At 37.9% G+C, this 128598-nt stretch overlaps 2 protein-coding genes and 1 non-coding gene across 3 annotated transcripts; 2 read left to right on the top strand and 1 right to left on the bottom strand.

Moving 5' to 3' along the window:
* Positions 1 to 5938: 5938 nt before the first annotated feature.
* Stap1 (signal transducing adaptor family member 1) lies at positions 5939 to 47018 on the top strand. Its single transcript, XM_028893132.2, has 9 exons — positions 5939 to 6155; positions 17034 to 17105; positions 20796 to 20909; positions 24337 to 24393; positions 27926 to 28098; positions 30202 to 30330; positions 35594 to 35663; positions 39820 to 39916; positions 46336 to 47018. Exons 1-9 carry the CDS (start codon positions 6036 to 6038, stop codon positions 46395 to 46397), a joined length of 894 nt encoding a protein of 297 aa, XP_028748965.1. The 5' UTR covers positions 5939 to 6035; the 3' UTR covers positions 46398 to 47018.
* On the top strand, positions 18799 to 18966 carry LOC114689865. Its single transcript, XR_003733985.1, has one exon. It is a non-coding gene; the product is annotated as a U1 spliceosomal RNA (small nuclear RNA).
* A 2852-nt stretch (positions 47019 to 49870) lies between the features above and the next one.
* On the bottom strand, positions 49871 to 113338 carry Uba6 (ubiquitin like modifier activating enzyme 6). Its single transcript, XM_028892251.2, has 33 exons — positions 113211 to 113338; positions 111421 to 111483; positions 103710 to 103804; positions 103061 to 103089; positions 99667 to 99761; positions 98852 to 98963; positions 94731 to 94811; positions 93149 to 93271; positions 92882 to 93005; positions 91417 to 91520; positions 90188 to 90250; positions 89167 to 89243; positions 88545 to 88611; positions 86609 to 86752; positions 85359 to 85426; positions 82883 to 82961; positions 81880 to 81960; positions 78376 to 78453; positions 76923 to 77104; positions 75606 to 75711; positions 73630 to 73719; positions 73455 to 73535; positions 72585 to 72713; positions 70733 to 70784; positions 70581 to 70644; positions 69589 to 69658; positions 68043 to 68114; positions 67144 to 67261; positions 65449 to 65642; positions 63112 to 63239; positions 61813 to 61900; positions 60386 to 60480; positions 49871 to 55372 (listed from the first exon to the last, which is right to left on the bottom strand). The coding sequence occupies exons 1-33, from the start codon at positions 113279 to 113281 to the stop codon at positions 55234 to 55236; spliced, it is 3162 nt and encodes a 1053-aa protein (XP_028748084.1). The 5' UTR covers positions 113282 to 113338; the 3' UTR covers positions 49871 to 55233.
* Positions 113339 to 128598: the final 15260 nt, after the last annotated feature.

Below are 128598 nucleotides of genomic sequence, written 5' to 3' on the forward strand. Positions count from 1 at the left end.
AAAGAAAAAGGATTAGAGGTAGAAATTGCAGAAATCTTGAACAGATTACACTACACAGATTCATCAGCTGTAGCCAAACCAGCTCATCTATACATTATCTCTGAAAATAATAACGATAATAATGTCGTCTTTTTTTCAAGTATGTAGAAATTATGAAGTATCATTGCAGACAAAGTAATTTGCATGAATATGTGTGTATGTATGTATGTATGTATGCATTAGCAGAACGACTTATTAAGGGAAAGTGGCTGCTTCAGTCTTATACAAAACTGATGGCCCAAATTGGAAAACAAAATAAACTGATGTTCTGAAAACTATCCTGTACCACTTTTGGGTCACTTAAAGTCACACAGCTGCAGCCTGTAGCTGAACTATATCCTGAGAGGAAAAAATGTCCTTTAAAAACAAACAAATAATGAGTAAATGAATGAAGGCTAAAGAGATGTCACTGTGGTCAAAAGCGTTTGCCACATGCTTAGAGGGTCAAAATTCGGCTCCCAGCACCCAAACACCAGCTCACAACCATCTGTAGCTCCAGTTCCAGGGGATCCGACGCCCTCCTCCGACCTCAGCTGGCACCAAGCATGCAGGTGATGCACTTGCATACATGCAGACAAAACACTCATACTTATAAAGAAATTTTTTTTCTTTATTGGAGATTATTTTAGAATGATGGTGTTCTCTAAGAGCTGGGCTGGTGGCTGCGCCGACGTCTGCCAGGCTTGCCGGCCAGATCCGCCAGAGGGCAGCAGAGCTGCTGCAAACCTAAGGAGCAGGAGCTGCATTTATTAATCCTCTTCTCCAATGGAAAGCTGCGGAATCCAGGCAACTTGTATCGACTGGATGAACCTCAGAGAGGAGTCAGCTGATCCTGGCTACTGAAATAGAGTCTTTCTCCCATGTTGGAAACAATTTTGGGACTGTTGTTCTCAAACACAACACTGTGCTTTGTGGGTATTTTGAACAAGAAAGACCTGTGACCAAATGGAAGTATATGTTTCTGAATTGTTCAAATGTACAGGCACCGTTTGCTGAAGAATCAGTTGAGAGTGGATCTACTCTAGAGAATCAGATGAAATGTTTAGGATAAAAACGGATTTTTTTTTCTTGGAAACTTTGGTAACCAAAAAGCATAAGCAATCTCTGAACTCCAGGAGAATAAACAGAGTTGACAGTGAATCTTTGAGTCTCCCAGCTACTAAAGACAAAGAGAACATCACTAATACAGAAGGTTCGGTCGCTTTGGTCAGTGATGCCATTCACTATGACTTGCAAGATGACTCCCGCCACCTCTCTCCATGCTGTGCTGATGCAGCCAAACCTGAAGACCTGTACGCAGATGAAAATATTCCGTCCCCTGCAGAGTATGAAGCTCTTGGATATCCTATGTGAAACTTTCAGAAAGGCCACATACTGAAGATGACTGAACAGGACAGCCATTGGTCTTTTGTCATCAAAATGCTGAAGTCGGCCAAGGGATGAGGAGAGTGGAGACCATCTCCAGGATGAATGCATCTGTTTTCTAGAGACCTCATCAAGTTTACAGCTCAGAAAGCCATAAAGGAGGGAAATGCGCTGGGACTTGGAATCCTCCATGTCATCAAAACCAACCAGCTAGAGCGCTTTACCTGCCTGCCTTACAGGAATGGCAGTTCACAGAGTTTAATTTCGAACCCTGTGAAGGCAACAATCACTGTGTGTGATCATACTGGCCTTGCACATAAATAACAAGATTTTCCTGGTGGTGTCACAGGGGAAATGCCACGCAATGTCCTATGTTTGGATCATCTTTAAGTATCTGTTAATTCAAAGTGGCTACAGAAAACCATAAATGAAGAAAATGCCAAACTTTATCTTATCGGTAGTACATAAAATTTAGAGATTGTGTAAAAGAGGAAATACGAAGAAAACTGCCTGCAAAGATATGCGGTAAAAACGAAACACTGCTGAAATATGGGACACTTTTCTTATGTTGAAAAATATATTAACGTTAGCAAAAGGGAATCTGATTATGGAACACATCTGATGTTAGAATAAAACTTGTATAATTCTATGGTCAATGAAGGACTGTATTAATCTAGGATTGGGTATAAAGCACAACAATTTGTAATCACTAGTTCAGAACAAAACTCACCCACCATCAGGCATTTAACAGCTTACAGAACCTTGGGAGGAATGATAAAACCGTGTTATTGGGGGGAAGGGGAGTGGGAAACCACGCTCACAGACACAGTGTGGGATTAAGCCACTGTTTCTACAATCATGAAGCAAATTGAAAAATTAGGAACCTGATAATAATGCCAGTCTCTAAGAACATATAGGCAATGCAATCAGGAAGTCACCACAATTACAAAACTGCCACCTCACGGAAGCCTCCACAAGTAGCACACCAGTGAACAGCAAGACTGCTTATTGCTTGAGTTCATGCCACATCACACCTGACATGATACACAGCAGCACAACTGATGTTGCCTGGCTAAATTGTCAACATCCACGAAACTAGTGATCACACGCTGGACCATCCCATCACATTACCATGGAAAAGTCGGATGCTTATGTGCCATTCTTGCCTTTTCTTTGGTGAGAAAAACCAAAGGCAGCATAAGAATTAATTCTGCTTCTCTTCTTCCTTGCCAGTCATATTGATTCTTCCCAATCCTACTTGGAAAACTTTGTGAAAAATGCAGAGGGTTGTTTTTTTTTTTGTTTGTTTTGTTTTGTTTTTTAACCTTTTCAACTTCTCCAGTAAAGAATGGCCCTTTAGGAAGGGTTGAAATGGATGTGAAACATCAATCTGCTTTGCTTTCTCCAGCAACGCCAACTAAATGATCTTAAAAGAAAAATATAGACTCGAATTTTATATATATTGAGTTTGCAATGGTAGAATGAATTTTAAACAAATTGGACTAACAATATGATCATTACTCTATCCCCAAAGTATCTATTATTCTGAATTCCTAGTTTCTGTTAAAGCTAGCAGTAGCTTGTGATTGGTTTAATTTGGGAACTGGTGGTCTCTATATATTGGCCTCTGTTAGTGTGAGAAAACAACTTAATGGGGGAAGGGTTGACTTTGCTCCTGGTTTCAGAAGTCTCAGTCCACTATGACATGGGAGAGGGGATATGGCGCAGGAGAACACACATACCACAGAAGCCAGAGAGCATAGAGAAAGCATGCCTAGCTCACTAGCCCTCCCTCTTCCCCCCACTTTATTCCATCTGGGCCCCCGGTGTGTGGGATGGTACCACCTACTTTCAAAGGGAATCTTTCCCTCTTGTTAATCTTTTCTGTAAATGTTCTCAGACCCATCCAGAATTACCCTTTGCTAATTTAGGTGCTCAACAATCAGTGCCAATCAAGATTCACAACTTCAGATGAATGTGGTGGTGTATACCTTTGGTCCCAGCAGAGGCGGGCAGATCTCTGTGAGTTCCAGGCCAATTAAGCTACATAGTGAGACACTGTCTTAAAAGGGGAGAGGGGAGATTGATAAGCTCCCAAACTCTTTCCCTATATATGTATGTATATGTGTGTGTGTGTGTGTGTGTGTGTGTGTGTATAGTTACATTATAAAAATACTGTGAACATATAACCAGGAAAAGCTCTTACCAGCTAAAAGTAATTCTTTATACAATACTGAAAACGCTAAGTCTAGCAAATTAAATTATTAAACAGTGCTTCTTGTATAACTTCAGTAGCAGTGGTTTTATACCATTCTTTTCTGACCCAAATACTTCTGGAAATCATGTTCTGAAAGGCTCATTATGTCAATAATTCTTGGGTAAAAGGAGAAGGAAGAAATCCCATATGAGTGCCTATGGATATCGGAGATTATATTACTAGAATTTTCATTTTCTCTACTGAAAACACTTTTATTCTACTAGCATCAATAAAAACTGACTAGAAATAAGACTGTGACTAATAACTCATTCATGTATTCCACCTTGTTATTAAATTTAAAGCTGTTTATTCCAGTTATGTGTTGTAAACATAGTATGTGTGTACATACGTGTGTGTTTCTATGTGTGTGTACATACGCGCATGTGCGCGTGCATGCTTTTCAAGACAAGGTTTCTCTGTGTAACTCTGGCTGTCCTGGAATTCATTTGCTGATCAAGCTGATCTGAACACAGCAATTCGCCTGCTTCTACCTCCTGAGTGCTGGGTTTCAAGGCATGTGTCACCACGCCTGGCAACAGAATTATATTCAATGTCAATATCTTTTAAATCTATCAGAATGAATTGTGATGCACATGGTAATAAATGAATAAATAATAAGTGCCAGAAACTAAGAAGTGCTGGATGAGGACTGGACATTTCTATTCAGATTTGCTGACTTAAGCAGTACTAATAAGTAGATAATAAAGTAATTATTCACAGTAACAGAAAGATTTCACCAGGCTGTTGACAGATGAGTAAGACATTACCAAATAGATAACAGAAAGGACATGTGAGCATACACAGTACAGGGAGCTGTGAGAAGAAAGACCAAAGGGCTTTGAGACATCTAGGAGCAAGAGTAATGACTACCTCAGAAGGGACTTGTTTGTAAAAGACTTTAGTTGGATATGTTGCTAGTGCCACAAATATTTAGGGTTCTATAAAAGTTGAAAGAAGAAATCTCAAAAGCAGTGAGGATCTATTAGACAAATGTTAAATGTGGAAGTGACTTCACCCATTTGTATTTCATGTGAATGAGTAGAGAAAAATAATGGGGACTGGTCCGTACATTTGATCTATCTATAATACAGACTTCTACTTCAATAGTGCCAGGGCACAGTGGTGTTGGGAATACTGACAGGCCTAACTGGCTGATTAATGTTTAAGACAGATTAAACATTCAGATAATGTTGAACTTTTGAGTTTTGTAACACTTGGGGGCAATGGTTGTAGGAGACATCATTGGTTCTTGGTACATTAAGGATTAATTTTAGTCACAGACCAATAGACCAAAAGAACCTCATTGTTTGATGAACTAGGTTTTATTTTGTGTTTGCCTTTTTAAAAGGTAAAAAAGGCATAGGTAAGCAAATGTTTACTTAACAGAAATATTCCTGTCTAGGCCAGCTGAGATGACTCAGGGGGTTAAAAAAACATGCTGCCAAGTCTAAGGCCTTGAGTTCATTCACTCCTCCACCCCTCGTAAAAGGAGAGAACCAATTGCCCTCTGCTCTCCACACAAGCATCGTGGCATGTGCACACTTGAACCTGAGTGTGAGCTCACACACATGCATACACACTAAGTAAATGTCAAAAAATAGTTCTTTCTGTGTTTTTCTGGCAGCCTTCTTTCTCTCTCCTATAAAATTCTACAGCCACGACGAAGCCTGGTAGCACAAATCTTCATCCCAGCACTTTAGGAGCAGAAGCAGGTGGATCTCTGTGAATCTGAGACCAGCCTGGTCTACAGAGTAAAAGTTCAGGCCAGCCATGGCTACAAAATGAGACCTTGTTTTAAAACAAAAAACAAAAAGACTCTATAGATCCTATAGATTTTATATGTGTGTGTGTGCATGTGTGTGTGTGTTTGTGTGTTATATGTCCAGTAGAATCAATACAAGATTATTCAATAAAGTATTTTTCAATGAATACAGTTTAAGTCACGTATTTTAGAAATAAAGACAGCAATAAACCATAATAAAAGCTGAGAAAGTCGAATGTGTCCTTGGTGTCTCTAAAGCCCACAATGCCTGCACCTGTTCCTTTCATCCTTAGGAGATGATAATCTGCTGTTTATTTTGCTACCACAAATCTAAGCACATGAAGCTTGAAACGAGGTTGCCTTTTAAAAGTTGGTCTGTGCCTGATCTTTCTTACTTCACTGAAAGTAAAAGGGGGAAAGTGTGTGTGAGTGTGTGTGTGTGTGTGTGTGTGTGTGTGTGTGTGTGTGTGTCCTGTTGGTGGAAGGGTTGGTGGTTAAAAGCAAGTTGGGACTTCCTCTTTGAACAGTTGCCTTTCCTCTCACAAAACGGAGATTTCATTTTGTCTGAGGCTGGATAGAATTGAAAGCGAACCAAACACCAAAGCCACGGGAATGATGGCTAAGAAGCCCCCAAAACCAGCACCCCGCAGGATCTTCCAGGAGAGGTTAAAGATCACTGCTCTACCCCTGTACTTTGAAGGGTTTTTATTAGTCAAACGGTCTGATTACCAGGTAAGTCTGTAGATGAGAACTTTAAACCTGAAAGTTTTCACTTAACATAAAACTTACTTCTTAACAATGCGACGCGAAGAGACCTCCTTGCCTCTGTTTGGGTTATACCCTCTTCCTTGAGTGAGAAGAATGACTCTAATTTTGAATAGCTTAAATACAATGCACAGCATATATATGTATGTATATGTATGTATATACATATATATGCATGTATAGTAAGTTCTCTAATATTTATCCATAAGAGAAAAACTCAATGAAATTTCCAAAGGATTCTTCCAAACATCACATAAGATTTTGGTTTTTAAGATAATTTTTTTTATGATTTCTCAGCAATTAAGTACTATGCTTCAGTGGTGATGAATTACATAAAGATAAGATGATTTTAGGATGAATAATAACATACTCCTACTCTCAGTCATACTGAAATGTATAGCGATCAAATTGTAATAAATGGTGAACTTTGATAAAATTGTGAAAATTTGATATTTATTTAATATTGTTTCATTTCACATTCTGAAAATACTGTTCATGATACTGGCTTTAAAAGAGAGCATTTAGGGAGGTGTTACGAATAGTAAATACACTAATTTTGTTTTTTAAAATGTACCTTTACTCTAAGAAAATACAAAGTATTCTACATATTTTTAAATGTAAAATTTTAAATTATAGTCATCAAAAAGTATTGCTTTTAGAATTGCAAGTGTGGACAATGTAAGATTAATTAGAGAAGTAAACATGAAATTACATCACTGAAAAAGTAAAGAAGCCGTTGTTATAGGTAAAATATTATGAAATGTTAATATTGGCTAAAGCTAGCAAAGCTTTAAATGGTTACAGAAATAACAATAAGTTAACATATTGTATAAGATAACAATAAGTGTTCAATTGATGATAAGTCAATGCCTTAGAGAATTCATTAACATTCATGGAAAAAATTATGAATGTGAAAATACTGTAAGAGTATATTCATATTGTCTATACACATAGTAAAGACATTTGCCATTTGAAAGTCAGATTACAACTCTTGTTGTAAGTAGTAAACATTTGTCAGTAAATTTGCTAGCTATTTTGGAATTTTGTTATTGTTGTTGTTATTGATCGTACACAGTTCAGCTACATGGTTTTACTTCACCAAAGATGGGAACAGCTGAAAGTAAATTTCTAGTTGGTAATTTAAATTTGGTCATTCACTGACTGTCTTTCCAGAGTGTCTCTAATAATTGCGTCTGATACCAAGATCTTTCAGATGTTTAAACAAGGCATGTGTGGGTATGGTTAGCCGGGGGGGGGGGGGGGGGGGGGGGGGGGGGGGGGGGGGGGGGGGGGGGGGGGATGATGGGATCCACAATTTTAGACTATCAGTAAACTTGATGGTTTTTCCACATACACCTTGTGACCTTGTGAAAACTACTCCATCATCTCCCCTAGACTCAGTTTATTCAACTGCAAAGAAAAAAAAGGGGGGGTACTACTTGCCTAGCGTCATATATTATTATTTGCATTGTATTCTTTCTTATTTCTGGTATAAGTAAGTATGGTACTGAATCCATTTGTTTTTCAAGCAGCATTGTACAACTTTTATGCAACAAACATGAGAAGAGGCTAATCTTGGTAGCAGTTATGATTCCTTATCTCACTCCTACTCGGGTTTTTCTTAGAAGGCATGCTTTAAAACAGAATGAATTATAATCGACTATTTCTCCTAAGAGCTGGGGATATAGCTAAGTGGTAGGGCACTTATCTAAGATGTATCAGGCCCTGCGTTTGATTGGAGTACGGAAATGTAAATAATTGTGAAGTGTATACATGGAAAACTAATTTGTTTACCCATTTGAATTTATAGCCAAGCTCCTTTCTCTTGTGTGTTAAGTAGAAGAGGAACTGGAGAATGGCAACAATGTCAAAGTACATGGTGGTTTCAAAGATGAAAATGATAACTACATAGAACAACAACTTCACACTTAAGAGTAGATTCATTTTCTTCTGATTTACTTATTTGTTGGCTAACATACTGAAGTCAGTTTGAAGTCTATAAATGAAATTGCTCAAAGGGACACCGTAGTACTCACAAACGTAAATATAGAAGCCATGAGAGAAACACTAAAGGAAATAAGTGGGATTTCCCCACAACTGGCAGCAAATGCCAGGGAGCATTGAGAAGCAAGCTGAGCAGAGAACGTTACTGACCAGTCAGCTGTGGAGATAGCTCATGGCGTAAATGACATGGAGAAACTATGCAGAATGCTGAGTCCCTGCTGAAAACAAATCCAGAAAACTAAACTAGAGAAAACTGGGTTTAAGAATAAGATGTTCAATAAGGAAATTATTGGAAAAGAGGTCCTTATTACAAGGCTTATATTTTATTTTATTTTATTTTTATTCTTCTCTCATACATTACATTCAGCCCACAGTTTCCCCTCCCTCCCCTCCTCTTGTCTCTCCACCCCACCTCCCTGTTCCACCAGATCCACACCCCCTCTGTTTCCCCTCAGTAAAGAGCAGGCCTCCCAGTGACCTCAAACAAATGCAGCATAACAAGCCTCAAAAAGACCAGGCACATACCATCATATCAAGGAGAAAAACAGTACCACAAGCAGTTGTTGCAAGCTTTTGAACAGATCACTTTAAAAAGAAAGTATAGTGCCTCACCCCCAGGAATAATGCACCTATGCTTATTTTAATACAATTCAAAAAGGACCTGGAATTTCAGGTCAATAATCTATGAAAAGTATCTTTCAAGGGGAAAGGTATGGGAAGATTTACTTGAACTGTAGCATTAGGATTTTGGATTGACTAAGAAGAAGTATTCAATAATTAAAACACCAATACGGAGTGTATTGCAGCTTTTATAAATCAGAACTGGAACTTTAAATACAAGGAAGTTCAGGTAATAGTCCATTGTTATTTCCATGTGTGATGGGCACAGCTTTAAAGAATGTAACATGTCCTCTTAGCCTGAACATGATGGTGGGATCATCATACTGTATCAAAATGTCACTTCTCTGATGGCCCTCACATTTATGAAGCTTTTAGTATTACCTCAGTTGTATCCTGAAACACAATTCTTTATACCAAAATTTTATGATAGCATGCCTCTTCCAGGAAAACATTTAGGACACAGATATTCTCTATGACAATATGGACATATGCACTCCCTTTACAAATATTCTTTGTAAATTATTGAATATATGAGAAAATAATTAAGGAGAAATAGATTAATATAAGTAGATATTCTCTAAGTTTCCCAATAGATCCTCTTGCATGTTTTGGGTATGTGCACCTCATTTTGGAGAAGCATTATACAACATCCTTGGCTAGCCAAATGCCCTTGTTGTTAGAAAAAAGAGGAGCATTTTGCTGGGGGAGAAGGATAGAGAGAAAGTTAAATGGAAATTACAATGTTCTGAGTTACAATGGATTGTCTTATAACCTATTTTATCTAGCTACATTACCAAGAAAAAGTACTATGGAGGCAAGGGATTGGTCAAAGTCTATAAAGTGTACAATTCCTTTAAGTGTAATCTGTTTTCTCCTTTGTAAAATGGATGATTACTCTTTTGTATAAGTAAATGAATTTGTGGAACAAATGGAGGATATGACCGTGGATATATTTTATTGAGGTTTGACCGTGGGGGATATTATGCAAGGGTCTTAATGTCTTGTCACTCCGACTGTTAAAACAATTCTTTTGGATAGAAAGTTTGTGCATCTAGCAGATAGATATCTGTGGCTCATGGAAGTTTTGTTGAAAATTCCTCATCAATTGGAAAGTACGGATTTTATTGTGAGGCATATGACAAAATGTTGCCTCTCAAACTCAAATTCTAATTCCAATTGACAGTAGCTTCCAGATGTTAAAGGTGCCCTTTTAGGTAGACATTTCACCTTGAACTCAACAGTAAGTTTAGCGGACTTTCACAATCTTTTGAGTATAATAAGACAATGACCTTAAATTCTAACTACAAAGTCATCAATGGTTACAAAGCAAGGGATAAATTAGAAATCTCACTTCAGCACCTTTAGTCCAGAGATTTAATACAGATTAAAATGCAAGAAACTATGTGCAAAATGCACTCCATCCAGAGATATGGCCATCAAAATTAATTTTTAAAATATTTAAACATCTATACAAATAAAAATACATATCTAGAAAGATACTAATTATTTAGTATTAGTCAAGTTATACTGGGATCCATGTGGTCTTATTAGAAACTAATTCAGGTTTCTGATTTTCTACATACTAAACAGAAGCTACCTCTATCTTTGGGTTTGTGACTGTGGCTGAAGCTCATGGGTCGTACTGCTATTTCTAACCTTATTTTTCCTCCAACAACATTTGTACTCAAGTCAGTGCCTTTATATTTGGTTCGTATTCTATCCAATAACTTCTCCTTAATTGTGTCTGTCAATCTATAGGATTGCTCACCCTTTAACTCCTGTTTATGCCCTGGTGAATTCTACCCAATTAATATCATTCTTTTGTGTTGGGCCATCTCTGTAATTTTTCTCAGGAGCTCAAATAGATACCCACAAGTGCATACTGAGGAATCTTGATAATATTTGCCTTTTAAAAATGATGCTAGCTTTTTTTACTTCTGAAGACCAGTTAGGAAAATAAACAGAGTAGTAGAACAACTTCTAGTGTTTTCTCCAAGACTATCTTGGGTTAGACTTGATTTCAGAAGCTTCTTATCAGTTAAGCATCACTAATGGTTATGTTCCCTAAATGATGCACCTACATTTCAACTGCTTCTACAGCACTCTCCCTCATCGCTGTGCTAGATCCAAAAATACAGAATAGTTTTGACCTATTCCCTTCATTACAGAGGTTTACTGAAAGCTCTTCCCACCCCCAACCCAAAAAAGAGTATGGTAAACCAAATAAGCCAGCTCCTCAAACATAACTGTTTTTGATAATTCATTGCAGGTCAAGTCTGTGATAATTCAGTCTTTTTCAACAGTGTCGAAGACTACTCAGTACCAACAGTTTTACATAACTCCCAACTGATTGAGGGGCCAGTCCATATTAACAACTCCTGAAGTGAAATTTCTCCCTGAAGTTTCTAAAACATCTCCCAGTGTAAGAAAATAACTTACGGACCCAAGAGATGGCTCGGTGGCAAAGGGCACTTGCCATCAAGACTGCTTGACCTAGTTTGAGTGCAGAAACCCACATGGTAGGAGAGAATGACCTCCATCCACCAGGTTGTCCTCTGACCCCAACACGAGCGCTAAGGTATATACGTGCACACACACACACACACACACAGACACACACACACACACACACGCTAAAAGAAAGAAAGAAAGAAAGAAAGAAAGAAAGAAAGAAAGAAAGAAAGAAAGAAAGAAAGAAAGAGAGAGAGAGAAAGAAATGTTTTAAAATAATTAAACAGGGAACATTCAGGAGTGATTTTGTACAGGAATGACAATTTATTTGATTATTCTGTTCTTTAAGATAACCTGTCCTTCTCCTCCACAGTCTCATTGGAATATACCTACTTAGGCATATCTTTTGTTTGTTTGTTTGTTTTTGTTTTTTTTTTTGTTTTTGTTTTTCGAGACAGGGTTTCTCGAGACAGTGTAGCTTTGCACCTTTCCTGGAACTCGCTTTGGAGACCAGGCTGGCCTCGAACTCACAGAGATCCGCCTGGCTCTGCCTCCCGAGTGCTTGGATTAAAGGCGTGCGCCACCACCGCCCGGCTACTTAGGCATATCTTTAAACCATATCATCATTCTCTCAGATGACAATATAAATCACTAAATTAAAAAAAAAAAAAGCATTACTGGCTGGAGAGATGGCTCGGTGGTTAAGAGCGCCCCTGACTCCACCCACATGGTGGCTCATAACTGTTACTCCAGTTCTGGGGATCTGATGTCCTCTTCTGGCATTGAAGCACCAAACACACAGGGGGTACACAGACACACATGTGGGCAAAACACCCATACATATACTATTTGTTTATTTTGGGTTTTGTTTGATTGTTAGTTTGTTTTTGAGACGAGATCTCTCTGTGTAGCCCTGGTTGTCCTGGAACTCACTCAGTAGACCATGCAGTCCTGAAATTCAGAGATCCATCTGCCTCTGCCTCAAGAATGCTTCCACTAAATACATGCAACACCACCACCTGGCAACAAATATACAATTTTTAAAAAGCTTTACATGGGTAATGAAAAATGCAAAGTATCTGTCCACACCATAAATATCAAAGCAATGTGTTGTTTTGTTGTTGTTCAAGTGGTGAAGAATTGGTAACATTTGTTACATTCCAGCTCCTATGTTCTTCTCTGCATTATTATCACACCAAATCTTCAACAGCTTTATGAAGTAAGAGTAAATCTCTACTTCTGTGCTCTATCTCCCAACAGTGAACTGTCACACAGCATACATACACAATGATAACTGTTAGTTGGTGGTTCTAAAAACATTCACAACCACTGGATGGTCATGGAGCACACCTTTAATCCCAGCACTCATGAGGCAGAAGCAGGTAGCTCTCTTTGAGTTCAAATCCAGCCTGATCTATACAGAGTGAGTTCCAGGCCAGCCAGGACCACACAGAGAAATCCTGTCTTGAAAAGCAAAAAAAAAAAAAAAAAAAAAAAAAAAAAAAAAAATTCACAAACCAATAAGTCACCACTGCTATTTCCAAAATAAACAAATCACTATGTGTGGAGCCAGACCAACCCAAGATTTTCTTCAAGGCCCTGATTCAAGAAAAAAAAAAGGGAACTTTAATTCTGTGTCCTTGTCTAGGAATGGACTTGGCAAGACTGGTCTAGGGCTGGAGTCCATGCCTCAGAGGAGTCAATGTTGTAGTTTTTGGGGATACAACTCTTCCCTGTTGGCTGTGGTTATCAGGGTTTAGGCATCTGTGTCTAAGATACCCCATATTCTCTTTGCCAACCTTGTCTGTCTGATTTAGCTCTCTGCAGGCCTTGGCTGTTTTCCCTGTACAAATAGTATATAAGATGCCATACTTTTTAATAAACTTGCTTGGCATATGTCATCAGCTCATTCACAACCTCCTGGTTCCAGCTACTGCCTTTGTCTTCTTTACTTTTTATCTGCTCCATTTCTCATGCTCAGTCTTCCCTCTTGACACCTTGCCATGTAGGACCCTTATTTCTGCTGGTTTTCTTCATCCCTATATGAAGTTCCATGAGTGGCCAGTCCACTCTCTTCCCCCAACTTTAAATGTTTATGGTCTTCCTCTGTGATTTTTCTTCTCCTAAGTTTAAAACCAGACAGGCCCAGGAATTACATAACTAAGGATCTTACTTACTTTTATTACTGATAAAGTCTACCAATGTGTGGGTTTGGTAGTAGTGTGGGGCGTTTACCCACCACCCCCACAGCTTCCCAGAGTTTTCTTGAGTGCGATCAGCAGGAAATATTAGAAAGATTTATAGCGGAGAATCTTGTGGAGATAAACAGATAGAAAATAAAGGATAGCCTCGAGAGGGCCTGGAACCTATTCCAATGGGCCCCAACTGTCTCTGGCCCAGGGTTTTTATAGAGACACCAAGGGGGTGGAGCAAAAGACCTCCTCCCCCAGTACAGCCAAGTGCAGGCCATCTCAGACACCTGCACTCAGGCCCGTGGTCCTGATCATCCTCTATTCAGACCTGCTGGGTAAAGCCACAAGGAACCCCAGAACGGGCTCCCACATAGTAGGCCTAAAGAGCTACCGATCCATTCTAGAGTGAGCTACCTTGAGTCACTGACTCAGCTTGAAAAGCCCAAGCCTACACTTCTTAAAGGGCCTTTGCTACCTGGCAGGAAATGGAGCAGAACACCCACTCTCTCCAAGGAGCCAAGGCTGAGAGAAGGCCGGAAGGGGTGAGCTAAGCATCCTGCCTCCCAACCTCACCCGCTTGATATTCAGTCCTACTCAATCCAGAGATCAGTCATTCTAGAAGCATTCATTAGTGAAGACTAAATGGAGGAGCGTAAAAAAGTGGCAGAAGCCAAAAGAGGGCTATTGTCATGACAAGAAACATGGTGTCCTCTATGAACAGGAGGAAAGACATTGCTGGTGGGGTCAGAATAAAGGTTTGTTTGCTTACTAATCTACTTGACTCTAAGATGTGTCAGCCATTGGCACACATGGGGCATTTAGACTTCAGGAATCTCTTCCTCTGTTTTGTAATCGCCTTTTTGGAAAGATCTTTGGACTGACCCCTTAGTTGCATCCATAGGCCGATTACAGGTTGTAGTCAGCTCTCAGTTGTGGGTTCACTGGAGTGGAAAGACCACCTACCGTGGGCAAAGTACCTCATCCCACGTTCCAACTCTATGATTGGGGTAGATTGCTGTAGTAATACTATCATTTTATTTAAACTTGAACATATATACCCCTGAGATATAATTTTATCTTTTTTCCCCACAAATAAGGTGAATCTATTTATCTTTTGAATTTTGACCATGTCATGTAATGTGCCTAGGTAAATATGACAAATGCAGAAATTTATATTAATAATATGCTTGTTAAGGATAGAGAGATGGCTCAGTGGTTAAGAGGATTTACTACTCTTGCAGAGGAACTGGGATCATTTCCTAGCACCCATATGGTGGCTCACAACCACCTTTCACTCCAGATCCAGGAGATCAGCCCATCTTCCAGCCTCTGTGGGCTCCTGAACACATGACATAAATTCACACACACACATACACACACACACACACACACAGAGAGAGAGAGAGAGAGAGAGAGAGAGAGAGAGAGAGAGAGAGAGAGAGAGAGAAAGAGAGAGAGAGAGAGAGAGAGAGAGAGAGAGAGAGAGAGAGAGAGAGAGAGAGAGAATATTTAAAAATGAACAAGTATGCTTGCACATTGGGCCTTACTCTCTCTTATAGAAAATGCTTTGAATGTTTTGTTTTTAGCGATTTAATTTTAATTATGTGTATGTATGGTTATGCCCAACATGAATCCTGGAAACTGAGACATGTCTTCTTGAAGGACAGTAAGCATTTGTTGTTGTTGTTGTTGTTTTCTAGATAGGATTACTCATGTAGCCATGGCTGTCCTGGAACTCACTCCATAGATCAGGCTGGTCTCAAACTCAGAGATCTGCCTACCTCTGTCTCTGGAGTGCTGGGATTAAAGGCATGTGCCACCATCCAGCCAGTAAGCATTCTTACCCACTGTACTTCTCTCAAGTCCATTTCCTTAATGTTTATGAAAATATATGAATGAAGTTCAGGCATGGCGTAGTTGGGAGACAGAGGAAGGTAGATCTCTGTGAGTGCAAGGCCAGCCTGCAGTATGGTCTGTGTAGTGAGTCCCAGGACAGCCGTAGCTACATAGCAGGCCTTGTCTCAAAAAAAAAAAAAAAAAAGTGAATGAAGCCTCAGCTAACTGAAATGGGACTCTGACTAGGTTATTTAATTTTTTTACATTTAGAATGTTATGTGTATAGAACTCATGGTAATGTGAATGTGTTAATAATTAGATATTCACTTCACGGATGAAATTCTGTCTTCAAACTTCAACTGTGATGCATTAAGTCTTTTTTATTGTCAATTTTTTATATTACTTGATCTATGTCAAAAATAAATACTGCTCCACAAGCCCACACTGAAAGTCACACTCTCTGCTAAGTGCTTTAGCTGTTTTTACTCACTCATGCAGTCCTTTCATCTGCTCTAGAAGGCAGGTGTGTCCATGGCCTAAGGTGACCTCTTAAGCGACCCTGTCACTCATTTGAACTTCTGCTAGAGTTGACTAAAAAAACCTTAAATTAATGATAAGAATTTCAGAAATCATCTAGTTAAGCACAAGTCAAACATTATACTAAAATAAACTTGAACAGGATTTAATCAAGATAAACTACAGGGCTGAAGAAATGGCTCAGTGGTTAAGAGTACTAGCTGCTTTTCCAGAGGATTTGGTTCAATTCTCAGCGCCTAAATGGTATGGTTCACAACTGTCTGTAAGACAACTTCCAGGGGGTCCTGTGCCTTCTTCTGGCCTTCAAGGATGCCAGACACACATATGATGCTAATAAAATACATGCATGGGGTGAAAATGTTCATACATATAAAATAAAATAAATATATCTATTTTTTTTGTTTTTTTGAGACAGGGTTTCTCTGTGTAGCTTTGCACCTTTCCTGGAACTTACTCTGTAGCCCAGGCTGGCCTCGAACTCACAGAGATCCACCTGCCTCTGCCTCCCAAGCACTGGGATTAAAGGCATATATCTAATTTAAAAAAAAAAAACAATCAACTGCAAAATAAAGCATTAAAATGTGGATGAACTTTGTTTAAGAATGCCATATCATGATAACATGTACGGTAATGTAAAAGAATTTAGGGTCAGAAGATTCAGTGAATAGCCAGGTGTGATGGTACACACCTTTAATCCCAGAATTTGGGAGGCAGAGGCGGGCAGATCTCTGTAAGTTCAATGCCAACATGGTCTACTTAGCAAGTTCCAGTCCAGCCAGAGCTTTTTAGTAAGATCTTGCCTCAAAAAAAAAAAAAGAAAAAAAAAAGAAAAGAAAAGAAAAAAGAAAGAAAGGAAGAAAGGGTGTGTGTCTGTGTGTGTGTGTAAATGGCTCAGTGGTTGGTTAAGAGCACTTCCTGCTCTTCCAAAGGACCTGGGTTCAGTATCAAGCGCCCACATCAGGCAGTTTACAACCTTCTGTAACTCTAGTTCCAATGGATTCATCATCAGCTTCTGGCCTTCTTTGTCACTGCACACACATGCTCTCAAGAGCACACACACACACAAAATAAATAACTTTTAATATTAGGCAAAATGTGAAGGATAAAGAATAACTATATAGTATACAATTACAAAAGATAAAGCAGAAAATTAAAAAGTTGAATATGCACTTACAAAATGGTGTTTGTGATTTCTTTCCCACAGGAGTACAAACACTATTGGACAGAGTTAAGAGGAACCACACTCTTCTTTTATACCGACAAAAAAAGTACAATAGTAAGTAGCTTGACATGTTTACCTGGTCCAGCTTTTCAATAGACCATTGGTATGTAATCTATTATCCATTTTTTCCTATCACCCCAAAATAAAGGTGTTAAAAAATGTAACTCTGAGGGCCTACCAATTACAATGGGATCAGGGTGATAATTCCCTAAACAACTCAGAAGGTATTAATTCATATTTTTAACTTTTTGTTCTGATTTTCCTGACCAAGATAATAAAAACTTACCTTAAAAGTAGAAATTTTAGATTCTTGGGCATAAACTGCTTAATGCAAACGATAGCTCCCATTTCTTGCAAATCTCAGCACACTAGGGAATGCAATCATTATCTGAAAGGAACAAGATGATTCCCATAGCATCAGAACATACGATGTAGCAATTTAATTTTCCTAGACAAAAACATACCCTCTAATAGCAGACTCCTAAGAGCTATAGTATGAGAATAATGATGAAGTGATTCTTCAATTAATTCTTTGCAGACTAAGCTTTTTAGTGTATATTCCAACTTTCTAGTGGCACCAGGAAACCAAAAGCCCTGGCCTAAACTTGTGTGATTTACAGTAACCAAGTTCACTTATTACTTCAAGAGGCAGTGCAACTTGGTGTTTGGGATCCTGGCGTGCCCAGAAAGATTGCCTAGTTTTTTAATGCTGGCCCTATCGTTGTTAACTGGGATCTTGAGATAATTACCTAGCCTCTCTGTGACTCCTTGCATAAAAAGGAACATGGTAGAAAAACATATGACATCTCAAATTGGGCAGTTTAAAGAATGTTTAAGTTCTTATAAATATTCAAAGCAGTGGGCAGAATAGAAAGAAGTCACAAACAGTGCTCTGAAGCTAAAAATAGAGCTGTATCACCACATGAAGTGTGAAAGGAAAGAGTGGGAGAGCTTGTACTTAAGGGAAGCATGACATTTGATTGAGGGAGCAGCTAGACAGGGTGATAAACATCATCCTCACTCTGACCTCCCGCTGAAGGTCCCCAATGGTCCAACTCAACATGAAGTCAAATGGTATGGCAAACTCTGATGTCATTTACATCCTCCTGGTGCAGTGTTGGGAGGTCAAAGGATACAACTGAATCTGTGGGAGCAAATAACAAAGAAGCACACAAGAACTCTCCAATACTCCCATTTTTCAAATCTCTGTATTTAGGATGAAATTCATAGTCATCTATCTCATAAAGCTATAAAAATAATCAAATGAGCCGGGCGTTGGTGGCGCACGCCTTTAATCCCAGCACTCGGGAGGCAGAGCCAGGCGGATCTCTGTGAGTTCGAGGCCAGCCTGGGCTACCAAGTGAGCTCCAGGAAAGGCGCAAAGCTACACAGAGAAACCCTGTCTCAAAAAACCAAAAAAAAAAAAAAAAAAAAAAAAAAAAAATCAAATGAGATGGGGCAATAAAAGGACTTCAGTCAGTAGACTGAGCACAGTAAACACTCAGATTGTTTATATATATACTATTTAATTCCTACACAAACTCTGTAAATTTGCTTTATGGTTTTCTTCATTATGTCTGGTTTTTGATCAAGGCCTTCTGTGAAGGGCTGTCCTCTTAACTCATGATCCTCCTGCCTCAGTCTCCAGAGTGCTGAGATTGCAAGCATGCATACCACTGGCCACCACTTCATCCCTATTTATAAATGAAAACTGTCACGTTTAAGGATTAAGAAATTGTGCACAATCATGCTTACCTGGCAGGGTTGATACCATCATCAAGAAGGTGGTTTTCCAAGGGCAAGCCTTCTCCATTTTATTCGAGATTTGCTAATCCCTGAAATTTCCTCAAATGTGCCAAATGCGGGGAATTGACTGAATAATGTATTAGTGGAATACTGAGTTCACATTTTCCCCTAAAATAATTCCACACACACACACACACACACACACACACACACACACACACACACACACACACGCTTCTGAAATGGTACAAGATTATATAGCCATTAAAGGAGGGAGGGTAACCCAGGTGTGGCTTGTGAGCTGGTGGTCTTTTTTAGGGCACTGTGTCACAAAGAGGTCACAACAAAAGAGTTTTAAGGCTCTTTACAGCCTACAATCAAAACTAGAAGATATGACTTCCCTTTCTGTAATTGGTGTATCGGCACTGTCCGTTAAAACAAAACTCACTGAGTCTAATGTAGACAGTCCACCATACAAAGTTGTGTTTAAGTTCTGGTTTTGTACCCTTGTGTTTATCCTTCTATTTTAAATTTTTCTTTGTTCCTTGAAAATAAATAGGACAAACGAAGCTTAGCCTCAACCTCATCAATATGGAAATCGCTCTGGAAAACTATTTGACTGTTTTTATGCCCTACATTATCCAGGAAAGTTAAAAGGGATGCATAAGATATTATACTAGGCACAGCTGAGAAAAACTCAAGGGAGAGAAAAAGAAATGAAGAATGGGCTAATTTTTCAAAAAAAAAAAAAAAAAACCATAAAACCCCTATTACATGAGGTCTTTCTAATAGTAGAGGACAATGTTGGCCTTTTGTATACAGAACAATTGCTCAAGATGTTTTTGTTGTCCCTGAAAATCAGAAATTTCTTAATAGGTACTTATAGCCAGTGGCGTTTGATGAATGTGATGAAGGGTGACTTTCTAAAATAAAGTTTACATATGAAAACAGGTATATAAACTCACAAACATAACTTGTATAAAGATGTACAGCATTCATTTGAGACAATATCTAATATTGTTTACTATAACTTTTTTATTATAACAATAATCCTTTTTTGTATAGACATTTGATTCTATATGTATGAGCACAATACTTTACTTGATTTTTGTTACACAGTTCCTTTGATGAATTAGACATTATTTTTGAAAAAGTATTTTGCAACAGCCATCACCCATGGACAAGGAAGCAACTTTAGATATAATGAACTAGTGAAGTTTCTTCTGGGTTATTAACATTTTTTCTATTATTTTCTATAGTTTAGACAGAAGGCCAGAAAGTCAGTATACCTTGAGGCAAATTTGACCTATGAGTTGATTTTATATGGTCCCCGAACAAATCACTTTATCTTTATTTTTTTTTTTACATTTTCAAAAATCTATAAAGAGAAAGCAAAAACAGAAAAATGTGTAATGGAGAATTATACATACCCAGGGTATTTATTATTAGAACGGCTGCCTTTGGGAAAAGCAACAAGCCAATAACGTACACATTCATTTTTAAATTGTCTGCTAATTTCCATAGTGTGAACACTCCTGTCATGACTGATCCATCCTACCAAGGTTGAATGATAGCCTGGAGTATGAAGAAATGCAGAGCAGCACTGTTGCATGGTATTGATGCCACACAGAATAAAGACGCCAATAATGTTGAGAGCGTAGACAGTAAAATATTGCAATGTAATTAGAAAATAATGAAACTTGAATTTTTGATACTTCAATATAAAAGTTTATTTACTGGTATGTTAATAAAATTAAGTTTTAGTAATGACTATGTTAACCAAATGCAAAATTCTCAAAAATTTAATATGGTCTTTGCAAATTTTGATGGGTCAAGTCCAGCACACCACCACAAAATGCATTTTTCACATACTTTTTGGGGAAACTAGGTTATCATGCAAAACCCAAATGTGTTTAGAGACTATTATTTCCCTTCATGCTAGAACAAATTTATCTTACCCAGGAAGTAACTTAACTATGCTCTCCTTTATCTTTGCAGTATGTTGGCAAGTTAGACATAATCGACCTTGTATGCCTTACTGACCAAAATTCACCTGAAAAGAGTTGTGCAAAATTCACTCTTGTTTTGCCTAAAGAGGAAGTGCAACTGAAGGTGAGTGAGAAGCGGCAGTTTGTAGGGAGTAAAGCTTATAATAGCCTTTATCTTTTAACATCCAGTGGTTGGAATGAAGAGGAGTTACAAGAGGGGCCGAGTCTTAATATTTCACTAATATTGCCTGCCCTTTGCCAAGGACTACCGTGTTCTGAGTTACATTTTAGAAGAGCACATTCACTTGTTTAGTATCTAAGCACAATGAAATCTTAGACGTCTGTCCTCTGACGAAGTCAAACATCCCACCTGGTGTTTGTCAAGGTTGTCCCTGAATCAGCCTAGGGAGCTAAGAAAAATTGCCCAACGATGACACTCATAACACAGAGAACAACTTGGAATTGGTAAAGATAATATTGGAGAGGTTCCTAGAAAGTTGCTGGTTGACTTTGAGCATCGAGGTAGTTAGAATGAATCTGCATTTAAGCAAGCTCTCTGGAGAGCTCTTGGGCACTGAGGTGAAGAGTAAGGCAGAGTGAGGAGTCAGGCAGAGTGAGGAGTCAGACATCTGCTGAGGCAGACATTCGCTACTTTATGCACTAGCTGTGTGTCATAGGCCAGTCACTTAACTTCTTTTGTTTCTTGAATTATAATAAGTAAGTCTTTGCTCAAATGTAAAACTACCACTGTGGCCCACCTGGAACACGTCATCAAAATTGTAACCTTGTCTAACTAGCCTGTTGTGGTCCACTTGAGGATGACTCCATGGGCTCCTGTTTGAATGCTTGGTCCCTAGTTGGTGAACTTCCTGAAAAGGATAGAATGATTAGATGTGGCCTTGTTGGAGGAGGTGTGTCACTAAAGGTGGGCCTTGAAGTTTCAAAAGCCCACACCAGGGCCAGGTCCAACTCCCCCCACCCCCCACCCCTGTCTGTCTGCTTCCCGCCATGATGGTCATAATCCCTCTGAACCTATAAGTGAGTCCCCAGTTAAATGCTTTCTCTTTTATAAGAGTTGCCCTGGTCATGATGTCTCTACAGTAACAGAACAGGAACTAAGACAGCTGCCCTTTCAACCCATTATCAGTTTGTCTTACCTCTACACTTTATTTTTCCCGTTTGTTTCCTTCCAACAATATCAAATGCACTATTACATTATTTATTATCCTGTGCTATATTTCTTTCTTTCTTTCTTTCTTTCTTTCTTTCTTTCTTTCTTTCTTTCTTTCTTTCTTTCTTTCTTTCTTTCTTTCTTTCTTTCTTTCTTTCTTTCTTTCTCTCTCTCTCTCTCTCTCTCTCTCTCTCTCTCTCTCTCTCTCTCTCTTTCTTTCTTTCTTTCTTTCTTTTTTGTTTCAAGATAGCATTTCTCTGTGTAACAGCCCTGGCTATCTTAGAACTCATATATAGACCAGGCTGACCTCAAACTCAGAGCTCTTCCTGCCTCTGTCTCCCTAGTGCGGGGATTAAAAGCACGCACCACCATTGCCCAGCCCTTGCTATATTTCAAACTCCATGAGAACAAGGATTTTCGTTTTGTTCCCAATACCTACACTTAACAATACACAACATATATCTTTTAATTGAATGGATAAATAAAATGACATTAAAAATACATTTTGCTGAATTACCTTGAAGATTGCCAAAGGACAAAAACCACTTCATATAAAGGTCTTAAATTAGCTTTATAGTCTACTCAAGAACCAAGTGTGTTTTATTCTATAGAATAAAATATTCCAGTCAGCTGAAAAGAAGAAATTGATTTCATAGACAGGGAAAGCTAAAACAAATTTAAAATCAGTAATAAAGGTAATTGCTCATTTCAAATATTTCCATGGTAGGCAGATATAGGAAGACAAATGATAGAAAAATAACTAATTATCATTAGATTACTTCAGGTTACTTTTTTTGGAAACAGAGGGAACACATTGAAATTGGTCTCTATGGGAAATGTGGCTGTTGTGTTTCTTTCCTGATTTCTCAAGAAGGCCAGATAACACTTTAGTTTTGCTTTAGTGGTGTGGAACATTAGCACAAGTGGCTCCATTTTTATTTCTAGTGTGGACCGTGCAGGACCTCAGTACAGAAACCTAGAAACAGTGGCCACCTATGATATTTCTTAGACACAACTGAGCAGGTAATATCTGTGAAGCGCTTAGCACAGTAGCTAGCATTGTAAGTGTGCAAAAGAAATTGTCTGGTATTATTATTATTAGCAATCAAAGTAGTAGCCTTTGAAGCTAAGAATTGGATTTTTTTACATTGGTTTCCCCAAATTTCAAGCAAGCCAATGGAGAGAATAAGCATTAAGTCACATATTGTAGAAGTAAATTCACTAACATTTCATTTTTTTAAGTTAAGCATAAATTTGTACAATTGTACTTGTTTAATAAGCAAATAATTTAAAGGTATATATTTCAGTTTTGTTTTTGAAAGCTGTTTGTGTGTTCATATGGTCTTTGCGTGTAAATGTGTGTACATGTGTGCCATAGTGCATGTGATGCACAGTGAGTGTGTGGAGGTTCAAGGACAATCTTGGGTCTTCATCTTCTGCCTTATTTGTGACCGGGTATCTTTGTTGTCCAATGCTGGGCAATGCCAGGTTAGCTGGAGAGAGCTTCTGCTTCTAGAGATTTTCCTCTTCCTACCTCCTATCTTGCTGTAGGCACACTTTTATTATGTGTCTCACTGTGCCCAACTTTATGTGACTTCCGGGGATTTGAACTCAGGTCTAAACACTTGGTAACAAGTGCTTTATTCATTGAGCCACCCCACCCCCAATCATTTCTACTATTTAATTAAAAAAAGGGACTGAAATATTTCATGATAAACATATGTTAATAGTCCTAAGCAAAAGGAAAATGAATTATTATTTCTCCTTGCTGCTGATTTTATGTAGTTTAAACTTTTCAAATGTTCTTATTTAACAAAGTGCCTGAACAGAAGAATATGCATTTTTTTTGCCAGTCTTACTAGTTTTTTTCTCTTTTTTGCATCTATATGTGTGTGGTATATGTGCATGTGTGCACATTTATTTAGATGTGCGTGGATATACATGTGTGTGTAGGTGCACATGCATGTGTGTGTTTATATGTACAGGGTGGCCAGAAGTTAACAGCATGTATTTTTCTCATTCACTTCCATCTTACACATTGAGGCAACACCTCTCACATGGACCGGTAGCTTCTCAATTTGGCTGACCCAGCTAGTCAGCTTGCTCTAGAGATCCTCTGACTTTACCTCTCCGGCACAGAGATTACAGTTAGGCTGCCATGCCCACTTGTCATTTTACTTGGGTTCCAGAGGTCCAAACTCTGGTCTTCACACCTGGGTGACATACGCTTCCCCCAAAGAGCCATCTCCTCAGCCTGCAACCTTGTGAGCTTTTCATGGTGCACCTCTCTTGTCATCATGTGAAGTTCTTGTTACTTAATGTTAGTAGAGATCATTCACTAATTATGTATTTTCTGCTTTGCTTTTGTTTCCATCTTTAGACAGAAAACACAGAAAGTGGAGAAGAATGGAGGGGCTTCATTCTTACAGTAACAGAGGTAAGAAGGCCATCCCTTTCTTTTGTTGAACAAGGTCCCAATAGCCCAAACTGGCCTCAAACTTACGATCTGCCTGTCTCCACCTCCCGAGTGATGAGATTACCACGGTGAGTCACCATTCCCAGCAGAAGATCACTTCAACCTGTTGATTCATTTATTTACTAAATAGTCACTGTCATCACAATTGTGGACATTAAAGTGGCTGGGGATATAGAAACTAGAAAAGGCAGATAGAAATCCACGCTTTTGGGTCTGAACATTACATTTTTATCAGGTGGGTTGAGAAGCTAAAGACACCGAGTAAACACACAAGCCCATTTTATCTTGAGATAGCGGTTCTGAAGTGATGCAGGTGAGCAGGGATGAGGAAGATCTACTGTTTTCATTTTATCTTCACAGCTAAGCACTACCATCCTATCTTTTAACATGGAGGTGCTTTGTATATGCTGACATTTGTCATTTTCATAGTTTATTATAAAATAATCTCCAACATTTTTCTTTTAAATTTATAAAATGCTCTTCTTCACTGGTTTTGTGAATGAAATAGACAACACAAAAGAGAGAACCCATCCAAATGAAAATTCACCTTTAAACGTTTATTGTGTTCGTCTTAAAACAAAAGGATGCTTACCTGCTCAATGGCACCATCTTATCAGAGGCAAATAGTCAGACCCATTGCTTAGAGTCAACTACTGCGGCAAGATAAAGTACCATTAATTTGAATAAAGCCACAGCAGCAACTGTCTTTAAAAACATGAGATACTTCAATAACCAGCACCATGTTCTTTAAAACTTTTTGAGAAAATGAAAAGTTTCCAGGTTGGGCTCAAATGCCTGTTCCACACAAGTGAGTTTCTGAATAAAGTCTTTGCAGTCATAAAATAAGCTGGACTCTTTACCAAGACACTGGGTGCTGATTCTTCATATCACCCTTTTACAGGTAAAATGGGTGGAGGGTCAACTGCCAGATAGGGTGTCCCTCTGAGGCCTGAAAGGAGACTTTTAAACAGGTGAAGGACATACTCCTGGGGTTGGAGAAGAGACTGTTAGAATTGTGCTTCTTTCTACCCCTTTACAGAAAGGTCCCACAGGCTGCCATTGAGTGTCTATAAATACTCCAAGGGCACGTGGCTAGGTATAAACACTGAATGCACTGGAAAAGTCTTGGCACCCCTTCATGATACACTAATACTACTTGAAGTTTTGGCCATTTCATTTATATTTTTCCTTGATTAAAGACAGAAAGCAATGATTTTTAATTCAAACATTGACATAGGATATAAAATGCATTTCATACGAATTTTCACATTAAGACACTTGTTCTATTATTTTATACTCTATAAATATTTGGGACACAGTATCCAATCACTGCATGTGAATAAATCATTTGTAAAAATATTCCACTGTACTGACTCTTCCTCCAAGAACATAATGAGGCACTAGACTGGGGTATGCAAACAATTCAGTAGGACATATTTTGGGGAGTCAATCAAAAACGCACTTCTAGAAAAGGTAGTCCCAACAAAACTAACTAGAATGTAATATTTTTAGACCTTTAGTAGACGTGCACAAGTATCAGAGACTTCAGGAGACAGCGAGGTGACCTCATTCCTGAATCACAATCGCCTGACTAGTAATAGTGCTGTGGACTTTCATCTTTCTGAGCATATTTTCAGTTTTGTTATTGTTGTTTTTGTTGTTATTAAGTGCAAATAACGATATCTGTCTTGTAGGACTGTACTTTTGGTAACATTTGTATAGTGGTTGAGATACATACAACTGAAAATTCATGAGAAGTAACTAAAAGAGAAATATTAAAATAAAATAAGGGGTAATTGTTTTACTAGTTCCTCCTCATTGTTTTATTTATTTTGCTTTGGTTATTTGTGAGAATAATGGGATATGAACCTTTTTGGTTGTGCATCCCTATCAGTGAATCATCTAAATTTCATGCTTACAGATACACACAAATACAAACAACAATATGAATTAATGAAATATTAGCTAAGCATGAGACTAGGGTGAAGCCTTACTGGGTAAACTCCTTGCTTACAACCATAAGATTCTAAGTCGGGATCCCCAGCACTCACATAAAAGCCAGCATTTGTATCTCCAGTGCTGAGCAGGAAAACATAGGTGGATCCCTGGGGTTGCTGGACAGTTAATCTAGTCAAACTATACAAATGCTACTACTACTAATGTGGAGTACAATAGAGAAAGACATCTGATGCTGACCCAGGCCTTCTCATATGCATTTATGAGCAAACCTACTCCCGTACACATGCATACAAAACACACACACACACACACACAGAGAGAGAGAGAGAGAGAGAGAGAGAGAGAGAGAGAGAGAGAGAGAGAGCGAGCGCTAGGTTTCCTTGTTTTCTTTCCACACTCTCATGGATTCTCTGGTTTATCTCCTGATGAGTACTCCTCTGGTGGTCAAATTATAACCCAACATGGCTGCCCCAAATACAGTCTAGCTAATGTCACATTTAGAAAAATACTGCATCATACTTCCCCAGAAAGCACAGGTTGTTCCCAACTAAATTTGAGATGTGAATATGACTATATATGGATAATTAAATTCAAAACACATTTCTAGAAAAGGTAAACAACAAAACTAATATGTAGAGAAGTATCAAAATGCTAAAATAGGGGGCCCCCAGGCAAGGGGATTTGGATCCATCACTGGTGCATGGGTGGGCTTGTTGGAGCCCAGTGCCTAGGCTGTGACACCTTGCACAGCCTTGGTGCAGGGGGGAAGGGCTTGGACCTGCCTCAGCTGACTCTGAGGCAGGCTCTGCTGACTCCCTATGGGAAACCTTGACTTGTGAAATGTGGGAATGGGGGGTGGGTTGGGGGAGGAGAGGGTGGGGGGTAGGAAGAGGGTAGAGGAAGCAGATCTGTGGTTGGTATGTAAAATAAATAGAAAATTTCTTAATAGAAAAAAAAGACAGCAATGTAAACCTGCTGATCCTATGTTCATTTCAAACCCATGTTTGATAATAATGTATCTTCCTGGAGCTCCTAAGCATCTTGGGTATTGCTAAGCTAGTGAGTTAGAATAAAAAATGAAAGATTGCTTGCTACTTTGCTAGCAGTAAAAAGCATGTGTACTTTGCCCCGGGACCAAATCAAAACAGAAGACTTCAGTCAGTCATGGTGGTGGTGCACACCTTTAATCCCAGCACCTGGGAAGCAGAGGCATCTAGATCTCTGTAAGTTTGAGACCAAACTGGTGTACAGAGTGGGTTCTAGGACAGTCAGGGTTACACAGAGAGACCCCACAACAACAAACAACAAACAAAACAGAAGACTTCTTAGAAGAAGGCTCTACACTGCCTGCCGGTTCTAGTCGATAGAGGGGCAGCTCTAGGATGTCGACGTTAAATTGAAATCTTCTATTTACTCTTCTCTCCATTCATTTCTGACAAGTCCCTAAAACTCCTTAGGGCCAACAAGCTCGTCTTTACTGAAGCCAGAAGGCTACTTAGCTGTGGTTGTAGGTTGTCTGCTGTTCTGATTTCAGCTGTCGGTTCCTCAACACGTGTCGCTTCTACCTGGGCAAGTGATTAGACTACACGAAGTCTTAGAGAGAGAGAAGAAAAGAAGGCTTGAGACAGAACCGCCGCCAATTATGCCCGCAGAGAAAGAGAAGGAGCCAGTACAAGATGATGTGGTTGCACCGGACCCTATGCCCGCGTAAGTGCACGATCGCCTCATTTATTCATTTAGTTAAGACGAATTTCTAATCAGCAGGGAGCATGACCTGCTTGAACTTGCTACACAAGGGATACCAAATATCTTGGGGATAGATCGTGTGTCTCTAAGCACCTAGCACATTTCCTCTTCTATGTCAAGATCAGCATCACGAACTTTTGAACTAACCCTTACCACAGAGGAAATCCCCTTCTACCCACACATCTAGACTAAATATATATATCTTTCCTAAGCTCAAACCTGAATTAAAACTGCTATGAAGAAGGAAGGAAAAGGTGTGTGTGTGTGTGTGTGTGTGTGTGTGTGTGTGTGTGTGTGTGTGTCCCCATAATTGGATTATTTATCATCATTAATACCAAATCTTTTAAAAATCTTAGAATATTGTACTCAGTTGTTTGATCAGTGAGCATTGAACTTGACCTCTGAGGAAAGAAAGCCTTGTGTAAAGTGTTCAAAATAGTAATGGTACAGCATCTGGATTCTGAAGCATCCCACATGTGTCTTCTTCATTGTTGAAAATATGATGGGCCTTTTCCTCTGGAAATCTTGGTGCTCTTGTCATTAAAGCATGACCTGGCTCCATCTCTGACATTAGGTTCTGATGTACAATCTATCTGTACTAAAGCAACCGGGACCTGCTAATCAGTGCTGTTAGCTCAAACTAGACAAGTGATCAATTCATAGAATAAAAAAAAAATCACATAGACTGCTTCTTTTTCTTTTTCCCCAATACAAAAAGCAATGTGTTTATTACAGACAAATAAAGAGAAGATTAAAACTAAGTCTTGTCACAACACTTGATGATATTTACCACTAACATTTTGGATGTATTATATACTCCATGAAATTTGTACATGGCTATTATATTTCACTAAATATAACATGTATTATAAAAACAAGAAGTGCTTAATTTCTTAATTTTGTGTCTAAAAATACTACTGGTGCCATTGTAACACAAATTATAACCCAAGAGTGGTGGGAAGCCTTTAATTCCAGTGCTCAAGAGGCAAGTGAAGGCGGGTCTCTGAGTTTGAGGCTAGCCTGGTCTACAGAGCCAGTTCCAGAATAGCTGGATCTATAAGGCTATACAGAGAACCCTTGTCTCAAAATACCAAATGAACAAACAAACGAATAAAACCCCACAAACTACAAAATATACCAGATGTAGTCAGTTCAGATATAGTCTTAATGCCAGTGGTTTAAAGCAGAGCCCCACTAACTAGACTGTGGTGCCTCACACCTTTAATCCCAGCACTGGGAGAAAAAGGCAGGTGGATCTCTGAGGTTAAGGCTAACATAGTTTGTTTACATGGTGAGTTTCAGGCCATCCAGGGCTACAAATCGAGGCCCTATCTACAAATGTCCCTATCTTGGGACATTTTGGAGTCCTGAAAGGAAAGCATTGTAACAATAATTGCTAAATGGTCCTATTAATAAAAATTAAAAAGAAAGAAAGAAAAAAGAGAAAAGAAAAAAAGAAAACAACTCAGAGCCAGATATTGGGGTGAAAGCTGAAAGATCAGTGAAGCAGAACAAGCCAGCCACGTTCTTGCCTCTACAAAATCCTCAGCCAGAGAAAGACTTCCTTTTACCCATGCCTTATATACCTTTCTGTGCCCTGCCACCTTCCTTCCTTCCTAGTGCTGGGATTAAAGGTGTATGCCACCCACGCCTGGCTCTGTTCCCAGGGTGGCCTTGCACTCACAGAGATCTCTGCTTCCCGAATGCTAGGATTAAAATCGTGTGCTACCACTGCCTGACCTCTATGTTTAATATAGTGGTTGGCTTTGTCCTCTGATACCCAGGCAAGCTTTATTGTTATACACAACATACCACCACAAAACACCAACAAATTAATCTTACCCCCTGTTGTGAATTAAGACTGAGGATATGCTATCAGTTGTCATAGGTTTTCAATGGTGATCATGGTTATGCATGGATTAGTAGATTGCTTTTCATGTTCTCTTTGTTTAAAAGATAACTCTGTATCTCTCAAGGTGTTTAGGTAGCATTCCTTTCAAGTAATGATATTCATCAGTTTAAAAAAGACCTTTTTTTTTTTTTTTTTTAATCTCACATTTGTAGATGTTTTTATGCAGTTTCCCGGAAAGAAGCAACTGAGATGTTGGAGAAGAATCCTTCTTTGGGAAATATGATCCTGAGACCTGGTAGTGACAGTAAAAACTTCTCCATCACTATCCGGCAGGAGATAGAGTATGTTCAATTAATCTGGTTATCATACTGTTAAGAGCATGGTATTCCAGTCAGTACCTGTTATGCTCTCTGTTAGGGCTTCAGATACAAACACAAGCATGAGAAGCAGTGTGACACAAGCAAGTCTCTCTCCTTAGTGGTGATAAAGAGAAGAGGTCTGGGATTGCTATTGTTTAATATACAGTGTTCACAAAGGCAACTCAGTTAACTGACGTTTAAGTAGAGACTCAAAGGAAGTGAGAAACCAAACCATGTTAGTATGTAGGGAAGAGCATTCCAGGCAGCAAGTATCCATGCCCAGAAGCATAACACCTCTCTTGTTCAGGAAACAGAAAGTGCCTGCATATTTTACCTATAAAAAGGCCTACTGAGGAGCCTCCTGCTAAAGTTTATACATATTTATAAAAAGGTTTATGTTTGATAAAGCCAGTAATACTTAGATATAAGTGTCAGGGTGGAAGAGCTAGCTCCTCAGGGGAGTGCTTACTTTGCAAGTGTGAGAACCAGAGTTCAATCTCCAGAACATATAAGATAGGGAGGGAGGGAAGGAAGGAAGGGAGGGAGCGAGGAAGGAAGGAAGGAAGAAAGGAAGGGAGGGAGGGAGGAAAGAAGGAAGGAAGGAAGGAAGGAAGGAAGGAAGGAAGGAAGGAAGGAAGGAAGGAAGGAAGAAAGGAAGGGAGGAAGGGAGGAAGATAGTGATATATGCTTATAATTCCAGCAGTGGGGAGGTGGAGACAGGCAGATCCTTGGGGCTTGCTAACCTACCAGGCAGTTAGAAACCTTGTCTGAAAAAGAAGGTTGAGGGTACAAGTGAGGTTGATCTCAGGAGTCCACAAGTAAGTGCACACATGTACATGGGTAGTCAAGCACAAATATACACACAAAATAATGTCATACATAATTAGAGTTGCTGGACCTTCTAAGGCCATTCCAACTTTCAGAGTCTATAAAAATCTCTGCATTTTTTAACAGAGATTCTGTTTTAGGTAACACTGTCACAACTGACAACATAATTTAAAATAAAGAAGCTTCTGCCCCACATTTAAATACTCAATAAGTGACTATGCCTTATTGAAAACATAAATGGAACATTGATTTTCCTGAATCTACTATTCTTTGTTAGGATAATATTCTATTTATTTACTATAATGTATCTACCAATAAATCTACCAATTTATTTCATAAATAGCTGTCATTCTAAATAGATTTAATATGAAGACATTAAGAGTGGATAAACAGAGTAAAAAGTAAATGTATTTTAGAGAAAAAATTAAAATCATGGCAATATGGCTCATTTACTATTATAAGCCATGGCCCCAAAGCTTTATTTGTTTGCCAGTTAATATAAATAAACCCTTGTCTTCCTAGAGTGGCCATAAACTGGTGACAAGAATGTTAGGTGAGAAATTAGATCCTGGTGCTCCCAAATATGCATTGGTATCTCTGTGTATTTTTATATATTTCCACTGTGAATAATTGTCAATCTTCTTGTGGATTCCTTATGTTTCCTACTTATTACATACTAGCATTTTTTAAGCTTATAGCATATGCTATAATGACATATGCTTTTACAAGCTAAACAGTAGCAACACATTTTCAAGTCCGTTGGAATAAATAAAATATTATATATTTTTAAATTTACAATTTATTTGATTAATAATTTAATCAGGGATCTCAGAAGAAGTACAGGTTATAGCTGCCAGTGAATATATTTTTTGGCCAACACAGGTCTTTTTTTTTTTTTGAGATTATAAATAATCACAACATTCTCCCTTCCCTTTTATCCCTCCAAATCCTCCCATATAATCTTCTCCATTCTCCTTCAAATTCAAAGCCTCTTTTTTCACTAATTGTTATTGCATGTATATGAATATATATGTTCCTAAATATAACATATAAATATAACATAAATGTTTCTAATTGTTATTGCATGCATATACACATATATTCCTAAATATAATCTGCTCAATCTGTATAATGTTACTTGCATGTATGTTTTCAAGGCTGATCATTTGGCACAGGACAACCAAATGGAGTGCTCTTCCCTTGGGAAGACCACTTCTCCCAAAGATTTCCTCAGTTGCCTATAACTCTCTGCGGTTGAGGCCTACTGGGTTTATCCCCTGATACACTTTTGAATGTTCATTGGTGTTGTCCTTTTTCAGCTCAAGTTTGGGCAGTCCTAAACCCTGGAAAAGCACTCGCTCCAGATACAAAGCAGAAAATTCAATCCTTCTCTCAGGGTTTAACATCTTCTAGTTAATATGTCACTTGATTTTTAAAGATAACTATCTGAAAGAGGATTAGAATTGTGCCTTGCTGATAGAGTAGAGTACAGTTTTTGGCAGGAATCTGGACTATTAAGAAACACCTGTGTTTCCCACAAAACAAGCTCATATTCTTTCAGGGAGGTTTCAGGAGAAATGCTCAGCCATGCAAGCTGATGAGTGAGTCTGGTAAACACAAGCTGGGAAGGACAAACTGGTTTACAAAGCAGAACTTGAAAGTGATTTTCCCCCATGTGCTTACAGATCAGCTGTAGGAAGGAAGGCTGCCCTTGGGAGTAAACAAAGCTTGCCTGTGCCAAATCATCAGGTGATTCCTCTCAGAGCAGAGCATCATCTATCTTTAATCAGCTCAGTGGCACATGAACTCATAAGACAGAAAGCTATTTTTACAACAAACCTCACACTTAAAAAAAAATTCCTTGAAGTTGTTCTGACTAGGTGGCATGTTGGCATTATAGTCAAGTAAGTCATTATTAGCTAAGGAGGAAGTAGAAAACTTTTATCCCAAATTCATCCTTTTTTAAAACTTGAGATCAGGAACTAAGAAAACATATTTAGAACCTCATTTCAAGCCACGTTTTTCTTTTCCTTTAAAGACTAGCTTCTCTTTTTCTGTCTTAGCTTAGGTTGACTTGTAATTCTCCTGGCTCAGCTCCTTAACTGCTGGTATCACAGGTGTGAGCCACCACATCTCATTTTACTTACTCTATTTTTGATATCACAACCAGAATGCTTTAAACAGCTAATTTTATCCATTTTGTCTTTTACTTTGCAAAGCAAAACAAAACAAAAACTGGAAGAAAAGCACAGTGTACAAAGAGAGACAAAGCCTATGAGACTTCAGGGCCATTGTTTTTATGCATTACCTTTGACTTCAAAACTTAGTCTCATTACTCAAAAGTCCCAAGGGCTTCTACTGACCTCTGTCTGCCTTCATCTCACACTTTCCCCATGAACTGATTATATGATGTGACAGCTACTACCAACAAATGTTGTCCCATTATATGATACTCTTTGTATACCTTGTGTTGAGTGCTACAGACATTTCCTACAGGCACCAAGAATAATTGAGACAAGTAGTATTTCCATGCTTTATAAACTAGATTGGCAGAAAAAATATTATCTACATAGTAAATGTAGATAAAATAAGTATAATTCAGTGAGTGCTTAAATATGTCAAAGACTGTACTAAGGGCTTTGAGAGTATTAGCCCACAATAGCCCTAAGAGATAAACCTTTACCATCTCCATTATGTAGGCTGAAAACACTCTCTCTCTCTCTCTCTCTCTCTCTCTCTCTCTCTCTCTCTCTCTCTCTCACACACACACACACACACACACACACACACACAAACACACACACACACACACAATCTATCACAAACATATACACACACTCACACACATGGTGGGGGGATATTTAGAGATCAAGTATGACAGAAACAGAATTTAAGCCAACGGTCCTATTAATCTCCCAAAGTCATTTAATATCAGGATACAGGAATTCTAATTGAAAGTGAAGAGCATGTTCAATAGTAACTTTCTGGTTACAAAGGTCTTTTCCTGGTAGGGTAACAATGAGGTCAGTGCCAGTCATTTTGAATAGGCACATACATGTAAAACATACTCTGTCTAGAGACTCTTTCCCTGCTAGTCTGTAACTAATTCATGACCTTTTATTGTACAAGAATATTTATTATGAAGGGAGAAGCTTGGCTAAGGTTTATCCTCTATTTTGAAAGTAGGCCATTGTGATTAAAGATTTACTTTCCAGTGTGGTATCCAGTAGAGTGGAGATTCGGATGTAATGATAGATGAGGAGAGTCACCAAATAGGACACTGTCATACAGTTTAGCCCTCATGGAATATGAACTGGAAGTGGGAAAGTTGTGGTTCTAAAAAGGAAGGTGAAAAGGCCCTGTATGAATACTTTTCCTTAGCTTCTAAATATGAGTCGAATATTGAATTAGTTTGCCATTCTGATAAATGACACCATAATACATGTTGTTAACTTGTCATGATAAGAAAAAGCTTGAGTTAAACACCATTGCCATGTGAAACAAATGAGTTCAAGACAATCATGCTACTATCCAAAAGTAACTGCCGTGGGCATTGACTTCTGTCTTCATCATGGGTTCTTAGCTCACAGCAGATAGCATTAGGAGATGAATCTGGCTTTATAAATAAGTGCTGTGTTTATAATGTTGGAATACAGTGATGGGACACAAATGTGATTTCTTGTTCTGAAGCAGTTCATAACAAAATCTTACCATTTGGGGTGGTAATAATTTAGTGTGTTACATATCTAAAGAGGAAGACCTGAAGATGCCCCTGCCCTATTTGCGTTCCCACTCACCTGTTACAGAGCACCCAACATCTTTCCTGTCTTTAAGACATCTACAATGTTAGCAGCATTGTTGGATAGCATATGAACTAGTACAGTGACAGCTGTAAGGGCTATTTGGTGGTATTAGTGATGAGGTGGAGTATAAAGCTATTTGCTTTCAATAATTCTTTTTATTTTTCTTTTAGTAGAGAGGATACATTATTTAACTTATAAATCCCCACAAAGGATTTCTTTTACTCCTTTTGGTTTGGGTTTATTTTATTTTATTTCAGTTTTATACATGTTAGACAAGTGCTGAACCACTGGCTACATCCCTACCCTTTCATAATATTTTGTAGGTCTACTTTATAGGTTACTGACTGAGAGAGTTTCAGTTTTTATTTTTATCTATTCTTTTCTCATTTACCAATGTGGTGACTCAGATTTCATATGCCTCCCATTTTTTTTTCCATTTGCCTCAAAGAGATATAGTAATCCCAATGGGGGAAAAAAAAAACCACAGGATGCTCCACCCTGAACTATAGTTGTAGATGTACAGGTTTACTACACAGGGCACATTCTATACACGTTAAGTTTGCAATGACTCAACTGTATAATTAAAGTGAGGTTAACCATGTATTTCATTTTAGAATGCCAAGAATCAAGCACTACAAAGTGATGAGCACTGGAAAGAACTACACCATCGAACTGGAAAAGCCCGTATGTAACCATCTCTTTGTTGTCGTTAAACTTTTTTCCTGTTGCCTTCCAAACCTACCTTTATAGAATCCAGAGAAAAGTGGGAAAACAGAAGTCTTCTTCAGGAACAGACACAGTGATTTTAAAAGGGAGATAAGCAATTCTAGGTAAGACAGGAAGGGTGAGAGCCTTGAAAGAACAGGCAGGTGAGATTGACTCGAAGATAACCTCCATCTAAAAGTGGTTTTTTCTTTACTTTCTCTGCAAATGATTACTCAATATGATTGTTTCAGAGAAAGAAAAATGTTTTTTATGAAGTGTCTGTATAATATCCTGTATTTATAAATATTCAAATGAGCCTTTATCTGAAGGGAAGCAATCTAGTGTCTTGTCCTCTAATACCTACCATACCGAAGTCCAACAATGCCCTCATAATAGCAGTGTACTAGAAGGCCCCTCCTCAAGCTTAGTTATTATATCATGGAGCCAATGGTAAGCAATCTCATCCTCCAGCACAATGTCTGGCACGCAGCTAGGTAATTTACATATGCAATTTAATCTTTTCTATTTCCATGAGGTAGATATTGTTATGCCTATTATACAGGGGAGTAAAGTGGCATTTATACTAGTCTCAGCCATTGAAAATGTGGTGATGTGGCCTATATTTCTTTAAAATTAGCTTCTTGTTCCTTTGCCTCTCCAGGTACATTGTATAGCAATGTATAGGTAGAATTTCTTATGTTTTGACTATAAGTCTCAGAGAGACAATGATTCACACAGCTCACTTCAGTCAAGAATGTCTCCAGAACTTCTCAGATCCATGTCTATGGATCCAGCTATGCATCTCAGCCCATTGGAAACTCCAGATCTTCTTGCCTCTGTCCCCCAAGTGCTGGGGCAATAGGTATGCACTAACCAGGCCTGGCTCCAACTGAGCTTTGCAAGCAAAGTTCTACTGAAGAAAGCAGAGGACTAGGTTTCTGAAGGAGTATCCATAAAACTAAGTGGCCAGAAGTGGTTCCAGTGAGGAACAATGTAACTAGTGCACCTTTGTAAGTGAAGACCTGGAATCCTTGTGGTTAGCCTCTACCAGTCCACAGTAGAAGCAAAATGGACAACCTGGATAGTTCTGTCAACTTTCAAACTCCTCTGTTACCCAGCCCTTCAACCAGGTTACCTAATTTATAACCAGACATGTCCAACTGCTTCTGCGGGATTTTCCTATTCTCATTTACTTCCTCCGCACCCAAATCCCTAGTTCTGGCACCATCTGTGGGAGAACCCACCTTTTAAGGGGTTCCTATGAGGAGGAGAGAGGAATAAGAAATGTTTTAGATAGAAAGACAATGGAGAGAAGACAGATGGAAACACAGGATAGCTTCAGGAGGACCTGGATCAAGATCCACTGGCCCCTGCTGTCTCTTCAAAAGGGCTTTTCATAACAATGCCAAAGGATGGGGCAAAAGACCTCCTCCTTGCTAGATCAAAGCTGAACAGCCAAGTGTAGACCCTTCCAAACACCTGGTAACCATGCCCATGATCAAATCATCCCTTTATGCAGTCCTGCTGGGTAAAGCAAGCTCAGACTCTCGGACCCTGTGTAAGTTCTCACTAGGAAACCTCTATGGGTCTCTATAGCTCCCCCTTCTTAATATAATAAAGGGCCTCTCAAACCCCTCAGACAGACTGTACCTGCCTTAGGTCATTCTTCTTCCATAGTCAACCTTACCCGTCCTTGTGATACACTTTCCATCAAGTATACTCTATCTTAGGTTGGAAGCTTGCAAGAAGAACATTGCCCATTCCTGACTACCAGCCTCTGGCAGGGGGAAATACAGAGCTTAACTCAGCTCTGACTCAGGTCCCTACTAAGAGCTTGCAAATAATTGAAACAACCACAGCAGTCCCTAGGACTGCAACACTCCCCAGTAAAGGAGTAAAGGATGATAAAGATGGAATGTCTTTTTTAAAAATATTTTTTATTTAAAATTTTTTCTTTCCTTTTACACACCAATCCCTGTTTCTCCTCCCTCCCCTTCTCCTGATCTCCCCACCTACCCACATCCCACCCCCATCCCCTCCTCATAAAAGGTAAGGCCTCCCTTGGATAGTCAACACAGGCTGTCATACCAAATTGGGGTGGACCTAGCCTCTCCCCCATTCATCAAGGCTGAGTTAGGCATTGCATTATTTTGAATGGGTCTAAGTTATCTATAACAGCCTTAGCTATGCCAAGCCCTTTTTTAAATCAATACGTTCTTGATGCAAACACATCAAATAAATCAATTAATTCCTGATGCAACTGCATCAAACTCAAAGACTCTCTTAACTTCACCAAACCATGATTCATTAATATCAACAGATTAACATAATCCTAGTGTTAATACATATTTACAACTAGCATGAATATTACTATACACATTTACATTTCTTACAAACTTAAATTCAAAAGCAAACTCTCTATAGGACTACTTTGCGACCTTAAGCAAACATCTAAATGAGATCTCTTAACAGAACTATTTACATTTTCTTCCAACAAGAAAGAGGGTACATGAATCGTGAGTCACCAAAGTTAAAATTGTAGGTGAACTCAAAACTGTTTTATTTCTGAAGTCTGCAAAAGCTCAGAAAAGTCAGTTCTAATTACCGTCTTAAAGTTCTCCTGCAAGTTTGAAATCAGAGCCTAATTCATCAGTGGTCAGTGGCTCTAGAGTCTTTGTGTCCAGCTGCCTCTAGCCCAGGATTTGGTAAGTGCTGCTGCTAGGGGGCTGGGACACTCAGGACGGAAATGCTCCCCCACCCCCGAGCCACCTTCCCCACCAGGCCCTCCCAGCCATTCTGGAACCAGTGGGAGTGCACTCAGCAGCAGACAGTCGCCAGCCAGGGGGCAGTCCCTTTACCCACATTCATTGCAGTTCCCCTGAATGCAACAATTCAACTGAGTTCAAACAAATGGCTCTGAAGTTTCACTCTCAGCCACAGAGGCACTTTCAGTTAGCTTTTCCTAGGCAAAGCCTGAGGCAGGGCAAAAGCTGCTAGCTGGCTGGGGAAGAGTCCTTTCAAAAGAGACTTTCTTACAGCCAGCAATCAGAAACTTCATGGCTTTCGCTGATAGCTCTGTTCAAGCTTTTATAATCCCAGTCCTTAGGCCCCAGTGCTCTTAACTGCCTCTCACCCCAGGGGCTCAAGGTTCCTCCCACTGCTATGAGTCCAGGCTCTCAAGCAGCCCTAGCTCTGGGATGAGACCCAGCCACTATGAGCTGTGGTTTCACTCATATTACATTACCGTGGGCATCTGGCTGTTCAATTATGGGAAGCATTTGAAAGTCTTGTACCTCTTTCCCTCTGCTAGCTGCCTCCTGAATGCTGGCTTGGAGAGGAGACACAGCACTAGCAGCAAGGGTTTGCCATGTTCAGATAGAAAGAGAGCAGAGAGGAGACAGACAGAAGCACAGGATAGCTTCAGGAGGACCTGGATCAAAATCCACCAGGCTCTTCTGTCTTTTCAAAAGGGCTTTTTCTAACAATGCCAAAGGGAGGGGCAAAAGACTTCCTCCTTGCAAGATCAAAGTACAACACACAGTCAAGTGTAGACTCTTCCAAACACCAGGTAACTACACCCATGGTCAAATCATCCCCTTATGCAGCCCTGCTGGGTAAAGCAAGCTCAGATCTTGGACCCTGAGTATGTTCTTACTAGGAAATCTCCGTGGGTTTCTACATTAGAGAAGGTTCTTATTATAAACATTTTGAAGGCTAGCAAATCTTAGGAAGGAGGAAACATTTAGTTTTGGAGCTGCCACTTTTTCTTGTTTGCCTATTGCAGTTCCAATTTCAGGAAGGGAGAAATTAGCCTAAATTGAGTCATTTTTCTGCTTTAATTGTGGGAAGGCAAAGTACCTAAATATTGTTCATCAGACTGTACCCAATACTAAGGGAGCATTTCCTTACCAAGGAAAGGTCACACAGTCCTTAAAAGGGAGAAAAACAAAAAACAAAACAACAGGCATGGCTAAGAAAATCATGGCTGTTCAGCAAGTTATTGAAGTATGATGCCTACCTGACCTGAGTGTCTGGAGGTCAGGAAATACACAACAATCCTCACTAAACTTCAGGGGAGCATCTCTTGTTTATTTTTAGCCAGGCACTGAACCATCTCTCACTTTCCTTTACACAGGTAACACTGCCAAACCTCTTCAGCGTCATTGATTATTTTGTGAAGGAGACTCGAGGGAATTTGAGACCATTTATATGTTCAACAGATGACAATCTTGGTATGTCCTTCACTATACTGCTACATCAAACAAAACAAAACACAATCCCACACATGCCAAGGTACAGACTAAACTTTTAAAATTTAAAGCTCTCCACTTGGCAATCATCTTTGTCAGAGTCTGGGGGCAGGGCGGGGGAGAGAAGCATCTCCTTCCAGATAGTCTATGAGGTATGCATTGTGATTATTAACATCATTCTATTCGACTTTATCAAACAAGTTCAGGGACAGTAGAAAAGCAAAACAATATAGACTCAGTGGGTAGCAAATAGGAAATGTATCGGAATGAGCCCACAACAGTATCAGATGATTGAGGCTGGGTAGAATGCATGAGAGTAAGCAAAGGCTGTGGGGATTAGCCTCTTGGTATGTAGCTAGAGTTTTCCTGGTCCTGCCTGGCTCATGGTCAGGACAAATCTCTCTCACCCGCCAGTCCCGCAGCTGCTCAGACCCAACAGAGACTTATAGTATTTACAAAGTGTATGGCCATGGCAGGCTTCTTGCTAACTGTTCTTATATCTTTAATCAACCCATTTCTATTAATCTATAAGTTGCCATATGGCTTGTGGCTTACCAATATCTTTACATGTTGCTTGTCATGGCGGCGGCTGGCAGCGTCTCCTGACTCAGCCTTCCTGTTCCCAGAATTCTCTTCTCTGCTTGTCCCGCCTATACTTCCTGCCTGGTCAATGGCCAATCAGTGTTTTATTTACGCAGAGCAATAGCCACAGCAGTAAATGACATTGATATAGTGCTCTGAAGGTAAAGAAGTCAGATGGCAAGGTCATAGGAGTGAGGAAGTGAGGAGGGGCTACTGACAAAAACTGTAGCTGGGGTCAGCTTCAAAGTTGGTGGGCTCCTTGTCCATAAACAAAGAACTTCAAAATAGTGGTAGGTAGTTGTCCATTAAACTGAGCAATGGGACCTGTGTCAACAGTATAGTTCACACGTTCATTAAATTGACTCTATTTGCATTCCAGTTTCTGCAGGCTAGCCTCGATCATCTTAGCCTGTTCTATCCAACAGTCTACATGAGGTCACTGGGAAAGCTTGAAGAAGAGGTTAAGGGTCTCCAGCTAGTTTGGGTTTCATTCAGAACAGTTTCTTTTCCTATATGTTATAAAGGGAAACTACTTTGTCTACCTGCATCAGGGGCTTATCTGCAAAGTCTCACTAACTGAAACAACAGCAGGTTTAAAAGTCTAAGTTCTGAAAATATCACTGTTTGTCTTTGGATGCTACATCACAATACAAAAAAAAAAATACAAGAGCTCAGAGTCTGCAGGAGCTTTAGGAAGTGATTAAGTGCAATCTTAGTCTCTGTAGGGTCCTCTGCGCACTCAGCAGAAAAAGTGTCTCTAAGACGTGGTCACACAGATTGCTTGGCAAGTTCTGTTACGGCGTTCACTGACTCTTGAAGCAGCACAGTTCACTGGGTTCTTGTTCTAAAAAATTCTTCCCTGAGTCTGAAACATTACTTCACATGAATCTAATTTCAGGCTTTGAAATACCGTTAAAATTACCACATCATTTCCTCTCAGTGTTTCTACTTGCTCTTTGACTTACTGGCTCCTGAAGCCCTCTTTCCTCTTATCTCTAACCTTCTCTGTGTGTTGTCTAGCTTCTGAAAACTTCTCATAACCCATGACCCCAAGCATAGGCATGTAACTACACACATCGTCAACACATTACTTTGCCTGGTGTGTATGCAGGAAAACATACCTACTAGTGTTCCGTGAGAGAAAGAGTTCTTAAAATAACATCTCTCCAAACTCTTAGGATTTCTTAAAATAAAATCTGCAGTGTGTAGAAATCCGTTGTAACTCTCCTCATCCCTGGATATAATTCTATCAGTTAGTTATTCAACCCTGTATAATAAACCACCTCCAAAGTGGTTAAGTCAACAACTATTTAATTGGTTCATTGTTCTATGAGTCAGAATATTGGATTGGATTCAGTTGGGCAGTTTTTCTAGTATCACTTTGTCACTCACATAGGCTCCAGCATGATGGAAAACTGAGGCTGATCTTGTTGTCCCCTCCTAGTGCTTGTGTTATAGGCATGTACCACCACACCTGGTTTCTTGGGATTTTTCTATAGGATTCATGGTATGACAGACAGTGTTAACTTTAATTCGTGTTTCCCAATGTGCATACACTGTATTTTTTCCTTACTGTATTGGCTGGAGTATCCAAACCGCCTTTCTTTGCTCCCAGCTTTTTGGGAAAAAGTCCCCTCTTTCATCACTAAGTATGAGAGGACATTTCTTCATTTTTTGTCTAATCTCAGAATGAAGGAAGTTTCCTTAACAATTACTACTTGTTTATTCAGATATTGTAGATAGATGCTGAAATTTGTGACTTGTTTTTCTTTTATATATGTTCATATATACCTTAGTTGGTTCATATGATGAATTACACAGAGTTTTAAATTTTACATTAAACCTACTTGATTATAATATATTGTTTTAAGTGTTAGATTTGCCTAATATGTCAAAATATGCTTGCTTATGAGAAATACTATGTTTTTGTTAAGTGACTTTATTTCTAATATTTTACTTTCTAAGTTTCAGTATGGTTTTTGTTGTATCTTAGATTCAGGAGCTTTATGCTTAGGCTGGAGAACATAGCTCAGAGGAAGACCCTGCATGTGATCTCTAGTGCTCTCTCCCATGTTAAAAACAAATATAACTGCTTTAAAGTCCATGTGATAATTCCGTTTGGTTGCTTTCTTATTGGCATGGTCCCGTCCCCCCCCCCCCCCGGAGAATTAGAGGACTGACTACATTTCTCTAGCTTTTTGTGTATCAAAAAATTTCCAACTGTTTTTCTTTTCTTTCTTTCTCCCTCTCTTTCTTTCTCTTGGGCTTTCCAGACGGGAAGGCTGGGGCAAGATGGGAGCTCTTGTCCAGAAGGGAAGTCTGGGGCAAGGTGAGAGCTGGGGGCCGATCCCTAAGTCCCAGTAAGTGGCTGGGGTCTCAAGCGGATGGGTATGGGGGCAGGGCTTGGAGATTGCAGGGTCTGCCGCGGGTCTTGGAGAAGGGGAGCCTTCCTGGTAGGACTAGAAGGGAACCTGCCTGGTGGCCAGAACCTGGGGCCAAGTTGGGCAGGTCTTCCCCGGAGTGGCTGGTGCCCAGGGATGGGATCTAGGCTGAGCCCAGGCACTCACCTCTTGTCCAGAAGGGAAGTCCCTCTCTTGGGTTTTCAAGACAGGGTTTCTCTGTGTAACAGCCCTGGCTGTCCTTGAACTCACTTTGTAGACCCAGCTGGCCTTGAACTTAATATCTACCTGCCCCTGCCTCCTGAGTGTTGGAATTCAAGGCATGCACCACCATACCCAGATCAATTTTCAGACTTTTTACCAAGTAATTTGGGGTTCCATTTTGGCATTTTGAGTGTTATTGCATGGGTCTTTGGGTCTTTCTCCAGCCTCTGCAGCACTTGTTTCAAGCAGGCAATCATTCTGGCTAGGGTGAAGCAGCTCTCCCAACTGCTGTGGGAATTAACTCCAAGTCAGTTACCTTTGTTTGGCTGGTTTGGGTTTATACACCTCAAGACCTTGTCCTAGGGCACCGGTCCATATTGCCGCTTAGTTCTTAGAGTCTTTGATGCATCACATTGTCAGCTACCATTCATCAGCTGAAGGACATTTTGTTTGTTGCCTAGCTAAAGTAATCAGAGCAACAACGACATGGCTAGGCAACTATCTGTGGAATGGGATAGCTGGGCCATGTGGTAGATTTAGTTTTAGCTTTTTGAGTAATCCAAATACACTGATTTCCAGAGTGGTGCAACTAATTTGTAATCTCACCAATAGTGAATGAGGGACCCCCTCACCTTGCAATTCTCCCCAGCAATTACTATCAATTGTTGATCTTAGCCATCTGACCGGGAGAAGATAAAATTTCAAAGTAGTTTTAATTTGCAACTCTAATTCCTAAGGGTATTGAAAACCCTTTGAGATAATTCTTAACCATTTTTTTCCCCCTTGGAGGACTTTCTGTTCAGACCCATGGGGCATTTTTCATTCGGGTCATTTGTCTTCTTGACTTTTAAGTTCTTTATATATTCTGCATATTAATCCTCTCTCTGATGTATGTATATCTGGCAAAGGTTCTCTTCCACTCTGTGGGCTTCCTTTTCATGGCTGTCCTTTTGCCATACAGAAACCGTTCAGTTTTATGAGGTTCCATTTGTCAATTGTTGGCCTTATTTCCTGAGTGAATGGAGTACTATTCACAAAGTCCTTTCCTGCACCTGTATCGTGTAGGGCACTATGTCTGTATCCTTGTAGCAGTTTCAGTGTTTCGGATTTTACTTTGAGGTCTTCGGTCCATTTGAGTGGACTTTTGTTCAGGTGATAGATAAGATGTCTACGTTCATTCTTGTACATGTAGAGACACAGTTTTCCCAGTACCTTGTCAAATATCAATCAGGTGGCTCTAGCTGTGCACACTCATACTTGCGTCTTCTGTTTTGTCCCATTAGTCTACACATTTTTGTACCATTACCATGTTTCCACCAGTATAGCTCTGTAATAGCCTGACATGAAGAGCTACAGGAGGTCAAGGACTACCGGGAGAGGGAGAATTGGTGTCCTCCAGGGAGAAGCTTTCACTTGTGTTGTCCAATCCCAAGTGTTCAACACTGGACATATGCACATACATACTAGCAAAGGTAAATAAACTCAGTAAGTTATATATCAGCAAATACACACATGTACATGTAACAATATTAAAGAAAAAAATCATGAATTAGGGAGAGGCACACAAGAGTTGGAAAGACTTTCTAAAAAAAAAAAAAAAAAAAAAAAAAACCTAAAATATAAATAATTTTTCTCCCATGTAGAAAAATATATCCAGAGCCTGGCCTTCTACTTTAACTGATACAATGCAGACTCAAAAGTATGCTTCTCCCTTTGCTACTTACATTTAGCTGCATCTTTTATTTCAATGTTACCTGAATCTTTATAAAACTTTGGTGTCAAATAAAGATTTCTATCTGGAACAACAGAAGCCGCCTCTGGGATCTTTGGAAAGAGGTGCTCTTAGGTTAGCCTGGAATCTGTGCCATCCATTGCCAATACAACACTAGGTGGTGCTCTTTCCCTGTCCTTATCTCTAGGATGGCTCGGGCTAGCCTAAGGACCACTGTTCCTTCCTTCTAGGTAAAATAAGTGACTTGAGAGCTTAAGCAGCGCTGTCCTGGGAGCTAGGGGCTGTGTCTCTTCAAACAAGTTAAAGAAAAAAAGCATGCAAAAGCAATTCCCACTCTCTCAGTTCTCTGAGACAATTTGCTTGGTTTCTATGGACAGAAAGAAAGAAGAAATACAGACAATAGAAAAAAATAAATAACTGAAAATGGGCTGCTGACTTAAACAACCAGATTATTATCGCTATGTGACTGAACTGGTTTGTTTTGCTTTGGAACCAAGAGTATTACTCAACAACCTTGCATCTGACTCCTTTATTATCGGGGTTCTTGACTGGCAGGGAGAACGAGTGAATTACAAAGGCCCAGGGAGCCTTTTCAAACCAGAAAAGCTTTTGCAGAACAGGATATTTTTACTTATAAAAGCAGAAAGAGAAAACAGGACTTCCTGAGAAAAGCCATGGCCAAATCCCTAAATGTTGCTTTTTAAGAAAACTTTGTGAGCCGGGCGGTGGTGGCACACGCCTTTAATCCCAGCACTTTGGAGGCAGAGCCAGGTGGATCTCTGTGAGTTCAAGGCCAGCCTGGGCTACCAAGTGAGTTCCAGGAGAGGCACAAAGATACACAGAGAAACCCTGTCTCGAAAAAAACCAAAAAAAAAAAAAAAAAAAAAAAAGAAAAAGAAAAGAAAACTTTGTGGAGCCTGGTGATTGTTTCTGGGACATCAACTTGCTTGTGGGGGCACAATGTGAATGCTAGGACACTTAGTTTAATTTGCCTTGAGCTAGAAATTGGAGTTGTAGAGTACTTAATGGTTCAGAGATCTGGAAATGTGGAACTGGTCAATGTGTTTACTAATGAAAAGAGCCCAGAATTTTCTTTGACTCTTGTTAACCTGTGCTAGTGTCCAGATTTCTCTTTGATACCGAGAGGCAAGAGCAGCAATAGAAATGTAATAGTCAAGTGATAGTCTCTCAATTTATTTTTCCAATGTCAGAAATTAACAGCTTAAAAGTCATTTCAAAATATAGCAAGAAGGTATACAGAACATTAAGCTAAAGCATAAGAAAATACATGACATTTTAGGTTCAGGATACAAAAATATTAAAAGAAATCTGGATATTCCACATCTAATTATGTAAAAATCATTAACATACCACCAGCGTTTTTGGAACAGGCAAGAAATCAACTCCTGCTGAGAGTGGAGAAGAACGTGGTCTTATAGTATCACTTCACTAACTAATCAAGACTTTCCACCCATAATTTCCAGGTCAAGAGCCCAACACAGAAGAAAGAAGTGAGAAGCTTAAGAAAAATCCACACAAGGCATGAAATAACGTGGAAACTGCCTCCTTGATATTTATTATTTTCAAAAGGATGATTTTCCCTTCTACAGACCATTATCTCTATTTCCTTGACCCTAGTCACTTGTTTGGGTACAAGAATATAACGATGTACTATATAATTTCATTGTTTTATCAGTAGGAGACCAATTTACTAGCTACCACCAGCTAGCTGTCTGTAGAGTAACTTGATTCATGCATTTCTCTATATTAAGTGGAAAAAAAATGCTTTCTAAAGCCAGGTTTTTGTTCCTCCTTGGCTTCAATGAAATACATTTCATATATACAATTTGCATTGCAGATTATCTAGTTCCTACTACTATCTAGTTCCCTAAATCCTACTTATTTTCTAAGCCTTAACTAGGTTTTGGTAAAATCTGATTGGACCAACTAATCAAATGTAAGTTATTTAATTGATCTAGTTGGTGGTCACAGACATGAAATGAGCTAGGAAATGCCCATCTGGTAGAAATACCCTATGTCGCATATTATGTTCATGGAATTAATGCAACTCGTTTTTATGTTCTTCCTTGCCGATATCTACTAGTTCAAAACTCACCCATAGCTCATTACAGGCTGACAAAATAAACACCACTGTTGTAAATTTAAATGCTATGATTATGGTGATTCATTTCTTTAAAAATACAGAACCCTCATCCAGACTAGGTATCATACTATTTTTTTTTTTTTTTTGAGACAGTTTCTCTGTGTAGCCTTGGTTGTCCTGGAACTTGCTCCGTAGACCAGGCTAGCCTTAAACTCACAGAGACTTTATGGTCACAAAATTCGAGAATAATGTAATTCAGAATGAAATGGTATGGTTTACATCTTATTCGTGGTTCAAATTATTTGGGTATTTAGTTTGTTTTTCTCACCTTAAAAAACAAAAATGCAAGCAGGCTAGAATGGATTAAGATTCTCTTAGTTCCAACATATTATAAAGATGTTAAGGAGAAATTAGGACACAGAGCAAAGACTGTATGAGACCCAGGGTGAAAATGGACATTTATGTTGGCAAAAAGGATTCCTTGGAGAAAAACAGAACAACCAGACATTTAAAGACTTCCAGCCTTAACACTATGAGAAAATATTTTTTTGTGCCTTAAGCCGTGTATTTGTTATGAAGCTCCGGTAAACTAATTTAATGAGCTATCTTCTAAGTCTCCCTTTCAGAATTTCTGAGGTTTGCCTTTTTAGTATATGCTACATGTAATTACTACACACAATAAAGTTTAAAATTATCTTAAATTTCTGTGTAGGAATATATGCAAAATCAAGTAAAGCTATCTTTGAAATGGAGAGTTAGTGTTAATGGGAATTCTTAGATCTGGGACATAAAGTGAGTAATATTTATAGAAATCTGATAATAAACTCATAGCATTGTTAGCTCATGTACCAAATGAGGCTGAGGCTGATGAGCTTTAACTTAACATCTGAAACTGTTAAGTCAATTATTCCTCTAAGAAAATACAGTGCTTAAATTGAAAAACTATACTTTAAAAAAAGATTTTTTATTTATTTTAATGTGCATTGGTGTTTTGTCTGCATGTATGTCTGTGTGAGGGTGCCAGGTCCTCTAGAACTGGAGTCATAGACAGTTGTGAGCTGCCATATAGTTGCTGGGAACTGAACTTGGGTTCTCTGGAAGAGGAGCCCATGCTCTTAACTACTGAGTCATCTCTCCAGCCCAGAACAAATACTTTTAATATGCTGATATGAAAAAGATCAAAGAATGTTATATAGATACATAAAAACAGAAGCATTGACTATTATAGAATTGATACACTAAACAGAACTAAATACAACAGAACTAAAATATGTAAAAAAAATGTGTGATAAAATATAAGTTGGAGAAACAAAGTTGATCCCTGTATGATAAAGAACTCTAAAACTCACCACTGTATGTTCATGCATTTGGCAGATCAACAAAGGAAAGAATGACTAGTCCCAGGTCCATGAACTCTAGGCCTAGAATCATTTTAAAAGCTTGTTTACTCACATGTCAGATACCTGAGGTTGTTGATAGCCTCATTGTTCACGTGGGCTACTCTGGATTTCTTTACAAACTGGATTCTGAGAGTGTGTTTCACAAGGGAAACAATATGCAACAGAATGAGAGCAACCCAGGAAGGATGCTTTGCCCCAACCATGGTAGTCTTAAACAGGGCTGGGAAAGGCGACCTTCTACATGAATACTTGCTTCTGGAAATATTGCTGTCTGGGGAATATATAGTCTGCCAAAAGGTAATGATTAAGGCTAGTTTTATTTTGTGCAAATATACAGAATTTAATATAGTAAAAAACACTAGTCGAGACAAAACAAGGCATACCTTTAAGAAGACAGAAACCACGATTTATTTTAATAAAGAATTAAACATAAAAATCAGTAAACACATTTTGGGAGAAACGGAAATGTCCACATAAAACACTACTATAAGAAGGAAGGTGTGAGCATTATAAAAGCTGGGGAGAGATGCTCTGTGGGAGGGCAGAGAAAAACTACAGCTTGCCAAACAATCACAGCTGCTGGAAGAGCAACTGTCAGGGCAAGATCACTCAATGCCTCCTGACCACCAAATCCAAGCAACTGTAGTATATACTAGGCAAACATCTAAAATTTAGAACACATAAAGGTTCAAAGTAGGTGGACAGAAGAAATTATTTCATGAGATTACTGACCAAAAAGAAACTGGAGATGGCTAAAGATAAAAGACTTTAAGGCACAAAGAGATAATTCACATTGATAAAATACAATTCAGCAGGAAAATATAACAAGCTAGATTTACAGCCTCAGTCACTGTCCTATTGCCGTGAAGAGACACCATGATCAAAGCAACTTTTATGAAAGGAAGTATTTTATTGGGGGCTTGCTTACAGTTTCAGAAGTTTCGTTTGTTATCATCAGGTGGAGAGAATGGGGGCAGGCACGGCACTGGATAAGTAGTTAAGAGCTACATCCTGATCTGAAGGTACACACACAAAACACACACACACACACACACACACAAACTTCAGCGCCCATCCCTAGTGCCACACTTCCTCCAACAAGGCCAGTCCTTCTCATCTTTTCAAATAGCTCCACTCCCTGGTGAGTAAGCTTTCAAATATATGAGCCTGTGGGTGTCATTCTTACTTAAACCACCACACACGAATTTACTAATATTGCCTCAAGATATATAAAACAGAAACACACCCTGGGAGAAAAAAAAAGCAAGTAAATAGGTGACTTTCAATATAACTCTTTTGGTAATTCACATTATAGTTTATTAAAAACACATGATATAGAAAATTTAATAATATTAAAAGATTTGATATAATTGACATGTACAGCACATAGCCCCTAATGACCACAGAGGGTATCAGTTCCAAATTGATAAAAACTATCATATCCTGGGCTACAAAGTGAGTCTCTAATGAATTTAAGGATTAAAAAGAAATCTTTTAAATTTTCATTAGTTTTTCTTAATGTTAAAGGAGTGAAAATTTATTTTGCTCATGGGTATGGATATTGGAAGCTCAAATGTACAGCACTGAAAATTGTGTAGGACCCCCCTTCTTGGGTCTCAACCTGGCCGGAAAAATCATTTTAAGTCAGGCTCACTTCCACCTTTGAAACCACTGGTGCTATGGCTGATCTCCTGTAACCTAATCACCTTTCAAAGTCTCACCTAAAAATAAAAACAGCAAGACTATATTCCAAACATGTCCACTCTTTAGGGACCCACTGAAATAACACCAAAAAGTTGTGAGACAAATATGGGTTAGATTACAATGAACCTGGCTCATTAGGATTTTTATATGAGTTTTTAAATCATCAGTATTTTCCAAACATATGGCTCTTATAATAATCTTTATATTCTGAGTTTTAGTTTAGGGGGGCCTTGGTTAAGAAAAAAACGACCTAATTTTTAGGGCCAGTCAAGAGGTGAGGACCCTGGTAACTTCAAATCACATTTGGAAATTTGAAGAGATGAACTTTAAGGGTAAGGACAGACAATAAGAGAATAGGAGAATAGTATTCTGAAGTTCTACTTTGAATCACATTAGAAGGGCTAGAAAATCTGAGTGACTGAAATTCCATCAAAGTGATTTTAGGTTACTAGTCCCCAGGCAGAAGCAAACAAGTCTTTGAAGAATGAAAATAATTATTCTATTAAATAATTTCTGCACAATTTCAAGTAAAATACTGGCAAGTATTAAAAGGATACTGGATACAGAAAAGAACAGAATGCATCAGATAACAGACTCAGAGGAAGGCATTAGATTCTGAAATTAGGCACACTATGCTGTTTTTGATTAGAGATGGTTCAGTGGGTAAGGGTACTTGATGCTCTTGAGAAGATCAGGGTCTGGTCCACAGCATCCATTCTTGGGCAACTCACAAATGCCTGTAACTCCAGATCTAGGGGATCTGATGCCTTCTGGGCTCTACAGGCACCTGCATACACACGGTATGCATATCATATACCCATGGTACGCACAAACACAGAAAAGTGTGTACCATGTGTAGAAACACACACCACACCTAAATGAGAAATTAAGATTCTTTTGGCAAGAAAAGTGAAAACTGCCGGAGTGACCAGTTTGCAAGTTTACAAAGAAATCTGAGAATGGAAAATAGAAGGGCTAAGAATAGCCAAGACATATTAACAGAAAAAAAACTAAGTTTGAAGGACGAATTTTGTCAAACATAAAAATATTATCAGCTACAGTGATGAAGAGAGTAATTCTCATTAGGGCAGAAAAGGAAAGGAACAAAAGTTTCATTAGGAAACACACATATTTTCTAATGCTACCTTGGCAGAACCAGGGAAAAAAGGAAAACACTTTACCTAATTACTTACTACTAGTATAGTATTAGCCATCATGTTCAAAATTAACTCCTTATGAATTACAACTTAAGCCTGAAAGGCAAAACTAAAGTGCTTAGAAGACAACAGGAGGATCTCAGAAGATCCCCCAGGCTGGCAATGAGGTTTAATTATGAAACAAGAGATGGGTCCTACTAGGTATCTCACCTTTAGCTACAGAACAGAAGATATTTAAAACTACATAGAACAAAACTATTTTATTTTATTTTATTATTATTTAAAACTATAAAGAACATGATTTATAAAGATCTTTCTCGTACCAAGTGAGGAAAAGCATTGCCAACACAAAAGGAAGATATGTAACAGATCTGACAACACACTTTTCAAAAAAGAAAGTGGAAATGGCTATGTGAAAAAGGTGCCTATTCCCTCCACCCCTGGCAATAAGAGAACAGAGGAAACGGTCAATGAAATACAAACTGCACATCCACCACGCTGTCAAAATACAAAACAAAAACCATCCAAACTGATTTCCATGTGGAGAAAATGGACGTCAGAGCAAAGGGATGGTGCATGGGAAGGGTTGGAAGGAGGAAATGGAAGGGGGAAATGATGTAATTATATTTTCATATTTTAATTTCAAAACTGAAATATTAAAAAATATCTACAACCAGGCAATTTTGATCCTAGATATCTTCCACCATTTGCAACCGAGGAGAAACAAAATAACATTTATTACAGAACTGTAATTACCCCGAACTAAATACATCTTTATCATTCACAGTCAGTACAATGTAAAGTGGTATATTAATGCAAAGGTAAACTATTACAGCAACGGTAAATAAAATATGGCTACAACATGGATGGATCACAGTGAACGAAAGACATAAATGCAGAATGATTCTTTACATACAGTTCCAAAGCAGGCAGATCTAAACTGTTGTTTAGATTTACACACAGAGGGGGTAACACCACAAGAACAAGGTAACAGAACCAAAAAAGGGTTTAAGATATCTGTGACTGGGAGGGATTAGGAAGGTTCCTGATATCAATGATGTATTAACTTCAATACTGGTCAGATAAGCGAACATTTTAAAACTATTCCTTAAACTGTATATTCACATTTTATATACTTTCAGCATGCATGTCTCAATTAAAACAGGAAGCTTCTGGGGCTGGAGAGATGGCTCAGTGGTTAAAATAACTGGCTGCCCTTCCAGAGAACCTGGCTGATCACAACTGTCTGTAACTTGTCTTGGGGGATCCGATGCCCTCTTCTGGCTTCAAGAGCACTGTACACATGTGGTGCATAGACATACATAATCCACACCCACAAAACAGACAAGCTTTCCAGATACAGCAAGAGAAAAGCAAACACAAATTGCCTGCTGATTCTTCATCTGACTCCCTAGATGCAAACTTTCTGATTTCTGTTTTTGAGCTGGTACTCAAACCCAGAGTCTCGTGTTTGCTAGCAAGTACTCAACTGTAGAGTTACATACAGCCTGGCTATGGCTCTATTTTTGCACTGACACTGTCCTAACAATGTTGTGTGCCATGAAAGATAAACTATAGAAATAATATATTTTTTAATCAAGTTCTACTTTTGGAACAATGTGTAAGGAACTTAAGACACATAATATAACTGCTTCAGATTCTATAAGGAATTGACTTTTGAAACCCCAAACTAGGTTTCTCATAGAGTGACTATTTCTGCCTGTTTTTCTCATTTCTTTTTGCTCTTGGGGATTAAAGTTAGGGCTCAGAGCTTATTAAGCACACTCTGTCCCTTTGACTATATGCCAAAACTAGTCTGCTTGCAAAGCATAGAAATGAGGAAACACAGACATGGTACTACTTACCACACAGTAAGAGGTATAATTAAATTCTCTTCAATGAACCACAGAACACAGTTTATGACAATATTCTAAAATTTCTTGGACTGATTTTTAGGATATATGTATATATGTATCAATGAATGGAGTAACACCAAATTGGTTTTCTTTCTCTCTTTCTCTCTCTTTTTTTTTTTTTGCACCCAGTATTCAATAGCTATATTTCAGTAACAATAATCTTAAGGTACAAAATAAAACAATGGAAAAAGTTGTCATTAACTTCACTGTGGCTTTCTAGCTTAGTAATATTTAGGAGGATAGTAATAACCATCACCTACAGAAAAAACAAATGGCAAAATGGTTGTAGGTTTAATTGTAAAACAAGCCTAATCCCAGCTGATTTTATTTACTGATGCATTCTACAAAGCACGGTTCTCATTTACTTCCAAAGAGATGCAGAGACTTAGGTAAACATACCCAAGCTATTGGTTCATGTTTGAGGATTGCTGAATGGTTACCTAGAAAACACATTACTACCAAAGAACAGAAGACAAAATAAAAACTGGGAAAAGGGGCTTTTTTTTTTTTTTTAACAAAACTCCTTTTATTATTTCTACCCTCATTAAGCTCTAAGCCACAGAGCCTTTGATGTTCCTGTATTCAATTTATGTAACATTAATTTTGAACATTATACTAGGAATAGGCAAAATGGAAGAGAGTAGGATATGACAAAAACAATAGTTTCTTTAAAATGGATCCTGCCACTTTTCTCCATCTCTCAATGAACAGAATATTTTATTACAGAAACTCACCCATTTCCCAACTGGGTATTTCATAAGAGGAGGAACCCCAAAGCTGGTCAACATAGATTTAAATTAGTTGTTAATGGAAAGTAAGTACAGAGAATAAAGAGATACCATTGGAGTAATACTGATGTAATCTAAATTTTAATTCATCAAAGTAGCTACTAATGGTCTGGACACGCATATGAGCCCCAGGCAGGCGACTTCAGAGGCTGTAAGCACTTGCTGTTTAGAGTGCATGAGAATCCTGTAAAAAAGAGTCACATGCTGTTTTCACTGATTTTACAGCCAATACTATTTGTATCTTTTAATGGACCCAATTATATCATTAATTACAACTGTTCATATCAGGAAACAGAGTATTTCTCTCAATAAAGAAAAACTTAAAAAAATATAATTTTTCTATCTCTGTCAATTCCCATTTTGGGAATGAAGAGTAAAATGACAAGCTTCCTTTAAAAAAAAAATACTGTTTTTTTTTCTCTATTACATTGTTGGAAAGGAAAAAAAAGACAATTCTACAAGTATTAATTTTAAATTTTTATCTATTTCTAAGGATATTCCTTTTATAAAACATTTCAGTCTTATATACTATGACTAGTTGTAGAATTCCAGATAAATAAAATAAAGGCATATTATCAATCAAATGATTAGCCACATTTACTTGCTCACATTCATGGATTTTCTGAGAGTCGTCAGAGTGCATATAATACTGTTAACATTTAGTCCAAGTTAACATGTCATCATCACCTCATGGTTTACAACACTGATCATATTGCAAAACTCTTGATTTAGGGGAGGAAGTAATATAACAAACTCTGTTAGCAGAGCTAACAGGACACTCACTGTAGCTACCCAATTTTAAATCTCTACTCTTCATCTACCACTGCCATCCCTCCGTCTCTCAGTGCGATGAAATTTTCAAAGCTTAATTATGTCAGAGGTACAGTATCACACTATTTATACTGAAATACAGGTCTCAAATACCAAATAAAAAGGAAAACCTTAAAACAGGATTTAGCTTTCTGAATAGCCAGGATTCACTATTTTCTATTTCTTCATCTTTATTTCTTCTGGTCATAAATAAATTCTTTCTTTGTTCCTTCTTTTCATCCACAGGGCTTAATATACAAACTTGTAAGCATTAGAAAATGGTATTCCAGTTCAAAGTTGCTGTGATCATAGCTGTATGAAGCAACAGATGTGTACTATGCTCCAAAATGTTCTCTAATTGTTCAGTGTAGTTGAGTTTCCTACTGATGTTTCCCTTAAATTAAGGCAAAAAGAAATCCACAGTATTATGAGCTGATTAATTTTAGCTTCTGAATTAAGTACACTTTCCAAAATAAAGTAGTCCTGGAGTAACTCTATGGTAACTAATCATCAGTGTCTTGACTGAAGTAGTATCGTACTGGAGGTCCTGGCAAATCCTCATCTCCATCAGTGTCTGGGGCAAATGACACAGTAAGATCCACATATTTCTTCTCAGTCGAAGGTTTCACAAGTTTGTGCATTCTAAGAAAAATAAGCAAGGGTAAATACTTTGGTAATTGGGTAAAATGAAAGACTCTGCTAATTAGTACTATTCAGAGACTGTGAACTTGTATTTTATACTTTAAAATGTAATAATAATCTGCCCATTCTCTAATAATTTGTCCTTACTAAAGGCTCCAAATTGAAAACACTTATCTAATACGATCCTTGCTGTAATGATAAAAAATAAAAATCCCAAAGAGTAATGCAGTGATTCTGAAAAACCAAGTTTTCCCCTACATCTCTTAAAGTTTAGAGACATCAGGGATCCCCTAGCATTCTTTTAAAGAAAAAAAAGTAAACCTCATTAAAATCTTAAAATACAAGCTGCCCCAAATCTATCCTTTCTTTTATTATTTGGTTGTCAGAATTCTACTAAAATGTAAGTTGAAGACTTACTTCACATCAGACTCTGACCGATGGTACTAATGTTACTATTTAATCCCCCACATAGCTCTTTCCATGCGAAAAGGATACTTTGTCCCATACATAACTCTTCATCCTTTATACCACTAATATCCATATCATCTGACTTTCCAAAAAGAGATAATCAAGTGTACTTTTTATTTTTCAAGCTAAATGTGTATGCACAAGCTGTTTGCTTTTGCATATAATAATCCTCCCTCAAATCTTGAAATGAAATCCAACCCCAAATTGAGGTTTGAGTTAGAAAAGTCCATGGTGCAATGTCAACATCTCCATTATAATGATTTTAGTTACATTTCAATTAATAATCAATGTACCAGTTTCTCTAAGTAGACTGCATTCGACATCAGGGCTATTTGCATAACAAAACAGTAACAGAACTAGCAATTATGGAATACTACTCCTGTACTATTACATTTTTAGGGTTTACTATTAACAGTCAATAGCTATGGGAACAAACATGGAAGAGAATCTATGTTTCAAAGTTATTCAAGGACACAAAACAGGTATTAATAAACAACCACTCAAGCATGTGAATATGTCTTTATAATGCCACGCTCATGCTCTTAGGCATGCTCTTATTGATTGATCTAGAGTGTCCAGCCACTTAAGTAATAAATAAATACCTGCTAAATTAAAAATGTAGAACATAAGACATATCAGTCATAAAGCATCTCATGCTGCAGGGATCACACACTGACCAACTTTCAAAACATGTTCTTTTTTGAAGCAAATCTTAAATTATACTAATTCATGATCATGCATTTCACTGACATCTAGGTGGCACACATTACAAGAACTCTAAATACAGCCCTCAAGTTTTCTCAATACTACTCACGAGTCCTAACAAAAGCAACTGCAAAACAAAATTAATGCTGACTTAATATAACCATTTTTATAGTAAAGCTAATTAAGGTAATTATAATGTACAAGTGATCAACTTCAACTGATAATCAAAAGTTGACAGTCATATTAAAGAAAACCATCACATATAGAGATCCACCTATTCAAACAAGTTCTTATAAATAGCTATTTTGTGCCAGGTACTGGTCTTGAGATACAGCAATCAAGAGATCAAATCAACTTATACCCTGGGAAACTTAACATTCTAGCGTGAGGGGAGGGGATAATGACAGAAATAACAATACAGGCAAATGTTGTAGCTATGACATAACAGTAAGTGTTATGACAAGGCGAAAAAAGAGAGGCTGAGGAAGACAATGTTTGCTGGGCAAGCACGAAGATCTGAGTTTGATCCCTAGAAGCCAAACAAAGAGGCTAAAAGTGGCAGCATTCGTAGTCTCAGTACTGGGGAAACGGGGCCTGGGTTTACAGGGACCGCTGGCCAGCCAGCTTATCCACGACAGCAAGCTCTAGGTTAAGTGAGAGACTCTACCCGCAACACTGACATTAAACTCTGATCTTTGCACACACTCATATATGCACCCACACACACCAGACCACACACCACACACCTTCATTTGCACACACAGACACACATGCACATGAAGTAAGTTGGTTTTCTGAAAAGATAAACACAGCTGGCATACTCTTAGTTAAACTAACTAAAAGAAAGGGAGAAAAGGCCCAAATTAATAAAATTAGGGATGAAAGGGAAACATTACAACAGATAGGAAGTTCATAAAATCATAAAGATATACCTTAAAAACTTATATTCTACTATGTTGGGAAATGCAAAAGAAATGGAAGAATTTCTAGACACATGTGACCTTTCAGCCAACTCCTTAGCCCATGTCATAGTTTATTAAACAAAAATCCTAGCTTTTCTTTAAATTTTCTTATGAGGTGTTGCTCAGGGAGTTTTCACAGGCCTCTAAAACAATGCCATTTCTCTTGGTTGTCCACGTGAGCTAGATATGATCCTACTGCTGAAGACCCCACCTTCTTTGGCCGAAGGACGGAGAGAAATGAAGCCAGAACTGAGCTCGAAGGATCCACTCTGCTGGCTAGACTGTACAGTGCGGTAAGGTGGTTTGCAGACTACTGGGGATTAGCTGTGAAAACTGAGCTATAATACCAACTTGCCAGGCAAGATGTGCCCAGTGCCCAATGGTACAAGCGTGGTATGACTGTTACGGGAGACAGCCAACTGTATTTAGACGGATTTCAGGCCCCACTACACAGGAAGAATTCTGCTTTGAGCTTTAAACCTGGTTCAAAGTTCAAGGCTAGGGAGGATGTAGGCCCTGGGTGCACCTGCTTCTGTGTGAAACAGGATCTACTACTGTTGCTTCGATATCTGGACAAAGTGTTAAATCAGCTCCTTAGTATTTGTTTCCACTCAGACAGTTCTGCTTTATGTTTGGTCAGAGGAGCTTCTATCTGCAGTGAGTGGCAGCGGGGAAAGCCCATGTGCTGAGAAGGACTGAGCAGGCAGCCCTAAGGGGACCCTGCATAGCCCTCTTTCAAAGCTCAGGAACTATGCAGAAGAGGGGTGGAAAGAATACGAGGACGGGAAAGAACGCTGTGCGACGTTATCTCCTGGACACGGCTGCTATATCCATGAAAGCAGTAACAGTGGCTGCACAAAACCGGCCATCAATGTTCCACAATTAATGAGGAAGGACTCCTAGGTAGCTATGGTGACTGGAGAAAAGGGAGTCATATTCCTCAGTGGGGCAGCCACTGCTAAGTTTCTCAAAGCTCACAATATACCTAAGCCTCATATATGCTAATGCATATATGTAACTAAAAGGGAGTGGGGCAGGGAGGTGGCTCAGGGGGTAAAGAAGTCATAATACTCTGCCACCCTGACAATTCCCAGAACCCATTAAAAAGGTGGAAAGAAACATTCTACAAAGTTGTTCTCCAGCCTTGACAAGAGTGCACCCATGTGTGGGTATGTATACAATTAAAAATAAAAGGATCTGCAGGAAAAGAATTCTTAACAAAATAGGAGCGGGGAATGTTAGGGAAAGAATGGGTTTAATGGTGGGAAGAATGGGGATAAGAGGATAATGGACAATGGGAGGAATATGATCAAAGTCTATTACACATTATGGACTTTTGAAAGAATATATATAAAATTTAAAAAGGAGAGCAAAACAGGGCAAGCACACCCGGCTACAGCTGGAGAGAGTCTGCAATGCTAAACAGAATTCAGAAAGTGTTGTGGAATATTATTTTAAGATGTGTTACATTTTTCTTATGCTAGGGAACATTTATTTAATGATGCAAAGATATGATGCATTCTTTTATGTTGCATTTGTTTAACTCTGTGAAGCTGTGTTACTGTGCCTGTCTAAAACACCTGGTTGGTCTAATAACGAGCTGAACGGCCAATGGCAAGGCAGGAGAAAGGCTAGGTGGGCTGTCAGGCAGAGAGAATAAACAGGAGGAGAAATCTGGGAGGAGAAGATCAAGGAGCAAAAGGAGAAGGAGAGGAGGACTCCAGGGGCCAGCCACTCAGCTACACACCAAGCCAAGGAGTAAGAAGTAAAGAAAGAAATACAGAAATAAAGAAAGATAAAAGCCCAGAGGCAAAAGGTAGACAGGATAATTTAAGTTAAGAAAAGCTGGCTAGAAATAATCCAAGACAAGGCTGGGCATTCCTAAGAAAGAATAAGCGTGTATTTATTTGGGAACTGGGTGGGGGGGCCCCCAAAGAGAAAAAGAGCAAAGGAAGAAAGAGAAAACCCACAAAAACAAACAAACAAACAAAAAACAAGAACAAACAAACAAAAACTACAAGAAAGGGCTTTTTAGGAAGTGTAAAGACCAAAAGTGAGAATTAATTAGCCCACTCTCCCGTCTTCAAGCAGAGGAAAGAACCAGACCAAAGCCCTCCCTGGAGAATGACTCCAGTGCTACAGAACTACCCAGAGCAGTGTAGAGGGAGGAGGGGAAGAGCATACAAGGATACAGAGGAGCTAGTTCAGCCAGTGCCTGGAAAGCAACTGTAAAGATTTGGTTTTTTGGGTACTTTTCTTCCTCTAAATGTAACACCAGCAGGTAAGAATCTAACCTTCAGAGGGAATATCTAAATCATTAAACATAGAACTCAATCCTCCTCCTCCTCCTCCCTGTATTTCTTCCTCTTTTAATTCTTTACTTTCACTACAGCATCTACCACTACCTGACTGCATGCAGTTTGTATTCAAACTCCAGTAGGAAGGATTTTTGTTCATAACTGTATCCCCAATGCTTAAAACAAAGCTGGACACATAGCAGGCATCTTTGGCAAAAATTCTATGAATAAAAACAATGTTTGGTACTCTTGCTTTGTATCTCAATTTCACAAATATAATTTTCTATGTTTACATGTAAGGCATGGATCTACTTTTACTTAATAGTATACTGATCAAATTTCTAAGCTTATTAGCTGAAAAATATTTGATTGGTCTAAATAAATTTACAAAGGTATAATCCTGAGTCTCATCTGAGAGTTGGACTGTTGGCTTTCCTCTGCCAGATTCAGTCTTTACTAATAGCATAAGGCAAGAGTAATGCTTTTTATATAAATTCCAGTAACTTCTTTAACTTTCCAGTGTGTATCCATCTTACATTTTAATTTTTGTGACACTTCTGCACATAATGTTAAATACTTACGTTAACTTTAACCTTTTTGCATGACCCGGCATTACAGGAACATAAAGCATTTTGACTCCCTGCACCACCATTGTTGGTTCAATTCCGTATTTCTCCTAAAGGTGAACATCCCAAAGGAAACAATCAAAGCTTCATTCAAACACGGAAGTACACGGGTAAAAATATTTTATATGCACCCAAAGGAGGGCAGGCTTATATAAAATATAATTTATACTGTCCCATAAATTTAAAGATTAAAAACTCTAGTGGTAATCTGTGGTTTCACTTTTCTCAGTTAACCGTATCCTGAAAATATTAAATGGAAAATCTCAGAACAAAGGTAGATACAGGTAGCTTATGTTCATCCCCAGTATTGGAGACTGATCCTAGGGCTGGATGCATGTCTGCGAAGTGCTCTCCCACTAAGTCACAGCCTCAGCACTTAGAAGTAAGTGTGCTAGTTTAAACTGTATGCCAGCTCAGGCAGTGTGAGGTCTCAATCAGCTGTCCAAATGTGACTCATCTGTCGGTACAGGACATCCATGCTGTCTACCTACCTATTATTGTTCAAGTATCTGTCTTTGTGATTAGGACTTACTTCTCTAGTGCTATTGTTCAAGCAAGCCCTGTTTCAAAATACAGCAGTTCTCAACCTGTGGTTGTGACTGCTTTAGGGGTCCTATGTCCCTTTCACAGGGGTTGCCTAAGACCATCGAAAAACACAGACATTTACATTACAATTCATAACAGAAGCAAAAATTTAGTTATGAAGTAGCAATGAAAATAATTTTATGGTTGGGGGTCACCACAACATGAGGAACTGTATTAAAGGGTCGCGACATTAGGAGGACTGAGTGAGAACCACTGTTTAATAGAAGTCACAAAGTGCAAAAAAAAGTGAGGCTGGTAATTCAGCCTCGCCCGAAGGAAACCAAGAGTGCCTCCCTTCAAAGTGGAGAACTCTCAATGTCACAGAGAAAGAAAAAATGAAAGGCTCAGGTTAAGATCAACTGTAAAACAAGCTAAGCAGTCTCGAGAGAAATATGGTCATTATAGTATGGGTTCTAATACAATACTGCTGTTATTCTCTTAGGATGTCTTATTTGTAAACTACATCAGGTATATATATATGTGTGTGTGTGTGTGTGTGTGTGTGTGTGTGTGTGTGTATGTATATATATATATGTGTGTGTGTGTGTGTGTGTGTGTATGTATATATATATATGTGTGTGTGTATGTATGTATATATATATATATGTGTGTGTGTGTGTATATATGTATGTGTGTGTGTGTGTGTGTGTATGTATCCAGGAATGAACCAAGTAAAGAATGTAGTACTATCATAATTACAAGGACCTACTGGAATTCCTATGAATCAGGAGGCACAACATTACACAGAAACCAGACTTCAAGGTACAAATTCAATCAAAGAAGTAAAAATATCCTACTTTGACGGCATTTATGAAATCCGAGAGTGTGAAATCTTCATTTCCATGTACAGCCCATCTGTCCCAAATTGTAAATGAAATTCCATTTCTGTTATAGAAAAATATTAAGAACATAAGCATTAAAATCTCTCTCTTTTTTTTTTGGTTTTTCGAGACAGGGTTTCTCTGTGTAGCTTTGTGCCTTTCCTGGAACTCACTTGGTAGCCCAGGCTGGCCTCGAACTCACAGAGATCCGCCTGGCTCTGCCTCCCGAGTGCTGGGATTAAAGGCGTGCGCCACCACCGCCTGGCTTAAAATTTCTTTCTACTAGTAGTAATAAAAAATCTCCTGCAGTTCATTATTTGTAATATGCTTAGGAATTAATGTGTGCCAGCGTGGGAATAAAATTTATAAAATATTCAATAAGTAATATATAACCACTTTTACCTGTGTTTTGTATATTTTTTCAGTGTCCCTCTCCTTCTAAAACTTCTTTATTTCACACACACAGTAACGAGTTCACGACACCTTCATGCTTGTGTAGCACTGCTCCTGCCTCATACAGAGCACCTGCCTGGGTCCCCTCCTGAGCTCCTTCCATCCAGTCTCCCCTTTGTTTTAATTTCTTACACATTATATAGATATACATCTATGTTACGTGACGTTTCTCTCTCCGTGTGTACATGTCTATGAATGTACATGCATGCATCCCTTATTTTTAAATAGCTGTAGGGGTTTCATGGTGCAGATGTTCTAGTCATCAGTAACTGAACATTCGGATTGTTCAAATCATTGGCTGTCATAAATATGCTAGAATGATCACCTTGGCATGTGCGTAAATGTATTTAGAAGTGGGAAATGCAGCACCTTATTTCACTGGTATGGATTATAATATTTTGTGCTCTCATAAGTAATGTATGAGGATGATAAGAAGATTAGCTCTTCCTGATAAGACTCACATTTCTGGCTGTGGCCAACCTGAAATGTGAAAAACAGAAACTCAAGGAATTGTTTTGTTGTCATAAATGTGTGGAATTAGACTCTAAGTTTCAGTCTATAGTCAGACAAGAATGCCTCTGAAAAGATCCAACTTAGGAACCCTAAAGTAAAACGCTGAATGGTGTGACAAAACAACCGTTGTTAGAATTCTTTGGCTAGTTACTTGGAAATAATTCACCAAGATCCTCAAGTTTGACTGGGTCCTGAAACAGTAGGACAAATTAACAAGAAATAGAGATGAAAACCAGTACGCTTCCTTGCTAAGGGTAGAATATTTTATTTCTTTCCCATTATAAAAGCAAAACAGATTTTTATACATACCTGATTTCAGTTCTTCTTACTTCAGATGTCTCTGTAAACACTATTATTGGAATGGCTAAATTAAGGAAACAATTTTTGTAAGCTTCGAAGGGATAGCCACCAGCTACTTTGATCATCTCCAAGGCAACCTAGACAAGAGAAGGTGATCTGATTACCTGAGGAACCTAAATCTAAAGCTACTTGGGACTTTAATCAGTTTTGTTCTTTACCAAGCATTTCTCTGTAAATAGTAAGAACAGCTATGTGATTACAGTAATATACACTTCTTATTTAACTGACTTGTATATTTTTAGTGTATTTTATTTTAATATTCAGCCTATTCTATATAGTGAACAAGATTATTTCACCATTTAATCATCTTATTTTCAAAGCAGACACCATAACTAAAAGCTAAAGCAATTTAACCAACCAATACAGGAGCAGACAACTATTTCTAACTTTAGAGTACCAATAGAGTACAGTAAAATAAATGGTCATAATAATGATTCTTAAGTGTAGTTCAAAGTTTCCTTGTGTCCCACCTGGTCCCCACGTCCTCATGGTCCCGTAGCCGCTCAGGCCCAAGTAAACACATAGAGGCTTATATTAATTAAAACTGCTCAGCTATTAGCTCAGGCCTACCACTGACTAGGTCTTACATTTAAACTCAGACCATTTTTGTTAATTCATATGTTGCCACATTTTCTGTGGCTTTACCTGTGTGCCATTACATGCTGCTCCCTGGACAGATGGCTGGCATCTCCTAACTCAGCCTTTCTTTTCCCAGAATTCTCCTTGTCTGCTTATCCCACCTAAACTTTCTGCCTGGCTACTGGCCAATCAACATTTTATTTATCACCTAATCAGAGTAACACATATTCACAGCATACAGAACATCCCACAGCACCTCCCCTTTTCTGTTTAATTAAAAAGTAAAGTTTTAACTTTAACATAGTAAAATTATATATAACAAAACAGTTATCAAGCAAGAATTAGTTACAATATCTAGTCTATATTTGGCAAATTTAAAGGAAATATTTTATTTATCTTGTATTTGTGAGTCCAAAGTTTCATATCTACCTTATCTCTTATCATAACCAAAGAAAACCATAATTATAACTATCTAGTCTTCAACTACATCAAAGACCTCAGAAGGAGGTCTTACCTAAATAAACAGGAAGTGCATTATAAGCAACTTTCAAATATCTAGAATGACAGATACAGCTGCCTGCCTGGACAGTCACCCAAAGTTCTTCTGCAATGTTGGGGCATCCATCTTCAGTCCATGGGCCTAGAATTTCTCAGTCACTTCTCTCTGTGTCCTGTAGAATGTCTGACTGTTTCTTCTGCAAAGCAGGAACCTGAAGGACCATTTTGCCTTGCAAAGTTCAGTGGTCATCTTCCTATGGTCCTGCATGTCCAGTCGATACAACATTTTGTCAAGCAGTCCAGGCAAGAACAGTCTCTTGCCCAAATAGCTATTTTTGCCAAGAAGAAGATAAACTCCATATGGAGTGTCTTCAATGCCCATCTTTCTTTTTGAAGTAAATTGGTGCTGCCAGGAGCAGATGTGTCTTACTGTCCAGAAAGCCTAAGTTTTTAAAACATTTTAAATGCCATATTCTGTAGGTCTTTGAAGTATTTGAAGATTACCTGCCTAATAGAAATATATCTATGTATACCTAGAAAACTTAACTAACATGACTATAAGTTCAATTATCATAGATGGACTAATTATTAACCTGTTTCCCAGTCACTTAAGTACTTACATATTAAGAATATCTACTTGACATGGAGGCTAACATGATTTCTGTGGTAGGTGGAGGGAAAAGTGACAGGGTGGCCAGGTGATCCTCTGTTGCTCTTGGCCCTGTGCTCTGGGAGGATGGGATACCATGTCTTTCCTCTCTGAGCCTGTCTGGCTATCTCTCCCTGGGTGCTCACAATCAAGTACTCTTCAGATTTCAGAACTCCCTCTGAGACTCCAAGCTTCCTGGATGCTGAACTCAGAATCCAGGGGATCCTGGAGTGTCCCCTGGGTTCCAGAACTTGCTCCTCAGCTAGCTGCTGGGTTTGATCCTTTCTTTCCACTGCCCCAAACCCAGGAGGGAAGAAAAAAGTCATTGAGATCACCATCTCTAAGAACAACTATACTCTATGTTAAGCTTATTTTTTAATGCTAAAATATTTTTATACATAGGACCTAGAGATATACCTTATTGTATTTTCATAAATATCTTGAAAATTTAAATTATAGGATCCATTTTTTTCTATCCCTTCATCTCTAAAATCTGAGTGGCCAGCTAAGGTTGGTATAATGTAGAGAAGATAGAAGTGTTTTTAGAAGAATAAGCTTACCAAGCCAGAAACTGCAGCAGTAGATGTTGCTATGGCAGGGATAATTTTACCAGCTATGCGCTTCGTTTTAAACCTGTCAGCTGGTTCAATGCTATACATTTTGGCTCGAAGGTTGGATGCAGCTGTGATGAAATCGATGTGTCCATTATTGTCATCATCTTTTTCAAATGAAAGGACTGCCATCTGAAGGTCACCTGACCAGGGTAACAAGAAGAAAGTTCTCTAGTTAGTGGTAAAGGTTTTATGATATAAAAAGCAATGTACAAAGTGTGCATGCATAAGATTTTTAAAGAACAAGATTTCTAATAAAGAAATATACAAGTTACCAAGCTGAAGGATCCACTGAAAGCACTGATCAATTAATAAAGACATTCATCATAATTTATGTTACTAATCAAATTAAAATGTATAAAAATGTAGGCAAGTGAAGTTGTAAAAGAACATGAAAACAATGGCTTTAATACCACCAAAATAAAGAACTTAATGTATAAAAAATAGTAAATAGTGAAATATAAAAGTCATATGTGACATTAGCTGTGGATTATAAAAGTAAATCTTTGGTACTACTCAAAATTTATCCATAAATATTACTTTGAAACATTTTATCTCTGATAACTAACAGTCATTTAGTTATCCTTTTGAATATTTCAAGATTAGTGATTTCCAATGTCACTTTAAAGACTATTTACATGAAATTTTACTGATTCACACATGAAATCACAGAACTTTGAGAAATACTGATTTATCTAACAAAAGATAGTAAGCATGCCTAAGGAGATGAACAACTAACTCTGCTTTTAAAAAATTAAAAGTTCAGCTTTAGCAAAGCTGTTAGTATCCTAGCAAAGTCGGTTTGTATCCTAGTCAGTACCTGAGAACAGTAAGAGGAGGGAAAGAGCTAGTTACATAGCATGAGGACCAGAGATCAAGGCTCTAGAATCTACACAAAAGGTGGACACACACAGTGAGAACCTGTAATCGCAGCACCTACAGAGAGATAGGAGGCAGATACAGGAGCGTCCCTGGAAGTTTGTAGACCAACTAGCCTGGTGTATGCATCAGGAGAACAGGCAAAGGAGGCAGGACCAGCATCCAAGCTTAATCTCTGACCTCCATGTGTGTGTCATGGTATGTACACGCCCACATGTTCACCTATATTTTCTCTCTCTCACACACAGACACCAACTCCTCTCCCTCCCCCCTCCCCCTCCCTTCTTCTCTCTCTGAGACTTTTGGTAATTCTTCCCCCTAAAGTAGTATGTCTAAAAGTATGAAAGTATGAACAGGGTAATAAGCTGATTTTTTAACTTGAGATAGGGTCTCACTATGTAGCTTAAGATGACCGTGACTTCCTGATTCTGCTGATCCAGTATGCCCAGCTAATCTGAACTTTCTGCTCCTTAAAAGCAAGCTATTTGCTTGTGTTTTAAGACCTGTTCAACATCTGAAGCATAAAAACAGTAAGAATTACAATACAGCACTTAATGTAATTTGGAAAGTTAGATTTTAAAACTTGATGTCAAGGACATGAGAATAAAAATGATGAATTTAGTCACAGTTAAAGGACAGAAACTTTTATATGATGATATAATCAGCTATTAATGACTAAGAATTATTCCCCTCAATTTGTCAATATGGCTCTTTGGGAAAGTAAGTCTAGCTATAGTCCAATGTATTTGAAAGAGGTCCCCTTACTTTTGGTAGCTTTGTTAGATGAAATAGCCTTTTCTAGTTGGAAAACAGCATTTCTCTCATCTTCACTGGAGATAGGAACATGGTCTGGTTTCCTTGCAGTTTCATCTGTTTGAACAACCTTTAAAAATATATATTTATTACAATTATCACATTTTATATCCAGGTTTGACTATTATTTATATTTAATCAGATCATAATATAATTATTTCTGTGTTTGTTTACTACCTGTCCTCATATGCTGGCAGGTTTATAATATAACCAGGCTCTTTCATCTTGGTCCCTGAGAGACCTCCAGCATATCTCAAGCAATTTATTTTTCTTATTGGAGCTTGAATTTTTTTTTTTTAACTGAAGAACTTATATAGATAGATATCTTACAATTCCACACTTAAATGAAGTTGAGATTCAAATAGTTTTGACTTGGACAAATCTACATTTGACTAAAAATGCATAGTTCAAAGTGGCTGATTCATGAAGGAAAAAAATGGAAATATTTACAAAATATGTAATATGGGCTTTAAGTACCTGCTGATTACTAAGTAGTTATTTTTATAAAGAATACATTTTTCTTCATATACTAAGTACAGCATCATTAATGCAGCATATACCACAACAGATTTATCTTTAAGGAGCTACCTAATAGAGAGCACATATAATCAAATGTTTTCAAACAAAAGAACGTCTTCCTCTATTTACTATTTACTTTAAAAATTCATCAAATTATGTTCTGAGACATTAAACATCACCAACATTTAAGATGTAATACATCCTTTTTGGAATAAAATGTCCTTAAGGACAAAGACTGTTCATTACGGTATTCTCCAGGCTAAGAATGAGATTTGCTATAAGCAGCAGTTTAATAACCACTAGCTAGGTGAGTGAATGGACTTCTATCTTACCTTGTTGGAAGGTTTGAATTCCTGAATTTTAACTTCTGAAACAATATCCATGAGGGTATCCACTGATAAGTCCTGATTTATTTTAAAAAAGTTAATTTTATCAACACATTTCTTTGAACACTGAATCTGAGATTAAAAACTATAAAAAAAAGGTCCTTTTATCACATTAACTATTTAGCAACTTAATTAAGCAACATTATCACTCATGTATTTATATCCATTTGAAACATTGACCTCCACTGTGTCAGAATTATCAGCCATAAAGGTTATTGGGGGAAAGGAGGCTTGGAGAGAAAATGCACTTATTAGTTAACAAACTTTAAAGTTTTGTTCTTTCTGCAAATTTTAAAAAAGGGACCACATTCCTATAACTTCAGTGTCTAAGGTTTACCTTTCCCGAGTAATGTTCTACTTTATAAATTAATCAAATTCATACACTGAGACGCAAAACAATAATGGTTCAAGTTGAACTAGATGAACCTGCATCTACATTTACTACTAGGAAGCACCTATGAAAAACAGACTGCTTTTGAGGCTAGTTAGGACTTGTAACACAAGACTGAATACTACCACTTATTCCTAGACCTTATGTGGTACTGATCAGAAAGACTCATCTAAAATAGGCATATTAAATGTTAAATACAGATCCAGATTCGGTAGCACACGTCTGTAATTCCAACAGTTAAAAGGCTGAAGATCGGGAACTTGAAGCTAGTCTTGGAGAGTTTGTGTATCTACTAATAAAACCCTATTTTAAACAAGATAGTGACAAAAAACTAAGACCTTTTTCTACTTCTCTAATCAGTTTACTTGAAGGCAGAATTTATACAACTCTGACATGTATTTAAAGAGAAAGCTAACTTATGCACATGTGCTGTCTCACAAAACTCTAACAAACCTGTTGGACAGGACTCAAAAAAGACGATGTCTAACAGAGTGAGTATGATTCTAAGGTACAAAAATCAAAATAAGAGAACTCATAGATTTCTGAAAATGTATGAAAACTAACACTAAAAGAGAAAAAGAATCTAGCTCTAAGAAGCATTTTTAAATGCTATGACATGGCTCATGAGTTTTAATTCAGAGCAACTTAGGATAACAGAAATAGGTAAGCAGGTTATAAATACTTTTATTACTTAAGTATGATTGCTTTTCCTAAATATTATTTCAGCATTTAAATTCAGAAAGAAAAATTAATATTTTCTATTTACCAGTACTGCAATCAGTAGCTAGCTTTTGCAAGTTAGAACGGACAATAACACAATAAAAATAAAACGTTTTTCTCTTTCAATGCAAAAGAATGATTAGCTGGGCATGAAGGCACATGCCTATAATCCAAGCACTTATGAGGTGAAGCAGGAAGATGTGGAGCTCAGGGCGAGTTCCAGCTACACAGTGGATTCTGGACAAGCCTCAGCTATGTGAGCTCACGTATGTACCAAACAAACAAAAGAATGACTTTTAGGATCTAAAAACACATTTAGATGCTACCAACCAATTCAACCTGGGTTTTGAATCACTTGCTAGGGCGTGAACAGTACCTTACCTTTTCTGAAAATGGAATGCAATATACTGTAGCATATAATTTTGCAGCACTCTGAAGAAAACTGAGATGCCTTTTGAAATAAAAACAAAAAAAGCAGTTTGAATGGCAGTTTTAATGAAGATATTTAAGTCAACAGCAAATACAACCTTTGTATTAACACTTAAGAGTTACATTTCGAGAATTTTTGTGTCATAATAGTTTTTACCCTTTTTAAAGTTAAGACAATGAAATTCTTGTCTAGACTAAAATACCAAATTTTCTTTTGATACAAAAATGCTTATCAAAAACACTCATAATATTCAAGTAGTTACTAGCAATACTATGAAGAGAAAAGTGAGTAAAAACTATTAGAATACTTGGAGAAAAGTCCTTTTAATTTATGAGAAAACATGTATCAGGTATGAATGAGAATACATTAGGTTTGAACCAAGCAAAATAATTTACTTAAAAACAAAAATGGGTATGTCATATCGGAAAGGCAATTTATGATAATGTAACTCAAGTTCTGAATCAAGCAATAGATGGGAAAATTAAGCGAAGTGCCATTTGTGGAAGACAAGATTAGTGAAGGTAAGCTAAGTGTCTGATGAGAATATACACAATTAAGTGTGACTCTAAAAACAGTGTACACGTACAGGCATCCACAGAGACAAGCTAAAACATTACCTGTATTAATTTATGCAGCTAGTATTAATTGAATCCACCTTAAGTAAAGTATCTTTAGCTTTAGTTAGTGTAAGAACATTTATTATCATTTTATTTTCTTATGGGCGAAGGTAGGGGTGACTTGGTTTTTTATGGAGTAGATATTACAAAGAATAATTATTTACCATGTAAATGAATGGATGCACATTTGTGTGGAAAGATGTGGCTGGCTCTTTTGACCAGAATGACTTGTTAACTTTGGGATTAAGAGTTTTAATCATTTAACACTGAAGACCCTGTAGTGTACAGCTAAGAAATATACAGTGAAAATATACACATATACTTACAAAGTTTCATTTAAATCAAATTTTATTGGAGAAGGCGGCCTTTTTGGTGACTGCCAAAACAAACCTGGTAAAAAGATAAAATATTGTTTTCAATAAATATTGGTCATATCCAGTGTGTTACATTATAATTTCTTCTCAATACTTATACTCACTGCCATCTTTTAATCGTGTGTCAAGAGGGAAACAGTGAAGAAGCTGTAGAGCCTAAAAGAGGAAAAGGAAGAATGAAAAAAAAAATTCCCTACTCTTTGTTGCTATCTGAAGAAAAAACCCTGAAGTTAAAAAATATAAGCTTTGCTCATATTTGCTCAGGATTCATAAATCAAACAAAACAAACTTAAAAGATAACACAGTGAGGTCTTGTAGACATGTACAAATCAGTTTATGTTTTCTCCTATCCTGCTGTTTTAGCTTTCTTATAACAAACATGAATGAATATTGACTACTTCATTCCTATTGTACAAATGGCATATTTTAATCATAATTTTGCTTTATTCTAAGAGCTAACCCTTAGAATAGACATTAAACACAAATGGCATTCAGCATTTCAAAATTATATACTGAAGATGTGATTGGAAGAGGGTGAGAATGTGATACAGATCTGTAAACTACTGCTTAAATCTAGATGAAAGGTAAACAATGATTACTATGGACATTATACTCTTTTATTTCCATGGTTCATTTTTTTCAACAACAACAATAATAATAATAATAATGATAATAAAACAGGGCTGCTCAGCAGGTAAAGCTACTTACTGCCAAGCATGATAAACTGAATCTGATCCCTAGGACCCACATGGTGGATGGAAATGATTCCTGTAATTTGCCTTTTAACCTCCACATGAATATGTGACATGAGCACACCCCACCCTTCTACAAAAACAAATAATTAAAAATGTAATAATAAAAATAAAATCCCAACCAAACAAAAACACTCACAAAAGATATAAACTAAAAAGAGCAAAGAGAAACAAAAGGCCACTGATAATTATGATAAAAACAGGTGGGATATGAAGGAAAGAAGTCCTATTTCCTGGTGAGATGTGAGCTTAGACCATTTCTCTAAAAAGCAAATCATGGAGGAAAAAAACACAAGTGCACTCAAAGATTGTTTTTGTTTTTTTGTTTAAGATTTATTTATTTATTATGTATACAGTGTATGTCTGCACACCAGAAGAGGGCACCAGATCTCATTACGAATGGTTGTGAGCCACCATGTGATTGCTGGGAATTGCACTCAGGACCTCTGGAAGATCAGTCAGTGCTCTTAACCTCTGAGCCATCTCTCCAGCCCTCAAAGACTGTTTTTAAAAGATGAACGTATAAGGTAAGGGCCTGAGGGAGGGATTAAAAAAGTACAGGATATAGTCTGTTAGCTATGTGACTGCAATCAAGAATAACAGGTAGTATTACTGAATACGTGCCTTGGCCTATCCTAAATGGTTTATATGGATTAGCTTATTCGATGCCTACCACTACATTGTGCAATGTACTTCTTTTTTTTTTTCCCCCAGAGCTGAGGACCAAACCCAGGGCCTTGAGCTTGTTAGGCAAGTTCTCTACCACTGAGCTAAATCCCCAACCCCGCAATGTACTTCTTAATCATTTGATTTTCAGACAAAGAAAACACATAAGATGTGTTTATAAGTTATGTTTGGAAAAGGCAAAATTCGAACAAAATTTTCATCTGAATTATTAGTCTCTTGTTTCTATTCTGAACAAGCTTCTTAATGAATGCATTCCTATTACCTAGAGAAAAAATGTATCTGTCTAAAACCCAACTGTACCTAGGGTCCGCTGACAGTCAAGCCAGTAAGTAAAGCTAAATGTTTTAATTAGTAACATTCAAAGACACACTGGTCAATGCCTGGCCTTTACACCCAGCTAACTATTTACTTGTGAAAGGCTGGGTGTAAGAAAACAACAGACACTTAAAGTCAGGGACATTAGTAATAAATAGGCCAAGGACAGATCTTTGGTTAATGTGTTAGAACGTATACCTACCTTATGGTTAAAATATTTTTCAAACTTTAGTCTTGCTAATTCTACACACTGGGACCAATTTCTGGGTCTTCTGCTAAGTAGCTTAATAACTTGAAAACAGCCTTCTAAACTCTGTCCATTTTGTATTTTCTAGAGTAAAAGGAAAACAAAGAAAAATTAAACACTTTCAATTACAAGCATATACACATTCCAAAAGTATGAGTCAAAGCCTGAAAGATGGACTCACAGGCTTAGTATTTTCATTCTTTTTTTTTTCTTTTGCTTCAAGCCCTTATCTCTCATTCTTTCATTTTTTTCTTCATTTTTTTTTCATTTTGAATAGAATAGGAGGGGATAGCAAATGAAATTTCAGATTCGAAGTTTCTTAATTCATTATATACTTTAATGTTTTCCTAAGTACAAAAGAGGTCCTTAGTATATGAGGACCTATTATCTATTATAGGATAATAGTTAATATAAAATTGATCTTTTCAGTTGTATATGATCAAGAAATGCAAGGAAGTATCTTTGAAGTTGACCTTATTATGAGAGCAATGAGATTACTGTCCAGTCATGATTATTTTCACTTGAATTAATCTGAACTTTTTCCCCAAGAGTTTACCAAACCCTTTGATTACCTGTTGCTCTCACTGGGTTGAACAACAAAAACTAACGTTTTAAGGTAAAACAGTGACAATGACATACAATTCAATTCAATTTTTTTAAAAAAGGCTATCAGTGATCTAATTTCAGGATTCACAGTAACATTTCACTGTGGTCAAATGGACCACTCTTATTTCTTCAGGAAGGTTTTCACATTTTTAGGTAACTAGAAACAAGGTTATAAGGACATCAAGCATTAAGTCTGTAGTAAAAGGCATTAACCTTTACCTGTAAGACATCTTCTGCAGAAGGATAGGCTTGCCAAAATTTGTTAAAAAGTGAAGGCTTGTGGGAAAAGGAACTTTCAAACTGTAAAGAAAAAACAAAGTGACAGGTATATTTAGAAGTTATAACATGCCCTTTTCTAATTCAGAGAGGATGAAGTCATTAAGAACTTCCTCACCTTGTCTCTTGCCCACTGGATAGTATGTTCAATAGCAGCTGGAAAGGACTTCAGAGTACAGAACGGTATTTCCTCCTCTGGGGGGTCCCGCTATTAAAGAATAAAAATCTCAGTATTATTTACTGCTGGGTACTGGTGTGGCGGGGCAGAAAGTCCTAATGGCAGATCACCACACACTATTCATTGTTTTCTTCTCTAAAATTCAGGTGACATGTAAAATTTTATAACATTACTTTTTACTTTGAAAAGTGATTCAAGAATCCTTATTATAAGTTCTCAGCATATTCCAGGTCTCTACATGAAGAAAAACATTTGAGAATAAGACTCTTTATAGTTTCCTAGAGAAAACAGACATTAAATAAATGGAGAATGAGTAAGCTGTCTCACTAGAGAAGCATCTCTCAAGATCTCCTTGTCTATTAGAAGCTGTGTTTACACAGCCTAGGCTTACTGGTTTACTCAGTCAAAAATGACTCAATTTATGCCCTTTTACTTAGAGATATCTATTTTAATTTGCTGATTTATGAGCTACCACTAACTATAATTCAAAGAGGAACACTATTAAGAATATTAAATTGTTTTACAAGAATCTGAAGTAAAAAACTAGGAGAAATTTTAGCAAATATAGTTGAATGAAAGAATTCCCTACTGTGAAAATCTTCCCATGAAATTTTGCATATCATCATTTCCCTCCTGTTTAATACACTAGTTAAACAGTTTAATCTATTACATTATCATCATTAAATGTATTAATGTATTTCATGAAAGAAAATGGATAAACAGTGAACCCTAAGAATTAAAAAACTTACTAACTGAAACATACTCTTTAAATCAAGGGACAATGATACTTATAAAAACCATATACCTTAAATTATTTTACTTGAATTGTCCATTTTAAAATAATAAAGGATACAATTATTTCCTAGACTGACAGTCTCAACTTTAGCAATATTGTAAAATCATTTATGAGGGTCAAAATTTTACATTTTATCATCTAAAATACTCTCTCTCGGGCTGGAGAGATGGCTCAGCGGTTAAGAGCACTGCTTGTTCTTCCAGAGGTCCTGAGTTCAATTCCCAGCAACCACATGGTGGCTTAAAAAACTACCTGTAATGAGATTGGTTACCCTCTTCTGGTCTGCAGATAGAGCAGTGTATACATAATAAATAAATACATTTTTAAAAAAAATTCTCTCTTTCTCTGAAGAATCTGACTTTTTCAGGTAGATTCTGGGTAAATTACCAGGTTTATGTACCAGGTTTCACACGTATTTCTAATAATGCATGCTGGGTCATAAATTCTTAAGATAAAATTAGAAATGAGTACAAAGCTATTAGACTTGTAATCTTCATTCTTTATATGCCAGCTAATTATCTTACACAATAACACCAAAAGATAGCAGATGGATATGATTCCAAGTCTTTGGTGACAGTTCTGTTTTCAGTCCAAAACTTTAATTGCTCCTAAAAGCATTTTAAGCTCTAGGGTTGTTAGAAAACTTAAAAGTTCTAAGAAATAGATAAAATTTTTTTTGATGATTTCTAAAAATTTTATGTAGGGACCAGAGAAATGGCTCAGTTCGTAGACTGTTAGCTGGGTAAGCCTGAAGACCTACATCTGCTCTCAAGCACCATGTAAAAGCATGTGTGGAGTTATGTGCTTATAATGCAGCACAGGAGAGGCAGAGGCGGAGGGTTGGGAGCCGGGGCATCCCTGGCACTTGCTGGCCAGTACCTTGTCTCAAAAGTAAGAGTCCAACAGAGGAGGATACCTGACATTGAACCCTGGACTTCACACAGGTGTGCGCCTTGAACCCTGAACACATACTGAAATCCTGTGTCAACATATTTAAAAACGCAGATGCACATAGATAGCGAAAACCAAAATTAATAAAGTGAAGCAAATTTACTGAATCCTCAACGGAGACAAAAATTATGACACAAAAAGCAGACATTTTTTCAATATACCGACTTACATGACTGTTATAAGATTCAGTCAACTGAGGTACAATAATTTCAGTGTGTCCTTTTGTGCCCATTGTTCCAGAATCTAGGAGAGGCCGGAGGTTTGCTAAGCAACGGCTATTTGGAGACAAAATATGTGGGAAAAAAAACAAAACAAACCACAAAAGTGAGCAATAAAAGGTAAACAGAGGACAGCTACTTCTGTATTTAATATTCCACATGCTGATAATCTCTGAATGAAGTGTTGTAGGAAACAGAACATAAGAGTTCTACTTCCTAGCCCTATGACATATGTAAAAATCTGTTGTCCAACCTAATACTTTGCTTCTTTCCACTTACTACCCCCAAATCCTGGAGTTTTTAAACTTCTATTTTCACCTTAATTACTAACTATGTCATTCTTTCTTCACTTTCTTTCTATTTATTATTTGGTTATTTTCTGACTCTAGGTTCTACCATACTATATTTTCTCAATTAGTCTTTATTCCAAGCAGTAGTAACTACTTTCATTTGTCATGTTTTTCTTAAATTTTTTGTAAATAGCCCCTATAACACATAATCACCCAACAATAAATGCAATTTTTTTTTCTTTTTTTCTTTCTTCTGCTCAAGATTTGTCTTCTTTCTCATTTCTCAACTGGTAAACCTTCTCTGACATATGCTCTAGTAGACTAACATTGTAGTCATATAATGATTCATTCAATGACTGATTTCATAAATCACATTGAATAAAATCAGATGATTGGCATTGAAGATATAGTGGTGGAAAACAAATGGTCTCTGGATGAAAGATTTAGTAAAGAAACAAACATTAAGTAAACACATATGTAAAAAAAAAATAAGTGCCACAATGAAAAAGTATTAAGAAAGGCAGATAACATCTGTTTGAGATATTTAGGCTGAAACTGAAAGATGAGGGAATGGCTTAAAGGAAAGAACAGGCAGGTACATTTGGGAGAATTTTGGAGGGAGGGAAGTACAATTTCCTGAGGCCAAAAACCAATTTCGTTCCTAAGGTAAAAAGGCCTTTGAGAACCTAGAGAAGGCATCAAGAGCTAGAATAAGGAGAGCCAGGGAAGACTGTGCACATTTAAAGTGGGAGCAATGGCCAGGCGGTAGGTATTGCATGAAAAACATTCATGCTGTTTTATCAATATTTAACTTTTCTAAGTATAATAGGAAATCATCAGCATGCTTGAATTTGAGTAGTGCTATTAGAGTGACATAAAAAATAATCAGAAAATTTGGTAGTTTTTCAAAAAGTGAGGGTGGAAAACAAAAATAAAAATGAAAGTAGTTCTTTATGCACTTGAATTTCAAGAACATACCTGTCTACATATCTCCTGGCTTCCACATTATCTAGTGCTGTAATAATGATATCTTGCTTAGTGTAAAATTCATCACTGTATATACTCTCAGTGGCTGGACAAACTTTGTTCAGATGTGCATCTATTTTTAATTGAGGATTTATTTTCAGAGTTGCTTCAGCAGCAGTATAGCTTTTAGGTTTCTAAACAAGTAACAAATAAAAACAGAAGGAATAAATGTTAAACAGAAAAGATGAACTATGACTGAATTTACATATACTAACCATTTGGAAGATCTATGAGGTGATAGCAAGGTAATGAAACTAGTTTACATATTAACAATCTAAACAACCTTCATTGTGTAGCAAAGTGCTTTCGAGATTTTAAGATATTAAAAAGTACTAGTTAAGTCTTAAAAATAATTTTTTTTTTTTTTAAATTAAAGGTTAAGCCATCATTGAATTATGGTGTCATTTCACGTGCTCTGAAGGTTCATTTTGAATACTGGCTCTGAATCTACATTCTTTAGCATCCTTTGAATTTGTGCATCTGATTTAATGGTCTTTCTGTCTCTCCTAGCTCAATTATAACATGTTTTATTTCTTACTCTAAGAACAAAGTCAGAAACTCTTAGAACTCAGGAAATTTATAGATAGGTCTTCATTGTTCATCTAGAGATAACACACAAAATGAACTGTTTTAAAGGATATTTTACTTCACAAGAGGCTCCAATGTCATGTCCTCCGTGTTTATATAAGAGGACATCAGGTTAACTATGACATCTGTTGTAGTCTCTTCTTGTTTATAACATGCCTAAACTTCATTTCCCAAGCCTGACAATGAGTTGACAATACAAGGGAAAAATTGAAACCTAAAGCACATGCTTTTGATGAACATTTCTTTCTTTTCCGCACTGTTTTCTGATACAGGGTTTCACCATGGAACTATCACCAGCCTATTACTCACTTGTAGACCAGGCTGGCTTGGAACTCAAGAGATCTACCTGCCTCTGCCCTTGAGTACACTGATTAAAGGAATAGGCTACCATGCACTGCCTGTTTCTTTTCCTGATTTAAACATTTTGATCTTTGAGAAAACTAAGTAGTCTTTTACAATAAAAGGGGATGTTAAATAAAAATAGTATGGCAATTTTAAACACTAAACCTGGCCTGCTCTAAAACAAAAAGCAGAGTTAAAATGTGTGCTTTGTTAAAACCTCCAATTAAAGAACTTGTTCATGGAAACATACTTTGGTGATCACAAAATGAAAAGTACTATTCATGTTTTGCAACTTAAATATTACCATCCAAAAATCAATGCAAAAACCAACTTTATTATGTACAAAACACAACTTTTGATTTTCTCCAATTTTGTTCTTCCCAAAGAACACTTCATTCTTTCTCTTAAGAGTCTAACAAAGGACAGAAGCCCCCAGCAACCATTATCTATTTAGAAGAAGAAAACGGTGACAAACCTGGATGTGATGAGGTCGAAATAGGAACTGTCTGTTTAGGTTGGATTTTTCTATCAAGTCAGGATCTGTAACTGTAACCTTGTAGCAGAGGAGAACAAAACAAATAAATCTGCTTTGCATTTCTCACTATGACTGAAACAGTACCCTCAAATTATTTTTTGTAGTAAAAGTCATTACAAAAGTAAAATTCTGAATGATTGCCAATAATATGCTATCACTGTTAGATTTAATTCCAATTAATGTTTAGTCAATGAGCATAGTCCAACTAAGGCAGGATCTGTAAACTACAAAGCAGTTGAGTATTTTTTAAAATAATTTTTACGTCTGTGACTATTTGCATGTTCTCAGGGCAGTCAACTAGCTGTCACAATTGATCTATAGGCCTAAAAGTACTTGCAATTTAGCCCCTTAAGAAAGCTTAGACTCTTAATTCTGTAAGATGAAAGAAAACAAAGAGCCAAGATAATGTGTAGAGTATTGAATATGTATGTGCTACTCAGTTAGACTGAAGAAGACTGGCCTAGGTACAGTACTGCACAGCACGGGTTCCAGTTTCAGGTGTTGATTAGTGTGCACACACTGATTTTCGTTTAGTAATTTTTCTGAGGAATGCGCCTACCTTTTTTGTGGAATTTTATGTTAGAGGGTATCTCTTTCAATTTAACGACTACAAAGAGTAGGGTTGGGACACAATGTCTGAAAAAAGGTTCACTGTGTCTTTGATTCTGGGCTTCCATGAGGTGAGAAGCTTTAGGATATTCCCCCCATGATGCCTGCTTCACTGTAAACCTACAGTGATAGAGTCAAGAGGCTGAAGATGGAAACCTCTAAAACCATGACCAGAACACATCTTCCTTCATCTGAATGCTTCCCTCAGGGGCTTGGTGGTGATGAAACTTCAACACAAAGCTAAACAGACGCTGTCTTATAAAAGTTCACAATACCTCCTCATTAATCACTGTGATTAATGTTTTGCCCTTTTGTTTCCTGAAATCCTGCTTTTGATTCTTTCCACTTTGTCTTCTACTAGACTGACCAAGTTTTCATGGTAGGTTTGTAAGTTAAACATTTTTGTAGTTCCAACTTTTGAAACATATCACTTCTCTTCTAGAAATCTCAGCTTCTGTGGAGAATGAGGCAGAAGGATTTTTAACTACAAGGCCTGCCTAAACTACAAAGTAAATTTAAGGGCAGCCTAGGCAACTCAGGAAGACACTATCTCAAAGAAAAAAAAATGGGGGGAAGGGGACTAGAATACAACTTAGCTTTGTGGGGTTTGAACAGCATGCACAAGGACCAAGGTTCAATTCCCCATGCAGAAAAACAATTCTAAAATTAGTTTTAATTAAGTTATCTAAACTTTCCATGTTCTAACTAAACACTTCAGTAAGATTTTTAAAAATCATTTTCCTGATTTTAAATCAGATTTTTAAAAATAAATCATTTCACATACTTGAATCTAAGTATGCATGTCCATAAATTTCATGGCTTATCCTTCATGCATGCCTATATCATGTAAAAGACCTTTCATTTACAGGTCACATACCTGTACTCTGCCCTTCTTGAAAGACAATTAAATGCAGAAATGCAGGCTGAAAGTCGTTTTCCCTCTCATTATAAAGCTAATCTCCATCACTGTCTTGCCCTGCCTGTTACTCAAATGTCTCTTCTGGAACCTCTTTCTGTACCCTGACAACTTCACTATAGTTACATCTATCTGGTTGTTAAGTCTACTAATTGTCCAGAAAATATTACGGAAAAGTTGTCAATGCTCTTTTTTTTCTTGTGTTCCTACTTCTCTGTATCTTTGTCTTTACATTTCAAAATTTTTTATCATATGTACATTTTTCTATTACCTAAAGTATTCCCTTTTTTATATGTCTCAGGAGGCTTCATTCCTTTGTGATGGCTGATTCTTCTATAAAGTGGTTCCTTCTCTACTGCTGATAATTTTTATTTAATTACACATACTTGTTTATTTATGTGTGTGAGCACATGTACAAGCCACACTAGGGCATCCATGTGAAGTGCAGCTGTGTGTGTGTATGTGTACGTTCATGTTGTACGGGCATGTATATGCTGGGGTGCGTATGTGGAGGCGAAAAGATAACTTGTGGGAGTCAGTTCTCTCCTACTATGTGGGTCCTTAGGATGAAAATCAGGTTGTCAGACTTGGTGGCAAGTATCTATACTTCATGAGCCACCTCACGAGATCAGAGTTCCATCTTTTAAAATGTGAATCATCAATGGATGTTTGCTCTGCATAGTTTATGTGCTCTGGACAGCTATGACTGAATTTTACACCTGTTTAAAGAGCTTTGGTGGTTTCAACGGGCCTAAATTTTCTATAATATATCTGCTTGAAATTACCCAATATAACACTGGATCCATACATGAGTATGGAGCATGGTCTAAGAGTCTTATTTTCTGGTGAGTGATTTCATTTTCTACTTTAAAGTTTTAGACATCAAAGAGAGAGAGAAAAAAATGTCTCTTGTGTTTAATTAAATGTTTCATTTCTCCCTTGATTCTAGGTACCTGGGGATTTCTCTTTCCACATTAGCTGTATCTATGAACACTTAAAGTTTTGAACAAAAACATCTGTGTTGAGATTGACAGCAGCCTGCCCACATTACATGCTTTATTTTGCTGTCTGTTGTCAATAGGTTTCTTCATTACAGCTCTTGTCCAGACCTTTATCTACTAAAAGCACTGTGACCATCCATACAGTTAAAACATTCAGGTGACCCACAACTTTACAGTAAAGAAGGGAATTTTATTTTTTAAATCAAACAACTTTTAAGCCACTAGACCCATGGTTATGGAGCAGTGTAGTAATGCTAAGCATGGATATTATAATATGTACCTACCTAAAACTGTGACAGTAATGAATCCTATTAAAACTAGAACAATAAGCCAAAATGTGGATTATCATATACTCTTTAGTTACTTGGTCAGTGTCACTGTTAGTTACCAAGATAAATATATGAAGTCAGTAATGGAAATTTTTATCCTGAAAGGTAAAATACCAGTAATGAAGCTATTCTAAATATGACATTATTTTGCAATGAACTCAGTCTGAAGAATTTCAACTGTATACCAAAGTATGTATTATTCCCACTGTTTGAAACTCACCATCTAAACTATATTAGTACTCTGCAGCTTCCTAATGTCATCTCATGTTCATGTTAATTAACAATAGTCTAACAAAATAATAACATGGTTTTCAGTTTGCAAAGCTATGACAACAAAGGTTCCTTTTAATTTTGATCTTGATGGTAACTACAAAAGAAACAAAGTTTTCAGTTTTGGAGAATTTCAGAAAGTTAAGAACTGAGAAGTAGAGAATTTGTCACTTAAAAAGTGACCAGAAAACAATTAAAATCCTCTAATTCTCAGCTTAATGATCTACCTGACACACAGGCTGGTATAGTCAAAGATAGCTCAAAAAAGGGCAACAACAGAATTATAAAAACTCTGACTCTCAAAAGACTTGTATCTTACCATTCCCTTCTCTCTGCTTGTACCAACACCCAGTAATGCAAAGTTCTTTAACATTTCACAGCCTATGGCGCCACATCCTACCTATTTAAGAGAACAGGAGTATAAATGTCAGACAATAAAACTATAATCTACTTAAAGAATTTTCACTCAATTTTCTTTAAGTACTATTACAACAAATACAAGTGATTCACTTGTGGTAGATTTTACTTTTACAGGTTTTATAACACCTTATAAGTGTCTCAATTAAATAAGCACAAAACAAATAAGGAAAATAGACCATTTATACTTTCTTTAAACAGAAAACATTTGAAGATTCTTAGCAAAAGCTGAACACAGAGCTCCTTTTTTACGGTGGCTAGAAAATAATGGCAGAAAAAAAAAAAAAAACAAGCCAAACCACCCAAGCCCAGAGCTAGGGAACAGGAAAAATCTTTACTCTAGACATTTGTCAGCTCATCTGAAAGGCAAAGTCTGCTTAAGACTACTAAGAATTTTAAGTAAAATAGATTATTTGAAACTTAATACTTCTAAGAGGTTCCATCTACATGCAAAAATCTCTACAGTAAGTGTTAATCTTTAAAATATTACTTTATACAAAAAAAAATGATTATTAAAACCAAGCATTATTTGTAAGACTGGCCAAGAGTGTTTCATGCTCTTGAGAAAAATTTCTCTCAAAATAAACTAAGACATTTAAAAAATAGAATACATTTACTCATTTCTTAATTTAGTGAGAAAAAAAATCTCCATCTTTTTAAAATACTTCTAGAGAATCGTTTAATGTTGAAAGCTATTATATTCATGCTTTATTTTGAAATGCATAAATTCTTTAGATCATGAATTGGTTAACTTTTTATGTAGAGGGCCAGACAGTAAAATTTTAAGCTCTGGAGGTTATATGGTTTGTCAGTTACTCATTTAGAACCAGTTGACTTTAAAAAATTAACTTGACCATCAACATCAGTATGAACAACTACTTATTCCCATCCTTATTGATACTTACTAGGAAGACATTCAGATTGTGTAGTTTCTGACACAATGTATTTCCAATGCAGGCTCGTAAGGCATCATATCTATCTCCTCTGAAGAAACATTTACCAACACAACAAAAAGATACAAGAAATACATTTCATTATTGCTAATAACAATTCAGTATTGTGCTTTAAAACAGAATATACTGTAAGGGTTTTCTCCATCCCTTCTCACCCCTAAACAAAGAACTAAAGGGCCAGGGCAGTGGTGCCACACGCCTTTAATCCCAGCACTCGGGAGACAGAACCAGGCAGATCTCTGTGAGTTAGAGGCCAGCCTGGTCTAGAGCATGAGATCCAGGACAGGTACCAAAACTACACAGAGAAACCCTGTCTCAAACTCCCTCCCACCCCATCTCCCAAAAAAACCCACAAACAAAGAAGTAGAGGTAACTAATGACTGCTAACAGGGAATAAGCTTCTAGGGATGAGGCCCCTCATTGGTTATCTAATACAAAGTAGACAACACTGAATTCAAACACACACACTGCCACACTAAGTGAGCAGACTGTATTTATATATTTATGCATATATATAAAGAAAATTATAAAAAAGGGGCCATCAATTTGAGGGAGTGAGGAGCATGGGAAGAGTTAAGAGAAAGGACAAGGAAGAGGAATTGATGTAACTAATTTAATTAAACTTTTTCAACATAAAAAAGTTTTCCTCAATTCATAAGAGCTACCTTCCTTGAAAGAGAAAAGATCCTACCAATATCCAAATGACTTAAGTGAAGATGACTTTTTAGTTTAGAATACTCAGGGGATCCATTCTAAGATCATCAGTGGATGCCTTAAACTCTGGATTATACTGATCCCTAAGTATACTAAATTTTATACTATACATACATGTATAAACTTATGACACCACACACCGTGGTAATAACTTCTGTTGGCTGAATACCAAAGGAAAATTAACAAATTTCTTCCCTCTTCATTGCAATTTTATGATTAGATTATTTCTTCCTTTTGAAATTTATTATTTTTTGGTTTTGGAAGACAGGGTTTCTCTTTGTAGCCCTGGCTGTCCTGGAACTCAATCTGTAGACCAGGCTGGCCTCGAACTCACAGAGATCCACCTGCCTCTGCCTCCCGATTGCTGGGATTAAAGGTGTGTGCCACCACTGCCCAGCTAAAATTTATTTTTATTTGGTTTCGACTTGGCTATTTTTTGCTGTGTTGAGCAGGGTCATGCTTACAATGCCCAGGTCAGTCCTCAACTCCTTCCTGCACCTCCTACTTTACTATGTGCACGGCCACCACGCACGGCGATTACCAAATGTCTACAGCCTCACTATGTGCACGGCCACCACGCACAGCGATTACCAAATGTCTACAGCCTCACTATGTGCACTGGCCACCATGCACGACGATTACCAAATGTCTACAGCCTCACTATGTGCACTGCCACCACGCACGGCAATTACCAAATGTCTACAGCCTCACTATGTGCACTGCCACCACGCACGGCAATTACCAAATGTTTACAGCCTCGGCGTACAACTGTTTTGTGTCCTTAGATAAAAACATTCACTTTTTTTATATAAAGACTGCATTTTTCTTTCTTCTCCTTGGTATATTATCACTGCCAGCATCACTACTACCTCATTTGAAGCACACTGTTTACTTCAAACAACCACCAAGTTTACTGTGAACATAAGAAACTTTGATATTAACAGAGATAACTTCTAAAGGATTAATGGACAGACAGAAGGATGCTTCATGCCTTGAAAGGAAACTCTGCAATGTCATCATTTATAAGGTTGGATAAAATGACCATACACACACACACACACACACACACACACACACACACACACACACACACACACATCCAACTATATGCAGTTTAAATTTAATCAATAGTTACTTCTGTACTTTTCTATTTTCTAATTTTTGATATTTTGCAGGTAAGTAAAATCTCAGGAAGTTAAACTACAGATAAAGATGGACTACTGCATTCAAGAAAAACAACTGCTAAGATAATATTTTTTAAAGTTCTTAGCAGAACCTATGGGAGGTATTTGGAATTATTAACTCATTTAAACTGAAGGCAGAACTCTAGGTTATGTGGTTTTCTAGGATAATGAAATCTCTATAAAGTTTTAACTGGTTCTGAAAAAGATTTATGGCCTCAAATGGAAGTTGATTTATACATAAAAAAAAATCACATATAGCAAGCAATCTTTTCCACTATTATTTTCCACTAATGACATTTGAATGTATTAGTCATTCTCATGGCATACAATCTAAAATTCCCTATCACTATGTCCGATGTGGTAACAAGACATGGTACTACTGTAATATTTCACCAGTAGGCAGGGAAGAAACAAGCCAAGAGTAAAACGTCAGGAGAGACATCTAAGACAGACACCAGCTTACACAAAGGTGCTCAATCTCTCATTCTTCCAGAGATACTAAGAAACAATAAGACAGATTTCAGCATTACCGTGGGAGGAACTCTTCGCGACCAGGACTGCCCAGGGACTCAACAGTATCTGCTGCTTCAAGATACAACTTAGAGAGAAGATAAAAATGTAACAATGCATTAAACTTAAATTACACAAAAAAAATCCCCACTTTTCTTATGGTTATTTAATAATCATGGGAATAGAAAAATAAATGTTTCTAATATATATTCTTAAAACAACCGTGAAACCCGAAAGAACTGTTGCAAGGTAATTCATGTCCATACTAAGGATAATTTTTTTTTTTTAATCTTCAGAGAAAATTTACCTCAAAATCTGTTTTCCTAACTACAGAAAAACTCTGGAAGTCCCATTCAATTCTAGTTACATGTGAATAAGCAGTACAATTAGCTTGAGAACAAAGCACCTACTCTGCACTTACTTTCCAACTGGATATATCTTATGTCATCTTTAACCACAAACATAACTATAGAAGAAAAGATCTAAGAAGACAGTTTCAACATTTTTAGAACAAAGAATTCAATTCAATAACGATTAAAAGAATGCAGGCTTACTCATATTTTCATTTAAGTAACTTGTTTTGAATTTGCGCATAACCAAATGTTTACCTCTGTAAAATAACTACATTAATAACAATTTATATTTCATATGATGTTAAGAGTTGCAACTAATTTCCAATAATCAATTTGTTAACTATTTAAAATAAGTTAGCAGAAAAATGGTATTGTGTAGGTGCAATGTTATATTCAAAATAAACTCAAAAAGAAAGGACAGGAGGACTGTGTATAGACTTTTTGCCAATCAGTTTCCTTCTGGTAACAGATCGAGTGTTTTTAGTTCTTATAACATTTTTATTGTATACGGCTCTTAAATTTACATCATTCCTATATTCTCCATGTTCAGGAGGTATCAAGAAGGAAACCTGAAGATTCGTGATGGCAAAATTTCTACAGAAAAAGTTCAAGAGCCCAGGGAGCCCCAAAATGCTAAGTGAATGGTACTGGAGAAAAACTATAGCATAGGAAATTCAGTATTGTTATTTCACGTGACAGAAATACATCTGAGAGAACAACTGGGTTATAACCCAAAAGACAAAATATATTCACCTGTTAGTTCCCATTAAAGAATTAAGATCTTGAATTTCAATTATGGGATTACATCACTTGCCTTTTCTAATATATTTACACAATGTTATAATTAACAACATAGTCATATTATAGATGGAACCCTCAACTTAAAATGTAAGGAGATAGGAAAAAACTGAACTCACCCACTGGCACAAAGGAGAAAACTTCCCTGTCACAGCTTTCAACACTTCCTGGCTGGCAACGCCCCCGACTGCGGCGGCAAGTGGGGGCAAACAGCCTTGGGCAGTCCACGAGAGCCAGCGCACAGTGTCAGGATTCACTTCAGGCTGCAACACAAAGCCCAGACCACAGTGATGCTAACAGTGCTCACAGTACCTGTGACTTCAATGACCAATCTTATTAGAACGTGATTTCAAACAAAGAAACAAAAACCCCAAAACTACTCAGTTTCCTTCCTAAATAAAAATACCATAATCTCATGATAAAAACACCAATTTTCATGTTGCCTCAAGAAGCTTTTTTATATACTAGTCTCTATTCGCTTTTGCTTTTCTGACTATAGTCAGAAAGCTTGTCTCACTGCTTTCTACCCAAATCTCAGAGCCCTAGACCCTCTGTAGAAACAGCCACTACTTGGGCATTTCTCATGCCTGGGTCTGCAGTGGGAGAGCAGCTCTGTTGTCGGAGAGCATCCAACCAGAAGGTCCTCAGCCTCAGCTGACAGAAACAGCGTGAGTGTTGTGCTCCAGCCGTGGATGCAGTGCTCAGTATGAGCACTCAGTGACAGGAGCTCACTCCAGCACCAGTCAGAGAAGCGTTTGGTTTTGTGAGAAGGCCAGGTCAGGACTGAGCTGACAACAGCCTGTGCCAGTCTAATCTATGCCTGAAGGTAATTCCCACCGCTAACTCTTCAGCAAGGAAGAAACCCCAACCAGCCTTTCTGTTGTTCTTTCTTAGCATTATCTGCTCTACCAATACCTCCTATTTTCCTGTCCTTTCTTCCTTTCTTTCTCTATCATCTCTTCTTATGTAATTTTTAATACTTTCACATCTTTACTCACCCTAATTCCTAGTGTACTTCTTGTCTCCTATTATTAGGGGTGTTAACGAATATTTATTTATTTTATTTTTTTTTTTTTTTTGGTTTTTCGAGACAGGGTTTCTCTGTGTAGCTTTGCGCCTTTCCTGGATCTCGCTCTGTAGACCAGGCTGGCCTCGAACTCACAAAGATCCACCTGCCTCTGCCTCCCGAGTGCTGGGATTAAAGGCGTGCGCCACCACCGCCCGGCTGTTGAATATTTATAATTGACCTTTTTTTTTTAAACTTTAGGTATCTGGTTTGCTCTTGAACTGTTACTGCCATTACTATGGTCAACTCTCTTGAACAGCACTGAGGAGTAAGAATTCAAGAGGATTTCCAAAGACCACCATACAAAGCCAGATAAGGATGTATCTCCCAACAGACACACAAGTGATAGTGTATTCACAGAAAAACGACCAGCAAGACAACCCAATCACTGAACTCAAAGGAAATGAAGTGGTATTAGAAGTAATGCAGACCAGAAATTAACAAAGTAGAAACCAAAATTATGAAACTATGAGTTGATTCTGTGGAAGGATGAAAAGTTGACATACTGCCAAAATACCCAAAAGGAAGGAGCGGGGAGGAAACCCAAATCACTAAAACTAGAGATGAAAATGGGTTTTACACAGATAAACTGAAATGCAGGGGAATAGGGAATACTTATAGAAAATACACTGATAAATTAGGAAATCTAGAAAAAAATGAATACATTTCTAGACATCTATGACCTATTAAAACGGAACCAAGTGGATACAAAAGCAACTAAGTGGATATACAATGAGCAGATGGATTGAAGTAGAAGTAATGAGTATCCCAACAAAGCAAAACCCAGGATCAGTTGTTCTGATGAGTTCTACCAGATTTGTAAAACTTTTAGAAAAGCACAGAAGAACTTTGTAATTTTGGTTAAAATATGGTAATGCCACAGAATCAGTAAGCAGCATAGGGGAGATCTGAATTAGGGAAATATTAATACATAGAACATTTATGTTATAAACAAATACTCTGTTGACCATAATTTTTTAAATATTTACCTTCTCTTCCAAGGTTTCACTTATACATACTGTTAATTTCAACAGTTCATCTGAATCTTGCTGACATCTACAATTTGAAACAAAATATCACAATTTCAATTTTTTGAACTGCTACCAAGGTCATATTCATCATAAGATACATATAAATATAAATAAGAATGGGAAAATCTGCTAGTATATAGTACAATGTGTTTTAAGTTAACTTCAAAAACTGTCTTTTGAATATATTACTTCAAAATCATGGTCATCTAAGACAGCACATGAGATTTAGATTTAAACATATAAGACAAGAAATTTTTTGTAATTTCTGACATAAGCTAGAAACATTATCACAGATAAACAATTCAACAATAAGCAGGTTTTGGTTTTAAAAGCTATAGATTTTAAAGTCTTCAAATATGAAAAACTCCCATGCAGTATGATTCCATTCTTACAAACTGATTTTTCTACTTCCAACATTAATCACCCTAAAAAGCATGTTTACGCAGTTTGTCATATTTATTAGTAATGTAATTACAAGGCTTAGTTATATTTTTAAACTATAATTTCTGAGACATAGTTTTCATTAAAAAAAAAAAAAAAAAAAAAAAAGAGAACAGTTATTTTAAGCAAAAAGAATTACCTGATATTTGGCTTGCGACTGTAGTTTTCCTGAAAATGGTCCAAGGCAAGCATGGCTGCATGAATCTGTAAAGGTTCCTATATGAAACAAAAAGTTGTACAATATTTGTCAAGTGCTATGGACTAGGCTAAATGTTTTTCAACTAAATTTCATTCTCACAATAAAAAGTATAGTATGATGAACGCCTTAGAAAAGTTAAATGATTTGACTTCAAGACCACAAAGTATTTTAAGAAATATTTCCAAATGACTAGTGTTTACTGCGTTATTCATATGAAGCATCAGTTGAACAATAGTAACAAAACATTTGTACAGCCAGGTGTGGTGACAGACACCTTTAATCCCGCTTTAACAAAAGCGGATCTCTTTAGCCTGGTAAGCACAGTGAGTTTCTGGGCGGCCATGGCTATGTAGAGACCCTGTCTAAAAAAAACAAAAACAAAACCATCCCCAAAAGCATTTATACAAGAACAGCTAATCTTTTTTTATTAGGGTTTATGAATTTGGAAACTGTTCATTTCTTATATATTTAATGTTAAAAAATCAAATCTAGTGACATAAAGTAGAATGGAACACATGCTTAAGGTTGTTTCTTCTTGTACTATATAAAACTCTGTGACCAGAGAAACGGCCTACCACCAAACCTGACGACCTGAGCTCAGCCTCTAATCAGGTGCTATGGCATCCCCTGGCTGCCCGCCTCCCATCTCCCTTGCACACAAAATAAATAAATACCTAAAAACAGCATGGTTAAGAAAATCTTGTATTAATGCCCTACCTACTACTAAAAATTGCTTTTTAATTATCAAAGCTGGCAAATCACTGAAGTACAACTTCATTTTATTTCAACATTTTCTTGTGATAGGAATTTGTATTTTTAAATCCTTCAATGTTGACTTTAAATACTGACATATGAATAGAACCTTTATAAGAAATGATTAATCCATTTCAAGGTTTGAATAATTTACCAAATCCCATCACTGCTCTACTACCTCTTTTAAATCAGCAAAGTAAATATTTACCTCAGGTTTGCTAAAATCTGCAATAAGGCACTTTGGATGTTTTATCTGCCTCTCCAGGGTTTCCTAAGAGGAAAAAACAGTATCATTTTTACAGCACACTGGGTGATTACTTCACAAAACACATCAACACAGTTAAAGTAAGGGATCTTTCTCCAAGGCTGAAAATGAGTGTGGATGGACTAATATGTTGTTAATCGAACTGTTCACTAATATGTTATTAATGTACCAAAACCCAGATGCTCTACATAGTGACTGTGGAAGAAATGGTAAAAATAACTTTATAATTCCATGTATTCTGATATCATTAAGCAACTGAGATTAGTTATGCCTGGTAAGTTATAATCCGAGTTAAAATATTTGTGAGTGTAAGGTAAGAATACACAGGCAAAGAAAAGAAAAATTTGAAAAGTAACAATTCCCCAAACATCACCACATATGAAATTATTTGATGCACAAAATTATTTAATTAAAAATTAGGGATAGAGCAAGAGAAAGTATACAGAAGCAGATCTGACTAGCTGCCCCTATTTTAAATGGCTTAACTCTGATTTAAGTCTTGAAGAAAAACAAACAAAAAAACCAAAGAAGTTAAAACTTTAAGAAAATGAAAAAAACTCCCTAAAGCCTTTAACATAATCACCGTCAAAAGCCCAGCAACTAAAGACATGCTACACATGTCACTGAGAAGCAGCCTGCCAATTTGCATCTCTAGTTAGCAGCTAATGTTTTTCTTTCACTAAGAACTGTCAATGGGAATTAGACTACATTTCAAACATATACAGGTTAAAATTGTAATAACATGAATTAACAAACAGTTGAGTAATAAAGAATAACAACTTGAAAATATTTTATCTTTTTCTTAGGCAGTAAATAATAAGTATGATAAACTTTCACTATTGAGGGTATAGCTCCTTTGAGATATAATCACACACCTCAATCATATACGCAAGTTATTCTAGTTATAAGCTTGTATGTATCTGCCTATTTTTTGCAGTACAGAGAACTGCACCTACTAAGGAAGTTGTGAGCTACAGTCCTTTGTATGCTATTTTTATTTTTATAAAATTTGTTCTTAAGCTGATTATATTTTCTTCAAGTTGGTTATAAATCTAAAAAAAAAGTAGTACAGTTTATTTTTTAAGCTACCCTGAATTAAGTGAGCATTTTATTCTTTTGGTTTATTCTTTTTTATAATAAAAAAAAACTTTTGAAAAAGAAAAAATACTTACAAAGCAAAATGTTTTCGGAGTCTTAACTTGTACAGCTATGCCTCCATGTAAATATGGATCCAGTTCTGTGGTGTCACCAATGCTGAAGGAAAACGGCGACACCACTGGGGGACAACAAACAAATGAACATTAAACATAGGTACTAAAATGCCAAGACGATTATCACAAAGACAGCAGTCTCCATTACAAGAGTAAGATTCGAAAACAGATCTTTTTTTCTTTTTTCATAGGGCTGGGGATCTGTTAGGAGCCATACCAAGTATTTCTTCCAATCTGAGCTCTGGGACTTAAAAATAATCGAGGAAAACCAGAGAGTAAGAAAGTGCAAGGTGCCTACTATAAAATACTAAGAAATATGAAAAACCTCTAGATCATGCTAGTACAAATTGTATTGGTACATGAATATATAAAAGGAGTAAACTGAGAACCTGAGAAATACAGTCAAGCTCTAGCCTTAGCATCTACCCTTTCCTTTGAGCAATAATCTGCAAGTCCTACAAAAAGAAAAGGGACAAAGGGGGAAAAAAAACAAAGACCCCAAACTTGCCTGCTCATAGAACTGCTTTGACTCAAGCCACTGAACACAACGTGTTTCTGACAACCATCGCCACCTGACTGCCACCTCATCCTCCAGAACCTACACGGCTTCACACACTCCTAAAGCAGGAGATTCAAGCAGGAGTCTTTGCTCACCTAGCACTTTTCATAACTGTCTTTAAATATGTTAGTATTTAATTTCAATTGTACTGTCTCACAGTGTATTTCTTTACTTTCTTCCTTTTAACATTAACACTGTTTAGCATGTCTTCCCTCATACAGTGATTCGAGGCTAAAAGGTATGAATCAGGTTGAAGGCAATGTGTTCTAACACTGAATAAAGTATGCTGTGGGATGTTCTGTATGTCCTGTGGGAGCCCGTTCTTGGGTTCCTCGTGGCTTTACCCAGCAGGTCCGCATAGAGGATGATTAGGACCACGAGCCTGAGTGCAGGTGTCTGAGATGGTCTGCACTTGGCTGTGCTGGGGGATGGTCTGTATGTCAAGTTGCTCTGATTGGTCAATAAATAAAACACTGATTGGCCAGTGGCTAGGCAGGAAGTATAGGCGGGACTAACAGAGAGGAGAAATAAAAGAACAGGAAGGCAAAAGGAGCCACTGCCAGCCAGCCGCCACCCTGACAAGCAGCATGAAAAGATGCCAGTAAGCCATGAGCCACAACAGGGTATAGATTTATGGAAATGGATTAATTTAAGCTGTAAGAACAGTTAGCAAGAAGCCTGCCACGGTCATACAGTTTGAAGCAATATAAGTCTCTGTGTTTACTTGGTTGGGTCTGAGCAGCTGTGGGACTGGCGGGTGACAGAGATTTGTCCTGACTGTGGGCCAGGCAGGAAAACTCTAGCTACAAAAGTATACGATTATAAATATGAATAACTAAAAAGGAACTAATAACACACATAACTTACCAGTTATCTGCTGTATAGATCCATTTAAACCTGTCATTCCATTAATTTCTCGAAATGTTAGGAATTGTCCTGTCTCAAGATTATGAGGATGATTTTCAAGGCATGTAACAATGCCTGGATTAGCCTAAAAATCAGAGTACTCCATTGAAAACCAAGTTGTATATTCTATTATTATTTGCAAGTTTTTAAAAAGAAGTCTATAAATATTAAAAAACCAACATTCTTATACTCTAACAATTTTATTAAAATTAATTACTATAAGCATACTTGTGTTATGTTTGAAATGAAAATTTCCTTTGGTTCTTCTCCTGTTGTATCTGAAACTTCAAATTCGTCACCAAAATCACAAAACAACCTGGACCAAATTCCATGTACATCTGCACTAATAAACTGAAAAGAAAAAAAATAAATTTATGTGAACTGGAAAAAGAAAAACCACCTCTTACGTCATTTATGATAACTTTATTTAGAATTAAGTACATTCTCTGAAATGTAACATTAACATGAGTCATTGATAAGAAATAGACACTTTTAATCCCAACACTCAAAAGGCAGAGCCAGGCGGATCTCTGTGAGTTCGAGGCCAGCCTGATCTACAGAGTGAGTTCCAGAAAAGGTGCCAAAGCTACACAGAGAAACCCTGTCTCAAAAAAACAAAACAAACAAACAAACAAAAACAAATGTCGTATTTGGTGAGTGGGTTCCTGACACAATAAAATTAGATACATGATACCCTCCATGTATCACCATTGCAGACTGTATGTTGTTTCAATAGCAAAAATTCTGGCTTGGTCATAGATTTCAAGTTCAATACATAAGAAACAGTTATCTTGGTTTAATGGTCTAGGAATGAATTATTATTTTACAGAAAAAGAAATGAGTGTACACTCACCAAAAGCATTAGTAGAAACAAGGAGCGGGCATTTAGTTGGGAGTAGTCTACAGAAAAAGGTCACAGTGCAAACCACACCATGAGGTTCTTGAGGTTCACAGTTACAAATGCTTTATGAAAAGTAATTTTTATAATAACAGCACAGTCTCCATCCCAAAAATCTGTAAAGAAATTATTTTTTGTACTTCAAGCTCTTTCTGCACCTGTTACAAATCTATTTTGCTCTAAAAAATGTAGTCACAAAATTTGAGTGACAGTGGATGGACTTAAAATGTATAACATTAAGAAAGGTCACACATTCTCAGAAGAAAACTCCACACATTCTGCATCATATATGGAATCTAGGCAACAATATATGCACATATGTAAATAAATGTGTCAGCGAGATAGTGTAACATGTAGAAAAGAGACCATGAAAGTATAAAATATTAGAGGATGAGGTAGGACTGAATGGACAAACTTATGACAGAGAAAATAAAAGTAATTGTGCTAGTTCTGTCATGATATTTTGTTCTTGGACACATTCCAGTCAAAGTGTGAAATCCAACATGGACCTCACCAGCTTTAGAACAGCTACTTTTTTAAAATTTCCTGAGATTTACATATTTGGGTTTTGTTAATTTTGGGGTGTGTGTATGTGTTTAAGTTTTTTCTTTGTTGCATTTTTGTAGACAGGGTCTCACTACCTAGCTTGTAACTTGATATGTAGACCAGGCTCACCTTGGCACTTACAGGTATCTCCCTGCTTGCTTCTGCCTCCTTAGTGCTGGAGCTAAAGGCTTGCACCAACATGCTTGGCTACTTACAAAGTTTTAAAAGTATAAAGTTTATTTAAAAACAATTTTTACTATGACGGTACACATATAAAGCTTTTTATAAAATAATGAAAACTCTAAACTTTAATATTGAAAATGTTCTTCCTTTAGTTAACTGCATGTCATTATTAAACTCTATTACCTTAATTGGAGGGCACTGAGAATGGCAAAAGTCATTGATCTTCTTTTGTAAGGTCAGTTTCACTTCAGTCAATACTACACACTGTTGAGAATAAATTAAAGATCAGAAAGTACACAATTACTTTTATAAAATACAACTTCTCAATTAGAAGCACATCAATTCAAATTTTGCCAAAGAATTATAGTTAGTTATCCTCACAAGAAGTTACTATCCTATATTGTGTTCTGTTCTAGGATTAATAATTATAGAAGTACAAAATAGAAAACCAAAATAAAAACATATAGAGAACATATGCTGATATTATGTAAATTTGTTTATTATAAAGGACTCCCAATTGGAAGCAACTCTTAGCACCATACAAAGTATATAGTCTCCCCAGAGGGTTGGAGAGTCCCTGTCACTGTCCTGCAGTCACTAACACAGCCACCAAACATTACTTTCAGACAAGCTCAAAGAGGGCCAGCTGCAATTTAAAAGATATGAGTCATAACTCTCTAATTTCTGCATTCAACAGATTCACAAAATAAACTTTTTTTGCTTTACATTAGTGTTAGTATTATTGCTAATATATTAATAATTTAATATGTTATATTATGCAATGTTATTTAAGATAGCAAATAATTTCCAATGCTTAATTTTTTAGAAAGCCATTTGCCTATCAAACATTAAAAGAAGATTGCAAAACATCAGAGATAGATTCTCAGTTCTATCCTCTTGTCAGTCCTTACACACAGGAGTTGAAATAGTTTCCTACAACATTTTCAGGTGTGGGTTTAAAACACGGTATGCATCCTATAGTGAGACACTCCTCCAAGATCTCTCATTCTGTACTCTTACTAAGTGCCGTGAATTAAGGTCCTGACCACTCTCTGCTTGGAGCCATTCTCTTTCCTCAGATTTTTCCTTTTGAAAAACTTCAGGCAAGAGGTAACATTTCCTTCAAAACGCTTACAACTTCCTGCAGAACACAGGTGCCCTAGCTCAATGTTGCCCTTTAAAGCAGGTGTCTACGGAGAACTCTGCACTGTACTGGCGGGGAGGGGAAGGGCAGAGTTGGTGGTAGTAACAAGTAATGTAGTATGATGCTCACACCCTAAAACTTTGTCGTTTAGATTAGCATATAAGTTGCATATATTAGAAGGCTGTGTCACAGATCAATATGCACCTGCTATGTATGTACTGATGAAATCCATCCTTTCTTTTACACCTTTCCCCACACCTACATATGTGTAAGTGTGAAGACAGACAGACATACAAACACATACTCAAAAATCAAATTTTATCTAAGTATACACTGAAGGAAGGGCATTTATGTTTGATTACATATATTCAAGCTGAACAGAGCTGCAATGAGCATGGCCTTGCAGCTCTTGGTAAGCTGATTTCATTTAGGATGGTTATAAACCCCAGAAGTGGGATAACTACAACATACAGATTATTATTTTTTTAATTTAAAGGTTATGCGTATGGTTATTTTTCCTGCTTCCATGTCTGTGTACCACTTGTATGCCTGGAAGTGGAGGCCAGAAGAGGGCCTATGATTCTCTGGGCTGGAGTTACAGAAGGTTGTGAAGAGCCATGTAGGTGCTGGGACTTGATTACCCAGGTTCTCTGGAAGAGTGCACTTAACTACTGAGCCAATTTTAGGACACAAGATTATTAATTTTGAGGACCATTCTTCCCAGAATTGTTTAACTTATACTTCTGCTAATATGGTATAAAAATTCCTTTTTTATGTAGATTTTTGCAGCAGGTCATCATTTTGTTCTTTAAAAAAAAAAAAAAGAAAAATTATAGCTTTCTAATTGGGATGGGTGAGATTTTTGAAGTTTATTTTGTTATTTTTCCTTTCTGTAACATAGTGGTCAAAGAAGACACAGTATTTCTTTCTCCTTTCAGACAAGGTTTCATGAAGTCTAGGGTAGCCTTGAATTTGGCATGTGCGAAAAATGACACTCAACTTATGATTCTCCTGCCTCCATCTTACATGTCTTACATGTAATTTTATCTGATGCTGGCAATGAAACTCAGAGTTTTGTGAATATTTAGGAAGCAATCTAGCAACTAAGATAATCTCCACTACTGCAATTTTGGTGAATGTCTCAAGATTTGTTCTTATGTCCTAATATGTAATGTTCTTTAAGGACTGTTTCATTATGCTGAGGATGTATATTCTATACTTGTTGGATAAAATGTTCTCGGTATATCTGCTGCTCAGTACATTACCTAGAGTACATCAACACTGAATTTTTCTGTGGGGGGAATTGAGACAGGGCATCGTTACTATGTAGAACTGGCTGGCCTTTTACTCACTACTTAACCCAGCATTTCTGTAAGCTTCCAGCAATCTTCCTTTCTTTGTCTCTCAAACAGGACTGGCGGTCTGTGTCCCCACAACCAGCTTGCTGTTGGCTGACTCTGTATCTGATGATCTGTCCATTGAAACTGCAGTGCTCAAGTCCTCCTCTAACCCTGCACTGGACCCTACTGGTTAGATAGTACTGAACTGATCCTGAATTAAACGACTATTTCCATCCTACAGTTACTCTGTGCAAGAATACCTACTCCTGCTCACTGTGTGTGTGTGTGTGTGTGTGTGTGTGTGTGTGTGTGTGTGTGTGTGTGTGTGTGTCTGAAAGCCGGAGGATGACCCCGGGGTGTCGTTCTCTATTGTAAGAGCACTGCCATGTTGCCGAGTCATGGTCTCTCACAGGCAGAGCTCACTGGGTCAGCTAGGATGGCTCACAGTAGGACAGCTCTCAGAATCCCTGTCTTACTCCCACTCCAATGCTGGCAAAGCCACACCCTGCTTTTTACGGGAGTGCTAGGGCTATGAACTCAGCTCCTCATGCTTGTGGAGAAAGCACTCCTACTTAGGCTGTCTTCCCAGGCCTGCACCCTTCCCCATCTTTCCCCTTTCAGTGTCTTCTGTGTTTACTACCGAAGTCAGTTTCTGATAGACCACCGGTATGCTGTCCAATCTTGTTTTCGATTCAGTCAATCTGTGTCATCTAACGGGAATACAGTCCACTTACACTTAAAATTAATACAATGTTTTCTTATTTGTTTTAAATATCACCCATTTAAGTTTGCCTTTCTTCGTGGGAATAAAAAATGCCATCCCATTCCCTCTTGGTCAGGTAAGGTTTTTGTTCACTAACGGTTTACTGGCTACTGAGTGAGGCTATCTTTAGATGTGACTTGTTCACCATTGTGGCTTGGCTCTTTTCATTCTTCTTTTCTGTGTCTTCTTTTACAAACAGGATTCATCTTCCATATACTTTCATGTGTATTCACAATGCTCGCCATGATTCTTCTGCTTATGGATGGGAACTCCCTTGAGCATCTTTTGGAAGTCTGGTCTGGTACTAATAATTCCTTCACGTTTTGTTTTGTTTTAAATCTTGAAATGATTTTTTCATCTTAGAAGGATAGTCTTCCCGAGTATAGTAAAGCTAGTTGAATTACTTTTTTTCGTATTTCTTGGGTTCCTATGCATGTTAAAATCTATGTTTCTGATTGATCATTTTGATGGCTTATACCCTAGTGTTTTCTGTCAGTATTTATGAAACATTACAGGCTAATATAACAGGGTGTAAATTACATAAAATCTAGTTCAGGCTCCAGCCCATCTTTAATCTAAGGACTTGTTGTGTTCATCAGGTGCCAAAACTTTTTGACATTAATGTCTCTTTTCGTATGTGCAGCGTATGAACATGTAAGCGGTCTTAAATGTGTTTGCATAAGTCAGAGGTGACATCTAGTATCTTCCTCTATCACTTTTCATTGCGTTTTTCGGAGACAGTTTCTCCCTGAACCAGGAGCTCATCTATTAGCTAGGTTGGATGGCCAGCAAGCAATGGGGGTCAGCGTGGGTATTGGGGATCTGAACTCAATTCTTTTGCTTATTGTTAAAAACCACTGAATTTCAACTGCACGTTACTATCAAATACCCAGCTTACATTCAGGAGTTATTAGGGCTCTTTCTTAAAAGGATCATTTAATAAATATTGTTTTAACTTAACTTTTTTTCATTCTGCTCATCAATATATTAGGTTGTACTAGTTTTATCATATAACTTCCTTGGAATCTATCAATAACACTTAATACAAAATACTAACCTGGTATTTTTTTAAGAAGGAGAGTTCTGTAGTTTCATCAAAAGGGACAGAGGATGATGAGACATGAACATATGGATTTAGTTCTGCAATATGATGAAGTACAGCTTCAGCCCTGGAAAATAAATATATTTACTAATCTCTCATTTATTCTACTCAGTCTTAATATTAGATACTTGATCAACATGAGAAGGACCCAGCACATGAAATATTAAGAAAACTAAATAGAATGTAGATAAACAGAGATTTATTCATTTTTCTAAACAGCTCCCCAATCTTAAGACATATTCTCACATTCTGTAGCAGGCCTACCACTCTTTACATATATCCTCTGACTTCTAATCTCCAAGCTTAAGTCTCCTAATGACAGCAATACCAGACTTCTTTAGACGTGAAAATAGAGGGACTATCAGAGGGAACAAAGAGTATATAGGCATGGACAAGGCAGGCAACAGCAAAAGGTCACGGAATATAGATGTCATGAAAGCAGGAGGAGGGACAATCGAAATGAAAGAAGAGAAGGTGAAGGAGGTCAGTGGGGGCAAAGGAAACTATAATGGTAGATATGTATAAAAAGGTCACAATAAACCCATTACTTTGTTAAGTAATTAAAAAAAACTTCCTTTAATGATGTCAAATTCATTTTAAAACCTTGACAAAGGAAATAAATATATGCCAGTATTTATTTATCTAGGGCAGTGCAAATTCACCTTGACAAAGTAAACAGCTGTGACTAAACTGGCATTCTCAACACAGAAAACATTCTAAATATTCTTTAAAAAAAAAAAAAACTCGACACTGTATCAAAATATCTTTACCTGTTTCTCTCATTAACAACATCATCTTCACACAGAAAGAAATTGGTCCCTAGATCCCATGCTTGACATATTTTTGTATCATGAATTGTCAGTGCCTTTAAAAAATAAAAAAAAAAAAAGGAAAATATCTGTTAAGTCCAAAATAGAACTAGGAGCATACTACCTTTAAGGCTACTTACAATGTATTGAAAATTCTATGTATACATGAGTAATGAAAAGAACTTAAGCGTTGTAAGAATTGAAAAGGATATACAATTACATCTTTATTCAGAAGACAGGACTATAAACACCTGAAAAACCCCAACACCCAACAACCTGATGTAGAAACTACATAGTCAAAAGGTTTAAATTTTATGAAAGTGGCATGTTATTTAAAAAAATAAAGGAAACATTCAGAAAAATTTATATAAAAACACTTCAAAATATCCCATACCTCAGATGATAAGGGTAATGGGTAAACTAGGAAAAAATGTAAATTTTATCATGTCACACCTCGTAGAAAAAGATTAATTTACAAGGAACATGCTGGAATATACATATTTTATTGCTCTTGAATATGAAATGCTGAATTATATAGCACCTTCCTCATTCATTAGACTGGTCAAGTTCAACAAGCTGACAGCATGTTCTATCAGAGGATGATGGGAATCAATCACTCTCATGCATTATGATGGCACTATTGGTGCCTCAACCTCAATGGAAAGGATTTTAGTATAACCTGTCAAGACGGACATTTATTTCCCCTTTAACAGAGAAATCCTATTTTTAGGAATCTGTCCCAAAGACATCCTTGAAAAGATTTTCAAAAGCACTTATAGCCAAGATTATTAAATGTATTACTATTAAAAACACTAGAAACAAAATGTACATGAATATGGGAAAATCGGAATAATATAATATATCCACACAATGTATCTTCTAGTAACTATAAGAAAATAGAATCAAAAACATTTATCACTATGGAGTAATCTTAGGGAGATGCTGTAGGTAATAAAAAGAAACTTTAAGACACAGGGTAAGACAGACGTATAGACTTGAATAGGATGTCTATGTATGCATGTATTTGCTTTTATTTAAATACAAATGATGAGTAAATCAAGTTTAAAAGTGAATATCTAAGGGAAAACAGAGTAGACAGAAACCAGACTAACCTGAAAATACCTTACTTTATGCTTAATTTTGAATTAAATAAATACCCTATAGTAGGAATATTGAATTTAAAAAGTGGTACCTAAAAATTCAAACAGAAATAAACTAAACTATTTCTGAGTTGTTTGCATGGTTACTTGGAGGAGTTATTGAATATGATTTTCTTTTTAAAAGCTATCAGACAAAATCAAGGGGTTTTAGAAAAGGATAAAAGATACTAATTTTCAATAATTCGTTAGTAATATTGAAATTGTTATTCTGAAACTGTCGTACAAGTTAAATACAATACAGGACAAGTAAGTGGACTGTCATTAAAAACCATGAATCTTACCTAAGAGAAAATACAACAACAGAAAGTGAAAGAAGCAATCCATCATTCCTAAGTAAATCAGAAAGTTTCATAGTAACTCATAATATTAAACTTGAATACGCGTCAGTACTTCCTGAGGATTAATGTTTTATCTCCATCCCTCAACCAGACTTAAGTGACAAAGACTATGGGGGCTATGTCAAAGAATTCACCCCACTAATGAAAGATGAACCAATTAGTGCTAATAAAAACAGAAAGTACAATGAATAAAAACATTCCCGCGGTACATTTAAATATACAAGTTTGTCATGGTTTAAGTAAGTTCATTAGGCATGGCTGAGGGATGGTCAGCATGACTTTCAGAAGGTGGCACATGGGGGAAAATCCAGTATACGCTTCATCCTGCCTTTGTACGTGCAGTCTATACTTTAGAGAAATTAAGTCATCAATGAAGAGAAAATTATTTCTAAATATTATTATAGCTAATAAATGAGGAAGGAATGACAACTGTTAACTCTTAATGAAGCAATGAATATAGACAATGAAGATTAATAGATAAAATAATAAAGAGATTAGAATACTATCACCTCCTGGCAGAGCACAGTATTTCCTACAAAAAAGTCTCGTCAAAGGAATCAAATCTCAGTTTGAATCTGGATATGACTACCAGTTTGTGGGAAAACACAGGACACAAGAATATACAACAAATATTTTTTCATCCCTTCTACTTCGTAGGAGACAGGTCTCACTATGGAGCCCTGGCTGGCCTGGAACTCACTATGGAGACCAGGACTAGGCTTGGTCTTCAGCCTCTGAAGGGCTGTAATTAGACGTGTGCCACTGTATGCGCCACAAAACGACTACTTTCTTCAAGAAATGAATTTTATTAAGGTGAAAAACAATCAAATCAGGGAAGGAAAACCTACAAATTAAAAGAAAGAAAGTCGCAGTGCACAGATTCTCTTGGTTCCTGATTAGAGCAAAAGAGAATAAACTTTAAAAAGATTTCTCAAGAAAACAAAGCTGAACTCTCAACTGGGCATTTTGTTTATGTCAGCAGCTTTCAGGGTGACACCAACAATTCAGACTTCTTGATATCTAGGCTTTTGGGTAATCCCTTCTCTTGAGTATGAGCTAGACTTATTCTGAACTAAGGTGCTGAAGAACATCCTCTGTCTTGTTGAGTATAGTCCCTCTCTTGTTTAGTGCCTCAGGAAGCCAGCTGGTATGTGGTCAGCAGCACTGTGGAGAGAGGCACATGGCTAGAAATGGAGAGTGACCTCTGGTCTACAGCCAGTAAGGAACTAAGGTCCGCAGTCCTACAACCCACAAAGAAAGCAACAACCAATGTGAGCTCTGCAAACAAATTCTTTAACAAAGCCCCCTAAGATGGCCATGTAGCTCCTATGAATACCGTTGGCAGCCTTGTGAGAGACCCTAACAGAAGAACAAGCTAAAGCTTTGCCCATGCAAACAGGGCATAATGCTTGATGCTGTGAAATTTTGGGATAAATGATTTTATAGAAATAAAAAACTAATACAACAATCTTAAGAAATTATTAGATTTTTAAGGTGTTAAAATGGTACTAAGTTGTGGTTATATTAAAGATATATACTAAAATATTTAAGAACAATAAAATAACTTAAGTTTTATTTAAAGAATTTAACAGCTGCAGCCAGTAGGTAATGGGAAGCAAATATATGAAACATACATGGACATTGAGTTGGTAAGTGAAGCTGTGTGATAGGTAATTAAGAATGTGTTAAGTGACTCTTTTTATGTTTAGACTTTCAATAAATTTAAAAAAGAACTACATAGCATTAGTGATTCTGTTATGTAAAAAGAAGAAACAATAAGACAAAGTACTTATCACTACACATCAGTAAAAACGAAATAGTTCAGAACAAAGCACTTTTCATACTGCAGTTACTCACCTTAATCCCTGCGAGAACAAGATTCTTTGCTATAAAGGAAAGAGAAAAGGAATACCTTAGCATTGCAAATTCATACAAAATACAACTTCATGGAACTTCATCACAGTTCTGAATAACTATACCTTTTTATTTTTTACTTAAAGTTAGAAAATCCAGATGGAAAAAAAATGAATTGATAAATTTTACATAATCATATCATTTAAAGATATCTATTCATTTCTCAGTGTTTTTATGAATATACTATGCAACCATAATGAATTACAAATGATCGTTTAGCCAGGTATGGTGGCACATGCCTTTAACCCCAGCATTAAGGAGGCAAAGACAGATAGATCTTTGTGAATTCAAAGCCAGTGTGTTCTACATAGTGAGTTCCAGACAGCCAGGGTTACATAGTAAGACCCTGTCTAGACAAAACAAAACGAATGATAATTTGATTAATAGTTATTAAGCTATTAAGATTACCACATAAAGGGGCATTTTGGTTTTTCTGTGGAAGACAAAGTATTTTGTGCTACAAAATATTTTGTCAAAAAAATCTGATCAACACTTTGACTCTACCTTCTTCTAAAGAAAGTAAGAGTTATATTCTTTATCTTATGCAACTCAAAAGTATCACTGAAATTATAGGAAAAAAAATATTGCTTACCAATTTCTACTCCAAGACCACCCACACCACTTAAGAAGACATGGGACTTGGCCATCTTCTGCATTGCTGTGTCACCAAGAACATACCTCTGTCGACTGTATGTAAAACACAGTGAAAATAAAGAAATTATTTCATCAATATATGCTTAAAGTTTTGCAAACTAACAGCCGCGACACTCAATTCTGTCTAGAGTTGTTTTAGACGATTTGTACAGCATTTAAAGTTAAGCAACTGAATTCCTAACTATATAGGACACTTTAAAAATGAATGTAGTCTGGCACTACAATCCACATTCCAACAAGGCAGAGCTGAATAGGAACTGTCCTCCTTATGGAATTATGTGAGGTAGACTTGCCACTGTTCCATTCCCTCCTGGTCCACTCATTTCATCATTTCGGCATCACTATAGGCATCTGATCCTGCTATCTTTGTTTTAAAATTGACTACAAACAGGACTTTGGAGGGAAAAATTCAGCACTCTTAGGAGCTTGGTCCTGCCTCAACTTGCTGTGCTATGCTTTGTTGACTCCCATGGGAGGCCCGCCCCTTTCTGAATAGAGCCAGAGGAGTGGATTGGGGAGGGGTATGAGGGAGGTGGGGGGAGGGAACGGGAGGAGAGGAGGGAGGGGAACCTGTGGCTGGTACGTAATTAATGAAAAAAATCCATTAAGAAAAAAAAGCTTAAAGTCACAAAAGGACTAAGTAAGTTATACAAGGCTTGTGGAGGATGAAACTTAAGGATGATAGATGTTTGAGAATTAAGATTTATACTATACATCCCTAAGGTTATAATGATCTACTTATTCACAGTAATAAGAACTAACTTAAAATATGTTAAAAAGAGCGAGAGAGAACTGGTCAGGCAATTCTTGAGTATTACTTTGTATTGAAGACCTGGTAAAGTACACTTTGGATCTTGTTAAGTTATGCATCCTAAGAACAGGGAGGATCAGGTCAAGGTTTTAAAAAAAATATGTTCTGGAAATCAAAAAAAGGTCTGCTCTATTGACAAGTCAGTAGCAACAGGTTATCTGCATTAATAGGAAACAATAATATACCAGCCCTCGTAGATAATACAAATTCCAAAAAATCCTTATGAGAATTCGATATAAAAAAGTTTGGCAGCCGGGCGTGGTGGCGCACGCCTTTAATCCCAGCACTTGGGAGGCAGAGCCAGGAGGATCTCTGTGAGTTCAAGGCCAGCCTGGGCTACCAAGTGAGCTCCAGGAAAGGCGCAAAGCTACACAGAGAAACCCTGTCTCGAAAAAACAAAAAAAAAACAAACAAACAAAAAAAAAAGTTTGGTGTAAGCAATAAATAGTTTTAGTAACTCTTTGGTTATAAATATTTAGTTCTCAAATTATAATACTGACACACTTAATGTATATTAAAAATAATTTGCATATTTTAATATCTCAAAAGCCTGGAACTGTTGTCTAGTTAGATGAAAACTGTCACTTTACCATTTCCTTCTTTGTTCTCTAAAAAACACAATAAAACCAGAACTTTTGGCACATAGGTAAGTTTACTTACGTGAGGTCAGTGCTGGGGACTGGCCTCAGAGAAGGCAAGCAATTCACTAACTGAGCTATATTCCCAGCCTACGGCTTAAAACTTTATATTTTTCAATCAGTATTTACGACTTTCGTTTTAGAAGTAAAAACTATTCATTTACTCCTTACTGAATATCTGTTAGTGTGTGTTTGGCCTGTTTTCAACTTCATGTAAATTACACCATTTTAAATGTGTGTCTTGTTTTGTGTCTTTGAATGAAAACTACATAGGAGAGTCTCCTCTGAGACTATGGTTTTTCCACTTTAATTTTTTTTTTTTAATTAAAATGTTATTACATCATTTTTCCCTTCCAATCTCTTCCTTTTAGCCCAGTCTCTCCCCATATGTTGCTCTCTCACAAACTCTGGAATCTTTTTAACTGTTGTTCACACACACATACATATGAATATATATTCCAAAGTATACAAACACAATCTGCTCAGTCTGTATAATGTTGCTCATACGTATATAGTTTCAGGTCTGACCACTTGGTATTAGATAACCACCGGGGGACTCTCTTCTGGTAAGATTGTTTTCTCCCACTCTTGGCATTCCTTAGTTGCCTATAGTTTTGTTAGGGTTGGAACCCCTTGAGATTTCCCTCTATGAAGTTAACATCATTTTTTATATGTACAGGTGGGGCCTGTGTGTAAGGGTGCCCACAGGGGACAGTAGCAGATACTCTGGAACTGGAGTTACAGGATGTTCCTGAGCTGCCTGATATAGGTCCTGGGAACTGAGCTCCACTTTTCTGTACGAGCAGTATGTGCTTTTAACCCCTGAGCAATCTCACTAGCCACATTTATGAGATGTATTCATCTTGATTAATATAAATGGTCAATGATTTTCATTTTTTCTGATCTATATTATACTGGTGACACTATTAAGTGGGCATGCCACATGGTAGTGAATATGACCGGAAAATAGAAATCACCAAGGCAGTTTACTTTGAGAAAATCCTAACTACTAAAATTTCAGTCTTTGCTAAAGGAACACTGTGTTCTCATATTTTACTTCCTTGAAGCCATCTAACCCCTCTCTGAAGATCTGCAGATTGTATTTAGTATTTTCTCCCTAACATCTCCAATTCTGTAATTTTTAAAACAAAGTAATTTCCAGTCCCTCTTAATAGTCTAAACGTTTTCTTCTGGATGTACTTCAATGTTCCTTATTATATGTCTGTGTTATTTATTAGAAACAATATTCCAGGAAGCTGGAGAAATCCTCAATGGTTAAGAGCACTTGTTACTCAAACAGATGACCTAGATTTGGTCCTGGGTACCCCATGCGGTGATTCACAACATCCGCAACTCCAATTCCAGGGGGTTCTGATGCCCTCTTCTGACCTGCACAGGCGCCAGCCATGTGTGTGGTGCACACACACACACACAGGTAAAACACTTCATACACCAAAAACCAAAAATATCTAATGCTTTAAAAAGAAAGGCACTGGATAGATTCATTGTACAGAGAAAATAACAGAATGAACTTCATAAAGGTACTACTAAGGGTCACAGTCAAAAGATAAAAAATGTAAAATACTCAGCAAAACGTCTATGACATGCCCTGTGAGATAGATAATCAAACCACTGTAAAAGGTAATACACAGAAGTACCAGAAACTATGGGAAATCAGTAATACAGAAGATTATTTGTATTTAGGTTAGGAATGGAGTGATTTCAAAATGAGGTTCATTTAGGTTAACTTCTAAAGAATCAGTAGTAGTTCAAAAGTTCATCAAGATAGGAAAAGCATAGGAATGTGACTTGGAACAATGATTGCCTAGCATGCACAATGCCCTGGGTTCAATCCCCAGCACTGTGTAACTGGGGTAAGTGTTGCATGCCTCTTCCAGCGCCTGAGAGGCAGAGGCTGGGGGTGGGGGGTGGGGGGTGGGTCAGGAACTCAAGGTCATACTCAGCTACCTAAGTTTATGGCCAGCCTTGGTTACCTGAGACGTCTACCTTCGGCCAATGTAAAATAATAGGAATCAGATTTAGTCTCCTGTTTTAAATAACTGAAAACTGATAAAATATAAACAAAACAGCATTTCAAACATTAAATACCAAATAACTTAAGATGGCAATCTCTGATAGAAAACAAAGTGAGTCTCATTGTCTTGTGCTCTCCCCCCCCCCCTCTCTCTCTCTGAGATGGGGTCTTCAATTAAATGAGAGTACCATCACATTCATGGCCTTAATTTAGATGTAACCTGAAGGATTTCTAGGTTACAGCAGAGGGAGGGATATGCAACTGAAATCTGGTGGTCTCCCTAAACTGATGAGCTGTAGTGAAGAGGCTAGTTTGGCCAGAGGATGGCTCAGCAGGTAAAGGCACCTGTCACCAAGCCTAATGACCTGAGTTCAATCCCTGAGACCAACAAGGTAGGAGAGAAACTATCTCCAACAGTTTCTCTGACCCTCCACACACATGCATGTGAGTGCACAAGGAAATACATGCATAAATAAATATTAAAAAACAATTTAATGAGATAAGAAAAAGTTAGGATTTTAAAGTAGAGGACTAGAAATCAACAGAAGGGTCTCCAACTTAAATTTAGTATAGATTGGTGAACACAGAAAAATCTAAAGCTGGAAAAATTAACTTAAAGGACAAGAGAGCAATCACTACTATTAAAATAGAGCCCACAAAACTTTGTGTTTTGCTTTAGTTAAGAACAAAAATATCTCACAATATAAAGGGCATTAGATACAGTATTAAGAATATTGCATAAATAGTGAAGGAAATTTTGCTCCAAACTAACTGAAGATTCCTTTTGGTCTTAAGCTAGAAAGCAAGCCAGTAAAGGAACATACTGTTTTTAAATAATTTAACTGTGTTCCTAAATAAAGCTAAAGAATATTTTAGGAATCTAAAATTATCCAGCATTCAAAAACATAAAATCCACAAGGTTTGACATCCATAAAAAAGTTACCAGTATACAAGAAGTAGGGAAATACAGCCCCTAATGAACTAAACATAACCAACAGATGCACCTTCAGGAATAACACAGACATTCCATCAATTATAAATAGGATCCACATATTCAAGAAGGAAGAGGGAAACATAACCAAAAAAACCTTGGGAGGATTGAAATATAAATCAAAGATAAAAATAGTCTGCATGGAACTAACGACCTGAAGTTCAGCACCAGCACTTCCTAACATGAAAACAGATACAGCCTGAGACAGTTATGGTGCTTCTTTAGCCCAATATATATGAAATTGGAAGTCCTAAAACAGAATATGAAAAGGAGGGAACAAAGAAGGTATGAATGACTAGTAGTCAATTTTTCCCCCAGAAATACTAAACTCGCATATTGCAATGTAAACTATTTCCAAACAAAAAATACAAAGAAAACTAAGCGCACCACAGTATATTACAAACCTAGGAAAGAAGATCAGATCTTCAAAGTGGCTAGAGGCAATGGGGCATTGTGAAAGGGGAAAGGTAAGAGTATCCGCCAGCTGCTTCCTCCCAGGGAATCAGAATCACAGTATTTTTAAAAATATAGAAAGTCAAAAAAAAAAAAAGGCATCAAAACACAGTGACCTGAAATTCCACAACCTGTCAAAAGTATTTCTCAAAATAAAAAAAGTAAAATAAAGACTTCATCAAGTATATAAAACCTAAAAAATTAGTTGCTGAAAGAAATGTCACTTAATCAGGCAGTAAGAGATAAGAATCTGAATTTACCAAAAAGCAGAGAGAACATTAGAAATAATAAAAAGTGTGGATAAATACATATTTTTTTTTACTGTCACAATAATAATAGAGCGTGAATTTATAAAACATGCAAAACTAAATGTCAGACAATAGGAGCACAACTCTTCTAACAAGAGGAAAAGCAGCACTCTGCTGGATGGTTTTATACTATACAGGAGAAGCGCTATCACCTAAACATATGTTATATAAAACCAAGGATGGTGATGCTCAATGAAGTAGAACTGAAAAGCAGGCCTGGAGAGACGGTTGGGCAGGTAAAGTGTCAGGCACAAGCATGACAACTTGAGCTTATCCTGGAACCCATGGTAGGAGGAGGAAACTCCCCAAACAGCACTACCAACTGAGAAACAAAGAAGCATTTACAAGAGTGTGTGTGGACATTTCATCGTCAAACCATAACGCTATGCCACATCCTCCACAGTCTAACAGTCCAAATATTACAACAGTATCAGAAGTCCAAGTCCATAGCACATTCTGAGACTAAAGGCAAACTCTTAGCTGTGAGCTATAAAATAAAAAAAAAAGTTACACACTTCTAAGGTAAATAGCGGAGTATTTACCCTGTTAGGGAAGAACAGGGATAAAGAAGGGAAGGAAAAGGTCAATGAGGCCAACACTGGAACCCACAGTTCTCTGTCCAGCATCTGCCTCACAGGATGGTCTCATCTTCTCCCAGCCCCGCCCTTATGGTCTTACTGGCCGGAACTACATGGATTCTCTCTTGCTGGCTCTGCACACTGCCTGCAGCTTTCCTGAAGAGACATTTCATGCACTGGCATCTCCATGAATCCAGGTCATTCACTGGAGCTTAAGCTTCATCCTCACAGCTCTGAGCATTGCCCTGTCAGAAGCTGCCTGCAGGATCCTGACCCTTCCACTCTAAGGTCTCACTGGAATTAAGTTCCCAGTCAAGCGACAGCATCACACACTGTACTGTGGTGGCATATGGAGACGTGACGGAGCTCTTCATGGATGCTGATGCTCCCCTCATGAACAACCATGTTTCTGAAAGTATTGGTAGACAAATCTCTGGATCTTCCCAACATAGAGGATAGGTTTTTACATAGAAAATCTATTCTAGAATTCAAGTTTCCCTAAGCTTTGTTACTAAAAATATTTCGGTGTGTGGATGCTGGAACTACTGTATGTGTGTAACAGTTTGTGTATAGAGGTCCAAGGACAACTTCTGGAGACTCAGTGCTCTCCTTCCACCATGTGGATATTGGGGATGAAACTTAGGCTGTGAGGCTTGGTAACAAGTGCCTTTACTCACTGACCCATTTCTCCAGTCCTGAGAGATTGCTTATATACACCTGAAACTGAGAACTTAATATGACTTCATTCTTTTTCTTTGTTACTTGGTCCTAAAATGCAAGGAACAAGTGAACATTACTACATCTCTTTTAATTTTCCAGAGGTACTCAAGCAGTCATTAAATTCTCTAACTCTCACAATTGCTAAGGTAGGAGTATCAACGCATTTACTTTGCATAGCTCTTTAAACAGTTAATAGCACAGATTATCAGTACTATCAGGAATAGAGTCTTTACCAACGTTAAAATTAATCAACTTAGCAAAAAAACACAATTAAGGAAATTCATCCTGGAAATTCTGTTTCTCTAGAATCACTTCTGGTATGAAATTACGTACTGATTATTTTTCTCATTTCTGTGACAAAATACTGGATAGAAAAACCTAAAGGAAAAACAGATTTATTTCAAAGGTTCACAGTTTCAAAGAGTTCATTTATGGTTGCTTAGTCTCATGCAAGTGGCAGATGTGTGTGTAGACCTCAGTAATAAATCAAAACACACAGCAGAGAGACAGACTGGAACAGATGGCCAGGTACAACCTTCATAAATGATCTACTGCATCAAGTGATCTACTCTTGTCTACCTAGGCCCCATCTCCTAAAGTACTGCCAACTAGGGATCTTTAGATACACAAGTGTGTGGAAGCCTCTTCCTATTCAAGCCATATCTCATTTAAAAAAGAACTCATTAAATTCATTCAAATTATAATTCTCAGTCAAATATTTCTCCATTTTCTATAGATTATATCTCCGTGGGAGTACACTGAAATAACCGTCCTCTAAAATTTGAGCACATAACTAAGGTAACTGAAGAAGCTCCCACACTGTAAGAACATTAGTGAAGCCTCCTGTCTAAACTCAAGACATTTACTTTCATATTGGACAATGAAATACTTCTTAGTCCTATCATTTACGTCTAAAGAAATGGGAGTTTATTTACATAACAGTAAAATGTTCATACTACATATAACAGAAGAGAACTCCACACAAATCCCAATTTCAATTTGAGAGGGACCTGTAGGATATCCATACAAAGTTCTGCACGGGCATAGTCTTCAAACAGACTATGAGATTCTGAACTAATGATCAGGAAACGTGGGTTTCAGTCTGAAGTTCTTACCTGTATAATCCATCATCGATTTCCACAGATTCTGTTGACATGGTAGGAAAATTTTTACTTGCACTAGGGGGAAGAGAAACAAACCCAAACTTTTAAGACCAAATACGGCTTTTGAATATTCATACTCTATAATGTGAAATTCAGTTATGCATGAGACCAGATTCACAAGTTATTAAAGGCCCTCATATACCAAATGCATATTTTATTAGGGATCACCTTCCATAAGATTTTTTTTTTTAATGTGTTGAAGTTAATTTCACTAATTGCTGCTCTGTGCAGTTTCACTGTTGAGATTTTAGAGCAACCAGACAGTAACTGCACTCTAAGATATTGTCTAGCTAATAAAATCAGCATAGTCATATAACATACTATTCTGGCAAAAAAAGGTGTACACACACTCACAAACATTTGTAGTTTCCTATCATCTTGTTTCTACTACACTTTTACTTGCTGTCCTACTTTGGCCAAAATTAGTTTGGTGAATTAAATTTCTGAGTAAAAATGAAAACGGGTACATGTACACCCTGCTCTGCCACTTAATGGCTATGCCTGGCACTAACTTTCCAAAAAGTTCTGTCTCACTGACTGTTTCAAGAAAATGTTCAGTTGGGTGGTGGCGGCACACACTTTTAATCTCAGCACTCAGGAGGTGGATCTCTGATTTTTGAGGCCAGCCTGGTCTACAGAGCGAGTTCCAGGACAGACTCTAAAGCTACACAGAGAAACCTCATCGGGGGTGGTGTGTGTGTGTGTGGGGGGGGATGTTCAAAAAAAGCCATACCTGACTGCACATACTTCTAATCTCAGAACTCCAGAGGAGGAGGGAAGAGAATCAGGGGTTCTAAGCCACCCTGGGCTAACTAGAAGGCTTGTAGCCAGCCTCAAAGCCAATAATAATTAACAATAATAATAATGATGATAATAAAACAATAATGATATCTATGAAACAAAAATGCTCCAACTAAGGGGTGATTATTTGTATTAAGTAATATTTCTCAAGTCGATTTTAGCAGCATCTGCCTGGGCAGACAATCCGGTTACTTAAATCCAGTGCTTGAAGCATCATCCTTCCCTATATGCAATGTAAAACGCTAAAGACTTATGTTAACTGGAAATAATAAACTCAACGCTTCTCTACTTGGTATATAGAATTCTTATATGGGGCAGGATCCAAGTGTGGGGCTTGATTAATTCTAAGATGTCTGAAAGAGAAACAACCCAAACACACAGGGGAGAGTACAGAAAAGAAAAAAAAAATCTACAAGATCCTAAGTGGGAAATAATCATTAAAAGCCTTGGGCTCCTCCCCGTGCCCCAGCACCCGCGTAGCCAACAGGGGGTTTCTCGGGGTGTCCAAGCTGCAACCGATTCAGCCAGACTTGTTCCTTCATGTAATAGTTTTTCCAAGTAGGACGGTTGCAGGATGGAGCACGGCGGCGCTGCAGCTGCCTCTTAAAAAGAAAGGTGCCAAGCGACAGGGGGGCCACGACCCACTCCTGACCAGGCCCGACAGAAGGAGCGACCTGCAGGGAGGATGCTGGACCCCACCCGGAACCGGGAAGCCTCGGGTGCAGCAAAATCTCCCCGGCAAAAGCGAGCGGCGAGGCCGTGGCGCCCACGCCGCCACACCCACCGCCAGCTCACTCTCGCTCGCTCGCCCGCTCCCCGGGGCTCGCCGCTGCCCCGTGGCCTCCGCGCGCGCACCGAAGCCGCCCCAGCCCAGGACCGGAGCGGGCGCCCGCGACCCTCCGCTTCTTCCCGCCCAGCCCGCCCGGGGCCAGGCCGCTCACCTGCAAGCTCCCCAGGAGGAGCAGGACGCCTCTTCCCGGCGGAGAGCAGCCAACGGCTCAGACCTCTTCATCGCCGGCCGAAGACGCTGCAGCAACCCCGGGAGGGAAGGCAGGAGAGGGGGCGGGGCCGCGAGGGTCAAGGGGCGGGCGGGACGTCACCGGGGGCGGGGCTGGGGCCGAGCGCCCAGGACCGTGTTTCCCGTCAGCCCCAGGGACTCCTGACTTCCGGCTGGGGTGGGGCCGCGGGGCGCGCTTCCGTGCAGGTGAGGGGCGTGGCTAAGGGAAGGAGCCGGAGCGCCGAGAGGCAAACACGGAACCAAAACACGGGGCCCACGCGTCACCTCCGCTCCGTGGGAGCTCAACGCGGGAGGGGTCGAGGTCCGCCGAGGGACGGAGCTCGCTCTGCGAATCCTAGGGTGTTAGAGCACCTGGAGGAGATCGGTTTCCCAACCAAAAAAAAAAAAAAAAAAAAAACCAAAACCCGAAGACATCGTGGCTGGGATGCCACTTCAAGATTCCATTTCAATAGTCTTGAGCATCTAGTGCGTGAGAGAGGCAGATTTCTGTAATCAAGTGACTTTTCAGAGATGGAGAATTTGCCACTTTAATTTTAGGGAGGAAAAAAAGGAACTTGCAGTTAAGGATCTGGTCAGAGACATGCAGCCAATAACCCAGATTGCCAGCACCGGTGTCTAAGGATTCGCATCTGATTATCATTTCATTGACTCTCATGTTACCATTTTTAGAAAAAAAAATTGTGTGGACACAATATAATTAAGAATCTTTCTAAGTAGCTATGTATTTAAAGAAACATCATCAGCACAATTTCAAAAAATTGGCATTTACTTTGACTATAGGTATAATACAATAGTCTGTAAAATATAGTATTTTTAGTTCAAAATTGTCTTAAGTTTTTAATTGAGCCTATTTATCCTGTGTGTCCATCAATGCTGTCTCCAAAATTGAACATCTCAAAAAGCTTGGAATCCTGTGTTGGCTATCTGTTACATCCTGGTTTCATCTGTAGGATGGGGTTTTTGGTTGTTGTTGTTGTTGTTAAAGGGAAAAATCAGTAGCCATCTTGACAGATGCTTCCCCCTCCTCTCCTCCAAAGGTATTTGCTGACCAGCAGTTTTAGAAGTGATCAGAAATTGAACTTATAAGGCTGAGACAATAAATCTATGTATCCTGGACTTGGCAAAACAAGATATGTGGAGTAATGGGCTCAACTGACCAGAAGTTGACCTTAGAGGAGTGTAGGACTGCAACAATAAATCTGAATGTGTCAACAAAAGCAGGACATGGGGAATAAAAATTTATATCTCTGTAGATACCTTGAATCCTGTTAGCAATTAGTAACCTTATGCTTACCTCACCCCCAGCCCCCTCGTCCAATCCCAAGCTACGTGTAAACTTTTCCTATATAAATCCCTTAAAGTGAGTGCTCAGGGCCATTCTCCTCTACCCACTGTGTCAGATGCTGGACGGTGGACTAAGCTTGCTTGTTTTGTTAATAAAAAGCCTCTGTGTGCTTGCATCGGATAATGGCTCTGTGGTGGTCTTGCATGAGGGTCTTGCAACCTGGGCACAACGGCTTTTTTTTTTTTTTTATCCAGTTGTGAACCTTTTTTACATTAACATTTAAATAAACTTGGGTTGTATCTTAGTCTTTCAAAGTTCTAGCACTAAATATATCCAATCTTTTATTATATAAAGGTTTTTTTTTTGGTTAGGACATGTGCATACATGCTGCTAGCTTTTTGTCTCCCTTCTTTTTATCTTCTTATATACTGAATATCCATTAGACACTAAGGTCTGGTGGCTAGACAATAATCGGGCCATACCGACAGCACTTGCTGATTTTATCAGTCTCCTGGTGTACTGATTAACTTGGCACAAACCAGTCACCTGAAAAGAGTGAACCTCCTTTGAGGAACTGTCTCCTTTAGGATGGCTTGTGATGGCGTGTCAGTGGGGCATTTTCTTGATTGTTAATCAAGTAACTAAATCTTTACTTGGAAATGGGTTCAAGTTCTGGTTAGCAAATCATAATCAATTGTTTGTGTTAGCTTTGTTTTCCTCCTACTTCATTCTTGATTATTAATTCTCCCAAGTTCTATCTTGCCATTTCTGAGTTTGAGGCAGCTCTTTCAGTAATGTTTTCATTGTCTGTGATGATATTAGGTTTCTTATTCTTTCTTTGCTTTTCAACTTGATACTCTGCTGCTCATTTGTCTGCTAATTTCTTATCCCTGAGCCATTAGAATAGGACAGGAACCTGAGTTCAGTAAGTACAAACTCATTCCAAGGACCTGAGTTGCAAGAGGCAGTCCCAACAGCCCATTTCAAGAAGGGAATGAACTTCCTAGAAGAATCATCTATTACCTTTCCAAACAAAGGATTTGTTGTAGGACTTTAGGGAAACATAAAGTTTAGGAGACATTAAAATGAAGTTGTAGCATGAATCTTAAAAGTTCTTACTAATAAAATCAAGCCTGAGGCCAGTTATTGGGGTGAATGCTGGAAAAATCAGAGAGACAGAACAAGCCACAGCTACCTTACCTCACCAATTCCTCAGCTGATTGTGTTTCCTCAGATTGGAAGCCTCTGAGTCCTCATCCAAACGGATCTCAGCTGAACTGTGCTGCTCAAAAGCCTGAACGCTTAACAAGCCAAATGCTTCTAGTTTCTGGTCTTCACACCTTATATATCTTTCTGCTTTCTGCCATCACTCCCTGGGATTAAAGGCTTGCTTCTTGGGATTAAAGGCATGTGTCACCATGCCTGGTTGTATCCTTGAACACATGGATTTCTGCCTCTGGAATGCTAAGATTAAAGGTGTGTGCTACCACTGCCTATCCTCTATGTTTAATATTGTGGCTGTTATGTTCTCTGACCCCAGATAAGTTTATTAGGGTGCACAATATTTCAGGGAACACAATACCACCACATGAAGTAGTATTCTGATAGGCTAAAAAACAAAGAAACAAAACCCTCCAAATCCTCTCTAGTTAAAGGGTCTACATTAGGTCTGTATTACAACAATGACCCAGGACATTGTTTTCTTGGAAACTACAAAATATAGATGTGAAATAAGTTCACAAATTTCTTAAGTATGGTTTTGCAGCTTGTTGGAGGTGGAAGGTATTTCTCTTTTACAAAGTGATTTGGATCTACTAACAATGAATGATAGATTCATCTATGTAGCTGAAAGTTTTCCTGTCTGTTGCCTGGTACACAGCCGCTTAGATCCAAGTAAACACACAGAGGCTTATATTGATTAAAACTGCTTGACCATTAGCTCAGGCTAACTACTGACTAGCTCTTACACTGAAACTCAGCCCATTTCTGTTAATCTATATGTTGTCATGTCTTTTGTGACTTCACCTGTGTGTTGTTACATGCTGCTCCCTGGATGGTGGGCTGGCATCTCCTCACTCAGCCTTCCTCTTCCCAGAATTCTCCTTGTCTGCTTATCCTGCCTATACTTTCTGCCTGGCTACTGGCCAATCAGCATTTTATTAAACCAGTGTACAAAAGCATTATTCCGTAGCACATCTTTTTTTTTTTTTTTTAATATGCACTAGTATTTTGCCATGGGTGTCAGGTCCTCAGGAACTGGAGTTACAGACAATTGCAGCTGCCACGTGTGTGCTGGGAATTGAATTAGGGTCCTCTGGAAGAGCAGTCAGTTCTCTTAACCTTTGAACCATCTCTCCAGCCCCCTCCATAACACATCTTGATGTGGAAAATTCAAACAGTGAAGTGTTTGATAATCTATGCTTTTAGATAAAAGGGTTTTCTGTGAGTGAAATCCTTAGCTACTCAAGTCAGAGGATTCTATGATACATTAGAGCATGATCTTAAGAGAAACAATTTTTACTAAGTTTATGTCTGACTTTATCTGTATCTGTTACTGCTATTAGGGAAAGTAGATTTTTATTTCCTTAGTTCAAGGTGATCTTTATTTTCCATGGGTTTAAGGGAAACTCTTCTAACTTCAAAGGCTATCTGTTCGACTTGTGTAGTATTTCAAAATGTGGCTCAGTGCTTGTAATGTCCTCACTCCTTTGCTCTCCACCCTGGTGTGAACTGTCTCCTCATTTCTTCTGTCTCCATGCTATGTGTCTGTGTACATGTATGCATATGTGAATGCATGGCTACACTCTAATGTTGCAGCATAATCATTTTACTTGCAAACATTTGTTTTTGAATAATTTTAGACTTACAGAAAATTTACCAAGATAATACAGAGAATTTATCTAAAGTCTTCAAATAACTTGCCCAAAAGATAACATTTTGTACTATTTGGCTGCATTTTTCAAAACTTAAAAAATTGTTATTCATGCAATACTATTAGAACCATATACTTTAATAGGACACTAGTCCTTTCTGCTAATTTCCTCCCCTACCCCTTTCAGAATCCATTCTAGGAGACCAGGATGCATTTAGGATTACCTGATCCTAGTAAATTTGGTATCTGAGTATTATAATGCATATCTTTCTAAAACATATGTGCATATGTGAGTTCTATAAATAAAATGGTTTATATTGTAAATTATGTATAACCAAGAGCATTCATACTGTTTTTGTAATTATAGAACATATTTAAGCTTATTTCTCTTATTTCATACTTCTGAAGTATTAAATAATAGCAGAGTAAAGATGCTCAGTATACAATTTCTTTGATTTACAGATGATGACTCAAAGAGATTAAATAGCTCAAATATATTCATATCATTTTTCTCATACATTCAGGGTCAGAACCCAATGTTCTTCCTACTGTGCTGTTCTTCTGGTATATTATACCTACATCTTAGAGACTGGACCACAAATTTCATGTCTGAAAATTACTCAGGTCAAGTCAGCACATTAGCATATAGCTTCCTGAATTCCTGAATTTTGAGCAAGATCTTTGCCTACAGGTATTGTCCTAAGATTTGAATGAGTAGGGAGCTAACTATTTAAAAATCCCAAAGGAGATTCCTTTGTAAAGGAAATAGTTTATTAAAATCTTAATGTTTATTCATTCATATGGGCTGTTGATGGGAATACATACGCTGCAGACAGGGTTTATGTTATCTAGATTCAGATGTTGAAACTGAATCTCCACTCTGATGGAATTTGAAGATTGCAGTTTTCAGAGCGGAAAGCTTAGAGATCCCTGTCATCTTGAGGCCCTATTAGGGCCTGGCAAGAACACTCTTCTCAGAACCAGAAAGGACCTGCACTAAATACCAAATCTGTGAGACTGTTGTAGTCTTGAGAAAGTGTGAATAAGGAACTTCAGGTTCTTTGTAAGTATAGCATAGTGGTTTAATGTAGCAGCCTATACAGACTATGGCAATGTAAAGATCACATTTTTAAAAATATTGCTTATAGAATGAAAGAATAGAAATCATAAACTTGCAATTGAAATACAATTTTTAAAGACATTCTTGATGAGTTTTAGGCCTCCTGAAGGTCTCTCTGCGGACACAGCAAACCGAATCAGATCAAATTGGAAAGCCCAGGTTTACTGGGTAAAGCACTTCCTGGCAATTCCCAGGCCCCACAGGGACATGAGACCAGAAGAACCATATGTCTGTTTTTGGGGATTCGGCTTACATACCCTGTGGGAGTAGTCTTGAACCTCTCTGGCAGAGGAGCTGTGTTTGGTAGGCTTTGAAGGGATGGGTTTAGGGAAAAAGATAGGGAGGGGAGTTGAGGTGGATCTTCCACCAGACTCCTTCCAAACAATTCTAGAAAAGATTTGTTTTTATGTGTGTATTTTGTCTGTTTGTCTGTATGTATACTACATGTGTTTTTGGTGTATCAGATACCCTGAAACTGGAATTATAGATGTTTGTGAGCCCCTGTATGGGTGCTGGAAATGAAACCCAGGTCTTCTGAAAAAGTTTTAAGTGCTCTCAGCCACTGAGCCGTCTCTCTAGCCCCTCCAGGACATTTTAATTATTTAAATGGCAACAGTAATTGTAGAGAAAATGTAGCAATTGTGCTCCTCTAAATAACTTTTGACAAATAAGAACAGAAACCAGATGAAAAACCTAAAAATTCCTAATCAGGGCTTCAAATTCTCATGGTTTTCTAGGTAATATGCTATAAATTCATCTGGATCTGTTCTGACTGGGGACTGGAGAAAATTGAGTGCCCCTATGAATCAACATTCGGAGCTCTATTTGAGAGATTCAGATTTTTAGTCATAGTCACTCTTCACCAGTAGACTCAATTGTAATTTAAGCTCATATAGAGAATGTAGTTGTCATTGAGAGAAATGGAGGCCCCTTTGCCACAGGCAGTTGTAGCTCACAGAGCTATGCCCCTGGAAAAAAACAAAACAAAACAAACAAACAAACAAAAAAACCTCAATAACCACCATACTTACTCCAAACTAGAAGATTGAATTTTACAGACAGCATGAATGTGAGTTTAGAAAGGAAGACCTATTTACAGGTGGGACCTCAAGAGAAAGAACAAAGGAGAGCTCCTATGTCACAGGATTGGGTCCCAGTAAATGGACACCACCAAGCTGCTAGACTCAGGGCTTTTATAGGACCTAGGACAGAAACTGGGGGTAGTCGATGAGGAGGGGCAGTTAGTCCAGTCAGTCCCATGACATTTCCAGGTGCCTCTCAGTTTTGGTCATGTGTCACGTGTCTCTTCCATGCAGTGGAGCTCACTTGAGTTTTATAAAAGGAGAAGAAAGACAATAGGAAATGAAATTAGGAACCATTGACTCAGCCAGAAGAGAATCAAGTACATTTCTGGCCAAGACTAAGAAGTGAGGTCCCTGTCCTGAAACTGGCTGAGTGGTTTCTATTTCCTGTTTTCATCAATGCCAATTCATTATATGCCTTCCCCCGCCCTTGACTGAAATGATCTACAGATCATCTTTCTCTTCTTCAGTTTCTTTTCTACTTGGTTTGATAGCTCGATCCTTCAGCCAAGAGGCTGTCAAATACCAGAAGCCTCTTTACCTCCTTGTTAAAATACACTTGTTAGACCTCAGTCTAGTGTTTCTTCTTAAGTATGAGGCTAAGAGTTTGGCTCTCTAACAGTGTTCCCTGGTTCTGTATGTGGGGCTATAGGATAGGACCATATCTTGTGCTGTCTAACCTGCTTCCTCTGTTTCATCGTTTGACTATCTCTTGTGTCTAAGTGGGACTTCTTACTGAATTCTGGTCTTTGCTGATTTGTAACAGGCTTTGGTTTTTATCGTGATGTGTCTCTGTGTGTAGTCTGTTGCTCTGGCTATGATCTATGGCTTCATTCTCTGAATTCTGTCTTGAATCTTGCCTGAGTAGTGACATCTCTTTCCAGTTTCATTTTTCTTCTTGATAAATTTCCTTTGTTGCTTGCACTGGTTTAATGTGTCTGTAACTCATGTAGGCTATACTTTATAACTGTGCAATTCATAGGGTGTTTTTGTGGTGGTATTGTGTTCCCCAAAATATTGTGCACTCTAATAAACTTATCTGGGGTCAGAGACAGAACAGCCACTAGATACAAAGACTAGAAAATGGTGGCACTCACACCTTTAATCCTAGCATTCCAGAGGCAGAAATCCCTCTGGATCTCTGTGAGTTCAAGGCCACATTGAAAACATTCAGGCATGGTGACTCACGCCTTTAATCCCAAGAAGTGAGCCTTTAATCCTAGGGAGTGATGGCAAAGACAGAAAGATATTTATACCAGAAACTAGAAGCTTTTAGCTGGTTAAGCTTCAGGCTTTCAAGCAGCAGTTCAGCTGAGAGCCATTGCGATGAGGACACAGAAGCTTCCAGTCTGAAGAAACAGGATCAGCTGAGGAATTGTCGAGGTGAGGAAGCTGTGGCTTGTTCTGCTTCTCTGATCTTCCAGCATTCACCCCAATACCTGGCTCAGGTTTGATTTTTATTAATAAGTACCTTTTAAGATTCATGCTATGCGTTTTGTGTGTTCCAGGGAGAGAGTAAGTAGTATTGACCAGGAGTGGTGTAAACTACACAGAAAAGGTATATACACACACACACACACACATACACACACACACACACACACACACACACACACACACACACACACACAGAGAGAGAGAGAGAGAGAGAGAGAGAGAGAGAGAGAGAGACTCTATAATTTTAAAAAGTAACTAAACAGATAACTGGTGATTTAAGTTGAAGACAACTAGAAACCAGACATGTTCTCTCTTATTGTTTGTTTGCTGGGTTGCTTGTATATCTATTTATCATTTTCCCCAAACCTTTGAATCCACTATGATCTCTTACTAGGGTACGTGTCAACTAAAGTGCCCAGAAAATAAGATTCACCTCTCTTAAAGATTCTAGAAGGATGGTTGACTGGTTAGAATTTGTGTGAATGTGGAGAGTTAAGTGTTAAGGTTTAGAGCCCGATTATCTTGGGCTAGCTTCATCCCTCTTCCTAGCTGTTCATTCTTTACCCCTGTGTGTCACCTAACATTCTTGTAACCATCAGATGAAACGTTTTGGAATGCACTCCTGGACTCCTAGCTTCAACTCAGGCAAAGGGCAGGAGAGCAGATAGCATCTGAGGCTCATAGCAGAGGCATCTCTGCTTTGCTGTAACTTACTTCCTTGTTCCTACCAAGTGCTTTCATTTATGACTCTTTTGTTCTATACCAAAAAGAATTCATCAAAACTGTTACCACATTGGATCTTGCTTTTAAAGGTTACTGAAGGTCATTTATATTTGGCTCTTTGAGGGGAGAGCTATTTTTTTTTTTTTTTTTTTGCCAAATGTATAATTCAAATACTCCCCTTTTTGTCCCCTCACCTGTATACACAGAGAACAGATGCCCTCTTGGAACGACAAACTTGTGGTCCAGGCATGCCCAAGCTTCAGCTCTGCCTTCAGTGTTGCTCGGGGAGAGCACACCTCCTTTGCTTTGGCAGCCTCTTCCAGAAGATCAGAGTGAGGCTTATAAAAGATGTTGACCCTAAAGTCAGGGAGGCACTGATCTCTAAACTAAAGTAAACAACAACCATGTAGCGATGTGAAAAGCATCATTCTAATACCATAGGCAGAGAGCCATACAGTTATCTTCAGAAAGATCACGTCTCACCATCTAGTTGACTTTCTCAGCTTAGTAATCTCTGCTACAGAAAATGTTTGTGATAGGTTTTTTCAAGCAGTAAAAACTGATTTTCTGAGAAGGAGAGATACAGAGATAGAGAAGACATTTGCATGGGTTTGTCACATACAGACATTCAAGAGACTAAAGTCTGAGAGAAACAGTAAATACGACTGATAATGTGGTTAAGTAATCATGTATTAGATGCTGAATATCAAGGTTTGTCCGTGAATATAAAAACAGCCACATTTTCTAATAGAGGGAGAGAGCTCCAGGGTAGAAGGAGATAAAAACCGCAGCCAAGGCTCAGGAAGTTAATGGAGACTCTAGTGAACATTGATTCTGCCAACTGGCAAGCAAAACAACTTATTTTTACCATCCCCAACAGAAGTTCTAGAAGGCCAAAAGAGGTGCTCTTAAGTCAGCTAATTTCTTTTTTTATTTTCTCTCTTTCTTTCTCTCTCTCTTTCTCTCTCTTTCTTTCTCTCTCTTTCTTCCTTCCTTCCTTCCTTCCCTCCTCCCTCCCTCCCTCCCTTCTTTCTTTCTTTCTATTTTATAATTTGATTTAATTTTACATATCAGCCAGGATTCCCCTGTCCTCCCTCCCCACCCACCCACCCCACCCTCCCCCCAGCTCCACCCCCATTCCCATCTCCTCCAGGGCAAGGACTCCCCTAGGGATTCAGCTCAACCTGGTAGATTCAGTCCAAGCAGGTCCAGTCCCCTCCTCCCAGGCTGAGCCAAGTGTCCCTGCATAGGCCCCAGGTTACAGATAGCCAGTTCATGCACTAAGGACAGCTAATTTCTAAGCCTTATTCAGTGTGAGGTCACTGCTGATAAGTAGGGGGGGAAGCCAAAAGGAAGTAGTTTCACAGAACAGAGGAGTATGTCTCCGGAAGGCAATCAGTTGCTGCAGGATTTTTATCTCAGTCTGTTTCCACTCAAATACCCATGTTTGGCTTTGCCTTCTAACCTATTCTAGTTTGCTTTCTGTTTCTCTTATAAAACACCAACCCAGCCGGGCGGTGGTGGCACATGCCTTTAATCCCAGCACTTGGGAGGCAGAGCCAGGCAGATCTCTGTGAGTTCGAGGCCAGCCTGGGCTACCAAGTGAGTCCGAGGAAAGGCACAAAGCTACACAGAGAAACCCTGTCTCGAAAAAACAAAAAAAAACAAAAACAAAAACAAAAACAAAAACAAACAAACAAAAAAAAACCCCCACCAACCCACAGCAAGTTGGGGAGCAAAGAGTTTATTTGCCTTCCAGTCTATCATTTAGGGCAATCGAGGTGGGAACTCAAGCAGGAACTTGGAGCAGAAATCACAGAGGAAAAACAATACTTTTCTATTACTTCCTCTCAAGTCAGCCACCTTTTTTACACAGCCCAGGCCCACGTGCCCAGAAATGGCACTGCTCACCATGGACTGGGCCCTCCTACATCAATTAGGAATCAAGAAAATGCCCTCAAAGATTCTCCCAAATGTGAATCTGGTTCCTCAGTTGAGATTCCCTCTTCTCCAGTATGTCTAGGTTTGTCTCATGCTGGTGACACCTAACCAGCACGCTGCTCTTCCTTGTTGAGAGCTTCCCCTACACTTTTTCATGTGAAGAGAGTGGGCTACTATACTGATGAAAAGAAAAATTACATACAAGTATCACTGAGATGAGAACTCAATAACTCAGTACGGTTTTGAGGCAATGACTGTGTGAATGATCAAGAGATGATGGGCAGATGTCTAAAAAGGGGAGGACTTCGTTTGATAGGGATAAAACCAAGGCTATGGGTGAAGGTGATGTGATTTACTTACTGATCATAGCTGTCCGATTCTGTTTGTGCGTGCTGTTCGTATGTTGGCCAAGAATCCCCAATTGGATGGTATAAGGTAGCATTTTGATGTTGAGTAGACTCAGATAAGGTCCTGAAAGGATCCTTATGATGGGACTGTTCCTGTGTCCTTATAAGGACAGAAGTTACTCTCTGTCTGCTTTGTTAAGATATCATGTGAGATGACCACTGAAAACCAGGAATTGAGCCTTGAAAAGAATGCAGCCATGCTGGAACACTGATTTTTTTTTTTTTTTTAAATTTCTTGGTCTCCAGATGGTGAGAAATGGATTTCGGTATGCTGTGAATATATGTTGTTCCATTGGTTAATAAATAAGCTGCTTTGGTCTATGGCAAGACAGCTTAGAGGCAGGTGGGAAATCCAAGCAGAGATACAGAGAAAGGGTGGAGTTGGGAGAGACACCAGCCCACCGCTGAAGGAGCAACAAGATGCCAGCAGACCGGTAATGCCATGGCCACGTGGCAACACATAGATTAATAGGAATGGGTTAATTTAAGATGAAAGAGCTAGCTAGCAAGAAGCTGAAGCCATGGGCCATACAGTTTGTAATTAATAAAGCCCCTGTATGAGCTGGGAGGTGGTTGCCCTCGCCTTTAATCCCAGCTAGGTGGATCCCTGTGAGTTCGAGGCCAGCCTGGTCTACAGAGTGAAATCCAGGACAGGCACCAAAACTACACAGAGAAACACTGTCTCGAAAAACCAAAATAAATAAATAAGATGAAATGAAGCCTCTGTGTAATTATTTTATAAACGGATGCAGACTGCTGGGGGGAGAGAGTCAACCCAACTGCAGGTGGGCTGGGTGGGACACAGAGAAACTTCCCTCTACGGTCTTTTGTTTAAACCATGGAGTCGATGCCCTAAGGTTAACTCTAGCCCGTGCTAAGACACCAGCTGTGCTTTTTAGGTTGTTGCTTATTTTCTTTGTTTTTACATCCTATCCAAAGTTCCCCTCCCTCCCTTATTCCCCATCCCTCCCCTCCCCTCTGAGCTGTGCTTTCCTGTAGTTCTGCAGTGATCTGTGACCTTCTACAAACATTCTTGCCCTATGGTGGTCGTCTTCAAATTAGATCCTCCTGTTTCTTCCCCCACCGCATTTCAGTTCTGCTGGAGTTCTAGAGCATTCACCAAGAGAGAGCCCAGGACTGCTCTATCTGAGTTCTTTTCAGAGAGGATGGATGGTCATTTGAATATTAATGAGCATTACAAAAAGTCAAACTATTAGTTGTGATATTCAGATAATAATATTAATAAGAACAGGATTAACTTATTAGGCATTGAGGTTTGAAGGAATAGTTACCAGGTGCAGACAACTCTTGAAGTTATTGGCAACAGGAGAATAGAGAAATGGATGGTAGGAGATGAAGGTGAGATATTGTTCAACGTTGCTATTTTAGTCGATTTTGCCATGTTAACATGTAGCCCCAGCTAGCCTAGAACTTGCTAGCTGGCCTTGAACTAACAGAGATCTCCCTGTCTCTGCCCCCTGAATGCCAGGTGGTTTATGCCACCAACCCTGGCTAAAGATAGTATTAAAATTTTAATTATGTGCATGTATGTGTGTGTCTTTGGGAGGCTGTGTGCATGTGAATGCAGTGCCCTTAGAGGTCAGAAGATTGCATTAGATCTGTTGGAGGTAGAGTTTCAAGAGGTTCTGAGCCCCTGATGTTGGTGATAGGAACTGAGCTCTGAAGCATGAACCTAATTAATCTTATCAGTAAAAACCAGCAGTCAAATATCAGAGTAATAACCTGAAAGATCAGAGAAGCAGAGAAGCAGCCACCAGTGACTTTTTAACCTCTCTAGATCCTCCCATCCAAAGGGTCGAGTTCCTTTCCCCTGCCCTGCCTTATCACTTCCTCTCTTCTAGTGCTGGGATTAAAAGCATGAGCCACCACTACCCTCTATGGTTAACTAGTAGCTAGGTCTACTCCCTCATCTCCAGGTAATTTTTACCTGTAAGAAAAGTAAGCACTTTTAACTGTGAGGTCATTTCTCAGCCTTTCTTAAAAGCCATGTATGTTATGCAACTAGTATTTAAAAGTTCAGCATTTAGTCTTTATGCTGTATTTTTAATTCTGTGCTATTTAAATTTGTAATATTTACAGTTTCAATTTTGTTTTGAAAAGTTAATCAATGATAACCCACCCTATTTTAGCGATTTTGGCTTGGGGTGATCATGCTACAGTTTGATACAGAATGAAATTCTGAGGTCCTGGTAAAGGGAGTTCCCAAATGAGAAGTTGCCTTTTAAGACTTAAAATGGTGACAGCCAACTTCTAGTCAGGACAAAAAAAAAAAAAAAAGTCCAGTGTAAGCAAAGAATCTGACTCAAAGTTCTTGGTGAATGAATTTTGTATGCCTACTTTTGGACATGTTCTGAGATGAGATGGGATTATGCCGCTTCTGGTTTGAAACGTCTTTATACCCCTCTCTTTCTTTTCTATTCTTTTCTTTTCTCTTTTCTTTCTCTCCCTCCCTCCCTCCCTCCTTCCCTCCCTCCCTCCCTTCCTCCCTCCCTTCTTTCCTTCCTTTCTTGTTTTCTTCTTTTTGAGACAGACTTTCACACTGTAGCCCAGGCTGGTCTCAACTTGTGGTAAGTCCCCCTGCATTTGCTTCCTGAGTTCTCTCTTCCATCTGCTTTGATATTTCCATTCCTTACAGTAGAGCACATCTTAGTACAAAGGGTGGTGCATAAAATAAAAGTTGTTCACAGGTACAAAATATATTATGTTTTCTTCCTATTATAAAAGCAGTATTAAGTTTATTTGGGGATTTTGGAACTATAGGCATCCACAAGGAAGAAAAAAATTAAATCATGTCACAATAACTATGTAAAATGTTTACAATACCTGTTATTTCTAAGTGTGCATTTTGTTATCAACATCTAAAATGAGACTAATTATTTTTTACTTGATTTTTTTCAGTTAATTATAAGAAAGAGATTAAGTTGGCTTTTATTTTATTTCTTTTCTTTTTCATTGTAAGCAATTAAATCTGTAAGCATTGAGACAGTGTTTAGGCCACAGATGGGCTGGGAGGTAGCTCAGTGGCTAAGAATACTTGTTTGTCTTTCTGAGTCTGGGTTACCTCGCTCAGGATGATTTTTTTCTAGATCCACCCATTTGCCTGCAAACCTCATGATGTCATTGTTTTTCTCTGCTGAGTAGTACTCCATTGTGTATATGTACCACATTTTATTTATCCATTCTTCAGTTGAGGTGATCGGATGGCCAAATACCCTAACTGTTGTGGTAGAACTTTCATCCAATGACTGATGGAAGTAGATGCAAAGACCCACGGCCAGGCCCCAGGTGGAGTGCCGGGAGAAAGAGAAAAATCGGTGAGAAAGAGGAGGGATTGTATGAGCGAGAATTGTTGAGACCATTATTGGAAAAAGCACATGGACAAATAGCCAAACTAGTGGAAACACATGAACTATGAACCAATAGCTGAGGAACCCCCAACTGGATCAGGCCCTCTGGATAAGTGAGACAGTTGATTAGCTTGAACTGTTTGGGAGGCCCCCAGGCAGTGGGACCAGGACCTGTCCTTAGTGCATGAGCTGGCTGTTTGGAGCCTGGGGCCTATGCAGGGACACTTTGCTCAGACTGGGTGAAGGGAGGAGGGGACTGGACCTGCCTCCACTGAATCTACCAGGCTGAGCTGAATCCCCAGGGGAGTCTTTGCCCAGGAGGAGATGGGGATGGGGGGTGGGCTGGGGGGAGGGCAAGGGGGGGCAGCGGGAGGATGGAAGACAGGGGAATCTGTGCCTGATCTGTAAAATTAAATTAAATTATAAAATAAAAAAAGAAAATATTAAAAAATAAAGAATACTTGTTGCTCTTGCAGAGGGCCCAGGTTTGATTCTCAATACTCACAAGGCAGCTGACAACTGTCAGTAACTCTAGATCCTGAGGATTCGGTGCCCTTCATAGGCACCAGGCACACACATGGTACACAGATATACATGCAGGCAAAACATCAATATACATAAAATAAAAATAAATAAATCACTAAAAAATTCAGGCCGTGGATAAAATAAATGAATTCTAAAAATACCTTATATGTCAAAAACATAATTTCTTTGTGAAAAACCATGCAAGTTCTGAAATGGACTCACTAAAGGAATCCCTAGCTCAGGCCTGTTATTTACGTTTCTTGAGTGTTTAGGATTCTTACTACTCGATCCTACAAGGTATTGTTCTTACAGTCTGAAAATGAATTGATACGAGCTTTGCTCAATTACTATTTGGTCTGATTAACTTCTTCAAGAAACTGAATTACTTAAAGAAATGAAATTTTTGACAAGTTCAATAGGCTAAATAAAGTAAAAGAACCAAGATATTTTCTTAATTATCTGACATATTGGATTTACTCGGCATAACATTTACTTTCTACTAATAATCTTCGTCTCTTATAGTAGTACAGTGCATGAATGTATATCAGATT

This window comes from Peromyscus leucopus, chromosome 10 (assembly GCF_004664715.2).
Source record: "Peromyscus leucopus breed LL Stock chromosome 10, UCI_PerLeu_2.1, whole genome shotgun sequence".
NCBI lineage: Eukaryota > Metazoa > Chordata > Mammalia > Rodentia > Cricetidae > Peromyscus > Peromyscus leucopus.

Bases quoted from the DNA above. Each gene is read 5' to 3' on its own strand.
- Uba6 (XM_028892251.2), bottom strand. From the start codon at position 113,281: ATGAAGAGGTCTGAGCCGTTGGCTGCTCTCCGCCGGGAAGAGGCGTCC. The intron at 70,785-72,584 runs GTAGGTATACGT...TTCCTCTTTTAG, and splicing joins AAAAATATTTTAACCATAAG to GCTCTACAGCTTCTTCACTG. The intron at 68,115-69,588 runs GTAAGGTACTGT...AAAATAAATCAG, and splicing joins GCATTCCATTTTCAGAAAAG to GACTTATCAGTGGATACCCT.
- Stap1 (XM_028893132.2), top strand. From the start codon at position 6,036: ATGATGGCTAAGAAGCCCCCAAAACCAGCACCCCGCAGGATCTTCCAG. The intron at 17,106-20,795 runs GTAAGTAGCTTG...TTATCTTTGCAG, and splicing joins CCGACAAAAAAAGTACAATA to TATGTTGGCAAGTTAGACAT. The intron at 20,910-24,336 runs GTGAGTGAGAAG...TTCCATCTTTAG, and splicing joins AAGAGGAAGTGCAACTGAAG to ACAGAAAACACAGAAAGTGG.